Here is a 144179-nt window from a genome sequence, read left to right as displayed (position 1 = left end):
TAAAGGCAGTGTTGTGATATTCCAGGCAGAGAGGTTAATTCCTACCTGGAGGGGATGTCAGAGCAGAGGGTATGATACCTGATCTACAATGACCCAAACCCATTAATAGATGTGTGGGAACACAGGCAACTGCATTTGGGGGTATTCTGCAGAATGTATTTACAAGGGAGGCACATACACATTTAAAGGGGACATATGAGCACTGGAGTGTACATTGTAACATATTCTAAAAAATAATCAGTACTATGTTTTCACCACATCTCCAAAACATAGTTGTGAATATATTCACAATACATGCCTATACCTTCATGTGCCATTAATTATTGTGGTTATATATTTATCCAAAATAATGACCAATGTCAAATAATTTCCTAGGTTATTAGTGATACAGAACCTGAGCCATCTTTAGGCTTTTACCTTGTTTTTTTATTAATACATAACAAACATATTTTCCATTCAGGGCCGGCGCCACCTATAGGCAAAGTAGGCGCACACCTAGGGCGCCTACTTGGAGGGGCCACCAGCAGCTGCACAGCCTGCAGCCGCGAACCGCTGGCCGCGGTCATTCATTAGAAGCGCGGCCGCGGTTTTCACTAACCATCTTTCTTTCTCTCTCTCTTTAGTTTGTTTCTGCATTTTATTTCTTAATTTCTTCCTCCTTTTCTTTCCTTTTTATTCACACATCCCACTCTCATTACTCCCATCACACCTCACCCCAATACCTCATTTCAATCACTGACCACTCCTATGACCCCCAGCCATCACATCTAATGCCCATTACATCTAGCTACTACACATCACAACTCACTCCTGTCACAACCAGCCATGACACCCACCATCTCACTCACCATCCTAATCCCTTTTCTTCTTCTTCTCTTGAACTAGGATCTCCAGAAGACCCAAACGGGGGAGCCAGCACCAGACTTACTTAAGAGGGCGGAGCTTCCTCTTCAGCAGCCAGCACCAATAGAAACACAGGGGAGAGACTATATAGCCATCTACTACCTCTTTCATTCTCCTAGCCACTCCCTCGAGTGTCTCTGTTTTGACACGCCCCTTCCTTTCCATTCTTGCTTCCTCCCTTTTGGAGATCATAGTTTTGCTCAAGGGAAGAAGAAGGAAAAGAAGGAGAAGAAGGAGAAGAAGAATAGTAAGAGGATAGGTGTCATGGCTGGGTGTAATGTGAGTGAGGTGTGATGTGTAATAGCTGGGTATGATGGGCCTGATGCGTGATGGCTGGGTGTGACAGGAGAAGGCTTGTGGCTCACGGTCACTATGGGGAGGAGTGGGACTATAAGTGGGTGTGACAAAGGAGAGTGGCTTGTGGGGGTGGAGCCAGGGGGCAGCAAAATTATGTTTTGCCTAGGGTGGCAAAAATCCTTGCACCAGCCCTGTTTCCATTAGTATTTAACCTGTTGTTTTGAACATTTATATAACTATTAAGCAATCTATTAGAAAACAGCATGTGTTACAGTTATACATTCGAGATATAAATGTATATGTGAAGAGTTTGGTTATTAAAAAATAACCTTGAAAATATGCCTGTTGAAAGGCTAGTGTTAAAAGCAGCGTTGTTAGTCTCTTCCCTGTGGACAAGCTTTTTGAAAGTGATCCGCAGTGATTTGGAGTGCCATGACTAAAAGCAAAATGAACCAAATGATATCTAAACTATTTGTTCTACGATGCAACTTCTAAATTCTGACATTTTAGTGTTTATAAGATTAAATAAACACTATGAAATGGTCCCTACAGATCACAAAAGTAGTATACAGTATACTATATATATATATGTTTTTAGACAAGCAGTAATTTTAGATTACAACTAGTGTTCGCTATGAGTTAAGTGCCCTGTGACCTGAATTTTTTTTACTACCTACTGTGGTTTTAGCATTTGTGGATCTTTTTTATTACTCTGTATTTTAGATGTTTTTTTTCTTTTTCATTACTCAGGATTTTTAGATGACTTATTCAACTGAGCTCCTTATGTCTTGCAGATACATAAGTTAACTTTTTTCATGGTACAGAAAGACTGCACCAATTCCACCTCAAAGGAGGTGCCGTTAGCAGCGGTGCGGGGAACTCTCCTCTCTGACAGCCGGGGAAGGTCTGCCCGATGGACGCAGACAACCCCTGTTGCTAACGGCACCTCCTTCCGGCTGCAGCGGAAGTTGGCTACGCGAATTGCGTAGACATCTACCCGCTGCCCCGACTACATACCAGGGAGTCAGAAGCACCAGCAGTGGAGGTTACCAGACAGCAGGGCCGGCCGAAGACTTCGCCTGGGGCGAAGTTTAAAATGCCGCGGCGGCATTTTAAACTTCGCCGACGCCATTATCTACCCCCCCACCGGTACTTACCTTTAAACAGTCCTGCGGCGAGTCTCCCTGCGCTGCCACGGTGCCGGCTTTTAATGCTGAGCGCCGGAAATTCACGTCACTTCGGGCGCTCTGCATTACAAGCCGGCACCGAGACCGAACAGGGAGAATCGCCGCAGAGGAGAGAGAGAGGGGCGCCGAGCGGGTAAGCGAAAACCACTCGCCCCCCCTCTCTCTCCTCCGCTTCAAAAAAACCGAAAAAAAAACCGCTTGGGGCGGCAAAGTGCCGCCCCTTCTAAAGTTCCGCCTGGGGCAATTGCCCCAGTCGGCTCCATTGTAGGGCCCGCCCTGCCAGACAGGAGGATCCAGGTCCCTTGCAGCGCTGCGGGGGACCTAGATCTTAGTCTCATAGTCAGACCTCTATTTAAGGTCTGATTATAAGACTACCCCGATTATAAGACGAGGGGCATTTGCTCTGAAAAAACCTTGTCTTATAATCGAGCAAATATGGTAATAATGAGCTGATTATGCCAGCTATATGTACCACCACTTGTGGTGCATATAGCAGACAATGTCTCTTTCAGGCAAGATGCAATGTGGAGGTAAGAGAAACACAAAAAGGCAATAACATTTATAACACAAGGCATAATGTGTCTTATGGATAATCACTCAACTCAAGCATACATAACATGTATGTGCCTTTTGTGTTCGTTTCAAAGCCTAAAACAATATTAGATTGCTTATATATACATCATTCTATCACTCAGATAGGTTTCCAAATTAGCCTAAAAAGGCCGAGAGAACAAGACAAAAAGAAAAATAGTGGGAGATTAATCTGATTTTAAAGTATAAATGAAATAATGTAATAAGGACCTTTGGAGTTACACAATAGAACCTTAACCTAAAAACTATGTTTTTGTTATGTTATGTCATAGGTTACCATATCGGCGCTCTCTGATGTTTTTATAAAAAATCAATTCTGAGCATTTATAAATCTGTTTAATTATTCTGGGTCATACCAAAATGCTCCCTTGTTATGACATTCTACTTTCATACAAAAAGCTTACTTTGGTAATACTTTTTAAGCTTTCTTAGACTGATTGCGTTTTCATATTCAAGAGTATTCATTATAGTTAATAGACTAAAGTAAGGTCAATACAAGCAACATTGTTAATTAATTTTGCACTATAACAGATGATGCTGCATTCTAATTACAGAGCTATTCATATTTAAGTATACTGCTTTTCTGTTTCTCCCCATTTTACTCATTATACGTATTGAGTTAAATGCATGTATCATATTCCAAAGAAAGACGCCCTACTTGTCCTAAAAAAAATAATAATATATACTTTGTGTGAGCGGCCTAAATGTCACAGAGGGAAATACATTTGAACAAAGATATATTAAAGGTCATGGAAATACTTTGGTTCTTAAAATTTAAAATATGCAAGACAGTCTTCACTCTAAAGGGTTTATGAAACATGACATGTGTTAAAATTCATTATTTATGGCCTTCTAGTAGTAATATTTATCTTAGTAGGGTTTCCAAACTTGTGCATTGCAAATATTTCCTAACTAGGGTTTGGAAAAATCCATAAATATTTCTTGTCTTCCAAATTTACATTACTAATAACATTGTTTCTATATTTCTGTGTTCAATCCAAACAATTATAACAAACATTAATGAGCATGTGCAAATAATGCCAACGCTTATTCTGGCTGCTTTAGGTAAATATATCAATAATCTTGACTCCAACTACATGTTAACTAGGTATGTTGTGATACATAATGGTACATTATGGGGGCATAAAATATTGTATATGTTTGGATATAATTGTCAGTTCATGCTTTAATACCATATGTGTTTATATATCAATGTTCTAACATTTACAGAGATAACCAACAATTCATGCATAGTAATATGATTTGAATACCTCCAGCAATTAAACTAAATGGTTGTTTTTGACAAAATCATTATAAGTATGTGATGTATATATACATTTAATTACAATAAAATATTGCTGAAATAGTTTAAATTATGCACTAAAAGCCATAAATTAAAAGGTATATCCTATTTCTATGTTTCTTTGTGAGGAAAAAATACACATTTATTTGTTCTTAAAACATGTAATCACAGAGTTACTTAATACTATTTTTTGTTATAGTAGAAGAAAAAAGCAGAACATAAATGCACTTAACATAGCATATGTATGTCTTATTATGAATTAACAACATTGGACATTACATATATCCACTTCTTCATAAAAAAACAATTCTCCATGATGAGAGCTTTTATGCTATTTTAACAATATGTTTAACTTTAATGTCCTTGTTGTGTGGTAAGTGTAACACACTCACCACATTGATTGAAAAGGTATTTCTTTTAATACCATTTTCATAAGTATTGTCCATCATTTTGTATGAGTAATATTTTGAAAAATAGAGAAAAATTGATTGATATAGGATGTTTTTCCAAGTTTAGGTGCTGCCCAGAAATGGCTCTACACTCACCTCATTTATTGTGTTTTTTTTTATAAGTGTTCATCTTTTAGTATGAATAATACGTAGAAAAAAAAAAGATAGGAAAAGTGCTAAAAATTGTTTGCGCTTTTATATAGGATTTCTTTCCTAGTTTAGGTGCTGCTCAGAGATCAAAATCAGATGGAGCCCAGGGACAACACTGTTACAAACTCCCTTACCTTCCAAATGATATAGACACACACAGAATCCATTAGCAAGCCATTGTTTGCTCATTAAAATTACAACATTTTCCTTAAACAGTACTGGAACTTTTTTAATTCACCCACAAATAGTCACAAAAGAGTTCACCCTGGAATTGGGAAGCTGCAGTCAGTAGCATCCCCAGGAAACATGTTTAATGGGAACCACACACCATATGGCCTTGCACCCTTTTTTAATTTAAATATATATTTTTTATATAAAGTAATACAATATACCATTAATACCAATGAAAGTTTGTTTTGTTCTCATAAATTGACCTGTAGAACGCGTCATTTGGGTGACATCATCTATTTAAAAACCACACTAAATTGGTTGTTTATGGCAGATTTAAGGATAAGCTTATGCTAGTAAAAGCCCTTTCCTCATAGACTGTAATTAGCCAGGTGTTCCTCTAGGTGATAAAGATTGATACACTCTATTTTACATCACAAGGCAGTGTGAGACGAGCTTAGTGTGTATGTACAATAGATTGGGTTAAGATAACATCTAAAATACACATATCAAATAAAGAGCTGTTAAAAAAATTAAGTGAAAATGTAAATTCTAAATTGTTTTATCCTATTTATTTTTGTTCAGTGAGTAATCCTGGAATGTAATCACAGTGATCTACACTTATCAGCCAATTTGCTAGTCCTGTGTTTGTATTCTGCAATAAACGCTGCCCATTTACATCTAAAAAAAGATACATCCACAAATTATATTTTAATACATAAGCACTTAGATACATTTGCTTTAATATTTGTCCATTTAAATGTATTTGAGCTGCAATCTTTGCCTAGAAGAAATTTTATTTGATTTCCAGAATTTCCTGTTTACCTAGTTTTCTTTTATCAGATTGTCTGCTAAAAGCATTAGTATCACATTAAGCAACATTTGATGATAAGATACAACACAGGAATGGGAATTTGGAAACCCTATTTTTTATTTCAAAGTATATTTCATGTAAACAGTTTTGTTGACAGCTTAAACACTTCCTCTAAGATAAAAATCCATTTAGTTTATAATGTAAACTAAAAGGTCACTGCTAAATATTATTACTCTGTTCTGTAATTAATCAAGTAGAAAACAAAAGGTTAACAACAAAAGAAAATATGGTTAGAGAATAAGAAACTGTTCATGGCTTTGAATTCAATATTCTAAAACTTCTAATATTAGGAATTACAAAGTACACATGGATGTACACAATTATATACATGGAAGGAGTCGTTAATAAGATGCAAGCACACAAAACATTCTCAGCCATGCTTAGTAGTAAAAAATATATCATTATTACTATTGGGTGGCAAACTGTTCCTAGGATGTACAAGATATTACAGTTATTATAAATAAACCTCTTGTTGTAGCTAAAGATTGGTTGAAATTGGGTCATGCAACATGAACATGATCCCAAGCACACCAGAAAAGAAAAGAATCAAGGTGTTGCCAGTCAAAGACCAGACCTCAACCGGATTGGAATGCTGTGGCAGGACCTTAAGAGGGCTGTGCAAAAACAAATGCCGGCAAACCTCAATGGACTGAACCAATGTTGTATAGAAGAGTGGGCCAAAATGCCTCCACAATGATGTGAGAAACTGAAAAACGCATACAGAAAACAATTACTTCAAGTTATTGCTGCTTGCTGTGGTTCTGCAAGCTATTGAATCATCAGGTGTACATAGTTTTTCACACATGGCTTCTCCATTTTGTGTTTATTTTTTTTTTTATAAATCATGACATGGTGTAAAATGTCAGGTGTTGTTGTTAAACTGAGGTTATATTTACCTAATTACCTAAGAAACAGTTGATTGTTATGTCCTGATATGTAAAACCATACTTTCTTTCTCACACGACTGTAATATTGGACAGCCACATCAACTAATTGAGACATTGTTCAGAGCTTCAAATATTTGTCTGGCACACGGATTTCATTACATACCTGGTGGTCAGGATTATCAAGTCTTCACAAGCCCTTTTTAAGACAAATTTCTTATACATTTGGAGTGCCAAAGGTCCAGAAAGGTTTTGACGAAATGGTCTTATAGTATTTCTTTTAATAGCTAATATTCTGTTTACCAAGGGAGTTCATTATGCTATAAACTTTGATATTTTATATCTCAGCAGTGAAAGTAGCAGGGTATGTGAATACGATTATTGAGGTTCTGGAGCCTTGAGTGGAAAGAGAAGGAAACAAGAAGGATTTGGGGAGATATACCCAGCTGTTAGGAGTAGAAGACAAGCGAGTGAGAGAAAGTGGGAACAGGACATGTGGGAGAGGTTGTGAAGATGAAAAGAGCATGGGATGAGAGAAGTGGGGAAGATATGAATAAGGAGCAATATCAATATATAGTGTGATGGTGCTGGTGGCTGGAAAGAGATACATGTTCCATTGACAATAGAGGAAATTAAGAAAGGCAACAAGAGGATTGTAAACATGGCACTTCGTGAACAATGGTGATGGTTGTGAAACAGACACAATAAACCAGGAAGTAGTTGAAACAATAAATGGCAGCAGTTGATGACAGATCAGAGAAGATCCTCTTTGTCCTTCATTAATAGACTCCTTATTGAACTCCCTAGGTAAACTCTTATTATTATTGGCACTTAAGAAACTGGCACACACATGGAAAGTGGCTTGTACCTTCAAAGTCAGTTCCGATATAAGGGATGGCTGTTTGTTAGGTATTTAGCAGCTGATTAGTTACCCTGCATATTAAATCACAGAGACACGGGGAGAGGAGAGGATAGCTAGCAGGGTGCTAATAATTCAATGTAGACAAATGAAAAGGACAAACAAAGGAATTATACAAATCCAAAAAAGTAATGTACCTAATTAATTAATTAAGCATGACAGCCAGCTATGATGTGGATTACAAACAGGGGTAAATGCAAAAGTGTAATACCTCAATAATTAAATAATTAAATAACCAAGCAGCCAGCAATGTTTGGATTAAAAACTGGGGTACATACTAAAGTGAAATACCTGTAGATGAGAGAAGAAAGATGACAAATTAGTTCCTGATGATTAGTATGGGGTGAGTAACAGCAGAGAATGTAGTCAATTGAATCCCTTGGTAAACTCCTGATTATTGGCACTTAGGAAACTGGCACTTAGATGGAAAGTGGCCTACGCCTCCAGGAGGCTGCTTGGAAGTGTTTGGATTTGCCTGTGAAAAATAATTACAGCAAAAGATTCCAACTGATACCTGGCGAGAGGCAGAGGAGGTAATGAGAGAGGTGTCCTATTGTGTTAACTTGCAGGGCTGGACTGGGAATGAAAAGCAGTCCTCATGGTCGAGCTCTTGTACCCACATGTACCCCTCATACATACCTGAGTCACAGTATTTGCCATCCAAATAGCTATAAATCATTCCTGTTTATCACATTATTTGTATTAAAATCCCAGAAACCAAAAGTGTTAAAAGGCCCAAATAAGTTAAGGAGATTAGACATAATTAATCAAAACCTTTGCTACTGCAAAAATGTTTAGATGAAAAAGTTACAGTTCTGCCAGTGTGTATGTAAAAAGGTTCTCCCTTAAGGGGGAAGGACTATAAAAAAAATGGTCCCCCATGTTAAAGTCAGCCCTGGCGATCTCACGGTTTCCCTGTGGGACAGGCCAGCCCTGTTAACTTACACAAAAAAAAAACATTACAAAAGAAAAACTTAGTTGCCATTGGTACTTAACTAAAAGTTTGTCACTCATTGGTTCAAAAAATATGTGTTTTCAAAGCTACAAAATTCCCTAAGTATATTTTATTGAATATGTTTAGATTTAAGTATACAATTTGTAAAAATGTACTGATATTGGTAATAGCACAAAATCATCTTTTATGATTTTTATCCGGTGCATATGAGAAATTCCATGGTCAAATTGGTATAAAATGCCAAAATACGGTAAATAAACAAATCTTTTGTATTAATGCAGTGAGTCACAAACAACTTTAAAATATATCCTTTTAAGCTTTTTTTTCTTGCATTACATACAGCATCAGGATATATAATTATGCATTTCTCAAAAGTTAATTGAAAGAACTAATCCCCAGATCATTAGCATGCAAAGTGGTTTCAGATCAACAAATCTTCAATGCTGAAACAAAAATCTGCACCTCTTAATTTGGGGGTTTACCCCTAAATATAAAATTAATACTTTACATTGCTTAAAAGCACATCTAACCCCAAATCTTCCAAGAACATTTTTTTCCTCAACTTTTTCATGTTCCAGGCATATTTGAGTATACATGCTACACCCTTGGCTACATTTAACGACAAACACTAGAAGACTAAAAATAAATCTCCAGTGAGCACATAAATATAACATATATTTGGAAATATGTAAAAACCCCAGATCATGAGTCTTTTGAGGTATAACTACCCCTGAACACCAAACTATCTGGGGCAGGAGATAAGTGAATATGCCAGGGCAAAGGTATAATGCCCAAGTATACCTCCTCACTTTTAACCCCTGCTCAGGGCGATGGGGAGTTTAAAATGTATTAAATTACCATATGTCAGGCACAGACCTCACTGGGTGCATCTCTGCTGCTACCATCCTATTCCAAGTGGGATGGGGCTTAAAAATGCCCTCTGGGGTATCTAAGCCCCCTGCCCACTGTGTAAGGGGGGTTGAAATGCTTAAAAGACCTTTGAAGAACCACTGGACCCATGTCATACCTTTTTCCTTTTCTCTATGTCTGCTCTGTTGGATGGAGGGGGTATTGCTTCAAAAAGATGCATCCAAACCAAAAAATTTGATTTGTTTAATTTGTATTTATTAACTAAATAAATATTTATAATTAAAGTTATGTTTTATATAGACTTAGGAGATTGCATATTTTTTGTTAATTAAAGATCAAATGTAAATAAAATAACTTTTTTCCTACTAAACAAGAAGACTAACCGTCTTCTGGACATTGATACACGAATACTACCCTGTGAAAGAAAATGTAGTTGCATTCAAAAAAAAATAAAAAAAAATAAAAAAAAAAATATATAGATATATATATATATATATATGTAAACTTGTTGTCAAGCTATATTGCAGCAGGCTACTTACTAAAAGCAAAATATTAGAGTATATTCATATAAGAATATGGACATATACAAAGTAGCAATACATTCTCCTGTATGCACAAAATGATGCGTGTAGGTGACATATATTTCAATATTTTATTATTTCATCAGGAGCAAGAAAGAGATCTGTTGATTCTGCAAGCACTGCCTAATTTGTATCAAAGACCTGATAGTAAGTCAACAGAAAAATGTCAGTTTCATGGTCAGTGAAGCAGAATTGAGGGAGGTTAAGAAATGTTAGATTAGTTCAACTGCAGGGTCTGCTTGATGTGCTCAATTACGCATGTAAAGTCAATCATATGTGGTAATATTCACTTAAAAGCCATCAAAATCTTAGAAATCCATTAACATCTTTTTTTTTACTAGCTAATAATACACACATATGGTATATATATATATATATATATATATATATATATATATATAATCTATGCACTCACAGGACTTGTAATCATAGAATATCAAGTCATTTATTAAGTCAGTTCCACAGAACATCATCATCGACCTATTATATAAATATTGTATATTTATATTTGCTGTATATATATAGCCCCAAGGAAGAATATTTGCTCTGCAAATTGAATACAAAATGGCTAGTGAGACTTGCAATTGTGTTATGGGTCCCTTGGGCAAGAGTGTCTTGAAAGCAGGGTGGGCCATAGTCCAGGCCAGCATCTGCATTAGGTGTTGAAGCTTCTACATATGAAACAAATGGCAGTTTAATTAATCTGAATCAAAAGTGTTTAAAAAGAACCAGGCTGGTCAGTTTACTCACTCTTCTATCTTATTCAGAATCACTGAACGACTACTAAAATTGCTGTAATATTTTTTGTTATTCTACCCAGAGTTAAAGTTTTTTGTTATACCCCTACATTAGAGATAAACTTAGTGTAGACATTTCATTAGAGCTCAGAAAGATCAATGATTTATTATTGGTTTTGTTTAGTTTGTTTTACATTCTACTGATGAATTATTAATCTATCCAGAGCTTACTTTTTACCCAAGAAGTGATTTTAAGGTTTCTCTGACTAAACCTTTAATTGTTAAGATCATTTTGGTCCTTTCTCCCTGGTATTTTCAAGTTAAACGAATATGAGTAAACTTTTCATGATCTGTAACATCCTTTCTGGGTTTTATTTGCTGTTCGCTGCAGTAGGTATGGGAAAGCTACAAGCTCTTACATGATGACTTGCAAACTCTTGTTTGTAGTATCATGTGAATGGATTTTAAAGTCACAAGGCTTCAAACACACTTAGTTTTACAAAGGTTTGAAAGTTAAGTCAAATCATGTTAGTCAAGTCAACCTTTCACTCAACTGACTGCTCAACCCCAATATGCCGAAGTGACATAAGCCCCTTCTCCAATGGGGCTTATTGTGTTTAGATGTACATTACATGCAATTGCTTTTTTTCATATACCTCAGTTGAGTGTAACTATTTATTTAATTCAACTAAGAATCCTTTGCCAATCTATTCAAATGCATATTGCAGATGGATTAATCTCACAGGAGCGGGAGTTTCATTTTCACCCCATTTCCTGCCCATTTACCTAACTGAGGCCTAACACACTAGACCTCGTTGACCACTAGAAAAGGCTTCCGTTTTTTAATGAACCCCCCTGGAAAATTAATACAAATAAACAAGCTACATTATAATATCATGGCATTGTTCCAGCTATAATTATTATATTTTCCTATGCCTGTCTACGGCAATGCTTTTTTTCCTTTTCTATTGTTAATATTTCTTTGTACAATCCCTAAACAACTGCATCGGCGTGATACATGTAGTTGGAAAAATAGAGTGGACAATCATTCTGTCAATTGTGATGGAATCAAATTGAACCAGAAAGAATAGACGTGAAATCCATTGGCGAGCAATTTTTAATAAACTTCTGATATTACATGATAAAAAGTACATTGTGAAACTGTGTATTCTAAAAATAAACAGAAAACCTATTTACATTTTCTGCACCAATTCAGAAAGATTATCAAAAGGTTAAATTGTGGTACAAGTCGTAGATGCTTTCATGTTAAGAACATTCCAGAGATTTCTATTTTTATGTACAGTATCTATCATCAGTCTAAATATACACCATCTTTATATGTATTTCATTAGTTTTCTTTATTAACACAGGATAACAGGCTACCCTAATAAATCCAGATTTATATTGACACATTTTCATAAATATAATAACATTAAAAAAAACCAAATAAATGGCAGAGATATGTGCTGAATGATTTTTCCTCAGGGCTATATACCGTTTTTTTTTGTGTTTTTGTTTTGAAATTTTACTTCAGGGTGGCAGTAAATCAACACCATTTCTGGAGTACTTTGAACTGGATGGCAATGTCTTACGATATGAAATAAAAGCAATATTCAGTAATATGAAGCCACCAACAGAACAATTGCTGTATTTACAGTACATCTGAAGAGTCTTGGACATGTAGCTTGCAATCTACAGGTATCTGGAAGGCTGGTGGAGACATTACTCTATCTAGTAAACGCATCACTGTACCTCATCTGAAATTGTTTAATAAATAAATCCATCAGTTTCCATTCTACTATGCAATGTAATGTTGTTTGGCACACAACCTATGACAATTTAGAGCATTACAAACTTTTGGGCATTGAATGAATGGTGAAGTTAATATGCAGAGAGTGTCTGGTTGGAGGAAGGATGTTTTTTGCAGCTGCAAATGTGTCTACTGACAAGAGTAGTTGGCAATACTGTATCACAAAAAATGTAGCAGTGAAGACTTTGCCAAATACAGACGTCATGTAAATAATTTGCACAATCAGAAACAGCGTGGGTTTACTTTAAGAATGTAAGGCATAACTCCTGGATGATACCTATGATTAAAAAATGTAAACATCTTTGCACTCAGGATTTGGGGATATTTTGTAACACTGACAAATCACACATATGTGGTATTTATGTGCTCAGGAGAAGTGTGAAATGAATGTTTTGTGTTTTCTTTGATGTTCCAGGTAGCCCAGCATGCAGCATTTATAACAAAACCTAACTAAAACTTGAAAAGGTAGAAAAAACCTCACAATTCGGAGTTCCCGTTGCAGACTTCTGGTTGACGTGGGCCACCTAGAAAGGTAAATCGGGTATGTTTGAAATCCTTAAGTCATGCAAATATTTAGTTTTATATAGTTAAATTGAAATATGGGACTTCCGCTGTGTCTCAAAAAAAGACATGGACCGAGCAAAGTGATCTGTCAATCAGTGACAAATACCTAATTACATTTTGTTTGTGTTTTTTTATTGTTGTAACTGGGGCTTTTTTCTTAATTTTTCCAATTGGTTTAGATATTTTTCATACTAATTGATGTTTTATGTATGTAATTGTCATTTCAAAAGGCATTTGTACTTGTTCAGAAAAAATAATAAATAATTTCTGGGGGTACACTAAGTTAGTGGAAAATCAGAGTTGAATAAAGAAATAGCATAAACATGAAAATTGCTTAGATAATATTGCAATCAGTAGTGGGTCCAAAAAGCCTAGCATGTGAGACTTGCTTGGTTTGTGGGTTTCTGGACTTGTGGTTAAGTTGTACAGCAAACTCCTCCACTATATGGTTGGGATTCTCCATCCACATCAGCTTCCAAGTATGCATTTTCTTGCTGAGCTACTTTATGTCTTTGAACTAGCCTAATATAATTGTTTTAACCTATGTAAAGCAGTCTGGTTTTTACCCAAATATAATTTGTTAAATTCAGATCTCACTCGGCTAATCTCGTTTGCGGGTCACTTACGAGGTCTTAACTCCTTAATGACAAAGCCCGTACATGTAGGCTCAAAATACATTGTTTTCAATGGGTTTAGGGACCACCCATTGTCCTTAAGGGGTTAATTAATTTTGCTCTCCAGAAGGGCTAACAGATCCCGCAAAGCTACCAGTTTTTCATTTCTGACTTTTCCAGCCTGGAAGGAACCAACAACAAATTGTGGCCTTGCGTGCTAGCCAAGTGGTCTCAGGGGATACCTTATTATTATTAAGCTAAAAGAGCTTCTCTATATACTCCTTATTAGCACCCACAGCTAACATACTTTCTACAATCCTCATCCCACATGTTAGATCTTATCTTTTAAGGTAAGAAATACCGGAGCATGGCCCAACCAAGTAATTAAACCAATGTGACACTGTGCAATAATTCCTTGTTAACCAGGAACAGATCCAGGCTTGAGTAGGAGCAATGCATACGTATGTGGCATGCTAAGAAACAAAGGTATCCAGTAGACTTGGGCACCAGGGGGCTCTTCGTCTTCGTGCTCGTCTTCGGCAAAAAAAAAATCGTCGTATTCCACGTATATATTTGCGGTTCCTGTCTTATATTCGTGGACATTCTTCGTGCTCGTTTTTTCTTCGTTTTTTCCGGTTAAGGGGTTAATACGGGGTTAACGCGTACCGCAGCAGCTCAGGCGCCAGGAGTTTAAATGTCCATATGAGCAACTCTATTGGTCGTCAGCAGGGGGGTCTGCTGCCATCTATTGGTAAGATACATTGAGTAGCATAATAACTTTGGATTGTTCCATATGCTTGAAATCCAAAGTTATTATGCTACTCAATGTATCTTACCAATAGATGGCAGCATTCTGCCCGAAGATATATTAGCCATATATGGTAGTGTGCTCATTTGCATTTATTAATTATTCAAATAAAATATATTCCCATGATCGCTGGTCTACCCGCCGCAACAATTAAATGTCCGCACTCGTGGACATTAATTCTGTCCAACTTGCAAACGTTTTTTTTCTATTTAGTTTGGGGGGTTTTGTATTAAACTGTTAGACGAAAGGATCATGGGAATATATTTTATTTGAATAATTAATAAATGCAAATGAGAGCACTACCATATATGGCTAATATATCTTCGGGCAGAATGCTGCCATCTATTGGTAAGATACATTGAGTAGCATAATAACTTTGGATTGTTTCATATGCTTGAAATGCTACTCAATGTATCTTACCAATAGATGGCAGCATTCTGCCTGAAGATATATGGCATGGACTTGTAACTGTTGCAGCAGGGTGCCAGGTTGATTTATTTATTAATAGCAACCAGTGGTAAGGGGCCGTGCGAGTGAGCCTATTGGTCGCTTGCATGGCCCTTTAACCTACGGATTTTTGTTCCCGTTATCTAACGCAGCATCGCAGGGGTTAATGGGAGCGGAAATCCGTAGGTTCGCTGTCATAAGTTAAAAAGGCTGTGCGAGTGAGCCTATTGGTTGATGCCAGAGGAGGTCCCTGCAGGCGACCAATAGGCTCACTCGCACTGCCCTATAACCCCTGACGGTGAACCTGCAGATTTCCGCTTCCGTCAACTCCTGCGATGTCGCGAAGATAAGGTAGGCTAGATGGGGAAGGGACCAGGGAGATTAGTAGACGAAGATTCTTCCTGTGTGTCTTCGTCTTCATCTACTTTTTATCGCTGCTCTCTTCTCTTCTTCGTGTCTTCCGAACGAACACGAAAACGCACTCTTCGTGTTTGTTTTCATGTTCGCCCGGAGACGAATGCACAAGTCTAGTATCCAGCTCCACATTGGGCGGTGGATTAAAGTCCCCACATATAATAATCTACCAAAGGAATCTACTTTTTTGCCCCTAACAAATCTGAACAACATTACTAACATCAACTGGGCCTCCAAAACAGGAGACATAGGTGTTTGTGAGGTGTTTGTGGGGTGTTTGTGAGGTGTTGGTTTTTGCCAAATGTGGCGCTGTGCATTATGGCCAAACATCTCTACTTTGCCCTCGTCTGTCCAAATGACAAGTCTTGTGGTTTGTTCTGATGCATTTACCTACCTAAGGAACATGTTTGTTAGTATGTCCTGATATGTAAAACCATAGAATTTAAAGAGGATGTACTTTCTTTTTCACATGAATATATATAGAATAATTATAACTCTAATTATACTTCAGAGCCTTTATGAATTTGGTTATTGTCAGATGTTTTTATTTTCCATGGCTTTCATGCATAATAGAAGTTGACAGATAAAAAAAAAAATATTAACAAAAGCTACTTATCAGTATTCCACCAATTAGTAAAATGTATACTGAGATATATATAATAGCTAGTTTAAAAATACAAGTCACACAAATGCCTTTAGCATATTTTAGGTCATAAAGAAATAGCTATTCACTTGTATTTGATATATGCACTTTTAGTTGGTAATACTAATGTAAGAAGTAGCTATCTGGTTTTCTAAACCTTATGGGAATAAATTCATTTAACCACACCATTATGACAGGTGAGAGAAATCTTTCTTAAATCTATATTTTTTCTAGGGGGATTACTCATCAAGCACAGGTTTTCAAAATACTTTAATACATCTTCAGCACGGAATAAGATTTTCTCACTGGAGGTACAATTATAGTGTTTGATAAATCTAACCGATAATATCAGTGTTAAATATACAGTTTCCACTGACTGACAGGCTAGTTTTATGGACACGGAGTGATAGGGTTTCATTTTTATTTTCTCTTCCTTATCTTCTTCAAACAAGTGGATAGCATTTTCCTGGTTGGCTGCACATTTAAAACCAAGAATGCATTATGTTTGCTCATTCTGTGGTGACATATGAAAGTTCATTGCCAGGTCAGGTTAAATTATTCAAGAACCGATTTATATAAATATAAAATATCAGAATTGATTTATGTTGTGTGAAATTGTTACTGAATGCGGTGACACTAATGACAACAAATGGCCAAGTTATTTTGCTATTTCTGGACACTGACAATGGCAGTTTTGAGGTATCTGGTATAGATTGCTGCTAATAATATGAAAGCTGGCAGTCATTGCCATAACAGCATCTACAGAGAACTATATTTTCTGCTTATAGTAGTAATTTGCAATATTATTTATTGATTTATATAGCAAAATCCTTTTAAAAAGTTTACACTTTACCAAGGAAAACCATTATTTTTTTCTGGACACATTAAGCTATTCATAGATACCTAGTTTAAGGTAAACCATGATGCATAGCACATGATGTAATGGTTAAAATACAAAACTATTTCCCTATTATTTCCTCATATATACCAAATAGGGCCAGACTAACACAAAACCGTTCACATGTTAATTATATATGTGTACACAATCAGCCACAACATTATGACCATTATGATCGGCCATAATCAGGGGAGGGCTGGCAGCCTAAGGCCTGGGGGGCAAGTCAAGTGAAGTGGCTCCGCCCCCTCACACTCACCTTTCACCCCTCACGCTGCTCCCATCACTATGCGGCCATCAGACTGCTGGAAAACTGATCTAAACGGCCGCTGGGTGCTGATGCCACCGGCCGGAGCTACTTTAATACTTTTTTTTATTTATTTAATATGCCGGATCGGCTTGCCATATTAAAAATAAATAAATAAAGTATTAAAGTAGTGCCGGCCGGCGGCATCAGCACCCAGCGACCGTTTAGATTCGATTTCCAACAATCTGATGGCCGCATAGTGATGGGAGCAGCGTGAGGGGTGAAAGGTGAGTGCGAGGTGGCGGAGCTTTCACCCTTCACGCTGCTCCCATCACTTGGCGGCCATCGCATACGGCCGCTGGGTGCTGATGCCGCCGGCCGGCGCTGCTTTAATACTATTTTTTTTTCATTTAATAGCCGATCCGACTTGCCATATTACATTTTTAAAAAAAAGTATTAAAGTAGCGCCGGCCGGCAGCATCAGCACCCATCGGCCGTTTAGATTAGATTTCGGGCGGCCTGGGGGGCAATTGCCCCCCTGCCCCCCGGCCCAGCCCGCCCCTGGCCATAATATTATTCACTTCACCTCTCAGTGGTCATAATGTTATGTTATCTTTCAATGTTTTTTTATGAAACTAGTTTAATACAAAAGAAAAAGGGATAAAAAGGGATGATTTATCCCTTAGAAACAGATCACCAAAAAGTCATGTAAAAATTATATATATATATATATATATATATATATATATATATATATATATAATCTTTATGCTATACTAAATACTGTATGTATCTTTAGTAAAACATCTGAATATAGTACACATTAAAAGAACCATTTTGCAACATTACAACCAAGTATATTTATATTCATTATTTCCTCATTATAGATTTTTTCTATGAGAAAAACTAAACTTTTTTTTTCCATTATGCCATTTGGATAGATTAACTGAAGTGAAGTATGTGGTTTAATTAATGATAAACTTATTTGTCTGCATTAGTCACAGGTACATAGTAATACAGTTGGTGAGTATGTAAGAAAATCCATTAAATACAACTTTCACAATTCCACTCTTGGGTGATTCACAAGAATACAAACTAATTACTGCATTAAAGATATTAACAAATTTGCTAGAAAAAGAAAGAAAAAAATAAACTTTTTTCCTGACTCCCAAGGATCATCATCCCCATAATTGTGCATAAACCAGTTTAGGCTGCCCAATTCATGACTGTATTTTAATCTGTTTTAAATGTGTTTACCAGAAATGTCCTATATTTATCAAGACATGACTTGTTAAAATCTAATTTCCTAAAATTCAAATATTCTTATGGTGGCGGTACTGCTATCTTCAGAAAACCAAAGTCAATGTGGTCTGGGGCTACATAGTTACATAGTTATATAGGCTGAAAAAAGGCATGCGTCCATCACGTTCAGTCTTTCCTATATCGGTTAATTTGTTGCTGTTGATCCAAAAGAAGGCAAAAAACTCCAGTTTGGCTCTTTCTAATTTTGCACTAACCAGGGAAAAAATTCCTTCTTGGATCAATAAGCTGTTTCCCATAATTAAAGATTATATCCCCGAATATTATGTTTTTCCAGGTATCCATCTAGTTGCAGTTTAAACGTCTGTACAGACCCCGATAAAACTACCTCTGCAGGCAGAGAATTCCACATCCTTATTGTCCTTACTGTAAAAAACCCTTTCCTCTGCTTTAGTCTAAATCTCCTTTCTTCCAGTCTAAACGCATGACCACGTGTCCTATGCATAGTCCTGTTTATGAACAGATTTCCACACAATGGTTTGTATTGGCCCCGAATATATTTATATAACGTTATCATATCCCCTCTGAGGCGACGTTTTTCTAAACTAAACAGATTTAAATTAGTTAACCTTTCTTCATAACTATAGTGCTCCATTCCTTTTATTAATTTTGTAGCCCGCCTCTGCATCCTTTCTAGTGCTATGATATCCTTCTTTAGAAAAGGTGCCCAAAATTGCACAGCATACTCAAGGTGCGGCCTTACCATTGATTTATACAGAGGCAAAATTATATCTTTATTACGCGACTTGATGCCCCTTTTTATACACGACAATACCTTACTGGCCTTAGCAACCGCAGACTGACATTGCACATTGTTGTCTAGTTTGTTGTATATAACAATTCCCAAATCCTAATTTCTAATAATCACCCTTTATAATATGCAGCTCACTCTTGTGTAAAAGAAAAGCCCTATTCATTAATGGTCAGGTTAAAGATCCAACAGAAATTAAGCAAGCAACACTGAAAGAAATAGTTTATTGAAGCATAAAAAGAGAACAGAAAATCAAATAGTCGTTGATTATAATTAGCATAATAAATTTATGAAGAAAATTATACAACATAACTGGCCTCTTCTATTTAAGTACAGATAACGCACTAGTCACTTTTAGGGCAACTACCTTAAAAATGATGCTAACTCATAGTTATATAAAGGACACTTAAGACTATCAGCATCACTTTGGTAAATAAAAGAGATTTTTCCAGGTGAAAAGTGTGCAAGCCCTGTAACACAAGCAACAAGCAGGCTTTAAAAAACTAAAAATACAAAACAAAAAGTTTTTACATTTAGGAGAGGCATACATCATTATGAAGCTAAAACACTGTAAAATTGTAAAAACACTTTAATGCCAATTATGTGAGTTAAATGTTAACCTGTCTCTGCGGTCTACAATATATGGGCTGTACTATTAGACCTTTTCATAAAATCATTAATCAAGATACAAACAATATCTGTATTTGTGCCATAATGTTTCCACACAATAATTTAAGCTGTCTTAGTGTGAGATCTCATATATGCGATCTCACATTTATGTTTAAGTAAGCCTTAGTTGTTTTTATAAATCTTTTATTGCATGATGATACTTTTCTTCTCTTGTGTTACATGCTGGTTGATACTGTTGCATCCCGCTATTACAATGCTGAAAGCAGGATACAGTGTAGCGCTGCAGTGTCCTTGGGATTTTACAGTTCCCCCAAAGAAGATCTGAGTATCTAGCCCATGATCCCCACTGCCCACAAAAGCAAGACAGTTGGACAAAAAAAGTACCTGGAAAATGGGACACTTGAGAGGTTTGATGTACTATGACTAGAGAAACAACACATGGAAAGGACAACATGTTTATGTATGTCCATGTTCTTAAATCTAATAGTAAGGTAAGCATTGTCTTTTGTTTTTTTTTGCAGGCACTTGAATAAAAATGGCTCAAGTTAAGTAATCAGGGACCAAGGTACCTGTTGATGGTTTATACTGTATTTCTAACACTGTGAGACGGTGATAACAAAGAAATATAAGATATTTTATATGCCTTTAAAAATTACTTGCAAATGCTTCCATGTTGCACCTAAAGGACTTGTTTGATTAATGTAATATTATAAATGTATGCAGGAATATTTTTTTTCTGATAAACATATGTTATACAAACATAAATATTCCCTGGCTGCTGCTTTATGGTAATTATGTTCAAAGTTATTTTGTTTTATGTGAATAGTTGAGCAGATGAGCTTGGGCTCAGGCTCTGTGTAAGAAGATTTAAAAGCCATACACAAAAGGACTGCTACCAATAACCATAATTGCACGAACGAAACATCGCATACAGACAGGGACGCTCAGCTTCTGACAGATCTGACCGAAATATTTCTCAATATGGATGCACACACCAGGCTGTATAAAGAGTGTTGGAGCTGGAAAAAAGACTTTCTTATATCCTTGCATTTAAGTTTTACAGCAGATCTGATATTATTAGTATTTAAAGGATTTAAAGAAACATTTCCCCCTACTACAGTTGTCGTTTAGCAGTTGACATCCCTGGCACGCCAAGGGGTTAAATGGGCTTAGAAAGCAAATGGTGTTGCTGTAATACCTCCATATACTTTTTCAGTACCAAGGACAGAACATGTTGTACCTGACGTAAATGTACCTTTATCTCACCCAAAACCCATTTACCACACAAGGCAGCGTTTTACCAGAGTAGAATAGCTACTTCAACACTTTTCATGTCTGCCTTTTATGAGCAATAGTTGCTAAGGGTCAAATTGGTCCACTCATGGCAGCATGGCAAATTCGCAGAGCATGACCCCCTGTCATTCAGGACATATTGTGATTTTCAGATATTAACACCATGTTTAGCACACACTAACTTTGGGGTTTTATCAAGATAAGGAAAGTAAACCCCCAATAGACCCCCAGCACCTCTGCCTCATGTGAATACCACCCCTCCTTGAGCAGACTAGCCATTGATTTGGTCACAATGGGTCATTCCTTTTATAAAGAATTAGGACTAGCCCATGGGCTACCAACCTCCACCTCACCCCTCCCCTGCACAATGATGCTACTAGGATAAAATATTTGTCACCCCTGAGATTTCATTTGACCTCCAGTGTGATAGTATTGATGGAACAATTTATATTTTTTTATTTCTCTTGTTTCCATTGATGTAAAATTTTTTGTTAGAGATATATACTCTCAAGTGGACAAATGGACTGGGAGGTGAAATGCAGTCAGAGGATAATGCCATTAGGAAAAGATTACAGCACAGGTCATAATCATAAGTCTGTGTATGGTACAGCATATATTCTGGAACAGCAAGTCCATTAACTTGAAGAGATATGTAAGTACGCGTCTAAAGAGGACTACTAACACACACCAGTTTTAATGCATTTTCCTAATAGAAGTGATGATGCTTGTGTTTTTTTGTATTTGTTGAACTACTATATAGACAGCACTGTACTTAATTGGAAAGGTAAATTTAGTTGCACAACAAACAAACAAAAACCAGACAAACTGAAAAACAGCAGTAATGTGAAAAATAAAACTTAAAAAATGAAAAGCAGTGACTGGAAAAAAAGCCCCAGGAGTGGTAAAAAAAAAATATAATTTAAAAGATATGATGGCGAGTTGACAAAACACAGCCTGAACCACGATACAGACGTAGCCCTATTGCTCAGAGCGCAATAGGTACTGATCTCTTCTGTGATTTCAGAGAATCTGGTTTCACGATGACCCACTTTTTGTACCAAAAAGTGCATAAATTTGAGTAAGTTAAATAAACCTAATTCAGGAATTAATTAATAAAAAATGGAAGATGTTTCAAATGTACAAAATATCAAAAACATATTAAAAAACATGTGTTTAGCAATGTGTCTAAAAAAGGAGTGTCCATGACAAACCAAGTAATGAAGGAACCCAAGTGAAAAATAATGATCACGTAGGCAGATTTGTTAGGAGATGGATAAAGTTGTGCTTAAACCCTGGTTCGACACACTAGGCCACCAGCGATGGCTTAGTGTGTAGAATCACCTTATTTTGTTCCTGTAGACAATAGAAAGAAAAAACTGCAACATACCCGGGGAGACACATATAAACATTTTTAATATAGAAACAAAAACCTTTGAAGTAGTAAATCATAGTTATCATCTAATCAAGATATATATTAGTATAAATCAGTAAGTAATGCAATAATTTTATTTTGTAGAATTTATTTGTAAATGTTTTCATTATTTTACTTACTATCCCCATTGAAGAATTTAAGTGGCTACATAATAAAACTGATCTGATCATAATAGAGCATTTCTCTTTCAATGTATGTTTTATTTTAATTTCTGTAGTTAGCTTTCAGTTGTTTACAAAATGTCTATTCATTCAGTTGCCTATGAATTTTGGCCTGTTCATTATGTGTTTGTGTTTTGTTTTTTTTTCAGGAAGTTTAATTACACCAACTGAAGCCGAGAACACAAGTAATTAAGAGCATCGTGTTCTTATTTAGATCTTGTTTAGTTAAATATCATGTTGTTTTCAACAAGATTCCATATATCTACTATCATTTATTTAAGAGTGAATTTTTTAAATAACCGATTTTGGTCTTCAGGACTTAATTTTTGTATGTGTGACATATTGTTTTCCCAATATGTATAAAAATAGTTATCTAAAAATAGCCACAGATTAGACAAACACATCTACCAGCTGAAGTGCAACTGTCAGTTGCAGTCTGGGTAGTGGAATAAGAAAACATTTTTTTGAGTGGCCATTATACTGATTTGGTTGTATGTGTTAACCATGGACAAGTAATGCATTTACCTTTTGAACTGTCTTAGGCCTGTCCTAGGGCAGCACCCCAAGAGGGAGTTTACATAGCTTTAATAGGTGCACCATGCCTTTAAGACACAGAGATCCTGGATATGCCATCATATCCCTGTGCTCCATGCAGACTATGGGGGCTATGCTGAGCCTGGCACACCCAAAATAGTGTAAATAAGCTGATTGAGGAGATCAAAGATCTCCCCTGTAACCAGCTTATTGAGCAGCGAGATACTGGGGGCCTGATGGCCTCTGTGGACCTGCCGCCCCTTGCTTGGGCCTAGTCCGTCTGGGGCAGAATATGTCACTGCCATGGAAAAAAATATACTTAAACTGAATGTGTTTAACGTCATGCATCATGAATATTAGACTTGTGCATTTGGATTTGTATGAATTGCAAATTTACCAAATTTTAGGTAACTTCAGCAATTCATACAAAGCCATGAAAAGGAGGCCAGACCCCTCACGAATCGGATGAAAACAAAAGAAAAAGCTCTGCATATTTGCAATATGTGGGCCCACATTCACTCACACTCTCATTCACAATCTCACACTCTCATTCTGGTCTGATACACTATGAGATGTTGCAGGTTGTTTTATTTTATGCAAACTTCATATAAGTGTGAATGAATCAAAATGTATGTAGAAATGCTAGAAATGTATACAAGTATTAGAACGTGTTATGGGTGTGACAGCTTGAGGGCAATCTGTTGAATTGTACTGCTTCTGCTAAGCCTAATACTATGAAAACAAACTGCTACATTTCTTTGTTACTACACGTAGTACTACAGCTACCTTGAACCTTTGCTTAATACAATCTTTATCACACAGTCAATCTGTCTTTAACCCCTTAAGGACAATAGGGGTTTTTACTTGTAGTATATTGCGGGACAATGGCTCTTTTAACGTTTTTCACTGTTACTGTTTAGCTGTGATTTTCTTCTTTCTCATTTCATGCTCCCACACATATTATATATTGTTTATTCCAGGACAAACAGGGCTTTCTTTAGATACAATTCATTTTATCATATCATTTAATTTACTATAAAAAAATGATAAAATATGGGGATTTTTTGTTAAAAAATTACTTTTTCTCACTTTTTAAACAGAAAACTTTTACTCATCTGCAAAAACTAATGAAAAAACCTGCTAAATAGATTCTACTATTTGTCCTGAGTTTAGAAATACCCAATGTTTTTATGTATTTTTGCTTTTTTCTGCACGTTATGGGGCAATAAGTACAGGTAGAGTTTTGCCATTTCAAAACCTTTTTTTCCAAATCTGGTAATTCTTCCCCCCATGTGCCATTTTGGGTATCTTTGAAGCCGGCCAATGCAATTTACCCCATCAAATCATATATTTTTAAAAACTAGACACCCCAAGGTATATGAAATGCTGGTATTTTAACCCTTTCCATGCACTAATTTTACCACCACCCTTTGTGAAACTTTATGGTAGTAAATTTTTTTTGTATTTTTTTCACACATGTTGTACTTCAGGTATAAATGTATCGCTCCTGGTGTATGTCCGTGTCAAACAACACCCCAATATGTGTTCAGTAACATCTCCTGAGCGCAGTGATACCCCCCATACATGGGTTTGTAGGGTTATTTGGGAGGTAAATATTTGGGAGGTTTATTTTTTTTTAAACATTTTTGACCAATTTTTTTTTTTTTTTTTATTACTAGTCACTCTCATTAGTGAGCTGGGCTCCATTGACCTTGCATGGTTGGATACAGTACCTGCATTCAACCTGCAGGAGGAGCTCGAGAGTTCTCAAGAGGGTCTGGATAGACCCTCTGTGAACTCAGATCTATTGTTAATGCCATCCTGTGAATGACGGCAACGTCATTCACAGGATGGCACTTGTGGTTGCTCCTCGGAGCAATCACAAGGCGATCGAGGTAGGGGGGTAGTGTTGCTGACATGCCTCGATACTGAGGCATGTCAGCAACACAGTTTATGCTTAGGAAGCGATTCCGATCGCTTCCTAAGCAGTTTTAGCCGGGCGCCGCCGCGATCTTTGATGATCGGTGCGGCGGCGGCCATTTTTCTTCCGGGGAGGGCTGCCAAGGGCTGCCCTCCCCGAATCCACGGTCAGCCTCACTTGTGAGGCTTCCGTGGATGCTGCAAAGCCGTCGATCACGGCGATGCAGCTATTTAACTGCAGCCCGTACATGTACGGGCATTGTCGTTAAAACGTTGCACGGCAACCCCGTACATGTACGGGGATTGTCGTTAAGGGGTTAAAGAATTAAAAAAAAAATAACAGAAAAACAATTGACTCATATAACGCATTTGAAATGCATTATTCTGTATTTTTTGTTGTTATTCTGTCTCCCGCTGTTCAAATAAACCTACCATTAAAATTATAGACTGATCAAGATAAGCCCTGGGTGAGAGTATGGAGCAAAAGGGGCGCATGACTGAGGGGACATCAGGCAGCCCAACCCTCTTCCTGTTTTGTCAAGAGAATTTTGCTTAGTCATGTTAGGGCTGGTGTGTAATAGGCAGGTGTCAGCCTAAGTGCAGGACGCTCCTTGGGCTTGTGCCTGAGTGAATCCAGTCTTGACAAGGGCTGCCGTGCATGGGACGCCGGTGGTCTCTACGGTGTCATGGTTTTAAGCCTATGCCAGCTGGTTCGTTATAGTTTATGGTTAGTAAACTTTATAGTTATATTTCAGGGCTTGCACATGCTTACAAGTGGACCATGTGCTGTGGTACGTGCATTGCCATATTGTATCATGTTTTTCATGTGTTTTCAAATATTTTTTTTTGTATTATAATAAAGTTATTTTATATCCGTGTCACGGTGTGGAAGGTGAAAAGCAGACTGCAGCGTGGCCTAAATTATCCATAGTCGACTTTATAATAAAGCATTGTGAAAATGACTATGGTGTTTTGTGTCTTTATATGGGGGGGGCAAAAGAGGGCTCCACATTGACGCTACCTCAGTCATGTCTTTGTCAGAGCGTACAAAATCAGCAGGGGATCAAATAATTTTTTCATTCACTGTATTTTTCTCCAGTGATCTGTTATTTAATGCATTAGTCTATCTCATGCATCTCTGGGAAAAATATTCAATTACATTAAAAAAATTTAGGTGTTAAAATAGTTATTGTTCCAGGAATAACAATGGTGTTTCAATGCTGTTGGAAAGTGAAATTGAAGCTAAGAAAATGACACCCTATGAATAGAGTTCTAAGTTCCAGCCAGGCATTAAAACATTGATATTAATTACTGATTACTACCTCCATTAAGGTGAATAACCTCATTTCCACCTTAAAAGCTATCTGGAGGTGCTGCTCACAATCATTTTCGCCTTAGACTGTCTTTAAACAATTCACAGGAAAATTAAATCTAGGTAACTTGTAAACTAAAAGAATACTGTCCTTCATTCCATTTTTAGTATTCACAATAACATGACTATCTTATTTTCACATTATTAGTATTTGTTGGGAAATAATAAAGTGCAGTGTCCCTCTGACTTACTGAACATTGCCAAAGGGGCAACTCTACTCTCTCTACCTTGTAGTAGTATAGCTTGAGGGTAAGATACTAAAGATGTCTGTGTCAGCCAAAGCCTTTTCCAATTGGAGGATCATGGAAATGATGTTGCCATTTTGCCCTCAGTTCTCCTGATTGGAGGATTGAAAAGAGTGTCACCGCCGCACCACTGTGTTAGATCCGGGAAGTTGCCACCGGGTTATATCCGCTGAGATGTGGATGAATAAAAAACATAGCAGAATAAGGATTGAAAATTAAAGATAGAATAGAGAATTCATACGAATCGTTTTTGGTCCATTTGCAGATGTCTAATATGCAGTGTAATCATAAGAAGTAACATTTACCTATCTTATTGTAAAGACAAAATAGTTCTAAAGGGGAAAATGGCAATTGTTACGACACAATGACAGATTAATCAAAAGGTGTGACACTAACAAGGAACAGCAACACACATGGGAGATTGAGTTATCTCATATGTGACAATAGATGGAAATTAAATGGTTCTTTGATCATTGCCACAAAGTCACACTGGGCTGTCATTTTGAAAATATTAATTTTAGCATTAATGGATTCATTCACTTTGCTTCTAGTTTGCATTTATAATCTTGGTGATTTATTTTATGAACTATGACAAGAAAATTCAGAGGTGACAGAATGATGAGCAGGTATGTGCTTTTTTTTCATTCAACTCAAAGTTGAATGAAACTAGGTACACAGTATTCACTATACGACCAAGTGTATGTGGACACCTGACTATTACACTTTTATGTGCTGTTGGACATATCTTTCCAAAACCATGATCGTTAAAGCCTCCACTCTTTTTGGAAATCGTGCCATAAGATTTTGGACTGTGTCTGTGGAAATATTCAGCCAAAAGACAATTTGTGAGGTCAGGCACTGATGTTAAAAGAGAAGGCCTGGCTCGCAATCAGCATTGCAATTGATCCCAAAAGTGTTCAATGTGGTTAAGGTCAGGGATCTGTGCATGTCTCTATGGACCTTTCTTTATGAACAGGGCAAGAACTTTCACTGAACTGCATTGTCCAAAATGTCTTGGTATGCTGAAGCATTCCAGTTTGCCTTAATCAGAAGTAAGAGGACCAACCTAAGGTGTGTCCCAATACTTCTGTCCGTCTAGACATGCACAAAGCAAGGTCCATAAAGACATAGTTGGATGAGTTTGAGGTGAAAGAACTTGACCGGCCTGCACAGACCCATGACCTCAACTCCATTGAACACCTTTGTAATGAAATGGAATGGAGATTAACTTGTGAATTCATTGTCCCATTGGTGAAGCCAAGCTGTTTCATAGATTATCCAGGTTTGCTAACTTCTGACCAATTAGCTTTTGTTAAAGTCATTAGCCTGGGGCTTTACTTACTTTTTTCAACCCACATAGTGAAGATTTGAATAATGTATTCAATATGTGTAAGAACAATACAATAATTTGTGTGTTATTAGTTACAACAGATTGTGTTTGTTAATTCTTGTAATATAGAAGAAGATCAGACCATATTTTAAGAGAAAAAATATACATAAATACAAAGTGTTAACTTACTTTTTCTTGCCACTGTGTTTATATATATATATATATATATATATATATATATATATATATATATATATATATATATTCATTGAAGGTGGAATATATATATTTTTTCTAAATACCAAAAGAAAACAACTCTAATGACTTCCTGAAGTTAACTTGACATTATCAGTAAACTTATCTTACTTCGGCTGCATTATATAGCCAAACCTCAATTTGAAGGAAATGGAATCTGACAAATATGGGGGTATTATGTATAATTTTGTAGTGTAAGATATATTTCACATAAAAATATCTTTATATGACATTCAGGAAAATGATGTTTTTTCATTTTCTGAAAAAAATGTTTTTGTTGAAAAGTTTTAGATAATTACTCAATTTGACTAATTATTATAAATTTACAACATATCTTAATCCATGCTTGGTCTATCAGTTTTTATAAACTAACTCTACAAATAGTTTCCATTATTATTCATTTTTTACTAATAGAACAAAGTTTCATTACAAGATGAGCTTTTAAGACATAGAAATAGCCCAGAACATGAAGCAGATGTTGGCCTTGTATGACTTGGGCAGCAGGTCTATGGTAGTGACAGTCCTTTTGAAAAAACTGGTGGGCTTCACCCTCTTTGGGCATCAGATCCCCTGATGTGCCTCTGCTGAATGAACTGGTTACAAGGCAGATATTAGATCAACCCAACCAGCCTACTTAGTATGCAGCGAAAAAAACTATGCCTCTTTAAGGTATGTAGCACTGGGATATACTATTTATATTAGAGGGCTCTCTCACTATTTTCTCCCTAGCTGCTCTGCCAACATCTTCTTCTTCCACTTTGGTGTCTCGCAGTTCTGCTTCGGTGTCTCGTATCTTCTTGTCCTTGTCTTTTATCTCCTCTTTTCTCTCTTCTTTCTTCAATTAGAGGATCACAGGAAAAGACTGGAAGCCCCGCCATTTTGCCCTAAGATAGAAAAAAGAAGAAAGAAGAGATGAAAAAGAAGAGACAAAAGAGAAGAGACAAAAGATGGAGTGGAGACACAAGAGACACAGAAGCAGAGCTGCATGAAATGGAAGTGGCAGTGAAGGTAGGGAGACATTCAGAGAGCATGAGAGGGTGAATGAAAATGAGAGAGAAGGTAAATGTGGGCATTGGGCAACTAATTTTGTTTCTGAATCTAAGACACCCCCTGTGTGTCCCAAAAACAACAGACAGAAAATAGAATTCATTGTCTAAAACAAATGGGCCAAAAACAAAAAAAAATCATTTGGTTCCAAATGTTCAAATAATTTTTGCTCAATTTGAACGTGTCTATTAAGAAATCCCTATAGTCTCCTTCTAGATTGTAAGATTACGAGCAGGGCCTTGTTTACTTACTGTATCAAAAAGTTTTTGATCATTTAAGTTGGTCATACATTTTCAATGTATGTACTGCAAGACTTGTGATAAAGATGTTACTCGATAATTACTCCTTTAATTTTCTTTTTGAATGTAGTGTACTAACATGAAAGCTGTTTTGATTTATTGAGCAAGCCAAGCTAATTTAACATGTATATTGAATCCAACATTTATGTAAACAATACATTAGTATATGCTTCATATAATTATACATTTAATGAAGCATAGTAAAGCCAACACAATGTTATTTTATAAAAAAAAAATGTTTTTATATAAATTATGAACATGTCATGAAATAAAAATGAATGTATGAATATTGAAAACTGAGCTGTTTTTGGTTTACAACATTTAATTATAGTTCTGTATTTAGAATAAATATAAAAGCGCTGTTGTGTTATGAGACGCTTTCATGTTTACTAAATTCCAGTTTGATTGTTGCCTTTAGCCTTCACATTTGAAAATACAGAGTTAATTATAAAATGCTTTTTGGAAAAAAAAATCTATTAAACCAATTTAGGGCACTTAATTTTCAGAGCCCCTTGTGGTAATTCAATAAGTTAACAATTGACATCCTGAGGATGAAATAATGTTTTGAAGCACCCATTGTGTATTTTCTTTTGAAATGGTGAAGATGTTTATTGATGTTGCTGTTTTAGGTAACAAGTGTAATTTTCTTTATTGCTGCACAGTATTTGCTTAGGTTGCCTTTAAAAGCACACGATAATTTTGCCATTACCAAAAATCTTTCTTGATCTTTCCTATAAATTCTAATATATTTAGAGATACATGTCCATATTTATCATAGTAAGATAGTGGCAATACTGGAAGAAACTGTGAAATTGGGAGCAATCATGTAATTGCCCTTCTAAGCACTTTGACTCAGATTTGGTCCTATTTACCAACATTCATTTGGCTAACATTCCCAGCAGGTTAGAGCTTTTAGCCCATTTAATAATAATATTAAGTCAGATAAAGGGCAGCAAGTAAAGGTTTTTAGCAATCATTGTCAACAGATGTCCCACGCTGTTAGTAACAGCAGCACAGTAGGTAGAATATTGTTGGGGAATAGACAATGGGCAAATTGGCCAAAAGCGTTTCAGACACATTTTTAGGTTTAGATGTTTGCTTATTCTTTTTCGGGCAACACATTTCATACCATGCCCATTCATAGGCTCATTCTCATTCACTCTCTAACACTCTCTAAATGTTTAGTTTACCTACCTTCTCTGGTGACCACTTCCATTTCTGCTGCCTAATTCCGCTTCTGCATCTTCTTCTTGAATTTCCCCACTTTTTGAAGTCATTCACTAGCTTCCTATGACCCCAAGAATGAAATAAAATGTTCTCCTTCTCCCTTATCACGCCTTCCTTTGCATGATTATAATACTTAACTTGTGTTTCCCTATGAATATGGAACTCTCTTTCACCTAACCTCCAGGTTTCACCCTTCTTCAGAGAAGTATACAATCTTCTTAGCTAGAACCTTCTTTTCTTATAATGGTTTGCCATACCATTTTAACATAGCTGTAAGAAACGCTGTGGAAAATGTTGGCACTGTATAAATAAATAATAATAATATATAACAAAGTAAGGAAACCTTGAGCACAACCTTCTATGGTTAATGCCACAGGGGTGCATACATAACTTGAAGACATTTATAGCTGAAATGATGATCATCAGGACTTCCAAGATATCTGTATAGTATATATTTCCAAGATAATTATTGTAATAGACTGAATATGAGTATTCTGATATTAGCAGTGTAACCTAGATTTATGATTGTATCATGATATTTAGATAAGTGTTAGATTCATGCTTCAGATATAATTTACGTTTTCCTGTGATCTTTTCAATTTGGGATAAGCACATTTATTCGTGCAAGGAAAGTAATATTTCCTTTTCATATGTTACAGCTGTTACACGGTGCACAGTTAAGACACAATGAGTATTTCCTATTCCTATAATAGGTGACTTTTGCTATTTTTTTGTATGCTTGTGTATTGAGACTTCATTATTTTTAATCTTCTTCAGATTAACACTACTTGACTTTCATATTTTTATGGACATTTTTTTGTGGTCCTTAATTTATGTTCATGTTAGTATGAGAACATAAATATAGATGATTATGGAAATACTCTACAAGAACAGTTTCATAATAACTTAATAGGTACTTATAATCCAGATTGCATTATAAATTTAATTAGGGGGTTAAGGAAATGACATCTTCTTTTGGTTGACCACTCAAAGGCTATTTCAGGAAATTTTACGCAGAAAAAGAGAAGGCATAAGCACAACTGATTTAAGACATAACATATACTAATATTTAGTAAAAAAAGACCCACATGGCATATAGATGAAAGCCTTTCTGCAGTAATAAAAGAATCAAAACAAGCCATATAATTTCAGATAGATTAATGATCTTGCATTTTAAAATAAACACGAGTATGTTAAAAATGGTCACAACATCTCAGACTTTATTTTGCTTCCATCAAATTTAAGCCATGGGAACAATGCCAGGATAGAAGTTAAGGCATCGAAGGTTATTAGTATAAAAGACTAAGATTTATTATAAATCAAAACATATTTAGTTGAGATATCTGCACATAGATTATTCATGTTAATATTATACTTGAATAGGCTGAATGGAGGCTGTTGATTAAAGAATTAAACAATCATCTTATTTATGTTGAATACATACAGGTTTTGCTATGAGTATTGTTACCGGTGACCAAGCTAATTGTATTTAATATTAGCCCCCATATTCATGATTGTAATTGGTATGCTGCATAAGAGGGGGTTCTAGTAAATCTCTGCAAGGAAAGGGGGCTCACTTAATCCAAAACCATTACTAACTACTTATAAAAATGATTAATCTTTCTTTTTAATCTCTGGGGTTTTTTGTAGCATATAGTTCTGTATATGCTCTGGGGGACATAATCCAACATATAAATAAAAATCTGCCTGACTAGAGAGATATATTATTCTAAAAAAACAAATTATGAAAACTATGGTAAAAATGCAAGAATAAAAGACAACAGAAGCATCATCAAAATAATAACCTGGTTATAAGGGAAAACTGGCTACTCTAATGCTTACCCACAACTGCTATTAAAGTAATCTCTTTTTTAAGGTATTGGCTGCATCTAGTAGAGCTAATGAAGAAAAGATGCTCCAAAAAGAATGGATCTAAATAAGCTAAATAACGATTTGGGCAAATTAAGAGGCCAGCCAACAAAACAAGAAAGAACATTAAGTGCAGCCTAAAGTCATAATGATTTCTTTAAATAGCCCCCATGATAAAAAGGATAAAGGACAGATGAATTGAATCACATGGAGAAATCATTTGCATCTGATCTTCACAAGACTATATGAGTAATGTAAAAATAGATTAATGAATTACTATATTGGCAATGGAAAGGGAGAAACTGCAAAACAGACTAATATCTGATGTGTACCCTTGATTAGAGTGGCAAAGAAATGAACTGTAAAACAAAAGTTCAATGCACTCAAGATGAACTGGGAAATAATATTAATGATATCACATACAGATAGAATGTTCATATACAAACTTTATGAAAAAACGGCCTGCTGAATATACTGAATATACTGTTTTTTCAGTAATGCTAAAATACAGTATCAATTGGAATCTACTGTCAGAGATAAATATATTCCACAAAATTAGAAAAAAGGATATCTTTTTTATATGGTATGGTTTTTTAATATGTTGGGGAAAGTTGTTATGTGACGTGGATCTGCTTATTTGACTGGAGATTTACAAGGTAAGACTTTACTGGCCAGGTATCTTCTATGCTTGGACCATAAGAAACCTCACAAGCTGAAATGTAACTATGATTACATTATTTGAGCAAACGGTGGACAATTTTAACTTGTAGGCTGTAGGACATGAGGATACCTAAGGATCTCTAAATACTGAGCCAAGTATGTACGATGGAGGTGGATGTTTGCCAGTCAGTACCTAGCTGAATAGAGAATAGCACTGATATAGAAGTCAGGTAGTGGTGGAGGCACACATCTTGCTTATTTCCACTAGACCCTCAGGATCAGTGAAAGAGTGAGTTTTAGAATTAGACAGTTGAATCAAAAATAATAGGGACTTGAAGCTGGATAAAACATGGGAAAGAGAGGGAAAGAAGAGGAAGCAACATGGACTTGCAAAAGAGATATGGGGCAAGAGAGGGGCTTGGGACAAATGGGAGGAAAGAGTGGGCAACATATAGTTTGAAAAGTTATGCAAAGTGGGCAGAGTGAGAATGAAAAGTAGAAAATAGAGGAAAGGAGTAAAATATAGTATGATAGGCTAAATGTAAAAATAGAGACTAGAACACAGTATTAGAATGGAAATAATACATATTTTATGCTAAACGCACAGAAATTGGGTTACATATTTTTTTGTGAGAGTTTTCTTCAAGACAGGAAAACATTTGTGGTATAGATGCTTAACTTCTTGTGATTAGTGTCCCTTCCATTCCAAGTTACCAATCTAAAAATACAAACCTGTCTATGCATTATTATACAGAGGTCCTGTAAAAATGGAATATATCAACAACCTGGATTTTTAATACCCACAGTAAAATGTTAGTTGAAATTTTAACCTTGCTTTTCAGCAAAACAGAAAAGTATAAAATGAGAACACAATTGCCACTAGATTGAATCACTCTTTTTAAAAAAACAAACAAAAAAAACAACTTTCTTTTTAGTCAAAGTTAAAAACCTAAAGTTAAACATTGCAACAATAAATACACAGTATCATAAATCATACAAAGACTTGAGCTCTCATGTTAAATGCATTACCCACCACTATTCATGGTTTTTGGCTACAAATCAAAGGCTGTTGTTTAAAAGGCTGAGAAATAACACATTTGGTCTTACAAAACTGTAAGTGAAGTACTGCATAGTGCTGACTATTCAGTAACATATTTATTATTCTGCAAATTGCCCTTTCATTTTTTATGTGGATTTTATTAAAGTACTTTACTTTCCTGGCTGATTTTATTATGCTTTGTTAAATTCCCCAAGCTATTTCTTACAGTTATTGTAGATCGGTGAGGTGGTTATAGCTCATTTTTAATGTGTGTTTTGATTTTCCAAAGGAGCAAATATTGGTAAAAAATACAAATCATAAAACAGATATAATAGTAATATTTGAAACACAATTCATACTTCACGTGTTCCAATTTTCTGGCAAGGTTCCATTATCCCACTTTTGGGGGCAGCGGGAATCAAAGGTTGGGGAGAACCTCTGATCTCCCCTGAACTGCCCAGGAAAAGGCCTGTGGTTAAGCTCCACTGCAGCACCCATGTGAACACCTCATGCTGCTCTTCAGCTGAGCACCATAGGGTCGCTCTTCTGACATAGTGGGTGGGAGGTCCTCCTCAACCATAACCCCTTCTGGGTCTGGTCATACCCTCCTTGCCTCTGACCATGATCTAAAACTCTGGGTGTATATAATAATGAAAATTATGACCGCAATGTGAGGAAGGAAAATGCAGAACTGTCCTGAACAGCATATAAAAGCATTGGTGTATTCAAGTTTTGTGCTGCCCTAGGCCTGACTTAACTTATGCGGCCCTTGATGTTAATTTGACTCACCCCCTCCTGCCCAGGCTGCATGTCTTTCTATTTATAATCCACCCTTTTGGTCCCACCCCCTTTCTTAATCCACCTTTTCTTAAAAAAATATATCGTCCATGATCATGATCAGTCTGCAGGGGCAGAGTCATTCTACATTAAAATCCCTCTCAACTGTTGAACTTTGTCCCACTGATTGTGGACAAAGTAGACACTGGGAAGCTGCTTGTCCCTAAACTGCTTGCCAGTTTACCTAGCTGAAGACTATACAAGTATGTCTGTCAAGTATGTCAGCATAATTTTCCTTTCCTTCACATTGCTACACCTCCCCCTCAATGTAGTTCAGGTATAGATCAAATAAACACCACATAGAAAAAAGAGAATCACAGATATAGATCAACTTACAATTCACAAGCAAACTCATAACTGAAGAAACCCTACACTGCAGGCATTGATTACAGGCACCCAGACTGCACTCATAGGACTTGGCCGGCATGTAGATTGCACTCATAGGAATTACCAGAAACCAAATTTCACACAGACAGATTGCATCCACAGGATCTCGGGTCTCATTTCAGTCACTCTAGTTCACGTGCACCTTTTATTCAATCTATTTCTTTAGGCCTAAACCAAGAACAGTAATAGACTGACTGTCAGAATGCACACATATACACTACTCTTACAATGCCTCTCATAAACACATGCACATTCACTCTCCCCTACATATAAACATCCTGGCTTATACTTGCCCTTGCATCCACAACACTTGCTTGCCCTTAGACATACTTCCCCTAACATACTCATAATTTTACCCTGACTCATGAAATATTCCCTTCAAGCTCATATCTTCTCATTGATCCCCTTTCCGTTTATCTGTCCACCATTTTCTATTTATCTCTTTTTCTTTGTCTTTCATCATTCTCTTTATTTCTCCCCTTTTCCCTTGTCATCTTTCTCTCTCCACCCTTTTCCCCTAGGCTTTTCGTGTCAACTCCGGTAAAGTGCTGCACTAGGTCTAGTCGCCTGGGCCAAAATACATCATTGTCTAAAAGATAGTATCTATGCATATTGTCAGGACCTATTGAGGATTGAACCAGCGGCCCTGCCTCTGGAAGGTAACGCACCTAACCATTACACCAGCAGGGGACTTTATCTTTGCTGGTCTCTCCATCCCCCCATTAACATGGGATGCCTCGCCTGTGACTCATTGGAGGCATGTCTGTCACACCTATAGTTCATTGGCTGCATGCCTGCCTCTGCCTCACCTGTGGCTTGCTATATGATCATGGGCCTATATGTACCTGGGCATGCTCCTAGCTCTTGGCTAGTGCATTGTGTTCATAGCCCTAAGTGTATTCAACGAAGTACAACAATTCTGCTTGGTGTGGACTTTGGTGTGTGACTCTGAATTAGCTTTGGTCCTTTCTACTGCATTTGATTTTGATCACCTCAATTTTGACTTATTTGGCGTGGACCTTGACAGCAACACCTGTCTGTCTGGAGCACAGTTCCAAGATCCTGCCTCCCACCTGACCCGGCACCTGGGCCCCTGACACATACATGGTGTAGTGGGATATGGACAGATTGCAGGGGCCATATACATTTACACCATTAGAAAATCTACTGGTCCCTTTTCTTAGAAAACATTAATAAAACATTAATATATGAAGGCATTAGTTTGTACACATTTATGTTGTGATATGGTGCGTTCCTAAAGCATCTGATTGGTGCGGGGAACTCTAAAACCATATCTTTCTCATTTTTGAGCGTTCCAGCTGAAGACCATTCCTGTCTGAACAATCTCTGCAACATGGCATGTTTTCTCATCAACATTAGACCAATGAACATGAACAATCACATGGAAATATGAATTTGCACGCTGATTGGCAGCCCTAAATTAGGTGACCTGGAATTTCTCATTTTAGCAAATCACCCAATGCCTCCCATTTAAGTTGTACTTCACCCAAAGAAAAACTATCTCCTATTAATAGTTTTCATTTCAAGCTTAAATATATTTTATATTTAGAATATGGTTGCCATTTATAAACATAGTTACCTAAACATGAACTAAACAGATCTTCAGCTGGTCAGAAATTATTTAACATTTTAGCAAATTAAATTGTATGCTGTGGATATTTTAATAAACGTTATGTTTACTGGATTTGGGGTAGGAAATTAGACCATTATTCAAACTGTTATACTACAAGCTAAATAAGCCAATAAAGTAGATTGTATGATAAGTTTGCGTTAAGAAATTAAGAAATGCATTCCAAGAAGCCACATAAAGACTAATTAAGTATCATCAAAACAATACAATAAACTCACCTTTATCTTGTATTCATTTAAATGTATTATATTATAGTTGGATACAAATATAGGTTAAAGTTCTTTTAATTTAAGTATGAAAGTTGCTTTCATATATATCAGCACCCCTCAGTGAAGTAAATCTTCCTTAATTTCATTAAATAAAAGTTCAAATTTCAGGGGTTCTGTGGACCTTAAACATCTTCCGCTGAGAGGGGTGTACACTGCTTGCAGAGGGGTCCCCGACCCTCGCAGGCTCTTGGTCCGTGTCCGAGTGCTCAATGGGTCAGTCTGCCCCTGCAAGAGGGATACAACAGATAGTCATGTCACTGGCAAATGCCAAATGAACCAAGCTTACTTTATGTATCATAGTCCATAGTTGCCAGGCATATGATCATCTTCTGGAGCATTTAGTTAATCGAAAAATCACTTGTCATCTTAATTACCTAAGCTTGCATCTGCACCTAGGGCCCTTGAATTACATCCAATGGTAACAGTTGTAGCAACTCTGCTATTATATTGTGGTTTATTTTAGGACTAACTATGCATTTACAAGCTTGTACTATCAAACATTTAAAGCAGCCATGTGTATCTATAAACCTAGGACATGAAATGCAATGCTTGTAACAAAGAATAAGGCAGTTTTCTCCAGCAACTGTATTTGAACCAAATTTTTAGGTTTGGCAAAATGCTGAAAAAAAGAGATAATAAATTAGGTATGACCAAAATAGATGGGACATGGTCAAAAAGCCAAACACAAACTTCTAGAAAAGGGCACCCAAATAACTAGACTACTCTCCAGGAATCCACCATGAAATATGTAGCCAGTGAAGAAGAAGCAAGCAATAAAGGGAGAAGAAAAATTAACTGCCATAGACATATACTATTAGCATCGGTCCCATGCCTTTTAGAACTTACATTTCCCTTCCAACTGCAGCTTTATAATGTGCCACATAGCAATATAGCTAAATCTGCAGCAGATCATGCTGGCTTCTAAACAAGTAGAAAAAAACATGAAATATTGCTCATTACAGTACAATCTTGTAAAGATGTGCTGGTATTATCAGAAGCTAAAGCCAAATGAACATTCATTTATAAGAATAGTGCAATTGTGCAAATATAGTAATACACTTACCTTCTCAAAATGATAAACAGTATACTATGTCACCTCTACTGGACCACCAGACCTGGGCAGCTGTTCTGGGTGCTAGTTTGACTAAGAGTGTATATATACACTGTACATATGGTTGTAACATGCAATGTATAACATATGTATTGTATGTGTATGTATATATTATTTTTATATATATATATATATATATATATATATATATATATATATATATATATATATATATATATATATTAATCCAATATATTGTACATATAGTGTAGAAAATGAAGGTACTATATACATATACATATCACCATCGGTCATGATGGGCAGGGCATAAAACCAACATCCAGCCATAGAGTACTTGCTGGCCCAATTAGCATCAGCAGTGGCCAAGGTCCAATAAAATGAGAAATGTGAGAATGGATTTCTTGCACATCCAATCTAGCCTGTGCTCCCCAACCTCCCAGCTAAATGCCCATTCACTATAATGGTTTCTCGGCACATTATTTTAATTACAGGAATATAAATTAGGATATGTATCACGAAATCAGAATTGTAGCATCACTGTTTTGCTTGGCCTCCTACCAAAGAATGGCACACCGATTTCTAGGCAGATGTTGTTTTCTGTGTATTTGATACACTATATTAGAACAGAAACTTTAGAATACAAAAGTATTTCTGGAAAACAAATGCTCACTAAGTGAGGTTATATGAACACATCCATTACAGAATTATCATATTATAAGAGTCATTTCTAGCTCTTAAAGCATTAAGGAATGCTTCAGTTAACTTATAAAAAATGATTATCTTAATGAAAATGTAAGGTGGAAGGTTAATTAATTAGTTAATGGGAATTAATATTCTTAGCTAAAAGGGACCCTTGGATAGCGTTGTGTTATGACTGCAGTTTACTATTCTGAGTAACCTGTTCAGGTGCACACACTATACAACATTTGTAAATATATATTTATACTCATTGTAATAAATAATTGTTTAATCATTAAAGGCAGTGTTCTTGTTTGATATCAGGAGTATATTTGTGTCTTATTGTCTTTCTCCCTAAACATTTCCACTGTCACCACTCCTTACTGTCCAGTCAGTGACTTAGTGAGAATGCCTCGGTGACAGCAGACTAGATTTAGTAATCTCAGATGAATTTACCTCTGGATACCAATTGTACCATAGATTGCAATGAAAACATCAGTCTCAGGTAAGTAACTGTATCCTTCCCAGTTATATGGGACGTGAAGGCTAAGGTTTTAATGGGCTAACAGTGCCTCTCTCTGTTGGCCATAGAAATGCACCTGATCACGTTTCAGCGAAAGAATCACAAACCCTACGAGAAGAACCGAAATGTATCACCAATCTTTGCCCTTATCAATGCAAATATAGAGATAACATAGAGTGCTCTCTATGGCAGTCACGATCCTTATCACCAATTCATGTACACTGATGTGTGTGCATAGAGCCTGTGTATAAAGGAGGGGCAGATCTGTTTGCAGCAGCAGTAGCGCTTACTGCATGAAGACTGTGCAAGTAGAGCGCAGGGAGGCAGTCACACGAGAGGAAGCACAGGGCAGCGCAAGCAGCAGCTCCCTCCTCCTTATCATCTTGGTCCTATCAAACCCTCTACAAACTTCTCTCCCAGCACACTGTTATCCATCCACTGCTGCCACCTGTTAGACCTGCGCTCTACTTCTTGGGAACTGACGTGGATCAAAGTTAACAGCATCACCTTCAGCTAGAGTTACAGGTAACACACAAGGCGTCAGAAATACTTCAGGAGCCGGGTATAACTCATCAGTGAGTCGTTCGGTGTAGTCTTCTAAACCCTCCAAAAGACAAAAACTCACATCTTGGATCAAGTGATGGATTTCGGTAACATGAGTGAAGGGCTTGCGCTAGAACTGAACGGGTCCTTGGAACAGCCCTCTGTGAAACCCCTTCTGGGCATTGGCTTAGACAATATTATCGTCTTGGTGGTATTCGGTATCATCTTCGCCCTGGGGGTCCTGGGAAACTCATTGGTCATCACTGTACTGGCTAGAAACAAGCCGGGGAAGCCCCGCAGCACCACCAACATATTCATCCTAAACCTGAGCATCGCTGACCTGGCTTACCTCCTGTTCTGCATCCCTTTCCAGTCCACCGTCTATGTGCTGCCAACTTGGGTTCTTGGTGCCTTCATATGCAAGTTCATTCATTACTTCTTCACATTGTCCATGCTGGTGAGCATCTTCACCCTATCTGCCATGTCTGTAGATCGTTATGTGGCCATAGTGCATTCCAGGAGGTCATCCTCTATCCGTGTGCCCAGGAATGCAATGTTAGGAGTTATCCTCATCTGGATCCTCTCTATTGCCATGGCATCTCCTGTAGCCTACAATCAAGCACTGATTCACAGGGGCAGCAACCAGACCTTCTGTTGGGAATACTGGCCGGATCTGAAGCACAAGAGGATTTACGTGGTGTGCTCCTTTGTATTTGGATACCTGTTTCCCCTGCTTCTCATATCCTTCTGTTATGCCAAGGTAATATTATATTTCCATTCATTATCCAATTATGCTCCTTGAAATAAAAAGTGTAAAATACTTAATTATTAAAAAGTTGTGAATCAATGAGCCATATACTTTACAATGGCGTTTCCATTCTCAATAATAACAATGAAACTGTCTATTGGCATACATTGGGTGAAATAGTAAGAATCCTTGCAATCAATACCATCTCTGTCAATGAATGCCTACGTTAAAGTACTAGAAAAAGGAACTGATATACCTTCGAAGATTAAGTATGATATGGATGGATTCTCTTATCCTTTGTAGATAGGATGGCTTTGCAATATTTGACAGATCTCAAGAAAACACATTTCTTTTGATACAGTAATTTTCACTTCTGGCAGGTAGGATCATTAAAACATATCTTTGTGTATAGAAGTAATACCTAAATTGATCGCAACACCTGTAGGTACAAAGGCAATTTTGTTGTGCTGTTTCAGATGTGAAGAAATCATCTACACACGCTAGCGTCAGATATGTGATCTTTAAATATATTCAAGTACACACGTTTTACATATTTCCCATTTAATATATTTCCACTGAACCCTTCACAAACAGCTAATTCAAATGTACTATGATAAATCGATGCTAAACATAGGAACGTTTCCTTGGGGGGAAAATGTCCATGCTCCAAAAAGAGAATATCACATTTAAAGAGCAAAAAAAAAAACATGTTTCCTAAGGCTGGGAAATCTGAGCCCTTTTAGCTGTTGAAACTCATATACATCTCAGCCAAAACAAGACTCTCTGCTAATTGAACTCAGATAGGTATGCACGATAGAAGTACAATTAAATTGTGTATATGACAACAATTCAGCTGTACTCCCCCCCAAAAAAAACTATACTGATGTACAAACATAACATAACGGTGGAGCAGAGTATGGTTATTGGAACCCCAACTCTTTTTGGGGTATAAAACGTTCAGGTATTCTCATTGCATAATAACAAAGGTAATGGTTCTCTCTTAAGTCAATTGGTCCCCAACACCCCTCTGATTATAATGCCAGTGATACAGAACATGTCCTAAATGGAAGAGTTGTGTGCTTGTGGGCTTGGACATATTGGGGTAGTATGACAAACTTCCCTTTAGTTTGCTTAGATAAAGTGATGCATATGCATAGAGTTTTTCCAGTTTTTGACATGAGCCCTTTGCATATGCTATAAGGAATGTTAGTAAGTCTAGATAAATGTGCCATATGCAGAGGATTAATACAAAATGTTGACCCCCCAACCTCCCTCTCCTGGTGCCTGTCCTGTTGTGGATAGGATACGAATGTCTATGTCTTTGAATATGTCAATCTAGAAATCAGCCATGTGTAGTTAAATACCCTGGGCTGCAGAGGTCTATGTTACACCCCTAAATATGTATTTATTAATATTTATATAACTTGTTAGCGTGTGCCAACTAACAATGATGCTAAAGTTTCATAATCATAAAACAAATCACAGCATTGTACGAATACTACAAAATGTGTCTATGTTTAATCTGCAGTTTTACCAAAGCACTGTTTACAGGTATATCCTAAGCACTGCGATTTTCAAAGTCCTGCCATATTGAAAAGATTTTGATTTCACATGTCCTACAGAGGGAACCCATACTGCCTATCCATAGGAAAGGCTGACCACTATAATATAAAAGCCATCTCTCACTGCTGAAAGTGCAAGCGCAATTATGTTACATTGTTCAGGAAAGCTGTTTCAGTGTAGCGGAATAAATGCAACAGGGTATTGCAGAATGCAACAAATACATAGAAACATTGAATTTGATTGCAGATAAGAACCATTCGACACATCTAGCCTGCCCTTTTTTCCTGATGAAGAGACTCAAATCCTAACCAATTGTGGCCTCTTAAGACGTACTGATACGTCCTTGAAACCTGTACCAAGAAGCCCATAAGGACATACCTACACTTCCTGACTTTGTTGAAGCAGCTGGGACATCTACCTGATGGAACACGGGAGATCAAGCTGTCTATTAACACCCTGTACTGTCCCTTGCCAGCGCAATCTTCCTGCTGAGAGATTGTTCGTAATAGCACCTGACGCAAGCACTGGTACATCATCATAAAAGGAATGCCCGGTCACCCGATCAGTGCTGACACCCATTGGAAGATCACTCGAGAACACGAAAGCCTCCGCAGGGTCTTCCTAGAGTTTGCTGGGCTCTTCCATTGCTCCTCCTCCTAGCTGATCATGCAAATTGTGATCAGCAATGCAGGGCATATGGATCTCTGCTTGCTGATCACAGTGTGATCAGCACAGAAAGATAAGGAGGAGAAAATAAAAAAGAAATAAGCGAAAAACAAAAAAACAAAACACCAGTTGCAGTATAACATGATCTTCCTAATAATAGAAATTTTGAAAAATCTTGGCAATACATACATAAACATCTAGTTTGTATTTAAAATTAAATGTAAAAAAACACACAATTTAATTTTATTTCATTTAAAAAATAAATGTCTTAGATTCATTAAATTAACTCCTGTCATTGCCAGTAAGCCTTAGAAATGTCTTCCTTTCCTGTTTATTTCCACATCAGCCTAAAATGCCAATGTGGATTCAGTTATATTCAAATAAACCATTGTGAAAGTTTGCTTTCCAGAACTGCTATCAGAAGTTTGCCTTTTAGTTTTTTTTTTAAAAAAAAAACAGGTCAATTTAAAGGGACATATTATTGTATTAAATTTTGATATGCATTCTTTACCTTCCAGAACTGCACTACACTATTTCCACTTATTAGATTCCTCGAAATCTTGAATTAGCCAGTGTTGTAGCTGGCTGGAGGAAAGTATAGCACACACATTGGAAAGAAAGAGATTTGTGTGGTGAAATACAAGGAATTTGAGTGTGAGTGGGAAGGAATAGTGCAGATATATGGTAGGAGGGGATGTTGAATCCATCTGTGCATTTGCAACAGACAGGGGAGGCTTGGGGCTTTTTGGCTCAGGGTGCAGGTAAAGCCATTTGGCTCCATCGGCTCCTTATGCCCACCACCCCCTTGTTAACTCACGTATGCACTGGCACGCATATAAACGCATACTCTCATGGGTTAGGAACTCACTAACAATGGCCATGGCAAAACTGAGCACAGCAACCAGACACAATGTAGTTATACTGCATCAGCAAGTCTTCTGCATTGGAATATCTGCCTGGGAGAAGACTTGCTGATGCACTACCTTGTGTCTGGTTGCTGTGCTCAGTTTTACTATGAGGACATATTGTTCGGCCAAGGAAACTTAGAGCAGCAGATGCATCATCATGCTTACTTCCCTTCACAATTGGAAAATGTCCGGCAGTGCCATCAGCTCAGCATTGGCAGAAAACAGTGGGACCTTGGAATACCCATCTACTCTACGGAGAAGTCTAGACAGAAGACATCTTCATGCAGGATTTTTGACAAAAAAGTCATACCCTCAATGTGAAAACAAGTGACTCAACAATTTATGAAAACACAGGAACTTGGGTGCATAAAAATGGCAGCATGTGCTCTAGACTGAGCAGTCAATATTTGAAATATGTTTACTGAAAGGCTAGAGAGTGGTACAAGTTTGGGGCTGCATTTCTGCAAATGGAGTTTAGTGTTTTGTGATAATTAATGGTGTTCTTAATGCTGAGAAGTATGGGCAGATAGTTATCCACTATGCAATACCATCAAGGAAGCATCTAATTGGCCCCAAATTTATTCTGCAGCATGACAATGGCCCCAAACACACCACCAAATTCATTAAGAACTATCTTCAGAAGAAGAAGAGCAAGGAGTCCTGGGTGTAAAGATCAAGTCTGTCTAGAATTACATGAAGAGAGAGAAGCAACGGAGGCTGCCTAAATACACAGAAGAACTGTGGTTAGTTCTTCAAGGTCCAACCTGTATACAAATTTAGCTACAAGGATTAATGCTGTTTTGAAGACAAAGACTGGCCATGCCAAAGATTAATTGCTTACTGTTTTAATTAATTACTGTTTACTAACTTTGCATTTTGTTAAATGATAAAAATAATAAAGAGTTAAAACACTGGCATATTAAATGCCCATGGGGTGTCTAGTTTTAAAAAAATTATGATTGGATGGGGTAAATTGAATTGGCTGGGTTCAAAGATGTCCCAAAATAGGACATGGCACAGATTGATCAGATGTCCAAATTCCAAAAATGCACAGCTCTCAAAGGTGGCCTTTACCTCCCAAATATTGGGGTGTTGTTTGACAGTGACATATACCAGGAGTGGTAAGTTTATACCTTAAGTACAATGTGTATAGGAAAAAATGCAAAAATATTTATTTTGGGGTATAAATATATAGTTGACAAAGGCCGGTGGTAAAATTAGTGAATGTAACGGGTCAAAATACCAGCATTTGAAATACTCTGGGGTGTCTAGTTTTCAAACATATATGGTTTGATGGGGTAAATAAATTGGGCAGCTACAACAATGTCCCATACAACAATGTCCCACATGGGGGCAGGATGACGAAATGTCAAAATTGCAATTTGAAAAATGCACACTTCCCAAATGTGGCCGTTTAGCCCCCAAACAACTCAACACACCCATGCATGGGGGTATCACAGTACTCAGGAGATGTTGCTGAACACATATTGTGTGTTGTTTGGCTGTGGTATATACCAATTTATACCTAATGTAGAATGTGTGTGGAAAATAAATCACACAAAAGTACTACAGCAAACTTTGATAAAGGCTGGTGCTAAAGTGTGTGCATGGAAAGAGTTAAAATACTAACATTTTAAATACTCTGGGGAGTCTAGTTTGATTGGATGGGTTTACTGAACTGATCAGCTTCAAAGCTATCCCAAATAGCATGGGACATGGGGCAGAATTCTCAACATGTGAAAATTCCATTTTATTAAACGCACACTTCCCAAATGTGGCCTTTTACTCCCCATACAAACCGGCAAACCCATGCATGGGTGGTATCACTGTACTCAGGAGAGTGTTGTTTGACAGTGATATATACTAGGAAAGGTAAATTCATGTCACAAGTACAATGTGTGTGGGAAGAAATATCACAAAAAAGTGCTACCACAAACTTTGACTATGGCTGGCAGTAGAATTAGTGCCTGGAAAGGGTTAAAATACCAGTATTGAAATACCTTGGTAGTCTAATTTTCAAATAAATTGAATTGACCGGCTTCAAAGATGTACCAACTAGGACAGGGGGCAGAAATTTCAACATGTCAAAAATTCAAGTTGAAAAACTAAATTGCACATGCCCCAAATGTGGCCTATTACCCCCCAAACAACCTGACAAACCTATGCATGGATGGTATCACTGTACTCAGAAAATGTTGTTTAACAGTGACATATACCAGGAGCTGCACGTTCATTCCTGAAGTAAAATGAGTGCGAAAAAAACCCACAAAAATTACTACCGTAAAGTTTGGCACAGTCTGGTGGTAGAATTAGTGCATGGAAAGAGTTAAAAAACTAGCATTTGAAATACTCTTGGGCAGGGGCGGGCTGGGCCGGGGGGCAATTGCCCCCCAGGCCGCCCTGAACCTACATGAAACGGCCGCGCGGCCGCCCATTTAAGCGGCCGATTCGGCCACACCAGGGCCGTCTTTAACGCCCCACACCGAAATGCCATTGCAGCCGATGTGGCTGTGACTCTTAAAGCGGCCAGCGTGTCTAACGGTCGCTTTAAGAGTCACAGCCACATCGGCTGCAATGGTTAATTATTAAGCGGCCGTAAGACACGCTGGCCGCTTTAAAATCATTAAGCGGCCAGCGTGCCTGCACAGTGCCGCCCAGTGTCCTGTGTGACTCCGCCCCCTTGAGCGGCACATCATATCGTCAATGTGATGGGCCGCTCAAGGGGGCGGAGTCACACGGAACAGCTCCTCGTGACAGCTAGAAGATCACAGCAGCAGTGAAGGATGGCAGCAAAAACGTAAGTATTAAAAGATTAAAAAAAATAGTTGGGGTAATAGGCAGAAGGGGAGCCATATTCAAAGGGGGGGGGGTTGCATGCATTGGGACAACAATTAAATGCAAAATGGGGGTGGCTAGGGGGTATAAGTACACAACAGGGTGGTTGGGGCACCACATAAATCAATACACAAAGGTGGGGGGCTGGGTTCAAATTACATGGCTCAGTCATTAACAATGCAAAGGGGGGCATCAATACACAAGGGAGGGGGCTGGCTGGGGACATCACATAAATCAATACACAAGGGTGTTGGGGCATAATATACAAAGGGGGCTGGCTGTGGGCACAAATCCACATGGGGCAATACACAAGGGGCATAATGTACAAAGGGGTCTGGCTGGGGGCAAAAATCCACATGGGGCAATACACAAGGGTGTGGGGGGAAATACATTAAAACCAAAGGGGGGGCTGGCTGGGCATCAATACACAAGGTTTGGAAAGCATTTTGGATGTGGGTGTCAGTGTTGCAGAGCCTGTCCTGGTGTGTGTGTGTTTGGATATCGGTGTGGCAGAGCCTGTCCTGGTATCTGTGTGTTTGGCTGTCTGTGTGGCAGAGCCTGTCCTGGTGTGTGTGTGTGTGTGTGTTTGGCTGTCGGTGTGGCAGAGCCTGTCCTGGTGTGTGTTTGGATGTTGATGTGGCAGAGCCTGTCCTGGTGTCTGTGTGTTTGGCTATCTGTGTGGCAGGGCCTGTCATGGTGTGTGTGTGTTTGGGTGTCAGTGTGGCAGAGCCTGTCCTGGTGTGTGTGTTTGGGTGTCGGTGTTGCAGAGCTTGTACTGGTGTGTGTGTTTGGGTGTCAGTGTTGCAGAGCTTGTACTGGTGTCAGGGCAGGCTGTTTGGGGACAAAATTGGCTCACCCTGGGTTGTTTGGGGACAAAGTTGGCTCACTCTGGACTGTAATTTGTTAATGTTATCTTGGTGCTGGTCGGGTTCTATGTGGGCAGTGTGGACACCAGGGCTGGTTTTGGGGTGTGGATCCTGTGATCTATGCCTGTAATTTAAGGGGTTTTATCTATACCTTTAATGTTTAGTTGTTATGTGATTTCCAGTTGATCTGTACCTGCAAAGCTGGGTTTGTGTGTTATTCTGCTATGCTATGTTTGCATACATTATTTATGTATACCTGCAAATACAGAGTTTGTATTTCTTATTCAGTTGATCAATACATGCACGTGCTGTTTACATGTGTTGTTTATTTGATCTATACCTTAACTACCGGGAGTAAGTAAAACAGAGGTGTGGCTTAGTGAATGAGGGACAAAGGGACTCTGGGGATAATTACAGGCAGGGGCCCAAGGAAATGCCTAGGGTGCAATTTTTCCATATTTAAATTTTATTTTGTTACAAAGATTAGCAGTTTTTTAATGTATTAGACATAATTTTTTTTACTCCCAGTCCCATCACAATACATCAATGTGCGTTAGAAAATCAGGAAAAGATGGGCATTTATAGTGGGCTGATTCGGTGGCGCAACGGGCCACTTGACTAGACTTGCCCCAAGGCCTTAGGCTGCCAGCCCTCCCCTGCTCTTGGGTGTCTAGTTTTCAAAAAAATGGGGTAAATTGCATTGGCTGGCTTCAATGCTGTCACAAATAGCACATGGGGACAGAACCACCAGATTTCGTAAAAAAGGTTTTGAAATAGCAAAACGCTACTTGTAATTATTGCCTTATAACTTTAAAAAAAAACATAAAAACATTGCGTATTCTACAAATATTAAAATCTGTTTACCAGGGTTTTTCTATTCGTTTTTATAGATGAGTAAAAGATTTTTCAAATAAAATTCAGAAAAGGTACTTTTTGTTTATAGTAAATAAGCCATTGGCATGAAGGGGTTAATGTACAGCCTGACTTGGATAACAAAGTTAGCGGCATTTAGCTTATAGTTATTTTTATCATGTCATAAAATTCATTAGTGTTAGTTGTTTTGTACTAACCTATGCATAAGTTGTCTTTTGTTTGTAAATACTTACATTTACAGTGTTCAATTAACTTTTGTTGTATGTTTTAGTAAATGAGCATGGCACCTTATGATTTCTCAAACAACAGAGTATTTAATTGATGGTAAAACATTTTATAGGGCCAACTAAAGAAAAAAATGTAGCCACGTAAGTCTTTGGGACCTCAGAGGTTACTTCTTTGGATCTCTGTTCTGAAGATTAGATCTCTTACACCCTGAAAGGTTGTATGTGTTCCAAAAGGTGGAACCTGCAACTCTATCTTGTCTTGGGTCAATATGAATATATCCATTGTCCTTTTTCTGAGCATTCCAATTGTTTTTTTCATTGGTATATTACAGTTATGAGTGCGTGGGACTCTTCCATCTATCTATCTATCTATCTATCTATCTATCTATCTATCTATCTATCTATCTATCTACCTATCTATATATCTATATATAATACACAGCAATGATTGCATGTGGTTCAATACGGTTTCTTTTCTTCACATTTCTCAATATTATTTCTGTTAGTAGCTGAATAAACAGATTCCAATCAAAACATCAGTAGAGCATTTATTTTCATTTGAGAATATATGCTCATGAAATCAAGAGTGAAATACAACTGAATGCAATGTATTCCCAGTAGATAAATATATTCATATTTTGGCCTTGCCTTTAGTGCAAACCCCATAACTTAGAAATACAACATGTACTTTAGAAAGACTATAATTCATTGCTCAAATAAAATTTTATGCGCTTTAGTGCTTCCAAGATTAGTCATTTATATCATGAATCAAACAAGAAAAAGATATAAAAATGTTTTTTAATAAAGAATGAAAAGCTATTATTTCAATTAATCTGTCCAGATCTTGTAGCAAAACACATTTGTTTTATACCAAAATATCCCACAGGCAAAGATTAAAATAAGTAACGCTCTGTGATTTAGGAATAAATGTTCTGTTTGTGAGTGCTATGTACACATGATTTGTCCGATTTTCAAGCCTTAGGATTATGTACACAAGACCATACCATCTGACTAAAAACAAAAAGCTGTTGTCACTTCATTTTTATGTCCATTTATTGACTTTGAGATTGAAATGCTATGGAGGAAGACAAGTATATCTATCTGAACAATATACAATTAGGGTCAGTGAGAAAACGACAAAGAAGAGGTAATCCATCACCAGCTGCCCAACATATCATACGTAATACTGAAACACAATGAAGGAACCAATAAATTGCCTTATTGTAATGTTTTTGTGGGAAAGACTGTTGGTAAACTCTTTCATTTCTTTTTTGGGGTAGGGGATCTTGAACATTGACAATGTACTAAGCCTTTGTGATGGAGCACAAGCTAAGAACCACCTTTCAATGACTAATATCTCTCATGGTAGGGTTTGCTCAGCTTTTTCACAGGAAACACTGAGCTTGATAGATTTTAGTTCATGTTTAGGGAAACATTTTTATCCATCTTGGGAATCAACCAACCCAAAAGTGTAGATTGTGAAGGTACTATAAGTTGTTGTTAAATATACATGTAGTTCTTATGTTGGGTTAACTGGGGGAAAACAGTATATGCTGATTAGATGACTGCATTAAAAAAAAAACTGTGAACTGAGTTCGATAATGTGATATTCCACAGCCCCAGGGAGATGTTATGTTGTATTTTGGGCATGAATCATGTGCAGATCATATGCATACCTGGGAACCTTATGATTCCGATTATCCAGAGCCCCCTTGCGGAATGCCGGCATTGCTGTGGGCATTCCGGCTGACACTATGGGTTTTCCTGACATTGCAGGACATACCGGTGTGTAAGGGAGAAATGGGCAGGGAGTGGTATATGTCAGAACACCACTTCCTTGACCCGGAATGTTAAGGTGGCGACCCAGAGTAGCAGCACTTCTCCTGGTGTCTCTGGGAAATTCCCAGGTATGATCATATGAATGGATCCCTGGGGTGGAGCATCTGGAATCATGGGGGACCAGTGCTCTGATTTCAGTTTTGCAAGAGACTGGATGTCCCAGCCAGGTTTTATGATCCATGATGGTTAAAATTAGACATGGGCGCCGACCAACTCTTTGTGTTCGTCTTCTTTGGGGAAAAAATCTGCGAATTCCGCGAATATTCGCCCATTCCTGTGTTCGGTTCGGGCGAATACCGGGGTTAACACGGCACGGACTACGCAGCAGCTTTGGCGCCAGGAGTTTAAATGTCCGTACGAGCAACTCTATCGGTCGCCTGCAGGGGCCTCCTCTGTCATCAAACAATGACGTACACCTGTACTTCATTAGTTGATGGCAGACAAGCTCCCTGCTGGTGACCAATAGAGTCGTTCGTACAGACTTTTAAAATCCTGGCCCACCAACAGTTAAAGGTCTGTACAAGCGACTCTACAAGCTCCAACAGTTAAAGGTCTGTACAAGTGACTTTATTGGTTGTTCGTACAGACTTTTAACTGTTGGAGCAGGGAGACCAGCGGTCTCTGCCGGCAAAGTTAACCCCTGTCGGTAAACGGGAGCAGAAATCCGTAGGTTCGCCATCAGGAGTTAAAAAGGCTGGGCGAGTGAGCCTATTGGTCGCCTGCAGGGTCCTCCTCTGGCATCAACTCTTCCTGTTCGTTTTCATGTTCGCCCGAAGACGAATGCACAAGTCTAGTTAAAATGTTAGAGTATTATTTACAACATTACTCTGCTCACTACTTTATAGGTCTTCTGTCTACAGAATTTTAGGTACAAAACCTTGCGCATCACAGAGAATGATGAATTTGGTTTGGCTCTAGGAGCCGTTTTTTTAATCATATTTTTATTTTCAAAATGATCTCCTCTTGGACTGTCTTTAACCACTTGATATATTCAAAGTTTTTGTCATAACGCCCCTTTCCTGGGTGATCCTTCAGCATCAATTGCTTTCCTGAGATAAATTAGTTTTCAACAAAACATCTTCAGTTGCACTGACTGCAACATAAAGCTAGTTTTAATTAATTATGTTAAATCAGGAAGATGACAATTTTTAGTATTATTACCACCTTTTATTTATTAAGCGCCAACAAATTATCCAGCGCTGTACAATTTAAATGGGCTGTTAACACATACATAACAAATATACATTAACACATACAGACACAACAGGAATTGAGAACCCTCTCCGTGAGCTCGCTATTTAGCCTTATAGTACATTTACACAATGTTTCTGGCAACAATGGTGGGCTTTTAAGGTCCTACAATCCCATTTAATTAAGGATTTATCTTAAGTAGATGTACTGTGCTTAATTTTATGTACTTCAATGGATTTAGTGTGAATTGCACAGAATCTCACAATAGAATAAGCATTCCTGTTGCATTCACCATCTTTACACTTTGAGTTTAAAATATTATTGTGAAGCTTGTCAATCCGATACTCAAAATGTATTACTGACAACACAAACTGTGTTCTTTGTCTCTAAATTACATACCTTTCTCCATTCAGAGACACACTATGTGAATACCTACTCATTTTGATAGCTGGTTGCAACATCAGACCCACAGAGCTGTATTATTATGTTGGATATTGTGACTGATGTAAAAAAAGACATATTCATATATATGCCAAAGTGGAAATCAGAATCCTAACGTTATTTTTGAAGAGCGATTTTTGTTAATTTGTGAGCATATTTTTATGTACTTAGTTATGTTAATCTAATTTTGCTTACCCGTTGTGATATTTAACGTTAATATATATATATATATAACGTATATATATATATATATATATATATATATATACACACAATACTTTTTAAAAATTGTTTAATTCATAAAACACCAATTGGCGCTTGTTTTTTATTTTATTTGTATGTATTCCTTAAAATGCAATGTCATACCCTTTTCATTCTGTTTTTAATAATTCAGAATTCTTTCAATGTGTTATCTACACCTTTTTGAAAATAAGCCGTGAGGAGAAATAACACTGTTCGTCAGTATATTGTAGAGAGATCTGAGATTGAAGTGAGCCACACCAAAATTAATATAAAAGGAAAGCAAATGGAGGTGCAGCACCCCAGGGCTCACCACCTTATAAAGACCCCATAAAAAATTAACAAACATAGCAATGGAGATGCACATACTAAAATACATGTTATTTATTCAGTACAATGTAGAAGTATACATAGTAAAAAACTACACCAGCATGCATACATAACATACAAAAAAGCTCTAGCAGTGAGACAGAGATTCCCTTTGTTAAAGGCATTTTGCCAAAAAAAAGTGGCATATCCACAAAGCAGCTCTCTTCTCACTGCTAGTGCTTTTTTGTATTTTATATACGCCTGCTGGTGTGAGTATTTTTTACTTTATATACTATGTTTCTGTACATAACATATTTTTGATTATTTTAGTGTGTGCACCTCCTTTATTTCTATTTTTGATATTTGTCTGTATATTGCACTCAATTGATGCGTATAAAACTGTGATAATGACAGGTTGTAAGTATCTTTTTTTTACGTGACAAATCAGTGAACATCATTTTTGCTTATATTTCGAATATATTTTGGTATGGATATCAAGGACTGGAATCTGTCATCCTTGATGTCTAATCAAGGGTGCATACCATTCATAACTCACTACAAGGTTACAGAGATTGCTTATGCATGTCCTAATAATCATTCTAGGAAATAATGAAATTTGCCTAAAAACCAGGAAGATGCATTTGTGTGTCTCATAGTCTTTGTTATAAACAATCTGTCACATTCCCCATTCTACCCAACCATTTTGCTTGCAATGATATACAACATGCTAATACCATTTTGACAAGTGGTGATTAACACTTTTAGTGCCCTGTTTGTGCCAATTTACAACGTTTTCTATAATTAAATATAGGAACAACCATATAAACAGTGTGCACAATATTGTATATAGAGATTAGTGTTCTTAAAAGTCTTTTAGTGAATGTATTGTATATAGGTGAAGTGGTAAGAACATGTAGATTGCACAAAAGGCCCATATAGTTGATAGTACACAATGCATCTCGTGGCAGGTACACATAAGAAGGGATAAGTTCCATAATTATTCTAAAGAAACATAATATACATAGACAATACACACTCTACACTCTCATAGCATGCAGTTGCATGTATCTAGCTGTTGACCACACACACTCAAGGACTGGATATATTGCACCAGCACAAGTAACGGTAAGTGTGTGGCTCCATTGGCCACCAGCCCAGTGGGCATTTGTCTGATTTGCCAGATAGCCAGATATCCAGTCTGCATTAGTTTTTTTTTGCCAGAGTGAAAGGATTAAGATTGTATGTATGTGGTGGTGGTGGTGGTGGTGTTGAATGAGTGTATCTCATAATTGCAAAACAGAGAAAAAATGTAAACAGCAAAACAATGTAAACAAGTTACAAAACATTTGTGTGCCTGCTGTAGATGAGTCACCTCTCACACATTTTCAGTAATTACAAGATATTACTTTGTCTTTGGTCAGGCAAGCTTAAACAAGATATGATTAGCATGTTTGGCAGCATTCCCAGAAAATGTGGTCAAGGTTCAAAGTGGGTACAGTGTTAAGCATTCTGAGTCCAATAAATCTAACAGGTGCGGCTTATTAAGTATTAGCAAATGTAAACTGCACAGGAAAGAAACAAGAACAGTGTGCATAAGGTTACACAAAAAGAAAAAGAAAAAAGGCCATTGTTACCATTACAATGCCAGACATGTCTATACTGAAAAAATCCTACATCAGATCACTCTAAAAGTACAAATCTCAGGGGTCCTGTGAACCTCAAGCTATTTTTGCTGAGATGCTTTTCCACATATCCACCACCCTCTCAATAAAGTAAATCTTCCTTACATTTAGTAAGACTGTATCACTTTAATAATAGTACAAATATCAGGGGTTCTGTGGACCTCAAGCTTCATCTGCTGGGAGGCTGTTCCACATTGCCAACACCCCATTTAGTAAAGTAAATCTTTACATTAAGTAAGACATTATTACATTAAATAAAAGTACAAATCTTAGGAATTCTGTGAACCTCAAGCTCCTTCAGCTGGGAGGCTGTTCCACATATCTACCACCCCCTAAGCAAAGTAAAACTTTATTACATTAAATAAAAGTAACATTTTTAGAAGGAGCATCATCATTTTGCAAACCGAAAGGGCAAGAGAACTAAATTCATTTTCTGAAAAAGAAAATAATCAAAAACTAAACAAAAAATTAGCTCTAAATAATTTTGAGCCTAGTGCACAAGTCTATTATCTAATAAGATCAAAGCAAATATCTGAAAATTCTATAAGATCAGTGTTATTAACAATTCAGTCACATAACCCTTATGTTAATTTGGCTTTGTGGATAGAACAGTGTTCACAAATGTACTTTGCACTTAATATTAAAAAACTACACACCAAATAGTACACAGGTGTGTAAGAGCAAATGGTATATCCTCTCATGTGATATCTGAGAAAGTTTAAATTAAGAATCACTGAGAAAATGCCCAAAGAGAGTGAAACAGCAGACAAGCATGATCATGAACAGGGTATAAAGAGGTATGAAGATGATGGAAGTTTTAATGCAGTGTAGTAACTAAGATATTAGATGAAAAGAGTGTTTTTTAGGAAATGAATGCAACTCATACTGACTAGATGGAAAGGGGAAGCTGATGCTGCTTAATGCTTGCAGTGACTTGAGGGGTCCAGGATTTTCATAAGAGGTCTCCTTGTGGGCATCTTATACAAAACCTTATCAAGAAATGGAGCAGCTCTTCATAGATAGAAAATTAATAAATGGCTTTTCTACTTAAACCATAAATGTAGAAATATAGTTTATTTCATTTTAGAATAGAATCAACATGTAGGGGTGGATGTAAGCGAGTATGGACCTGCATATAACAAAATGCATGGTATTTGATCATTAATACAGTATTAATGCAGATACAAAATGTGATTTTAACATGAGAGCAAATGTAGAAAAAAGGAAGAATATCATTAAAAATTAATTAACTGTATTTTACTGTAAAGCCATGGATAGTAAGTGATTTTAGACGGTTTTACAAATATTCATTATTTGAAACTATACAGTGATTTTGCAGGAAGATAAACACACAATTCACATAAATTCCAGATAATAAAATGATATTTTCTGCTATTGTTTTACATAACATGAATTATAATAAAACAATGCAGTGTGAGTCTGATGTTGGATGAGAAAGCCTGACTCACAATCAGCGTGGGGTTTAGGTCAGTGCAGGCCACTTGAGTTCCTCCACACAAAACTCATCAAACCGTGGGGAGGGATGTCCACATACTTTTGGTCATATAGTATGTTTTTGTGAGGAAGTAATTTAATCGAGGATGAGAATTTGCAGTACAGTGGGAAATAGCACAGCAAAAAACAAGATGTAATTTTTTTTTACACTTGGCATTTATTGAGTTTCATAGCATTCATAATGTACAATAATCCTGTGATTACATCATAACCAAACCTCACAACAGTATAAAACAATGAACATTAACATAAAATGTAACAGAGTACAGAGGTCTGAGCCTAGAGTACCCGATACAGTAGCCACACATATATATGCCGAAAACGCACTCAATTTTTATTGTAAGCAAAAAAAACGGTGTTAATTTCAGTGGTTTATATATTAAAAGGGATAAAACATATGTTGTAAAGAGGTGTATATTAAGAGAATGGATAATCTGGAATTCATCACATATATGTCAATTGTTCTGTATGAAGTATTTAGCAAAACTCATCATACAGTTTGACAGTGCAGCCACTACTATTTAACTAGGGAGTTTTCATGCCACAAGTACTGGAGCTATTTTGCCATTTTTGCCTTATGTTGGTTCAGCAATTATTTCCCTTTCCTGTACACATGTAAACTAAATATTGCGTTTTTTTTAAGGAGATATTGAGCTTTCTCTTGATACCATAGTTACATGATTAGCTGAAAATATTGTATTGTAGTAATTAAGTAAAAGAGAAAAAGTTAGAAAAAAATGGATGTTTCTGATATTTTCTTTTCTGAATCCTAACAGAAATAGTTAAATCGACAAAAAATAATAATAATTAGTACATACATAGCACCTTTCTCCCAGTGGGACTGAAAGTGCCTTTTAGGGCTTTTTTTCATCTTGGCAATAATTAAGATCTAATTTTCAGAGTGAACCATCCTTCTTCCATGCATCTCATGGGTTTTGTTTTCCTACATGTTCCTGATTTGATTTTTTTTCAGTGAAATTGATTTACTGCTACATATTCGTCTGATCCTGACCTCTTTTATTGTGTTTTGAAATCTCTTTCTGCTACCTGTATGTTTCCTAACAATGTGTAATGCATATGAATTACTGTACATGTCTCTAGAGCTTGAACATCATATACAGCTGAGAAACAATACGTTTTAAGATACGATAAGAAAACTGATTGAAAGATCACATGTAAAAATGAATTTAGAAACAGCTTATCTAATAAAACACAAGGTATTTGTATCATAGTTCTGATGTGATTTTGGTGCTTAATGCTCCTGAAATGACAAGAACTATAATAATGTATTTGTTTACATTTTGTACACTTATACATATATACAAAACACTCTTGGATTGGCCATAGGGAAAATGAAGTAAATATCTGGTTGGGAGGCCTTTTTTTTAATTGAAGTCACTTAGTTTGTCTACTATCTAGCTTTAAATCTCCAGGCCAGTCTTTTAGTCCCTCTCCAACTCTAATACAAAGTTCTGTCCAGTATTCTACATGGAGAACGTTGCATTTTTAGGTCTCAAACCTGTCTAAATAGATAATTCTGGTCTGCTTTTATTGCTCCAAAGAATGATCATCACTGCTAAACAGAATGTATATGTATGTGAGTAGTCTCAATCAACACTAGTAATGTAATATTAACAATACATAAAAGATTAAAAAAGGAGCCATAAATGATTACACGCATTCCACAGAGTATTAAAAAATGCATATAAAGCAGATGTACAATGTATTTCTTACTTGTTTCTAGCAAATGGAGATACAATAAAAACAGTAAACTTTGCTTTCATGGAAAGTTTGCAGTTTATGTAATGTGCTGTCATCTAGTGGTAACTAGACATGTCCACATGGACGAAAAGCATTTTTTATTTTATTTTTGATTCAATCAATTTTGGACAACATATTTTATTTGATTGAAATTCCCAGGGCTTTTCTTAATTTAAAAAAAAAGTTTTTTTCTCTCACTTTTTTCTCTCTCATTTTCTCCTTACCTTCTACAACAACCTCTTCCTTGTCTCCATTTCCTTGTTTCTGCTTCCCTTGTGCCCTGTCAGAAACATGTCACTCAATTAAAAAGAAAAATCAAGGTTAATTGAACCGGTTGGAGAAACAAATGTCTCTGGCCCATAGCCATACAGCTCACACATGAAAAAAAGAAATCCCAGGCAGTGATGCCAGAAGAGCTAACCATTTTATCCATGGATTTTTTTTAAATCACTGTTCTGAAAATAACCTCCAATTTTGAATTGCATGATTTCAAATAAACAAAAGTTGCAAGTGAAGTATTACAACGGTAATCCGAATAGAATGTTTGTGATATATTCAAAATCTGTTTTTAATGAAACTCTTCCATGTAGTTGTATCACTAAATCTACGTAATTGACCGCATTTGAGGTCAAACCGCATCTATTTAAACTCTAAGTACAAACCAGACATAGTTCTAAGATTTAAAATAAAGTTGAATGCATCATGGCTGTGATTAAGTAAATTAAGGAACTTCAGTATTCATCATGACATGTCGCTCCGTGTATGGTATGATAAAGATAAAACACAGATTGTTGGAAGTCAGCTTGTTAAAATTGTTTTGATTGTAAATCTCTTGTACACTCTTGATGTTTATTTACAAATTCCTTGATTTTAGTGTGCTAATTTTGTATTTCTTATTTAATGTGCTAAATTAAATCTGTAGTTAGCTAAAAAGAGATTAAAATGAATCCCATATACTTGGAATGTTAATATATCATAAAGATACCATAGGTAGTGTTAATTTTTCTATAATCCAATTCTTAAAAAAATCTTTAAAAAATCCTAAATTCTTCTGGTCAACTTAATTTAAAGAAAATTTAGTAATCAGTGTTTCCATTACAAGTTGCGTAAATAAGCACTTTTTACACTTTATTTCTTACTCTTCCAGTCTTTTATTTTCTCTGTCTTTCCAACTCTTTCTCCCTTTCTCTTATAGACACATGGATCGAAGGGATCCCGGCACAGTTGTTCAGAGCCCATACGTTTTCTTATAAGCAAAGATCAATGCAGTTTTCACATATACTGACTGTGGCCTATGGGTACGAAATGAGCTTTTTACTAGCTGTTTTACTGGCTGATCCTACCACATACATGTATGCAGGAAGCAAATGTGTCCTTGTCACCAGTTGACCTGGTACAAATGTCCCTTTCCTGTCCTCTACTTCTGGCCACATGATTGATTTTTACTTAGATGTAAGGAGAGGGTTCTATTCCATGAGCCCTATATGAATAACACTGGTTATCTTGTTAACATGGCACCTGTTAGTGGATGTGATATATTAGGAAGCAAGTGAACATTTCCTCCTTACAGGACTTAAAGGATCTGCTGCTAACATCTAGGCCGGATACCACAGCACACCTTCAGAGGTCTAGTGGAGTCTTGCCTTGATAGGTCATCGCTGTTTTGGCAGCAAAAGGGTGACCAACACAATATTAGACAGGTGGTCATAATGTTATGACTGATTGGTGTATAAGGAGCATATTTGTGTATAATTACGATATATAGATAGATAGATAGATAGATAGATAGATAGATAGATAGATAGATAGATAGATAGACAAAAACACAGCTATGCCTCCATATCTACCACAACCATGGGAATGTCAGATCCTATTTATAGTTTGGCTCTGCTGTTTTAGTGTGTCACACATGAGGAGACAAGGATAAGGATTAATGGGTCATAGGAAAAGAACATTGACCTCAATGAACCCAAATGACATTTAACAAAAAATATTATGTTACATTTTATTTAAAGAGACATCGCTGATTATATTGTAGAGTAAAATTTTAAAATAACTTTCAAATCTACCATAGACATAGTTGACAATAGTGAGAACACACATTGAGATGTGATATGAGTACAGAAGGATAAAATGGCTCTGTCCTTGTGGGCTTACAATCTATTACAATATCAAAGTTTTATATTTTATCAAACTCTGTTAGGTATCCTCTCAAAAACAAAGATTTTTTAAAGAATAATTTTAAGAAAAGAAGTAAAAGGAAAATTTAATCCTAGCAGGGGTCAGTCCATGAAACAGGACCCTGCTATGACATTATGAGTGCACACTATTAAACAAATCCCTCTCTTTCCCAAACAATAAAAGCACACACTAATGTATGCTCTTTTGGCTTGTTTTACATGAAATAACGAAAAGAAATTGTATTTTCATGACACATGCATCAATCTTGCTAAGTCATTTGGTAATGTTATGATCAAAATAACTATCTTTAGGTTATCTAAAATATTCAATACACAAGCATTATTCATCTAAAATGCTGTAAAAATATTTTTACTTTATAATCTTTGTCAATAATTTGTATGGTTTTGTTTTATACTAAATTGAAACCATAACAATAAATGAAATCTGATTTTATGGGTATCAAACATACAAAAACAAAAGAGCAATTAACTTTTATTACAATATAATTTACAGTATATCTTTTAAAACAGGAAGTAAAATAGAAAAACACAGTGTGACTAACCAGTCTTTGAGTGGCAGTGATGAGGAAGTTGCTAATCACTCTGTTATTCCCATACACTTTGCAGAATGACTGAATAAATATTTAAATTATCATAAAATCTAGATCCCATAGAACACAAAATATTTTCTTTCTGTCTTTAATGCATGATTATTCTAACTGGATTGTTATCTCACTTGTGTTCTTCCCATATAACAATAAGAAGAGATTCTTTCTCAAACTGTGTGGTGATTTGAAAACCTACTAATCAACAAGAACACAGGATTAGTTCCCATCCTTTGGAGCAGCATTATTTGAAAAAAAATATTCATAATGTGAAGTGTTTCCCTTAAATGACGTATCCAGACATGTCTAATGTAACATTTTAGAGCAATTAAAGTGGTACTTCATTTTCCTCAGAGACTACATTATGTAAGCTGCGTGAATAAGGTGAATATGAAAGCAGTGATGATCATATGTTAATCTTGCTATCGATAAATGGTAAGGATAGAGATCAGAAGACAAGAGGGAGAATAAAAGAATAATACAAAAAATATGTTGGTGAATTGTCACAGTCCCCAGTCTTTTGATGCTTTTTTCCCATGGCAAATGCTTTACCAGACAACATCTCTGCATTTTCCCTCCCATTTTGAGTTATGCAACATATACTTGAAAACATGATTATACCCTCATATGCCTGGTTTATAATATTTCTAACCTGCAGTTTTGCTTCTATGGGACATGGCAACCATTTTTTTATATTCAGTAAGCTTCTTTTTTTTTTTTTAAAAAAAAAAAAACACACTTTGCCTACTATACCATAATGCTCTGTTGTCTTGGTCTTTGCATCCATCAAAGATGTCCATGAAATAATCCACAACATTAAATTGTCTTTCATTTATAAAGACTAGTTTATTAGCCCCATTTTTATTAGCCCTGGGCCTGCCACACCAGGACTAGTTGGTTTCCGACAGAATACATCATTGACCAAAAACACCAGTGCCAACTTTATGAATGAATCTGATATAACAGTAGTTTTCACAAGTTCATTGCCTTTGAATACAATTTGTTAAATTAAAATGATACAAAATTCACGTGTTATATATTGATACATTATAGAATTATGAAAATCTGTAACCTAGTGAAACCACTTCAGCAGTAGTGTAACAACCAAATATACATTTTATTTATCTAATGGAATTATGATTATCACTCTTGGACATTTGCTCTCGAACAGTTGCCTGGCTATAAATAGCTCTTCATAAAATGTAGAATATTTCAAATTACTGGGAAAGGATTTATACAAATTTTAGTGGGAGATAATTGTCTGCATACCATTAAAGTCTGATGGAAAAAACAGGAAAGAAAGAATGACCCCCTTGGAAACATAACCATGAAGTTTATCGATAACAAGTTGTATTATGAAAACATGGTTTGTTTAAAAAAAAAAATTTGGGCATCACGGTTTTAATTATATAGTATGAATGTACTAAAAGGACTTTAAAGAATTATTATTACAATAACATGTATAACATGCTTTGCGGGAATAAGCCGGAAATTCTGCCAACGCAAATAAGAAACATGTGTACCTTCTGATTAATGTTTTTTGAAGCCTATTATCCATGGAACCTGTGTGTCAGCGTTGAAAAGGTTAAATGTCCTTGCTGCAATTTATTTTCGCTTGATGCATGTGCAGTGTGTTCTATCATTTCTTGTAAGGTGTCTACATTACGTTAAGTCAGGTCTAGTGGAGATTAGATGAAAAATCTTCAATTACTCATGTTCATTCCACTTTATTGGTTGATTGACTCCCATTAGCCAACCCATTCAAGTTGTTTATGGATCCTTTCATAAACAGGGCTTTATCTCCCCACAGTTTGAGGTTGGTTTTCATATATGTAGCACAATAGTGTAGATACTAGATAGTTTTGTTACAACAGAGAAGACAATATGTGCATTTTATGCAGTCACAAGTGGATTAATGAAAACAGGCTCTTCTCATAAAAACAATCCTTTACTTCCATGATGTCTAAAATCCAAAAAGACAGGACACAATAGCACAGTACCCTCACAGCCAGAAATGGAAATACAAATAAAAACAATCACAAGACGTATTTCACATAATATGGAATGATTTTATGACATCTAGGGTTGCTCAAACTGCAGTCTCAGGGATGTCTATCAATCAGGACAGTTGGAATTAGTAATTATAAAGTAGAAGTGCTCTGTAAATGTATGAACTGTTTTTATTCAGAGTCGGCTCCTGGTTGATAGAATGGTAGTAAAGGCAACCTTTAGTCATTTATTAGCTCCCACGCTTAGCAATTATGGGTCTATGTGCTGTTAGTTATTTGTCAAATATTTTTATAGCTTTTTATTAGCCCTGATACTCATTTGATTAATGTTAATTGGATCACAGATCCAATCGTATATTTACCGTGCAAAAATAACATTCCCCTAGAATTGCAACATAAACGTCCTATGATAAATGGGAAACTACAATGACTAATCTTTATTTAAACATTTTACGCATCATTTCATTAGGTTGGTAAAGTTTTAATAGGCTACATCATCTCATTTACTCATCACATTTGTGTAACCCAGGCTTTGGACTGGCCATATGGCAAACCAGGAAAATACTGAGTGGGTGACTGCCTGATGCGCCACTCACTTATCTTTATTGCCACTTGTGAGGGGGATCCAGTCCTTTAGTGGGCTGGCTGCATGCGACAAGAGTGTAAGAGAATTTATTTTAATAAAATAGATTTTATTTTGCAGTCCAGCTTTTACCCCTGTGTTTAAACTCATGAAATCACTAGCATTGGCGGTGAAATATATTATACCCACGGGAGGAATAATCTCCACTATCTGTTTTTAAATACAAACATAATAAATGATAACTTATTAGTGTCATATCCATTGTTGCATTATCCTCTTGGGGGCATTTGGGAACTGCTCTGATTAGCAGCCAGTACAATAACTTTCTTTTTTTTCCCCTCCTCCCCTTTCAACCTTTCTTTCCCTTCTCTCTCCCATTCACTATAACTACCCTGGTGCATGTCTATACAAGTTTTCTTATTGATAGAAAATGTGCATACCTATCATAGGAAACAATAATTATACCTAATGTAGTCTTTTTCCATCTAAGTGGTAAAACGCAGCAGGGAAGAGACCTAATCTTAATTCATTGATGCACTTATTATAACATTCGTTTATTATGTTTTATAATGCTAAGACTACTGATGCTATAAAAAGAAAAGCTATAAACAGAATAAAAAACAGAAAAGCTCAGAGGCCAATAAAAATATGTAAACCTTCAACTCTTACTTTGGTACTGGATTCCATGGATTGCTGTGTATCCAAAACACAAAATATATCTTTATATAGTTTTTTTTATAGTTTTATAAAACTAATAGCTAAATTAACTAATTCAAACCTTTGTATGCAGCTGAGTGATATGTAAAAAAAATTTACAGAAAAATATGCCTTAAACATTTATCTTAATGGGATTATGCCTAAAGATAGAGTGGACACACCAGCATCAAATTAAAATTAATTATGTGTGTGTGGGGGTGCTATTTCTATTTTTTTTTAATCCAAAACAGTTATCTGCATATAAGGTATTTATCTGTGTCCTAACTCTGTTATCTTAGCCAAATCTACTAGACAAACACCCTTACTCCTTATCATACTGTGTACTGTAAGCAAAAGGAGCAGACTTCAAAGCACTGCCATTACGAATCAGCTCAGTGTGGTGATATGTGGGAAAGTTGCCCCAAATATCACCTGGCTGCTAACAATATCAGCCTCTCAGTCTACAGATAAATGTCTGCACTGTCCTCCATAGTTCCCTTCTGTGCCTTATCCCAATACCCAGAAGTAAGGATAGTGGTGCTAAGAGGGTAGTTCCGCGTACACAAGCTTTTTCTCTCAAATACTCCCTTGCTCACCCACACATCCTAACACTCAGTCACACACTAACATACTTTTACTTGTAGCCCATCTGCACACTGCAACTGCAGGGTCACATAGCATGCCTTTCATTCTCAAAGCATTGAAACATTTGGAAAGAACTGAGAGGAACAGTAGCGAACCTGCTCCTGCTTATTTTTCAAACTGAAATTGATGAATAGAGATCTTGATGCGTAAGTTTTATCATAACAGAGAATCTACATCTAGGCCAAAGACATTCCTACACTTTTTCAAAATAATATTATGAAATACATTTCTCATACATTTTGGGCTTGGAAGTAAATGTGCATGCATTATATGAACCACTGTCCCCATTCTATTACATTTATTTTAATGCTTCATGATGTCTGTCTAAAAATTCAATTGGCACAAATTAGTAGTGGCAGACATAAACCATATACAGACTGGAACATTTGCACCAGAGACATTTGTTATGTTTGGCACTGGTTTTTCCCTTTCATCGTCACAACAAGAGGCATGATTCTAGTTAGCATATAGTTAGCATATAGTAGCTGTAGCTAAAGTCCAATACAAATCAAGTTTATGCCATTTTTATGGTATGTAATATGTCTAGGTCAAGATAAGATAAATCTGGCTATTTGGTGGGGAAATATGGATTAGGGAAGTCATGAGGGTTACAGTAATGAATACTCCTTTTATTCTAACTGCTGAAATCACAGGATCTTGTGATATTAGTAATCCAATCATAAATAATTTGTGTACTTCACAAGGCCTCATTCTAGTGGGTAAAATAGGATGATTATTATTTATATTATTTTTATGCAAGGTTGAGTGAGCCAGCTGGTTAAACAATAGAAGCCTAACTGGGGATAAGCCCAATACTAGACTTGGTGTGTCAACACTAAGCAGACTTGCCTAGCATGTTAGAACGACCAGGAGTGCAGTGACCTCTGGGCAATTCAACTGTGTGACTAGTATAGAGGGCTGCTGAATGATTTGAGATATCTCACATACTACTTGTATTTTCATGTTCCTATAAGAATTAGTGGAAGCTGATACCCAATTTATAATGGTAATTTGAAAAAGCAACCATGGTCTCCATGTCTTGCCTTAATATTTTTTACATATCCATGATTTGTGTTGATAGCACAAACTATTTGCAGCTTTCATGTACTTTTTTTTTAAAATTCAATTTTATGCCTAGACCACACTAGAACATGTTTAAATGGTTTGCAAAATTATCTGCAACATTTTAAAGATATGATAGAATTACAGTGTTGAAACATTTTAAGTGCAATATTTGTTCATGAGATTATATAGAAAGGTACTATGTGAATGGTTAAGGCACACAAAGTTAAGAGCAGAGATGATGACGCTGCCTAAATTATGCAAAGAGCATCATATAAGCCACATGGTTATCATAGATAAAAGATTTACACAGGGTTCTATTAACCTCAATTATTAAAATTTTGAAATAGCTTTGTCTCATTTTGAATAGTTGTTCTGAAATGCATTTAATTTAGCATACATGTTTTTGTTTCTATTGCTTCTGTGCTGAAACATGAAAATGAATGTATTAGGGAAATTGGTGCTTTTGGAAAGATTTAAACAAATTGTACAAAATAACATATAATTTGTGAAAAGAAAATCCTTTACGCGTTTCTTGTTTTTGAATAGCACATAGAATAATTTCACATAATTTACATTGTATGCAAATTACAGTCTATTCTACAGATGAAATCCAAATGAAATGCTTGGAGCTTAAGACTTCATACATAAGTATATTGAAAATAGCACTTTGTGGTGAAAGTGACAATGAAATGGGATTTGTTTCTAGTATACTTAAAGATATAGATGTTTTTTGGATAGGAGCTGAGGCAAAGTTACTATGCCATCAAAGATGATGGACTATAACCAATTATTTGTCATCATTGATATTGACAAAGACAGATGCATGCACATCATTGAGTAGAATATTAGATAAATATGGTTAGCTTTAATGTATTATAAAGACTAAAATTTAGAAAAATGAAACCCACTAGTGGAACAAACTGTGGAATAGCAAATATTTTCTTTGACCATGCACTTTAGCAAAAAATAATGCTTGGTTTTATGTTGTTTCAGAAAAGCTCTTATATGTATTAACATGGAGGCTGTGATTATAGGCAGTATTGCAATATTTAGGATTACTTTACTTGCTTATAAACCACAATGAATGATTAAGGAAATGCTAAAGTCCTGTTTATCCAATGAAATCCTCCCCTCCATGAATTGTATTTGGTCAGCGTGTCACGATGACCATACGTGATTAGCAATAATAAAAAATGGCATGGTCAATGGATAACTATAAATGCCTACCACATGGTCAATATCAGCTGATTGGTTTAGATAGGTATACTCAGTGAGTCTATAAAAAGGGTAAAATTAGCCAGGGCTAGTGAGACTTCAGTCATGGGTTGATCATGCAACAGGAATGAGACTGTGTGACAAAAATGATCCAAAACTTTTACACATGCCAAGGGCCAAGATGCAGCAAAGTCTCCTAGGGCCAGAAAGTGCATTCCTGGTGATTGTATGTTTGGTAAGGTCACACGTAACTTTTATTTCTAATGTAACTAAAGGTATGTCTTTGTCTGTGTAAACTGTAACTGTAAACTGTTTAGATGTTTAAGTTTACTAGGTTTAAGTATGATACTGTCAGTGTATGTTATTATCCATGTATTCAACCAATACACCTATTAAAATAAATAATCATAATGTTGGCAGGATTAATTTGCCTGCAATAAAAGTAGTTGTTTTTATAATGGTAATAAAAGTGGGTATTCCCATTCAGTGCTTACATTTAGTCCTTCAACTAACCTGGGCAAGGCATAATTTGTTCTTTATTTGCTAATTTCTTATTCTCTATTTACTAAATTCTATTTAGTGCACAGATTATTTTTGAATCTCGTTATTAAAGGCTTACTGTCACATCATCTGAAATTAAACAAGGTTTAGCCCACAGAAGCCCCACTGACAAAAAGGGGTTCTGTCTATATAATAGAAATCAATGACAGTGCTTCATAAGGTGCACACAGAGCTGTCTGTTAGTAATTGCACTATATGGACAAAAGTATTGGGGCATGCCTCTTAGTTATTGAATTCAGATGTTTCAATTAGACCCATTGCCACAGGTGTATAACATCAAGCACCTAATCATGTCCATACCTGGGAACTGTCCAGGTTTGACTCAGAGATTGCTGGGTCTTGACATGCCCCACTCCCCATCAGCGGGAACGCCCCCGACATCAGCGGGAACTCCCTCTGACATCAGGGGGAACTCCCACTGACATCACGCTGACGTCAGTGGGCAGTCCTGGCCGCGTCCCGCAAGGGAAGGCTCTGGGTAGCCGGAGCCCAGAAGTTAACAGGTATGGTCATGTGGTCTGCATTTACAAACATTTGTGAATAAAATGGATCGTTCTGAAGAGCACAGTGAATTCAAGTGTGGTACTGTGATAGGAAGCCACCTGTGCAATGTGTCAGTTTGTGAAATATCATCCCTGCTAGATATTCCACTGTCAATTGTAAGTGTTATTACTGGAAAGTGAACGTGTTTAGAAACAGCAGCACCTCAGCCATGAAGCAGAAGACCACGTTAAGTCCCAGAGTTGGGTCACCGAGTGCTGAGGCACATGGTGCATAAAAGTTGACAAAGCTCTGCTGATTCCATAGCCAAAGAGTTCCAAACTTCCACTGTGCATTAATATCAGCACAAAAACCTACATGGAAGCCTCACATCACCAAGTACAATGCCAAGTGTCGGATCGAGTGGTGTAAAGCACAGCATAATTGGACCCTGGAGCGGTGGAAATGTGTTCTGTGGAGTGACAAATCATGCTTCTGTTTGGCAGTCTGATGGGCGAGTCTGGGTTTGGTGGACACCAGGAGAATGTCACCTGCCTGATTGCATTGTGGCAGCTGGAAAGTTTTCACCAGGAACCATCATTCCAGTCAACATATTTAAATGGACATTAATTTAATACATATTCCTAGAAAGACCCATCTTTTGAAACAAATAAACATGCAACGATTACCGGTATATAATATACTGCCATTAATGGTTCAAGATTAATTATTTGTGTACACATGTAATTGTTTTTTGTTAATAAAGATATTAGAAATATGACTACATTTTTTAATAAAAAAAGTTTTTTAAAAACTATTTTCACCAACCCTGTGTGTACGGCAGGGTGGGGGTTCCCAGAGATGACATGAAGTCCATCTGTGCGTCCACTGAGAACCTATACTGCTATATGGAAGGGATTATCTTTGAGACAATTTACATAGTGTACATTTCTTTGAAGTGTGTAGATCATGCTAAACCCCTCATTTAAAAGGAGTGTTTTGGGCCAAGGAGTGTTGTTTTTTCAACATCTTATTTGGGCCAAGAAAGACAGCTATAGGCTCATTATGTAGCTGAACTAGATGAAGATGGATAAGCAGAGTAAAATGCATGTGTGTTTTTTTAATTGGTAGGACATGTACATTTGGAGATGATTTTGCTAGGGGATTAATCATTCCCTGTTTCCATTATATTTTAGAGTAGGCAAGAGGGCTTGATGTAATTCTTAAACTATTATGTTGATAAATTGTCATTTGGGCTCATCATGACCCTTTGTGAGGTTAACACAATAATGGATTACTATATTATTTAGCAATGTCAACAGAAATTGTATTTTGAATATAAACATTACCTTGAAATTGTCATCAAATACACGTCACTGGCATAATCTGCAAACCCACAATGATTTCCTGATTAAGTCATTAAGGAGTGAATGTACATTATTGTATTTTTGTAGAAAATGAGAAAGAAAATAGTTACCAATGAATCATTCTGAAGGTTCTATAATCTTTTACATAGAAAATGTTTCTGTTATGGACAAGATAATCTCTTCTACATTTAGCATTACAATTATAGAAATACTGTATATATATACATACATACAGTCATGTGAAAAAGAAAGTACATCCTCATTGAATTCTATCAGGATATAATAACAATCCTCTGTGTTTTAGCAGGTCTAAAAAGTAGGTAAATACAACCTCAGATAGACAATAACACATATTACACTGTGTCATGAAAAGTCAAAATATAGAAGAGCTATGTGTGAAAAACTAAGTACACTCTTACTGCTTTTATATGAATTAAGATCCTAGGAATCAGACAGGTCCTGCATATCAACCCTTTAGAGTGCGTGGATGTGGTCACTGAAAGTCACTAGTGGCCACCCTGGCAACCTTTATGCCAGTAAAATAGAATGTTTTTGTAACCCTCACATTCTCATCATTTGGGCCATTTTACCAAATACTGGGCAGTTGATCAAAAGGCTTAACTCAGTTGAGCAGACTCAACTAAGGTGGCACGTCCTTGCATTATAATTATAAAGGACATCACCTCTCCCACACACACACAGTATAGAATAGGATTTTTTTTATATATAAAAATGGGATTGTTCAGAGTATAGACTCTAACACAAACTGTTAAAAATTAAAACTGGAAAGTAGTTAGGGAATAGCAAATAGCATATAATTTGAACTGAATTAAATGGAAAAAAAAATAATACATGGGTGAATTTAACAATAACTGTTATTAGCATAATTATATTCTTGTCAACATCTTAATTACCACAACAGAGCATTGTACTATAGAAAAATTATTCCTACCATAGTTTTAATGTGCTTAATGGGCAATCACTTATATACTGCTGTGGGAAAACATTAAAAAAGAAATAATAGTTTATTTAATTTCTGAATCTGAGGCATTATAACAGGAACTTTTATCTGTACTTACAGCAATGTGTTCCTGCTATTTTCTATAGAACCATTTCAACTGCATAGCTCCATCCCCTTGACCGTGTAACAGCAGTTCTTATATTGCACTCAATATATAGAATGAGACATTGTAATGCTGCCATGGAAAATAGCCAGGAATAGCTAATTGTGATAAGTATGGGGTACATTTTCTGTGGTCCCTTAGCAACAGAAACAAGAAAGCGACAGAAAAACTGCTTAATAGCTGTAAAAAATTACCGTATCTTGTTTGCCCTGGAGATGGGCTTGATGACCCTATGCTTTAAGGAGGGAGTAGAGGCTGGAAGACCTTTCCAAGAACACACTGGTGTGATCAAGAGTCTGAAGGAATATCTCCAGGGTTTGGTGCAGTCTAGATACTTAGATAGGCAGCATACCAGGGCTAAGATACCAAAAAATGTCCTCTTCAGTGAAAATCCAGGATAACCTGATTACTGTAATTATGTTGATATGCTTATAAAATATGATCTTAATAGTAAGAGTCTGTAGCTAACTCCATGAGCTCATACAACCTCAGTAATTGACTTTAGAACAAGAGAAAAGTCCTATGGAAGAATTAGGCATTCTAATGGAGCCTATCTATGACCCGTTAGCTATGTGCTGTAAGTGAACTCACTCTACAATCAGACCCAAATCAAGGCCTTAAAGATATACCAAAGAAAATAGGTGGATATATTATTTATTACATCATTTAAATGTGTTTATTACAGTGGTTCAAACAGGTTATAGACAGGTTATAAATACTGTAAGTGTAGCAGATAGCTTAAGAGTAAAGAGTTGCTTGCATAAACCCAACATGAATCCCAATATTTTCAGTCTTGCATGTATCTTGTTACATTATTTTTCTGAAGTCTACACCTCACCTCTTACATACTCCCATATCCCACATTGGTGCAAGCATTAATAGATACATATTAACTTAACAAGAAAGTAAAAACAGGGACAGAAGGAGATGCAAAGTAATACAAAGAACAAAAGAGATAGAAGAGTGGTAACAGGGGCCACAGGAATTCCAAAGATTTAACCCGTCTCTTACAGGTGCAGCAAAGACAGGACGCTAGAGTGTGTTGTATAGGTGTTTATCCAGGTATCCCAGATAAATTCAAATTTGTATCATCTTGAAGTTTGGCTATATTTTTTCTAATAGCAGGAGGTTCTGGATGCATCAGTCATCTGATGATGGGCCTCCAGCAGGGTCAGATTATCTGTGAGTAGGTTTATATTGGTTTGTGACAGATTCTTCCTATTGGCAGCAATTTTCATAAACAAGCCACATATATAGAATGTGTGGGCTTGCCAAAGCAGGTCTGAGTGTATGTTGAGCTGTCTACTAAATTTAAAAAACCATTTGAAGTCATTACTACCTATACTCTCCCCTTTCAAGTCTGTCAACGGGAATTCTTCATGCCTCCACTGGGATAAATGCTTTCCCTGTGCAGAATTAGACCTATAGTAGCTGGGAGTGCCGTACTGGCCAGAGATTGAGAATAAAAAGCCAGTTCTATAATAGGAGTGTTGTGAGTGTGCAAAGAATGTGTAAGCTAATGTTTTAGGGTTGGAATGCCTCCAGATGTGCTGCTGTCTTGGCAAAGGTCTTTTGAATTTATTGGCAGACAAGCAGAAACAATTGGACTCTTATCAGGTGGTGATTGGAGTCAGATGAGTAAATCAGTGAGGCACATATAGAACTGTTTACACAAGGGAGTATAGATATTCATGATACCTACTGGACGGTTGTCTAGAGAGCCCTTTAACTGCAGGAAACGGCCTTGCTTGCCCATCATTACTGACTGGAATTGGAAATTCAACAAGCCTTTGAGGATGATGCTGACACCCTTCTTTATTCGGCTAGGGTGGGTGGCATGTAGTGAAGCATGAACGTTCCACTTGAAAAGGGAGGAATACCATTAGTTATACCATTAGATGGGTTTATGAGTATATCTCCCCTAAATCTTGCATAGTATCTCAATCGCCTGGAAGTGTTTTTGTGGAATGTTGAAATCTCTAACATTTTGTGATATTATCTTAAAATCTCTGGTCCCTGGTAAAACCAATCATTTTGGTGGAATCCACTTCCAGTGCAGCTTTTACATAACAGAACAACATTAAAAGAGAATTGAAGTTCAGCAAATTAATTAAAACTGTCTATATGGTTTTTTGTTTGTTTTTTTACTTTGTAAGTAAACAAAGTAAAAATAATTAAATATAAAATGTGTATATGCACATCAGTGTATAGAGATTTCTTGAAATGCAGAAATATTAAAAACAGAAGTTCAGTATATTTTAGAACAAGCCCTTTTTGTAACTCTTTATTTCTGTTCCCATATGAATGCCCTGTTTATAGTTACCTCTAAAAGCTGTTTGAGTTGCAGTTGCTAATTCATGTAACAGGGTTCATGTAAAGGTTGAAATATCTTGACATTAAATGTCTTTCTCAAAATAGAAAGAAATTTGTTTTTCAACCAGCATTTCTTTCCTTACTATTTATTCACACTAAAATCACACTTATTCCTTGCTAAGAACTTTGTACACATTGCATATTTCAATAATGCTGGATTCTGTTACCTTAGAAAAAATATCTCTGGTATTCAATATTTGCACTCTGGCTGCAGCCATAGCACCCATTATTCCCTTCTGATTAGTGTTATTAATAGCCAAGTCAAACCACAGGTAAAGTTATTTTGTAATCTGTAAAGAGACAATTTTTTACATTTCAGACACAGAAGGGGGGCTGAACACGGGAGAAGATAAAAGCAAACAACTTAAAGCATCAGCATTGGTTATCTCCTTGCAAGAATGATACTGGAACAATCATAGGCAGTTAACATCATATGTTACGTATAAGACCATCAGAGCATGCATGGAGAAGTTATTTGAGCAGTGGTTTCCTTGCTGGTGAACAAACCTAGCAATGGCTTCTAACAAACCTTCACTTAGTTAAGTAGTCATGAGATTTGTTACCAAGCCAAGGTTTCCTTGTTAATCTGACAATAGTTCCTTTTAGGTGTAGACATAGTCTGTGAGTCAAAGAAAATAGCAGCTTCACCACCATTAGTCAAAGTATGAGTTAATTCAGTTCCAACATCATAAACATCACAGTTAAGGGTTTCTCCTTATATAATGTTCAAGGACACAGTCTGAGGATAACAGTTTATTCAAATTATTAAAAGCTTTACTTTGAATGTCATCTGGCATCCTTATACAGTAGATGATGAAAAGGTTCAGCAATAGTTGCCTTGTCTTTTAGAAAAGAGTGGTAAAAATGGACACATATAATCAAAAACATACTAACACACTTACATCCATTCTAGCATATTTACGTAAAAATGTACACATATAATCAATAACATACTAACATACTTACATCCATTCTAGCATATTTACGTCAACACACACTATCATACTAAAACACAGTAACTTGCACAGACACACACAGGAACAAACTTACTTAAACAAACACACACACATAGCACACACCCAACTTTCTACCTTTCTAATCCACCAGCTAGAAAGAGCTCTTCTTCTCCTCCATGGTCCTCACATGCTGCCTATGTCTGGGTGTCTGTAAACGACAACTTATCCGGGTCCTCAGACTCAGCATGTAGGAACTTATGGAGCACGTCTGTATGGCCGGTTGGTATGCATGGCCCAGGGTGATGAAGGGTTTAGCGGAGCTAAACACCAATTATCACCAGTGGATTGCTGGGTTGATACCATTTTTCTATCCTAATTTTTTTTCTAGAGCTGTTGTAGCCTATAGGAACAATTGATATTCAATTACCATGGTTACATTTATTTCAGGCAAATAAATCTGAAATGTAAGCAGAAATATAATTTTGATATGTCAACAAGAATGAAATCATTGTGGTTTTTTTTATCTTAAAATGCACTCAATGTGATAATTGCTTTACAGTTACTATTTTAAGAGCTATGTGAGGTTGTTAAGTCCAGTCTTTAAAGGTGACCTTTGTTTGTGATGACCTTGAACATATATTTGTGTAAGCCTCAGCCAATGTTTATTTTTGTCATATTAATGAAACCCGTTTCCCTTATTTTAAGAAATAGTGACAACAAATATTATTAATCTTTTTATTGAACTTTCTTAAGCTTACACTTGTCTCCATAATGGTGAGGCTTATTATGTACAGTACATCTATGATCTCCAAAACAACTGCTGTGCTCTATTCTAATGATGTTTATGTTAGTTCTGCTTATCCTCAATTCAGTTCAGCCAGAATTTAGTATACTTAACAGATTATTATCATTAAACATTTGAAGGACAATATTGTCTATGCATGTATAAGCATTGAGAAGCAATCTCAAAACACAAATCCATGAATCCACCTGCAAACTTTGTTGAGGGGCCCTTCGGCTACTGTGATTGCTAGCTGGCAAAAAGGCCGTAAATTATTGCTATATGGCATCCATAGATTTATATGTGTCCCATTTATTTCTTTTGCATCACAATACTTCATGCAACAATTGAACCTGCACTTTATTCAATCATCTTTTTATTCTGTAAAGGCTACGGGGTTCTCCAGTATCATGGCTATTAATTAAAATACCTTGATAAAAGGTAGCAATGGTAATATTACTAATACCAGCAGTACGTAGCTCATCCTACGTGAAGGACCATTGATTTAAATTTTTAGTGTCAAGAACAAAGGAACAATGTTTGTATCTCTTTCTCTTGAACATTGTAGCATGATTATCATTTTGCACAGCATAGAAAACATAGCGACTAGCACATATTTTAAATGATTTTTTTTTAAAAGAACAGCTCCTGTCCCCAAGAAAATAAATGTATAGCCTACTCAGGTATATTTATAGGTTGGTGTGTGCACTTTTGTATTTTAAAGCTATGATAAAGTCTCTGGGCAGATGACTCAGCCACAAAACTAGTTGTTTTCTCAAATTTTCAAGTGTTTGAGAATTCAGTACACAAGTACAAGTGCCTAGAAAAGTAACTGAGCAAGGGGTTTATTTATATTATTGTAGTGGTACAGAGCCTTCTCGATTGCTACTTTAAGTGTTTATGAGTTAGGTACTATGATACACTTGATCAGGCTTCAATTACTGTGGCTTTGGGTCACCAACATATCCATCAAAGTAATAAGAGCTTATGTAGGACATAAGATGATAGCACTAGAATAGGACAACGTTTTAGCAGTGCTTTCCCCAGCATTAAAAAAAAAATTCAATGAAATGTTTAAAAAATTCTGATTGAGGCAAATGTCTCTTATGATATGGCAAATGTTTTTATTTTTGCAAAAAATCCATGGACTTTACTCAAGTAATAATTGCACCAGGTTAATTTAGGTTATTCATAATGGGTCGATGCCACTAAACAGCCACTGACATACTTATAAAGAGCGGACTTGCTTTTGAGCAATGAACAACGAAGAACATAAAGAATTTGTAATCGTTACTCTGTTTTTTGTTGTTTTCTCCCAATGAATAACAAGATGTACAAGCAGATATAAGGTTGCAAAATTGCAGGCAGATTAACAGTATGTTTCACAAAATGTAATGCAAAATCAGGGAATCAATGTCTTGCATCGCCTTAATATATAACTATAATTAGGAAAAATAGTTTTGTTGTATCTAGGTGTCTGGGTAGATATGATTTGTTTTGCATGCATCAATAATGCACACAAATGCGTCTTTGGATTTAATAGCAGTAGGAGGCTTGCTACTGTGATATGGACGGGGGAGGGAGAAGCAGACATGGCTAAACTACACCTGCTTCCAACCTCCGGTATCTAATGGTATCAGCTGGGTCCTGCATTTTGGACAGCACCTACCCCAGTCATGTGACCATACTACAAATGGCATATTTTCGAAACATAGAAAGTAATAGCAGAAAAGAACCATTTGGCCCAAATTGTATATTTTTTTTATCTGTTAACTCATTCTTGATTCAGCATATTTAAGTCTTACCCACATTTGTATACCTTACACAAGTAACTAGTGTGCTAGCAATTACAAAATAACTCCAGTCATAGCTGATTGAACATCAAGTGGACAACAAGGTCTCACAGTTGCCCTACAGTAGTGGATCATAGTCAAATGTCTGTGTTGTTTGCTTAATAAAGTAACCTTGGTACCTAACTGTAAATAATTGGCTGTCCTCAGCATTTTGCCAAAAGCCATTATTAATATTTAAATCGGCATGTTTTTTTGTTTTTTTTTTACTTTGGCATGCTACAGCTTGCTGTGATCCAGCAACACTAGAATATTTATAAGGGTATTGCTGGATGAAAGGAAAAACAAAAAACCCAGACCAAACAAATAAGCATATCATCTATCATTTTCTGATAAGAATGCTGCTCTGTATTATTACTGTCCTGTTGGCAGTATTTGTATTTCCTGAATATCTGTACTGCCAAATATATGATCAATATAATTAAATTATTTACAAGGTTAGCTGTGGTTTTGGGTGTTATTTATTTCTAGTTTTGATTTAAAGAAAAATCTGCATTCCATTTCTGCTTGCCAGGTGCCAAAGACATAGCTTCTTGTCTTTCGCATGATTTTCTTGGATTTACAAGATGTGATACATATTAAGATTGGAATATGGTATGACTTTCATATGCTATAATTTTATGTTGAAGAATATAGACATATGATAGAGGTCACCATCCCTGTTAACCTTTCATTTTTGATCCATTAGCCTATACTTTAATATATTTAGACTAGTGATTGGTCTATTATTAACTCATACTGTACCATCTGCCTCCCATAAATGTCTCTATTATGTTGTGTTAATTTGACATTGACCCTGCTTCTATCCATTTACTCCACAAAAACCACATTTGACTTAGTTGCTTCTTTCCTTATTGCATGTATACATGTAATAATTATTATCATTAAAGTTAATTCACTGTCTAGTATGTTCCAAAAGACTCTCCTTAATAGCAATAAAGCCCTCTGTTTTAACAGATGTCTGTTGTACTGATGAATAACAATAATCTGTGTTAGATTCAAAATAATGTTGCAAATGTATTTCAAATAATAACAAAGTATTCGATTTTTGCACACATATACATAGTTACATAGTGCATAAGGTTGAAAAAAGACCAAGTTCAACCCTTCTACCTAACCTTCCTACTCTTGATCCAAGAAGGCAACCCCCCCCCCAATTAAGCTACTTTGAATTCTGGCATCAGGGAAAAAAATCCTTCTTGACTCCAATCGATTTTCTCCTTGGTCCATGCTTAAATATAGCAGTAGTAGTAGTAGTAGTAGCAGTAGTGTTTATATATATATATATATATATATATATACACACACACACACACACACATCTATTTATATATTTACCTATATATCAAATAAAACTACAATTCACTTTTTTGATTATGGAGCTTATGGAGCTTTTCCAAGTGATACAGACAGAACACTAAATAGACAATAATAAAACTTTGGGAAACACCTTAACCGTGTGTAAGCATGTAATTATTTCATATACATGTTAAATGATGTGGTCCTTGAATATATTCAAAAGAAATTGCTTTAGTTTACAGAATTATATGTGTTCTGCGCAGTATACTTTTAAATGTATCATTTATCACGATTTAAGTGTTGAGAAACCAGAAAGAAGCATTTTCTTCCTGAAATATTCTGGTTTTGGTCAGCTTTGACTGATTTATATTCATGTGGTAAAGCTCTACATAATCCTTCATAACTCAACAGTTCCATTATAGTTTTACTTATTATTGTGATTATTACTATTAGATCTATTTTAAGTGCTTGCCATTCAACTAAGCCTGTATATTCATAGATTTAGTGGTTTATCTGTCTACTGTTCTGGTAATATCAGGCAAATGATATATTGCTAAGTAGATTCATTTATCCAGAGCTGATCATGTATATCTCTTATAAACTTGATTTAGTTCATTTAATGACTATATTTCTCGATATACAGTGTGCATATCTTATTTTTCTGAATAGTTTTGATATGACTCTGCTTCCCGAGAGTACATGCTCTGAATTTATAAAACGTTAAATTCTTTGCTGGGCATTTATGTGGAACTGTGTCTGTACATTTTCTTTTCAGCAGCTAGGTTGCTTTATCTGTACCTTTTGTGCATTATACATAGCTCTTCAGGGGCCACAAACCCTATAGGTTTCCTAGATGATACATAACATGTCATTTTTATATAATCATAATTGTTTGATTACATTTTATATACTATAGATGAATCTCAAAGTATATCAGGATTTAGTCCACATGGACGGAGCTAGAAAGCATTTCACTAGAGTACCTCTGAAGATTGCTAGTCCAAAAACAGAACAAAGATTTCTTGTCACATGATAATGTTATATTGACCCCTACCATTAACATTGTTATGTAGTTTGTAAGAATCCCCAAAACACATTTAGTTGACTAACACAATTCAGCAAATGTTTTAAGATCATTCCGAACTGTGTAAAATATGTCAGCACTCATGCAAGGTCAGGAGTCATTCTAACAAACATTTTTTTATTGATTGTAGTGAATGCTTTTCTTGAACTTTGCTTACAGTTCTAGCATCACAACTGTGCTTTTTCTTTTAGGTTCTTAACCACCTGCATAAAAAGTTAAGGAACATGTCAAAGAAATCAGAAGCTTCAAAGAAAAAGGTAATTCGTGTTATTTTTCTTTTTAAAAGTGAAAATAATGTGCAGATCTCTTTATTTTGAAATCTGGCTGTATATTGTGGCCTAGGCCAAAGGTGGCAGATCTGGGTGCTAAAGCCTAGTGGCCATTCACCCTATTCAGCCTTTGCTAACCTAGTTAATCACACCTTTTAATGGGCCACTTGGTGAGGTCAAAGGTCAAAGGACAGAGGTTGGAACAGACCTTTTTAGCATAGAAGGTCTGTCACTATGACCCTCATAAATATGTCACAGTTGAAATGTTTCATGAAACAACAATAAGCACACATTATTATTATTATTATTATTATTATTATTATTATTATTATTATATTTATATACCACCAACAATTTACATAGAGTTCATTACATATATTTAGGGTATATGACAAGACTAGAATTCATAGACTAAGATATTAGGTAGCGAGGGCCCTACTCGCAAGCTTACAATCTAGACGGAATGAGGTCAAGAGAAACACAAGGTATGGAGAAAGGGGAGAGGTAGTGTGGAGTTGTACTAGTTGCAGATAAATTCTAGCAGCTAAGATGGTGCGGCTTCCCCAGAATTAGGAGATGTGTACCCAGGAGTAATAGAAAGAGTGAATACAAGTGGGTTTCACATTTGAAGGTTTATTGCTGACAGGGGAGCTAGGGAAGATGATGAAATACAGTGTGGATGGACTCAAGTGCAAACAGTTGGTGTCCCCTACAGGATGATGTGTAAATGGATCTGGTAACTGTCACTATACATTAGGATAGCATAGGGGCAGGTGGAAGATGGGCAGGTAGAAGGTGACCAGGGAGGGCGCTGTTGTGGTAAGAAGGAGGGATGTGCTTCAGGCTTCATGAGGGCTGTAAGAGTTTGTTTAATATACTGTTGGAGTGGAGAGAATGCCACATAACCCAGTATGGGCATTGCAGGGCTATCAAGCACATCAGAGCTATCAGAGGGACAGACAGACTGGGGTAATAGATAAACCTGGCACATAAACAGGAAAATAAAAAAAAAATAAAGAAAAACATAAAACATTAATATATGAGTATGGAGATCTCTTGATCCTGTCTATATACTCTGTTGCAGACAATTGCTGGTTTGCTTGGGGTTCAATTGTTGTGCTAAGATAGAGGAATGTGTTGCAGGCTTTATGAGGGCTTGTTGCAAAAGTTTTCTGGGTTTCTTGGGGTCAGTTGTTAAGGTGTCTTTATGTATGTGTCTAGGTATGTTAGCATGTGTGTATGTGTTTTTGGTTATGTTTCCTTATGATTTTGTTTTTATATAGTTTTAAGTTTTTTCTTTGAAAACATGTGTGTGCGTGCTAGTATTTGTGTGTTAGTGTGTGTGTAGGCTAGAGTGAGCATCTAGGTGGGTTAGTGTGTGTTAGTGGGTGTCTGGGTATGTTAGCATGTGTGTTTGGGCACATGTGTGTTAGTGTTAGTGGATATGTTAAGGTGAATGTCTCTGTGTGTGTTAGTGTTTGTGTGTATGGGTAGGTTAGTATGAGCATCTAGGAGGATTAGTGTATATTGCGAGTGTCTGAGTGTGTTAGTGTGTTAGCATGAGTGTATGTTCGTTTGAGTGGCCCACCTGAGATCAGACTCTGGATCTGCCAGTCGTTATCGTGAGTTGTCATCATCATCATTAGCACAGGTTTATATTGTTGTCCTATTCCTTGTAATTTAAGGTTTTTAATAACGCTTCCTTTAAAAGCATTAATACATTTAAACTCTGTAAATCTAATAGAAATGAAAGTGCCATTCACTGATTACTAGTAATAATTATTATTGCTATTATTAACAGTAATAATAATATGCAAAGTTACTGTGAATATGACAAACTGTATAATAGGATACAAAAGTCATTTTATACATTTTCTTTTTTAGTGTATTATGAGTTTATATCTTGGCATTTCCTTGAAAAGCTAATACCTTCATATCTGTTATTATTATCTGCAAATCCACAATAGTGTTTTGGCATTTGTACACATGCATTCCGTACATTATGCTTCAAATTTTATTACCTGTGAGCCATCAGACTAAACTATAGTCATAACAAAGATTTCTATTCCATTCTTTGAGTTTCTTTTGTCCTGTAAAGCACAAACGCAGCAAGCTATGTTTTTATAAAAATCTACAAAGATTCTAGATGTAGATCATTGGATAAGTATGTGTTTAAAAATAATACTGGTCACTGCAAATCATTTATAATTCCATTTAAAAACTGAAAAAAAAGTATTAAAGTGAAAACACTCCAGTCTGCAGTCATTCTTTTGTTATAATTTATGTTTTGCAGAGTATTTTATATACCAACTGCATTATATGCACATGAACCCAAACTTAATTCATAATAAAGGTGATCAATTTCAGAATTTATATATTAAATGCAAGCAAAGATGGCATTTAATTTTTGCTCCATTCTAAACCAGTTGAAGGAGAATGTAACAGACTTTTGGTTTTTCCTGGCAGAAACATAATACATGACTACAGCACACAGTAATAACAGTACGTATGTGTTAAAGAATAAATGCCAAGATAATACCTTGGCTGACTAGACACACCAAGCTCTGTCTATCCTGGCCCGACACCCTCCAAAGCCACCTACAGACCCACACTCAGACTTCACCCTAATGGCTAAGGGGTACCAGTTGGTGGACAGACATGTTGGGACCTTTAACATAATCCACAAATTTAAAGCAACAATTACTGCAATCCACAGAGAAGGCTGTGTAAATCTTTATTATTGCCTGTGATAGACAGAATGCCCTATTAACATGACAGGGGGAGAGGATACTCCTTACCACTCAGATGTGTTTAGCTACATAGGCCTAAGGTAAGCTCCAGTATCTGTCAGACATTTACTGTGTCTGGTTCCTGCTCCCTCAGCTGGTAGCACACACTGGATTCAAACTACTCCACAGCTTACACTGGATCATGGAGCAGGGGTGGGGAAAGCAAAATCGGTTGCTCTGTTCCTGCTTCCCCTGGGCGGTAAAAGAAAAGTTGTTCGCACACAGAGGGAAGCAGCGGCCCCTGTGGAAGTCTGTGAGCAGCACAGAGAGATCTGCAGTTGAGAGGGAAGCATGGCACAGAGAATCTGTTTGAGGCAGGGATGGCACAGTGAGGCTGTTTGAGGCAAATATGTCACAGGGAGGCTGTTTGAGGCAAAGATGCCACAGGGAGGCTGTTTGGGGGCAAAGATGGCAAGTCCTATGCTTCCAGTCTGCTTGCTCGGCAGGTCCTGTGGATGCAATCTGACTGCCAGGGCTGACATAATACTAAAAGGGGGGGCTGGGTGGTGGGATAAATATACACCCCTGTAAGATAAATATATAATGTGGAGCTGGCTGCGTGCAACACACAAGGGTGTGGGGGCAATGGGGCATTAATTCACAAGAGGGGGTGGCTGTAGGCATCACATAAATCAATACTAACGGGAGGGCTGTCTGTGGTATAAATATACAATGTGGAGCTAATTTTTAAATTGATAATCTTGTATGGCCCGTGAATTATGTTATAAAAATGGATTAAAAACAATGCACAATAGACTTTCTGTATTCAGATTCATATGTATTTTAATGAATTTTCGACACATTTTTGTCTGAAAATATGGAGGGATCCCCAACAAAACAACAGAAACCAACCAAACAGAAAGCTACACATTTTCATATGAAATTCTTCTTGTTTTTCTCACTCTCTATTGCTTTGTCATTCCCTCTCATACTCTCACACCCTTCCCCTACCATCTTTGACAACCGCTTTCATTACTCCCCTTCACTAATATTCTTGTTTCCTCTTCAGTTTTTAGAGTGAGGATGGATCAATGGGAAGGTGGGTGGGAATATCTGTGAACCTGACATCTACCCACCCATCATTCCTTTTTATGTCTGTCTCCCATAGGCATTTTAACCCCTGTAAGAAATAATTGTCATGATTTTATTCTGTTCTATACATACACACACATTAGGTCCGAATGTAACTTGAAGCGAAGATAAGGTAGGCTAGATGGGGAAGGGACCAGGGAGATTAGTAGACGAAGACGATCCCGAAGATTCTTCGTGTTGTGTTTTCTTCATCTACGTTTTACCGACGCTATCTTCTCTTCTTCATGTCTTCAGAAGGAACACGAAAATGCACTCTTCGTGTTCGTTTTCATGTTCGCCCAAAGACGAATGCACAAGTCTAGTAATTTGGTCATGATTCTGCATGCAACTACTGAATCACTTCTGTCACTGACAAGGTGTTACTCTTACACCTTAGGTCACTGAATTTTCTCAAATAAATGAATTGGGAATATAAAATCATTTGCTGCATTTCAGAAATGCTGACAATATCATGATGGAAGATGTTATACCCTGTGTCCTTTCAGTGCAGCTAGTCATTTAGGTATTATAAAATATTTTTTTAAAAGGGTAAAGCCCGCATAATAAACAATAAATTCTATCTGCTTTAGATATCCATTTTAAACTCTATAATATGTACATAAGGACTTGCCACAGTGCATCCACAGATTACACCCACAAGATTTGTCCCAGCACCCTTATTGCACCCACAGGATGTGCCCAGAATGCATCCACAGGATTTACCCTACACCCAGATTACACCCTGAGGGGTCCCCACACAAAGTCTCAAGTCCCCTTTTGTTTCTCCCCTTTCTCATCTCTTCCATTTCTCTTTATCTCAGCACTCCCTTTGCTCTTTATCTCTCCTCCTATTTCCCTTTATCTCTCTTCTTTCTCTTTATCTGTCACCCTTCTCATTTTCTTTCCTCATCTTTTTGTTTATCAGTCCTTTCTATCTCTTCCTTTTCTATTTATTTCTTCCCTGTTTATCTATTATTGTTCACTTTGTCTTCTCACCTTTTTCTCTAATCTTCTTTCTTTCTAGACTTTCTCTTTATCTCACTCTTTTCTCCCCTTTGTCTTTGTCGCTCCTTTTCTTTTTGCCATACCTCACACTTTTTTTTCTATTTTTTCCTTTCTGTATATCTCCCCTCCTCTTTCTCCTTACCGCCCCTTCCTGTTTTATCTCTCTTTTCTTTAATTCCTCTTTCTCATATCTCCTCTTTTTATTTATCTCTCTTCCATTTCCCATTATCGACCCTTGAGTTTCACTTTATTTTTCCTTTTTATCCTTATGTTCCCCACTTCTCATTATCTCTCCCCTTCTCAGTATCCCTGAGCCCGCCCTTCTCGTCCATCAGTGACTGACTTCACAAATGCTCTACTGGCACATTTTTCAACAGAAACACTGAAAAATATTGTGGAAAGCCTTCCCAGAAAAGTGGAAGCTGTTATAGCTTCCACTACATATTAATGTATATGTATCTAGAATGCAAAGTCATAAAAGTCCTGGTTGGTGTGTCATGTCAGGTGTCCCAATATGTCCATAGAGTGTATATCTATGGTATTTAAATGTAGATAAGGATATTTTTTAAATATCATAGAATTAGCACATATTCAAAACAAGTCAATGATTAATAATTAAGCAACATACTTTTTCATTGAGGGAAGCACACTGACTGGTTTTAAGTATGCCATGTGCTTTTACGCATAAAATGCATGACATTAGAGAACAGTGTAAGGATCAGAAACAACAGTATCAAACTATAAATCCAATCTAGAATCCCTAGTAGGAAAACCAAATTTCTTCTCTTTGTCCACAGTTCCCATTCATAGATTATATATCTCCTGCTGTACTTCATTGTGTGTATAACTACGCATCTCATACAAACACAATTCAGCAATAAAGAAAGGTAGCAATAATACAAAATGACAAAGCTCCTAAACTTCAAAAGGATACTAGTCTGCTGCTGGGTATGCTCTAACTGGGATCAAACGTGCCAGATGTGTGAAGGTAATATGTAGGTATCTCCCAGTCCCAGGGCTATATCTACCTATTTGCCCTAGAATATCTGACTGAACATTTGGTATCAGTTGGGACATAAACGCCCTGAACTCAGGTACTCCTCCTGTAGAAGTCAGTTAACCTTGTATGCCACCCTTGTGCATTTGGAAGTGTGAGCAATACTTCCATTAACCATATCTGTTTCACTGTCTCCACTGTCTCCGCAATAGTAGGGGGGTGAAGTTTGTCTATGTTGTCTGGGTATGATAGCTTTTGCTGCATTAAACAAATGAATCGTCAAGGACCTTTTATACAACTTCAATGCCATTTGTGTGTGTGATGTAGGAGCACAGAAGCTGGTGATCCTTCAAAGTTCTTTACAGCGTTAATTATTGTATCCCAGGGGGGCTTAATCCTCTGCCATCTGTGTACATAAGACCCTACTGCTCCTAGACATCTCAAGCACCTGCCAGTATGCACATCTCAAGCACCTGACAGTATGCGTGGGGTGTATTCCAGAGGGACTTTATACCATCTGCTTAGGAGTTTGTATGCAGTCTCCCGTGCGGTACCCATATGGAGCATTTCTTCACTAGCACTAATATTTTTTACCCATTCAACCTCTGTAAGGTTAAGCTCCAAATCTCTTTCCCAGATCCTGAGATCTGACACAGAGCTTCTCAAAAGAGGATACCTCTGAGGGGAGAAGCTCATTATTGACCTCACATAATGTGTGAGTTGGAAGTATAGGGGCAAAATATTCCCATTAGTAACAATGTGTCCCAGTTGAGGAAACTTTATGTGGGAATTGTCGCACCAAGGCTCCACGTTGTTGCCTTTGTGGTCAATTTCCAGATCTGGAAGGCTCAAGCCTCCTTTATCCCTGGACCTGGTCAAGTATTGATTTCCAAGTCTGGGCCTTTTATACTTTGAGTTATACCCTGGAAACAATTTCTTAATCACTTTAACGAACTGTTTGGATATAAAAATAGGGAGTACCCTGGGGAGCACATTGATCTTAAAAATCCCCACCCTACCGAACAATAAGACTGCATTTGCAAGGGGAATATCACAAAAATGTATTGGGAAAACACAGCTATTGTATACATTAAAGTGCGTATAGAATGTTTCTTTAAGGTAGGATCATTTGTGACTTTTGCTGAAATAATCCCTTTTAAGACAATAAAACATTGAAAAAAAAAATAGATTGCCTCAAAATAAAATGATTTAATCATTTTAAATAACAAAAATAAAATGATTTATTCATGCTACATTTCTGGTTAACGTATCTTCCATCAACTTTGTTTACTTATATGTTTATGGGCAACCTTTTAAATGAACTCAGTGTTTCCTTGGTTACAAATGAGTCAAGTAATGTTCTAAAAGGTGAGCTTTGGAATTAGACATAGAAATATAATTGAATAAAATAGATTTCATAAAAATGTGCAGACAGTGCAGCAGACTGTTATGTACAAATACTGTTAGGTTCATTACAAGTGTAATAAAACTACCGACATAGGTTAGATACCGTTTCTAAACTAAAAAAAGAAAAACAAAAATGTGTTACTATGTCTTCTTATGGGTGTCTTAAAATGTAACCATATCTATAACATGTGGACAATACTAATCATTTCATATTCGTGGTAGTCTGCGATTCCAAAGGATACAACTGAATTTGTCATCAACAACATAAATTCATCAAATATTTGCATTGCATGGATTTCAGCAATAACTATATGCCCCCTGGGCCATATACAGTATGTTAATGATATATAATATTGGTAAAACCAGCATATCTGAAAATATGTGACATTTACGTGAAAAAAAAACCAGTATTTTTTGTAAAATTGTATTACAATAACAAGTAAAGTTTACTATAACAGGTATAATTTAGACTTATTTGTTAATTAATACTTAGTATTTTATGACTCATGGTTGGCTATTCCATCAGTAGTCACACAGATGAATTGTTATGCATGAATAGTGATTAATTAAATGGTACTTTTTGGCTCAGTGCATCAAGATGTGGCAACTAGCTGATAACACTTGTTAATTTAGCACATTTTTCATCCCAAAGACCTATGTTGCATTGTTGACATACAACTAAATATAAAATCTCAAAACGTCTGATTTAATTCAGCCATGTTAGTTAGATGGCATCATTTTTTATCCTCCATTAATTAAAGTTTTTAGCCCCCTACATTTTTGTTTTTTTGCCATTTTTGCCTTCCTTCTGTTGGTTTAATCAAAATTCTCCTTTTCCATGTTTGATGTATACATCCTTTTGAGACATAGCTAGATCATCTTTTTAGGCATATTATACATATTATATTATATTTTAGACCGAGATAGCCTCAAAAGCTTGCAATCTATAATGCTTCTGTTAGCCAATGGAGGTATCATGTTTACCAGATCCTGATAAAATTCTTATAGGTTTAATGTTGATTCTTACCAGGTTCTATTGTTGTCCTGGGGTTCATTAGTTTTAGATACTAAACATACATGTATTGCAGATATAATTTATCTCTTAAAATAGATAGAATAGGGATCTAGAAAAAACAGGGGAGGCTAAGCCTGCTTCCTAATGCATTGTAAATATCTGAAATGAATGCAATGTTTTGTAATTACTAAATAAGTTTGATTTGATGTCTGCCTAATTGTGGCTAGGTAAAATATCTTACGTAGTGTATTTGGCATGTTATAAAAAGATTTCCGAAAAATACAATTTATGACCTGCATATTATTTTATTATATTTTTCAAATTAGCTATATATTACAGCTTCAAAATATGCTAAGGGTAATAATTAATGTGAGAGAATATACATAACAATGACACAATATAACAATGTGTTTTTGTATAACCTCAATCTTTTTGATTCTCAGCCAGTCTGTAAATAGTTTGAATATAGATCTTTCCAGACTCATTAAGAGACTTTCACTGTATAATTGACAGTGCTACCAGTATTCATTGGTTATTATTAAATGGTTTGTATCAATGGTGGTTAAATATATTATTAAACTCAACTCTAAACTCATACATGTATTTTTAAAGACAAAAGAACATCATATGAAATATTTTCAACATTTGTTTCTTTGCACTTTTATTCATAGACCGCCCAGACTGTTCTGGTAGTTGTGGTGGTGTTTGGAATATCATGGCTTCCACATCATGTGATCAGTCTGTGGGTGGAGTTCGGAATCTTCCCTCTCACGCAAGCTACGTTTGTCTTCAGAATCACCGCACATTGCCTGGCGTACAGCAACTCCTCGGTGAATCCTATCATCTACGCTTTCCTTTCTGAAAACTTTCGAAAGGCGTACAAGCAAGTATTTAAGTGTCAGATTGGCTGTGACTCGATGCAGAGTGGCGTTAAAGAAATTAAGAGTAAAATGGAAACTCCACCGTCTACGAACTGCACTCATGTGTAAACAAGCAAAAATGATCGCTATAACAAGATGGCTTACTTCAGTCGCAAGATTAAAAAAGCACAATGTTACTTGGCTCAAATTGCAGATTTTCTGTCTAGTGTAATTGTAGCTATTGTCTGCTTCAGTTAGCTTTTAACATCTGAGCTGCTGCTACTGTATGCAAGTTTAAAAAAATACAGATTGTAAAAAAATGCAATAGGGATGTGTCTGTTTATTTACAAATGGTTAATGAACATATTTTTTTTTCAATGACAAATCATGCAAAGTACTATGTGTTTGTGTTCTGAATAGCAACAGTTCATTAAGTGGTTTAAATTATGCTAATGTATTGTGATATTTGACACCTGCCGATGTTGTAATGGAAGATTTAAAAAAACTATTCGAGTGAAATGGGGATGGATTTAACTGCTGGATATCAATCTATCAGAAATAATTGAATACAAATACTCCCATACAGTGATGTATTTACCATGGATGCTGCCCTAGGCCTGACCCACAGCAGCATCCCCACCCGCCCCCTCTGTGAGTGCTGTCCTAATGTTGATGTCATATCCTAGTAGTGTATTAAAGCATTGTAATTGCATGGTGGTCCACCAAAAGTACCACAATGCTCCTGGACCCGCTTTTAGGCCAAATTGACCTAGGCCAGAATATGACACCGCTCCCATAGACAATGGAATAAAATAAATAAAAAAGTCATACATTTGATTTCAGTAGAATATCTGGCAATGTGTGTACTAACTACTAAGTAGGTTTTTCTTACTCGAAGCAAAACAGCAGGAAAAGTTTGTAAAGTTTTGCAAGGCTGTCTCTTACTAAGCTGAGCTGAAGTCAGAAGCACATGAAAGCAGTATATTATAGCAAATAAAAAAATATTTTGCTATTTTTGAAAGAATACATGACTTGTGTATGGATGTTTGATGGCATTTGCAATATTGATGCAATGAAGTGGCATGCTGTGTCATGTGTGACACTTAGAAACAAATTATAAAGTTACCGTTTATGATCTTTTTGCAACAAATATTAAATATATATTTCTTCCAAAAGGACAGTTACTAAGGGGTATAAGAGTGTGACAGGCATTTCTCCTTAAATATAGGCCAATACAATTCAGTTTTTTAAATTTCATTTTTGACCATTGCAATGCATGCAAAACTGTGGTTCAATTACTTGTGATAGGTAAATCTCCAGCATTGAATATAGTCCATGAGATGAATTTATATATGTAACTTCATCACAATGGTGGCCATAATATGCTTTAAATGTTAATGTAGGTTGATGTTAATTTTTTTTTTGTTTTTCCAGCGATCTAACATTCCATGACTCGGTTCTAACCTATCCATCTAGTGTAGTATAAATTAAGCTATGAACTGATGGACAAAGTGTGCTTTAAACAGGAATATTCAATATAAAAAATTAAGACACAATTTTATTCCACTTTATTGCATATACTCTGGGTTTCATAAATCAACTTGAATATTCAGCATACTTTAGTAAATATTCACTATAATGAAGATTATTCCATCACTACTTAATTATTAATAGAAACATAGAAAGCACATTACAATAATAAACTGCAGTTTCCAGAACAGACTTGAATGATAAATTATTAAAATATATATGCCTTGCTGACTTAAAGTCTATTTTATAAACCATTCCTTAGCATTTTGATTGAATAGTTCCATAAAAAAAATCCATGGGCTTGTATTATTAACCATAAATGAGATATACTATATACTTATGTGTGCCATTATTCCTGGCTTGCAGCAAGAGATCAACTTACCTTGTTTTACCTACAAAAAATGTCAACTCACAGGTACACTACTAAAAAAAAAACAGATGTAATTGTAGGTTGTTCCTGGGTTATACTGTGGAATTCTAGTTCTGTAAAGCCATCTATAGTCAGTCTTTTAAGTATGTATAAACTACTTTATTTAATAATAAGCTCTCTATTTATAATTCAGTATAGATGTCCCGCTAACAATATTTTCCAGTGATCAATTGTCATGATTGCAATGGAGGAAGTAATCACTATAAGCAGACAGCCTTATTGTATAGGAAGTAAAGAGAATCATCGGGACCATACAATACATTATTTACTTAAATAACATCTTTCAATTACAGGCCCCGACTAACCATCTGGCAAACCAAGAATATGCCTAGAGGGCCAATGGCTGATGCTGCAGCACACTTACCTTGTTATGCAGGAGGCAGCACATACATTATTGATATAGGCATATACTGTAATATATATATATTTATATTCCTGGTTATGCAGTATTATAGTTCAATTTCTTTTGCAAACATTTCATATCTTTATTATAGTGTGGTATAGGCCAGAGCTTCATTTGTCTTGTCGATTTGCCCAACAAGAACACAGAAGAAGTTTTTTTTTAAAAAAAAAACAGGAATCATTTCAATATAATATTGTATTCCTGCCAACAATCATTCACATGTGTCCTGCTATTTTGCAATTATATCTTCCTCCAAATTATCATGGCAGATGGAGACAATACAATAGAAGCACAGATTTAATAAACTGCACCAGAGGATAGATGCATCTATGTACAACTAAACAGACAACTATATTTCACTGGTGCCTAGCTCTTCTTAGCATCTTTACCTATCTGACACTGGTACAAAAATCTCCAAATTAAAATGTTGCCATTTCAATACAAAAAAGTGGATCAAGTTGGATAACATGTTAGTGGTTTATATTTTATGAACACATTTTGAAAAAACTACATAGCATAATTTGTTATTTTTACAGCTGAAGATATACATAAGAAAATATGGTAAACTACATGGAATTTTTTATTGCTTAAAGATTTTAAATTTGGTCAGATTTTTTTCTTCACAAATCTCACCAGCACCCAGAAATTGCATTATTTGTTAAATGAGAATTGTAAAATATGTATAAAGTAAAATATCTTATTTGTCTGAGCTTTTTTTAGAGCAATGTGAAATGTAGTTTATAAAGCTAATTTGTTTATTTAGAGAAATTGTGTTTTTGTCTGTTTCACTGGTTAATGAAATCTCTGAAACGTATATGTCCCTTGTTTTTATTCAGCATGAATGGTATATATATTACTGTATATTTGCTACACTCAACAATGATTAAATAAATATAATGAAAAATCAACATACTTATTTATAGTTCTGTGAAAAAACATGATTCATCTGCTAAAACCGCAATGATATTATCCAAAGCAAATGTTTCCCATTTAGCAAATTTAGTGTACTGTTGAAATAACCAGGCATCATTACGCTTAATTGGTTAAACTAATTTATCTTCTTTTTTTCTCTTTGAGATGATGATGAGAGGTGATGAGATGGGATTTCTGGTCCTCTTCACCTGGTCAGAAGCATATTATTTCTTTTATCAAGCAAAACATTAGAGCAGAACAAATTAGCATATTGTGAGGGACACTCATTTTAAGAGTTGAATTTGGAAAATGAATAGGATAACAAAAAATAGGAAAAGGCTTGTATGGAAGAGGTTAACATGGGGTTAGTGGTATGCAGGCCCGGACTGGCCATCGGGCACACCGGGCATTTGCCCGGTGGGCCGGGCCACGGCAGGGCCGCATTGACGTAGGGGCTTATGGAGCTGCAGCTCCAGGCCCCTACCCTACCAACTGCGACCGGGTCCGCCACTCTAAGGGGCCGGGAAGTCCCCACCAAGGCCGGCCTTACGGGTCTGCGGCCGCACAGGGCTTAAATTAAAACATCGGGGGTTTTTTTTACTTTATTTAACATGGAAGATGTTAAATAAAGTTGAAAAAAAAAAACCCCGATGTTTTAATTTAAACCCTGTGCGGCCGCAGACCCCTAAGGACGGCCCTGGTGGGGGCTTCCCGGCCCCTTAGGGCAGGGCCGACCTTTGGGGTGTGCGACCGCACAGGGAGCCACACTCCAGGGGGCGGCCGCCACACTCCAGGGGGTGGCCGCTCGTTAGGGGGTGCCAACTTGCGGCACCCGGCACCCCTCCAGAGACGGACAGTAATGTCCGCCGCTGGAGGAGCAGGCTCGCAAGGGAGCGGTATCGGAGGTCTTTAACAGACCTCCGGTTCCCTTGAGTGATTTTAAGCCGGGTTGAACCCGGCTTAAAATCACTCAAGGGAGCCGGAGGTCTGTTAAAGACCTCCGATACCGCTCCCTTGTGATCCGCGCAGGCAACAGCTGTTGTGCGCCGGGGTTTGTTTTCAGATCCCGGCGCACAACACTGAAGCCGCGCCCACCGCTGTCCGTGCCCTCTGACCCGGAAGAAGACAGAGAAGACAGAAGAACTGAAGAAGAGGAAAAGAAGCTGAAAGAAGAAAGGAAAGGTAGGAAAGCATTAAGTGAGAGTGGATTGGTATGTGTGTGGATCAGTATATATGTGTGGATTGGTATACGTGTGGATTGGTGTATATGTGTGGATTGGTGTATGTGTGTGGATCAGTATATATGTGTGGATCAGTATATATGTGTGGATTGGTATGTGTGTGTGGATTGGTATGTGTGTGTGGATTGGTATATGTGTGTGGATTGGTGTGTATGTGTGGATTGGTATATGTGTGTGAATTGGTATATGTGTGTGGATTGGTATGTGTGTGTGGATTGGTATATATGTGTGGATTGGTGTATATGTGTGGATTGGTATATGTGTGTGGATTGGTATATGTGTGTGGATTGGTGTATATGTGTGGATTGGTGTATATGTGTGGGTTGGTGTATGTGTGTGGATTGGTGTATGTGTGTGGATTGGTATATATGTGTGGATTGGTATATGTGTGTGGATTGGTGTATGTGTGTGGATTAGTATATGTGTGGATTGGTAAGTGCGTGAGAGTGATGGGTGTTATGCTGTACCATTTCCAATGTCTTTTTCATGATCTAATTATGCTCTAAAAGTACATCATAACTCCCATCACTCTATACTGTTCCATACAGTGGCAGAGCTGGGAGGCAGAGGCCTTGCACCCCCACCACAGGACTCCTGAAAGGTAAGTGAACTTCAAAGAGGGAGAGGGTAGATAGTTAGGAGGGGGTAGTTGCGGCGGGCTTAAGGGGCTCTGCGTTAATGCGGCCATATAGGACCAGTCAGTCCGGTCCTGACTGGGCCTATTTTAAGGTGGGGGCCTGGAGCTGCAGCTCCATCAGCCCCTAAGTCAATCCTGCCCTGCCGCGGGCCCGGTCGCAGTTGCTGCTTGCTCCGGCAACAAGGTAAGTAGGGTGAGGGAGGGGGGTGCAGTGAGAAGGGGCAGAGGGGGGTTAGATAGTGAGAAAGGGGGAGAGGGGATAGATAGAGGCGGTACATATTGAGAAGTGGGGAAGGGGGTTACATAGTGAGAAGGGGCAGATAAGATGAAGAGAGGGGGTAGTGTGAATGCGTATGAGAATTAATGAATAAATGTGTGGAGGAGTTGTGTGAATGCGGATGACAATTAATGAATTCATGCGAGGATGAATTGCTTGATTTGTGAGACTGCATTAATGAATGTGTTAATGATTTGTCTGAATGATTAAATGCAAAGATGGTACATGAAGGGTGGGCTTTAACAATAAATAAATAAATAAATAAATATGGGCTGCTCAGGCTTAAATGCCCGGGCCTATTTTTTGTCCCAGTCCGGGCCTGGTGGTATGAACAGGGTAAGATATAAGGCTATAACAAAGAAATATAAGAAAATGTTTTTCCTGCTTCATAGTGTATGATAACTTACCAAACAGGTTGATGTCCCCAAAGCTATACACAGGGGGCAAAATGGGCTGCAGCTGCCCCTTGGGACCCCTTAACAGCCATCAAAGCTAGTGCACAGTGCACAGACCTCTCCTAATTTTTCATCCTGCGCACATGTGCACGCTCTGCAGTTGGAGAGCCACGGTGTTACAGGTAGACATGCATGGCAAGTAGAATTGATTTGGGTTAAATTTTGGTTTCATTTTTGCTGCGGTTTTTCAACAAGAGTTTCACGGTGGCGAGAAGTGACAATTTTTACCTATGAGCTACAGCTTTTTTTCCTTATTACTCATATGAATTTTGTATTGACTACATTATGAGGCCATGGTCCCACTTAGCTTAGCTTTGTTTTTTTTTTGTTTTTTTTCTAATAACAAGAATGAAGATTGTCATAGATTTTGCTCAAGTAATTTTTTTTCTGGGTCGCTGGACAAATAAGGTTTTAGTGGAAAAAATACTACAGCTTCCTATAAAAGGGGGCAGGTAACAATAAGTAGTTTTAGTTCAAACTAAAGTTAAGTTGGGGGACGTTAACCCAACTACTTTTACATTAAGCACTAAAATAGTTCACTAAGCAAAGATACTGATTGTAAGGGTTTTTAAAATAATTTACCTCTCAAAAGCCTCTTGAATGTAGCTGAGAGCAATTTCATACTTGATGACAAGGTAGACAAACAAACAACTTGACATAAAAAATAATGCAATTCCAGTCAAAAGCAGTCATACCAGAACAAAAAGTAAAAAAAAGACCTCCTAAAATTGGAGGAAGGGTTTAGGAATTAAAGCTTTTTAATATCTAGCTCCTTTTTCGAGAGACCAAAAGTAATTGTTCAATTGACTCAAACGCTGTTTTCATCAATTAAGCAGGTAAAAGGCCTGGACCCCTACATATCGGACAACAACAAAGCATAAATGCCCCGAACCGAATGGGCAGGGAAGGAAAGGGGCTGAAAATTAACCGGACAAAATGTATCTGAATAATTTTTGGCTGATATTTGGCCCTTCTGCACATGCTTATCAAATAATGTACATAGTATATAAGTTTATATTCACATTTTATTTATGTTATCATTATTATCATGTGAGCAGTCTATTAGTAGCTTTAATATGTGACCTGGTTATGTTAAAAACAGTGAAAGTGATCATTCCCTTTAAACTGTAGCTATCAAAAATAACTACCTCCTGGCATTGAGAATAAAACATGATTTTTTATTGTAATTATGCAGGTACCAATTAATTTAATATTCAGCTTTGAATTGTAAAGTTATATCTATTGTCTCAGCCTTAAAAGATTGAAGGGTATAGTATTTCGTCGGTTTATGAGAACACTGAAATAAAATGAGTAGACAGATTTAGTTATCAATGTAGATTAATTAAACAGAGTGTCTAATTACAGGTTAGAGGGCTAGTGGTCACTCTGCATAATCCCCTGGTCACTTTTGTAGTATACCCATGAGTACCGTTGGTTCCCTTTTGTGTCTTGTAATTTGTTGGCCAGGTAACGGCCAGGGATAGAGTGGTCACTCTGGTTCGCATATTAATCTACAATATTTTAAAAAGAAAGATATAACATGCTTTTTCAAATGCATTATAGTCCTACATGGAACACACATTGTTAATTTTCAAGTTAATTAATACACTTGTTCTGTTCATAAAAGTAGTTGGGCACCTGTGAGTGTTGCGTGTCTCCAGTCCCTCAAGCACAGATGGTTGACCAAGCATACAAGAATAGTTTAAACTTCCTGGAGAGTCAGAGTAAATATGCCTTATGCTGTCACATAGGAAAAATTACATTGCTGAGGAAATTACACTGTTCCTATAGATTTCATATTAAAGTTCAATATGTATGCAGTTGAATGTATCATAGCATGTGTTAGTTGTGCTATATCATAGAAACATCATGAATGTGGTGCCAGTTGCCATCAACATTCAAAAAACATTCAAAATGAGTAAACAAAAGTACATTGGAACCTACCAAGAAATAAAGCTTAGCAAATGATTATGCATTAAGTCATCATATTGCATGTAATTATATTTAATTCTGAGAAATACAAATCCTAAATTTTACAGGCCAATTACTTCTCAGTTTGTATGTAGTAATTGCCCCCCTTTGGTGGAGTTGATGGGCTTTTGTGGCATTTGCAAGGATGAAGTTAGGATAATGCAGTAGATTGCATTTGGGCCTATTCATTGGTCAAGTGGTCAGTCGAGTTAAGAGTTAACTTAATTGAACTTTAATCACATTCTCTCGCATGCTAACACTTGCAAAACATCTCACAAAATCACCTATTTGTGAGGGCATGGGACTGTCTGAAAATTTTACATGTTGAACATCATAGGGTGGCACAGAACTAAAAATTTTAGAGGGAAAAAAGTTATGGTTCAAACAAAAATATTATAAAATCCACTGTTATATGTTATAAGTATATTACAAACCACTTACTGAGTATTCAGTTACAATTATTTGTGACAAAGACTATGTAATTTTAAAAAGAGAACATTCATTTCAAATAGATTATTCCCTAGCAACAGTCAAAGAAAAGGCTAATAAAACTGTAAAAGAGAAAATGGAAGGTAACCTTCAAAATGAAAATTACTTTGGCCCGATTTTACTAATAGGTTTTCAAATTAATAAATTAACCTTCACATCCATATATGTACAAATTTTGTGGTGCTACTTTTCTCTAAATGATGGTATTTAAACAAAAAATGTCTAAATCCAGTTTGTATACCTTTTTCAAAGGTGTAATATTACAAATATACATAATAGGCACAGATGATTTTGCCTCTTCAGTTATATTATTAGGTAGACAGATTTGTGACCTAATTCATGTTTTCCAGACAGAGATGGTATCATATGGATTTGATGTTTTGGTTCCTGAGATATGTAATATTTGAGATATTTAAATACAGTTGTACTGCATGGTCCAACCATGAAACAATATTCCACTCACAATATCATACTTTCACACTCTTACACATATACACTGACTCTAACACAAACTAACACAGACATACACATTATAATATACTCACACTAAAATATACAGACTTTATCACACATCAAAACCTCTGTCTATCATACCTCACTCTATCACTCCTCACATATCACTTACCGGTGCTTCCAATTTCCTGCTGTATTGCCGGGGCAGCGGGTTGACGTCTCCTTCCGCTGCAGCCGGAAGGAGGTGGAGTTGGCAGCGGGGGTTTGTCTGCGTCCGTCGCATATACCTTCCCCGGTGCGGCACCGGTGCTGGGAACTCTGATCTCAGACAGTCGGGGGAAGGTATGCGCGACGGACGCAGACAACCCCCGCTGCTAGCCACACCTCCTTCCAGCTGCAGCGGACATTGTCTACGCGGATCGCGTAGACGTCAACCCGCTGCGCCGGCAATACAGCAGGAAGCACCGGTAAGTGTGTGTGGGGGGGTGTTAAATGGGGGGGGAGACAGGAGGTTCCAGGTCCCCTGCAGCGGTGCGGGGGATCTGGATCTAAGTCTCATAATCAGACCTCTATTTGAGGTCTGATTAGAAGACGACCCCGATTAGAAGACGAGGGGTATTTTTCAGAGCATTTGCTCTGAAAAAAACCTTGTCTAATAATCGAGCAAATACGGTATTATCTTTTATATATATATTTTTTTATTTTATTTTTTGTATTTACCTCTTGAACATGTTATTAATGCCAGTGATGTCACAATAGAAAAAGGCTCCAGGCACTCAAGGGTTCCATCAGACAGATTTATTGAAGGAAACGGACAACAACGTTTCGACCTCACAATGAGGTCTTTATCAAGTTGACCACACAAGTAAAAAGTGAAAGTTTAAATAGCACATATCAATAAATGAATAGCCTTTTTTTTTCTTCGTTGCATGTTTCAGTAAGTGAGGAGGGTGAGAAACATAGTTTCCACAACCACAAACACCTGGACAGACACCCAAACACACACACACACACACCAGGACAGCCTCTGCCACACCAACACCCAAACACACACACCAGGACAGGCTTTGCCACACCGACACACACACACACCAGGACAGGCTGTGCCACACCGACACCCAAACACACACACACCAGGACAGGCTCTGCCACACCAACACCCAAAAACACACACACAACAGTACAGGCTCTGCAACACCGACACATCAAAACACACAGCAGTACAGGCTGTGCAACACCGACACTCAAACACATACCAGGACAGGCTCTGCCACACAGACCCCCAAACACACACACACCAGGACAGGCTATGCAACACCGACACCCAAACACACACACACACCAGGACAGGCTCTGCAACACCGACACACCAAACACAAACACCAGGATAGGCTGTGCCACACCGACACCCAAACACACACACCAGGACAGGCTCTGTCACACCAACAGCCAAACAATCACACCAGGACAGGCTCTGCCACACCGACACCCGCATCAGTACGGGTTAATCTACACAAAGTGTGGAAATGCTTTCCACACTGGTTTGTTTTTTGTGCCCCCCCTTGTGCACTTATGCCCCAATACTTTTGTGTATTGATTTATGTGATGTCCCCAGCCAGCCCCTTCCTTGAGTATTGATGCCCCCTTTTGTACTGGTTAATGTACCCTTGTGTATTGCCCCCAACCACCCACCCCCTTTTGTGTATTGATTTCTGTGATGCCCCAACCACCCTGTTGTGTACTTATATCCCCCAGGCACCTCCTTTTTGTATTTAATTGTTGTCCCAAGGCAGCCCCCCTTTTGAATATCGGTCCCCTATAACACTGTGCCCCATGATATGCCGTTTAACCCTCTAAATGCCACTGTGCCCCATGAAATGCCTTTTAACACTATATGCCACTGTGCCCCATGATATGCACAAGGCATTTCTGGAGGCAGAGTGGCATTAAGGGGGTTAAAAAGCATTTCACAGAGCACTCTGCCTCCAGAAATGCCTTATGCCCCCATTTAACACTCCTAAGCCCCCCCCCCAACTTACCAGTGCTTCTGACTTCCCTGTCATGTAGCCGGGGCAGCGTGTAGATCCCACGCACTTACGCTGCAGCCGGAAGGAGCTCTGAAAAAAACCTCATCTTATAATGGAGCAAATACGGTATTTTGTTGTTTTTTTTAATTAAACCATTACACGGAAGGATCATGGGAATATATTTTATTTGAATAAATGCAAATGAGCACAATGCCACATATGGCTAATATATGTTCGGACAGAATGCTGCCCTCTGTTGGTTTTGCATTAAGTAGCATAATAAATAACTGGAGTACAAGCATATGGAACAATGCTACTTAATGTAAAACCAACAGAGTGCAGCATTCTGTCCGAACATATATTAGCCATGTATGTTCGGACAAAATGCTGCCCTTTGTTTGTTTTACATTAAGTAGCATAATAAATAACTGGATTTCAAGCATATGGAACAATGCTACTTAATGTAAAACCAACAGAGGGCAGCATTCTGTCCGAGCATATATGGCTAATATATCGTCAGACAGAATGCTGCCCTCTGCTGGTTTTACATTAAGTAGCATTGTTGCATATGCTTGAAATCCAGTTATTTATTATGCTACTTAATGTAAAACCAACAGAGGGCAGCATTCTGTCCGAAGATATATTAGCCATATGTGGCAGTGTGCTCATTTTGCATTTATTCAAATAAAATAAAATATATTCCCATGATCCTTTCGTGTAATGGTTTAATACAAGAAAACCCCCCAAAAATAGAAAAAAAGAGTTTGCAAGCTCGACAGAATTAATGTCCACGAGTGCATTTAACTGTTGCAGCAGGGAGACCAGCGGATCATGGGAATGAACACACTGCCACGTATGGCTAATATATCTTCGGACAGAATGCTGCCCTCTGTTGGTTTTACATTGAGTAGCATAATATTCTGCCCAAGAATATATTAGCTATATATGGTAGTGTGCTCATTGGTCGCCAGCAGGAGGCCCCCTTCTGGCCACCAATAGAGTTGCTGATACGCACATTTAAACTACTGGCGCCAGAGCTGCTGCGGTACGCGTTAACCCCGTATTAACTCCTTAACCGGAAAAAACTAAGAAAAAACGAATATTCGCCCGAAGAGAAGACAGGAACGGGCGAATATTCGAGGAATACGAAGATTTTTTTTTTTTACGAAGATGAGCACGAAGACGAAGAGCCCCCTGGTGCCCAAGTCTAGTTCTTCAGTATGAGCTAATCTTCTGCCAGTGTTTTCTATCATTCCTATGTGCTTGATTTTTTACACCTGTTAGGAATGGGTGTGACTGAAACACCTAAACTCAATTATAGGGAGAGGGGTCCGCATACAATTTGTCATATAGTGTATCTTGCTTGGACTTGTACAAAACATTGCTAAATTAGTGAGATATCTTACTGATTGACCTATGCATATGTAACTCATATAATCAACTCTATCAACATCAACAGTAATTCTTGCAGAAGAAACATCCAAAAATGGTGCTTTATAATATAATAATTCATGGAGTGTAAATTACAACTCTCCTGCAAAGTCTATAAACTCTAGGTGGCAGGAACCTTTCTTAATGTATTCATTCCTATTGGAGCCTACTCAAAAGGTTTGTAGACAACCATAACAGAACTTATCCTTTATTGTAAACTGTAAAGTGCTAAGTAACTCTGCACTCAATAAATGCCAAGCATTTCTTCCCTCCTGACCATAAATGCCAAGCATTTCTTCCCTCCTGACCTGCCTGCCTTTGGCTACATAACCAAGAATAACTAGTCTCCAGTCTTGAAGATGTTGAGCAAGTGAAGAATACTTGATTGCCCTAGCCATGATTCCCAGGGCACAATGAAAGGAGTAGTGGAGAGTAACAAGTACCAGAACAGTTAAGGAAAATGGAGGATTTAACCCCTTCAGGATCGGGGCTTTTTTATAATTTAAAAAAGCTGCTCTTCATTGGTTGATGCCAGAGGAGCTTAGTGCCGACGACTAATGCAGACCTTTAACTCCTGGAACCTCTCCAAACAGGGCAGCAAAATGCAGTAGGTCAAAGAGAAGCATGGCAGGAATAATATTAGAATGCAAACTGTAACAAGGAAACAACAATGGAACACAGAAAGCCTAGATATTTACCACTGCCTACAACTGAGGGCAGAAAATCCAAACCCCAGTTTTGTTGTATGTACCCCACCATTGATTCAGCCATTTACGTTGCCACTTTTTCTTTGTTCAGTATATAATACCAGAGTACCACACAAACACAGACCAGAAATCTGTATACTGATACTGTCACGTTGTTTTCTAAACAAAGGATAATGAAAGGCATATTTTTCTTTTTGGTTCATAAATTGCCTCAAAATATTATATGTGGTGAAACGACCTGATTTTATGGGTCCAAGATTTTTGTAAGTAGTTTTTAATTTTTATAATTATTATTAATTATAGACTATAATTAAAAAAATGTATTTACATATTATGTGCTACAATAAATTATTACTTCTATTACAGGAATTACATAGCATGTAATAAATACATGATGTTTGGTCTTTAAAAAAGACAACGTTCATTAACAATAATTAAATTTAATTATCTTAATTTGTCTTGTTTTAACTACTCAGCCAAAAACTTGTCTTAAAAAGCTCATAAGCTTGATATGTATATAAATTAACTAATGATTCTTCAAGAAGAATAACAGCAGGATGTTAATTTGTTAGGGGCTTACATCAGCATTAAGCATATTCATCAAACACTGCATGGTTTTGTTTTTATCTAGTAATTGTTTTAACACAACTTTCACGTAAATTTCATTGTGCACATAAAGTCAGCTGACCACACTTTTACATTGCCATTTAGGCATCGGCAATTATAAATATTTCTGAATATATATATATATATATATATATATATATATATATATATATATATATATATATATAGTAGCGCATCAATGTTAATAATAGCCTGATGCAGTTCTTTGGGGCTGAATACAGAAAGTACTTTTATTACTACAGTTTGTATATGTTATTATCTCTATTGACTTTCATACTTTTTTAAACCAGAATCTTATTATGCAGAAAAATGTGAGAAGTATGATATTTTTTTTTAACTAAGATACAGGAAATGTGTCATTAGGTAGCTACCAATTGTATGGCAAGACAGGAGGCTTTACATTTATTTATTTACACACAATAACAAACTGGTACTAAAGGAGATGGGGTCCCTGGTCTTGCAAGCTTGAAATCTAGTATGCTGTAAAGGGGCAAGTGAAACAGTAGGAGAGGAATGCTTGGACAGGAATGATGTGATCGAGTCAGAATGATCTGCAGATGTTGTTGGTCTTTAGAATGGCTTAATTAGGATGCAGGGTGAGTGTTAGGAATAAAGGTTGTAAGCTTCTCGAAAAAGGTTGGTTTCCAGGGAGCTATTGATGTTTTCATACAAGGAAGAAAGTCTGAAAGAACGGGGTAGGGAATTCCAGAGAAGGGGTACAGCACTTATGAAATTTTTAATAGAGAAGTAGCACGGGCGTAGGAACCGGGGGGGACGGGGGGGACGGATCCCCCCCAGGAAATCATAAGGGGGGGACCGATAGTATAGAAATCCCCCCCAGGGCTGTACGTGAGTCGAGTGCACTCACAGCTGCCCGATCAGCAGCTGCAGCCTGCAGGACTGGTTAGGGAAATCCGTGATCTCCCCAACCAGTCCTGCAGGCTGCAGCTGCATTAAGGTCACACTCACCAGCGTGCTGTCTGTAACTGAGCGCCGGGGCTGGATATAAACGTCATATCCCGTCGCCCCGGCGCTCAGTTACAGACAGCACGCTGGTGCGCAGCCGCACTGCACAGACTGCGAGCGGCAAAAAGGAAAGTTGGAAGAGAAATCAGAAAGGAAGAAGAGAAATCAGAAAGGAGGAAGCGAAAGCATAAAGGACGAAGAGAAAGCAGAAAGGAGGAAGAGAAAGGTAAGAGATGTGGAAAACGAAGGTGGGGGGGTATGATGTGGAAAACGAAGGTGGGGGGGTATGATGTGGAAAACGAAGGTGGGTCAGGTGGGTCGTCAGGTGGGTGGGTATGATGTGGAAAACGAAGGTGGGTAGGTAGGTAGGTAGGTAGGTAGGTGGGTGGGTTGGGTATGATGTGGAAAACGAAGGTGGGTAGGTGGGTGGGGGGATATGATGTGGGAAAATGAAGGTGGGTGGGTGGTTAATGATGTGGAAAACGAAGGTAGGTAGGTAGGTAGGTAGGTAGGTGGGTATGATGTGGAAAACGAAGGTGGGTAGGTGGGGGGATATGATGTGGAAAATGAAGGTGGGTGGGTGGGTAATGATGTGGAAAACGAAGGTAGGTAGGTAGGTAGGTAGGTAGGTAGGTGGGGGGATATGATGTGGAAAACGAAGGTGGGTGGGGGGTAATGATGTGGAGAACAAAGGTTTGGGGGGGTCTGATGTGGAGAACAAAGGTTTGGGGGGGGTCTGATGTGGAGAACGAAGGTGGGGGGTCTGATGGTAGATTTGTGTGTGCATATACATAGGCATGTGTATGGTTACTTGGGCAGGCATATGTGTTTGTGTATAGGGCAGCTGTGTATATGTGCATGTATGTGCATGTATGTGCATACGCGTGTATGGGCAGTGTATATGTGTACGTCTGTATGGGCAGTGTATATGTGTACATCTGTATGGGCAGTGCATATGTGTACGTCTGCATGGGCAGTGTATATGTGTATGTCTGTATGGGCAGTGTATACGTGTACGTCTGTATGGGCAGTGTATACGTGTACGTCTGTATGGGCAGTGTATACGTGTACGTCTGTATGGGCAGTGTATACGTGTACGTCTGTATGGGCAGTGTATACGTGTACGTCTGTATGGGCAGTGTATACGTGTACGTCTGTATGGGCAGTGTATATGTGTACGTCTGTATGGGCAGTGTATATGTGTGTATATAAGGAGTGTATTTGTCTTATAGTGTATACGTCTGTGTAAGTATGTGCAAGGGCAGTGTATATTTATGGGGAGGCGTGTGTGTGTGAGCAGTTTATGTATGTTTGGGCAGGCGTGTATAAGGGTAGTGCATTTGTGTGAGTACTGGCAAGTCTGTATCTGCAGGCAATTGCAGCGTATATGTGTGTTTTTGTGGGCAGGCATGCGTAAGAGCAGTGCATATGTGTGTATGAGCAGGCATGTCGTACTTTAAGGGAAGATAATGATTCCCTGTAACACATGTTTAACCCATTGTGTGTGTATGTAAGTGTGTGCATGCGTGTGTATGTTATTCAAGTGTTTAAGCGTGTGGATATGTTCCTGTGTGCATGACGTGTTAGGAGTCTTAGATGGTTCCTTCAGTACATCATATTAGTCTCTGTGGCCGTGTCCAGTGGGGTCCATCTGTGGTTGTAAGATTTTTCTTTTTTTGTGAGTTTCTGTGGGAATTTTCTCCCATTCATCTAGTAGAATGTTTTATGAGCTGAAGGTGACAAACCAAGACATTTTGGACAACACTATGCTTCTAACTTTGTGGGAACAGTTTTGGGGAAGGTCTGTGCCCCAGTGTACAAAACAAGGTCCATAAAGGCATGGTTGCAAAAATTCCCCACAGAAACACGCCAAAATCTTGTGGAAATCGTTCCCAGAAGAGTGGAAGCAGTTATAGCTGCAAAGGGGGACCAACTACATATTAATGTCTATGTGTTTATAATGCAATGTCATAAAAGCCCCTGTTGGTGAAATGGTCAGGTGTCCCAGTACTTGTGACCCAACATTATTGCAACTTCTTTTTATTCAAACATGGTTACATCTCTGGGGGATGACTTGCCATGAAAAACACTTTAATTCTTCAATTGCATACAATCTTAATAAATACAATTTAATACTGAGAGCACTTTATTTTTGTGTAAATTTGTATTTTATTTACCTTACTTTATTAGGGCAGCTTAAAACTACAACTCACAGCATCAACCGACCTGTGTGAAGTTTTATTCTCATGAGAGAACGTGTTTTTTTCTCCGAGGGAGAGGTTGTGAGGTGTGAGCCTGCTACCAGTACACTTTCAGTCCCCATAATATAATTAACAATAGCTCCTGCAGCAGAAGAGTGAATAAAAGGTAAACTAATATACACATATTTCATACAATTTTACCTTTATAAAGCTCTGTTAGTTTGTGACATATTCTACTTGCAGTAACTTGCACATACCCTTACATCAGCTGTTGAGCAGATAAATCCCTAAATTGCATTGCCATTTTTAAGGATACTAAATTAGCGAGCTGTTTAACAGAGCTTCTTTTTTGGTATCCTTAAATATGTAATCTCACATAAGGATAGCAAATTAGGGAGTTATCTAGTAAACAGCTGAAAAAATAAAATTAAGAAATTTAGTCGTATTACCGTATTTGCTCGATTGCAAGATGACCCTGATTATAAGACTACCCCCCAAAATCTGAATATTAATTTAGAAAAAAAGAAAAAGCCTAAAGTTTTACTAGTAAATGTTAACTATTAACTGTTTAATTCATGTAAACTATGTAAGATATTTTTTTTTAATAAAAGCTATGATTGAGAAAAATATTTTTTTTGTTTTTATTTCCTTTTATTTTCCAATCTGCCCCTAGGCTTGCCACTCTGCCCCAGAAATGCCTTATACCCTCTAAATGCCACTGTGCCCCATGATATGCCTTTTGACCCCCTATGTGCCACTCTGCCTCCAGAAATGTCTTATACCCCTATATGCCACTCTGGCATTTAGGGGGTTAAAAGGCATATTATAGGGCAGAGTGGCATATAGGGAGGTATAAGGCATTTCAGGAGGCAGGGTGGCGTATAGAGGGTTAAAAGGGCATTTCGGGGGCCCATTCAGGTGCTAGCAGCATTAGTAAACAAATTCAATGAATTAATAAACACAATGAAGGAAATAATTTTAGAGAAATAAACCAACTGTATTTTTAGATCTTTTATTATCATTTAGTATTATCATTTTACCTTAGCTTTACATATCAACCATCAGTTTGAAGTGAAGAAATTGAGAATGGATATCCGCAAGTTTTTTACAAATAAGTCTAGTCAAGCAAGTACATCAAGCTCAGACACATGTAAGCAAAAAGAGATACCTGAGTCACCAGTTTTGCACCATTTTGTTGAGACAGAAAATGTATATGCAGAAACTGTGTCTTTAGAAGCAGTTGACCTTATGAGTGACTCAAGTGATGGTGAGGAAGACCATGCTAGTGTTCCAGCAATCAAAACTATAGAAGATGTTAATAGTAAATCTAAAACCTACACGAAACGAAAATGCATTTCTCTTCCAGCTGATGAACAGAAAACACTACGAACAGCAGTAGTACCAAATCAACCAGATTACAAAACAATTCCAGCTCAGACTATTGTAACGCAAAAGGCAAAGAAGCGTGTTTTAAACTTCCAAGAGTGCTGGTACGAAAACTTTCCATGGCTGCACTACAGTTTTGCTCTTGAAGGAGTGCTATGTTTTTACTGTGCTAAAGCTGCAGTCCTAAATCTGACACATCTCGAAAGGAATACTGAGCCAGCATTTGTGTGTATGGGCTTTAAAAATTGGAAAAAAGCTATTGAAAAGTTTAAAAAACATCAGAGTTGTTCTGCTCATACGTATTCCATGAAGCAGCTATTGCATCATAAAGGTTCACAGCCCATTAATGCCCAGCTTTCATTACAAATTCAACAGCAACAGAATGATGCCTGGTTGTGTCTCATCAAGATAGTCCAAACAATAGCCTTGTTGGCAAAACAGGGTCTCCCTCTTCGTGGCCATGACGACAATGATGGGAATTTTAAGCAGTTTCTACTTGCACGAGCAGATGATTTGCCTTATCTAAAAAAATGGATAACACACAAAATGGAATACATGAGTCCAGACATTCAAAATGAAATTTTGCAGTTATTATCTCATTCCGTATTACACCTTATACGGAAAAAGATTGGGAATAATGCCTTTGCAGTTATTGTTGATGGCACACAAGACATATCTGGTCAAGAACAAGAAAGTTTCTGTATCCGCTATGTTGATCAAGACTTTTACCCGCACGAGGACTTTATAGGCTTATATCAAGTTGATGAAACAAGTGGATCTGCAATTGCAAAGATTGTCAAGGATGCTTTATGCCGCAATGGGCTTTGTATGTCAATGTTGCGAGGGCAAACATATGATGGAGCGTCAAATATGGCTGGTAAATATCATGGTGCTCAGGCATTAATAAGGCAGGAACAGCCACTTGCCATTTATGTCCATTGCGGTGCACATTGCACAAACTTAGTTATGCAGGCTGCAGCACATCAATGTCCAATAATGGAAGATGCACTTATGTGTGTGCAAGATCTTGGCAATCTCTTTGGGCAATCTGTGAAATGCAGGACCACATTTTCAGAAATTGTGCAACGTGAAGCTGAAGGACCTCTTAAAGTCATACATATTAAACCATTGTGCCCAACACGCTGGACCGTTAGAGTAAAGTCAGTGAAAAAAGTCCTGGATAATTATGAGCTGATTTTACAAACACTTGAAGAATTTGCAAATTCCAGAGGTAGTGGAGACGTACATTCACGTGCACGCGGCCTACTTCAACAATTTAGGCAAGGTAAAATCCTGTTAGGGCTTCAAATCTCTCTTACCATCATGGAGATCTTAGAATGTCTGAATAAAGCCTTGCAAGGCAATGAACAAACCATATCAGGACTTTTAGCATCTGTTCAGCATACCCATGATGCTATACAAAAGTTACGCTGTGACACGTCGTTTGAAAGGCTTCTTACTGCCAATATGCATTTAGTTGAAAAATACCAGCTAAAAGAGGTTAATGTACCAAGGCAACCCAAAGTTCCTAAACGTCTTCAACATGGGCCAACTGAACAATTCCATGCAAAAACTGTGAAGGAATACTATTGCCCTCAGTATTTCCAACTGATTGATGCTATATTAACTCAGTTAATGCAGCGCTTTGACCAAGAAGGCTTACTGATATATGAAAAACTGGAACAATGTCTCTTGACAGGACAAGCTAGTGAAGGTCTTCTCCAGTATCCAGAGATTGAACATAATCTTCTCTCTGCCCAGATAACCACCTTATCTAGTGTTCACAAGTACACTTCTGTCTCAGAGGCTGTAGAAATTTTACGAAAGATGCCTGCCAGAGAGAGATGCTTTTTTTCTGAAGTTGAAAAAATGGTCAGAATCCTACTAACTGTTCCTGCTTCCTCCTGTGAAGCTGAGAGAAGTTTTAGCGCGTTGCGTAGATTAAAAACCTGGTTGAGGTCCACAATGACACAGAAAAGATTAAACCATGTTGCTATATGCAACATCCATAGAGACATAATGGATGAACTAGAACTCGAAGCCATAGCAAAGGAATTTGCAATGCGCTGTGATCGCCGCAAAAAGGTTTTTGGATTTTAAAAACATGCGATCTTTAGATTTGGTTTAAAGGAACTCTGTTGGCACCCAGACCACTGACGCTGAAATCAGTGGGCAGCCCTGGCCGTGTCCCGCAAGGGAAGGCTCTGGGTAGCTGGAGCGAAGAAGTTCCCAGGCGTACTGTGCACTGAGCCGGATAGGGAACAGCATTGTGTGCATGTGTGCATACTTACCGCACAGGTCCAGTAACTTTAGGATACTGACTTGAGTGTGAGGTGGCATGCACACATTTACAGGAACAGCTACTTTGCACCATAACCACTACAGCACGTTGGTTGTAGGGTCTTACTCTGCCTGCAGTTAATAAAATGTTTCTATTAGAGTATTTAAGTGTTGTCTGCTCCCAGACCACAAATGCGGAAAGGGTTAATTGCATCATTGCATTTCTGTAGGATTTTTTGTTTACATTTTGGCAATTGTGCATTACTTAAAGTATTATTACCAGTTGTTTTAAGTGAAATAACTGAAATATATGCCAAACTTTTGGTTAATTTTCTTTGACCTGTTTGTTTAATAAAGAGCTTCACTATGAAAACTGAACATGATACTTTTTTTGTGAGGAAATTGTACATACACACACACATACATTTATATAAAATTTGCCATGAACAATTCCCAGTTTACTGAACAAGTACCCTACATGTACCCTACCAGTAAAAATGCTATCCCCCCCAGATTTTTAGGGGCTCCTACGCCCATGAGAAGTAGGAAGTTAAAGGCAGCATAATTTCACAAGGGACTAGATGTGAGGGATGAGTCAAGCAGAAGTGTGACACCAAGGCACTGAACTTTGTCAGTTGGTTGGATGGTGGACTTGTGAACAGTAATAGAGATGTCTATTATATTATTATAGAGATGCCTATATCTAGTATTGTGGACAGAGAGGACGATGGGATAACCATAAGCTTCATGCAATGCCATCCACCATGCAATTCTAGAAAGACAGTCATTGAGCTGAGTTAGTGGGTGAAAGGTCAGGAGAGGGAATTAGTGCGTTGTACATGTATAGGTGGTATTGAAAGCCAAAGAAAGATATAAGTTATCCAAAATAAGAGGTGTAAATGAAGAAGAGTAGAGGTCCAAGAACTGAGCCCTGGGGAACAGATAGGTGTAGGGGAGAGGAACAAGTTTCAGTGAAGGAGACGCTAGTGGTACTGTTAGAGACGTAGGATTTTATCCAGGAAAGAGCTGTGTCACAGATGCCATAAGCGTGTAGGGTTTGTAGAAGAAGGGAGTGGTCAACTGTGTTCTTTATGAAGAACCAGGAAAAAAAGAGTAAACTATATTACGTATACATATCTCAAGAATTATACATGCATTTTTAAAAGTTTTTTAAATACACGTTTATAGCAAAAAACAAACAAACTTGGGAGTAGCTCCAGACCTGAAGTGTAGTGATCTCTATCCCAATGGGTGCTGAAGTGTATGGGATCTGGTGCAGAAATCCATAGATACAAAGGATCACAGGTTGCCAGCTAACACCAAGGAATAGAGAGGAAGCATCCATTGTAAAATATATCAAAATTGAATCAAGTCCATAGACCATAAACCCAAAACAAGAGGCACATAGACAGGCACAGGATGGAAACACAGGCTAGACGCTTAATGTGTTTCGCTCAAGAAAGTGCTTAATCGTATATTAAAACCATAGGGTAAACCATATTACTTATACATATCTCAATAATTATATATGCATTTTTAAAAGTTTTTAAATACAAGTTTATGCTTATGTGCAATAAAAATTGAATTGCAATTTCTGATTCCATTTCAAACCACTGCACCTTAAATATTCCATAAGTATATAACTAGATTAAAACTGAAAAAGTATAAGTAGTTTTCTGTTTTCAATAAATTACACTTTGGTGTGTAATAGCTGCTGTACTCATAAATAATTAATTCATATTGTTAATTAACATTTATTTGGTGCTTGATTGGCAATGTATTGTACCAGAACAATGTTATTTTGTGAAAAAAATTGTAGTTATTTTAGGGAAGTGAGCCAAAAGTATTTTGCTTGCATAATTAGAAATTGCTAATCCTAAATGCTAAATTGTGTTTAATGATTTTGGCAGCAAATGAAAACAATTTTTTATTTGTGTTAAAAAGATTACAATCTCATTGAATTCCATGATGCTAGTCACATTTGATGGAGACCTTTGCATAATCTTATTTCTAGGTCAAGAATGATATTTATCAAGCCTTGGCATTTCCAAGTATAAGGGTTCAAACAGGCATATAAACTTTAAGGTTTAAAGTACAAGGCCGATATATCAGCTTGAAAATCTGCATGATGGCATTCCAGTTCACTCATGCATAAAGTTTGGTTATTTTCATTTGGAACAACTGAAATGCATCAAGTATACGCATGCTAACTTTTATTCTAATTAAATTACATCTAATAATGTTTAGAGGTTCAAAAATAAAATGTATACTTTTAGTATCCCATTTTTATGTCTATATCACTGGAGCAGAAAAGCATCCTGTTCATGGGATTTGGATCATAACGGCTTGACAATTAGGTAACCTAAGTTACTTCTAGCCCTTAATTAACCTTCTTTGGTTCCAGTTTATTTTATATGGCTATTTTTGTCTAAGCATGCACTTTCACGGTTGCACTCACCTTTATTCTATTTTGTCTCTGTCAGCTAGGAAGCAAGAAATGGCTGTCACGTCTCACCATTAATTGTGAAAGAAGCTAAAATATATAATGCACCCAAAATGGATTGCAAGAAAATCATGTTACAAATAGTCAAAGAATAAATAAAGAGTCAATCGACCTGTGTGGATTAAAATTCTAGATGGCTATTGGCACAAAGACTACTTCTATTCCCCATAAAAAAGATCTGTAGGAGGGAAATATGTGTTAAATGGGTAGGAAATAAAAAATGGGCCTAATATAGGCCCAGCTTGCTCAAAATAGATGAAACAAAGGCAGGATTGTATTAAGCAGCTTTTCTTTTTGCAGCTTTTTCTTCTGGTCCTAGAGTCTTAGCACTTTAAGTAGAACTAATCTGCTTAATGGGGAAATCAGGTATGGTGAGATCTACCCAATATAACGAGTTTATCTTTATGTTTTGACTAGCTCTATTTTTGCGCACTATTGATGAAATCTGCCTTTAATAAAGGAAAGACTTGAATGCTTCAGAGGCCCCAGTTGCAGGGGGTTCTGCTGACCCTCAATGGGTGGTCCTGTTGATGTTGCAAGTGGTCCCACTGATTTCAGTGACACACACTTTTGTTGGAGTGGAAGTGGGCAGGGAGTGGGGTGTCTGCAATGCTGCTTCCGCAACCTGCATTTTCCCTGTAGTGACAAGTTTCATATACATTATACTGCAGAGTTTATAGTATATATACATAGAAAAACCCTTATTATGCTTCTTTTGGGCCATTCAGAGATGGAACATGCTTCATTAAAAGGATGGTGCTCCCTCATCAGCTCACAGCTTTCTGTTTTAACGTGCCCCTTTCTTACATTCCTGCTTCCTGAGAGGAAGGTAAGAGGGAGGTGGGAATGAGTGTGTGTGTATTTAAGGCCTGAGCAACTTAAATATTTGTCATGCAAACCTTTATAGACTCAGCTTTGTTGTCACAGTTCCTAATACATCTTAATACTTCACATACCTTCATTGAGATATGGTAAGATATGACATTTACAAGAAATAGTGGTAACACCTCTAGTGCTAATCTCTGTGTTCATTCTCTAAAGTCACACAATGTCTAAAGGGTACTTTATATTGCATGGTGTTTACACTCAACATGCACCTCAATATATCAGCCATAATGGGTAATGTTTGTGTGGATTACAGTTTCTATATTTCAAAGAATTCTCCTGAGGAAGCCGCCAAGGCGAAACGCGTTGAGACAAAAGAAGGAGCACGTAGTATTGCTGTATCGTTGATAGGAGTGGATTGGGTTTTTCCCCTCCCCCTGCTTCCAGACTTTTAAGGTGAACGCTTCATTTATATCTGCTATCCTGTAAGTGCATTTTCTTGCTTTTTTACTACCTACTGGAAGATATTGCACCATTTGGTCTTTTATTTATTTGTTTTTAGATTGTATTGAAGAAATAAAGATCATTTTATTACTGATATTCTGAAGAGCCTCTTACATTGGCACCGTTTGTGAGTGCATTCACACCACTTATATATTATTTTATTTAATTATATTACACTATTATATTTCTTTTTTTTCCCTATATGCACATGCTCCCTATTTGTGCTGTATCTATTTGCGAACATTGAGAGGAGTGTATATCGGGTTGCTGCAGTGCTATTTAAGGGAAGTATTTATATATTTATTTTGAATACAGGCACGTAATTGGTGTTAACCATTTCATTTTGGATAACAGTATGATCACCTGCCTAATATTGTGTAAGTCTCCTTTTGCCACCAAAACAGCACTCGAGGCATGGACTCCACTAGACCTCCGAAGGTGTGCTTAGGTATCTGGCCCCAAGACGTTGTCAGTAAATCCTTTAAATTGTGTAAGATGCGAGGTGACACGGAAGTAGACCTGCGGGACATGGAAGTGGAAATGATCGGCAAAGAAGGTATGGAGACATTCAGAGAAAACGAGAGAGAGCAATAATTAACAATAAAATTGCCAATAATTAGTTTGATAATGGGATTGATACACATTAAGGCATCCTAGTGGAGATTGTATGGGATTACAATCCATTATTCATACACACAATTATTGACATGCACCATTAATGTAAATGCTATGCCCTGTAATAAAGTGTTTAGGAATATTTCCCCTTGTGATAATGAGATTTTTCTTTTCTTTTCTTTATTTTTTTGAGCCTGATTTTAAAGCACAAGCAATTGACAAGCTCACCCTAAGCATGGTTTTCTGGATAGCAGTCATTCGTATTTATAAACAAATAAAATGACATTCCACTATGAATTGTAAGGCCACAGAACATGTTTGGAGAACTTAATTAAATGCCATTTATTGGCCAGTTCTCGAAATAAATGAGGAGCCAGAACACATTGACATTATGAACAATTGCTCACATATCACAGAAAATTTAAAATAGAAATTCTTGTACCTAGGGTTCCAAGAAGAATGTTTCATTTATACTTTACAGAAAGCTGCCAATGTTGTATGTTCATATTTATAAGACCCTAGCCATAATAGTTAGTTCTATCTAACATGAAAGTAAATTTTATTATCCAAAAAATAACATAATATGCTTGATTCAATGATCCAGTTTACTCTTCATTGATATTAACTATGGATGATAATGTATGCTTGCAACTCAACCCCTCTATTACACAACCAGGTGCAGATCACCCTATTGGGCAATCAGTCCTCCTGGCACACAACTTCTTCTTGGGTGGGTAGGTAAAATCAGAGATCTTCCTTGTAACCGGCCATTACACACTATGAATCACTGTGTTTAACAACACAGGCTATATAGTGACCTTCGTTTGTGCCACAATACAGTACATTAGGATATGACATTATATTCTAGCATTTAGCATGGTAGATGGTGGTGCTTGGCCCTATCTGGCCTTGTTTTCAGGGCTTTGTACGATTTATCAAATGTACCAAAATTGTACTGAAGTCTCTATGAAACAACGTAAGCCTAACAAAGCCTAAGATTTCCAATGTTGTGTGCATTAATGCAGACCACACAGATTGGTTACCTTACCAGGACCAAAGAACTACATAGGTAAAATACTACCATTTGACATACTCTGGGGTTTCTAGTTTTCGAAAATATATGGCTTTATGGGGTAAATTGAATTGGCTGGCTTGAAATGTGTCCCAAAAGGACATGGGTGCAGGATGACCAGATGTCAAAAATGTGCAAGGAAAGTGTTAAAATACAAACATTTGAAATACCCCAAGGTATCTAGTTTATATTGTTTGGTAAGTATGGTAAGTTTATAATTTGATGAGGTAAGCTGAAGTGGCCAGCTACAAACATATCTAAAAAAGATATCTGTTTTGTGTCCATGCAAGAGCAAGGAATAATGTTTGTCACTGCTACAAGTGTTAGCAAGCAATCGGATGTAATGTTGGATTACTACATTTCCTTTCAACAATTCTGGTACTTTTTCTTCTCCTGTAGACGTGCCTTTTCCTTTTAAGAAAGGAACCATGCAGCTTCCAATCTTACTAACTGTAACAGATCTTGTCAAAAGACAGCAATAAGAAAGCTCAGGCTGCGATCACTGATCACAATGGGGTGTCCCCACTGTGACCCCTTGTTTAGAAAAGACCCTTTTGATTTATTTTGAACTGGTATGGGGAGACAGGAGCGTATTGGGGTCACGTAACATCATGGGACCACATGTTGAAACATAGTGTGTGAGCAGCCAGAGATAAAGCTGCTGGAGCGGTGACAGGTGAACGGGGGTGGGATGTATGTATATGTGTATGGATGTGCACTTGTGTGTGTCAGCATGAATGTGTACTTGTGTGTGTCAGCATGGATGTGTAATTGTGTGTGTGCGAGAGCATGGATGTGTAATTGTGTATGTGTAAGAGCATGGATGTGTAATTGTGTATTGTGTATGTGTAAGAGCATGGATATGTAATTATGTATGTGTAAAAGCAACTTTGTTGCCTTCATCAAATAATGTGTACATGTCTCAGGGTGTCTCATTTACAGTCCTCCTTATACCAAGCTCCAAATCAAAAGACAAATTTAGAAACACTTTGCTAAAAAAGATTATAAGGAATGCTCTTTTTATTTACAATGCACTCAATAGCATTGGGGGACACTCAAAAACCTCCAAATAGGTAAACAATACAACTAGATTATAAAAATACAAAAATCACTGGGAGAAAAAAAAAGCGATGCTGATCTAACCCCACAGTACCCTCTTCCAAAAAAAATTCACATGGCTACCAATCTTCTTTAAAGCCATGCTGGATATACATAGTTACAACATAACATCCTGCATAGCAAGGGCGTGAATATCAGGTGTATTCCAAACTCTGCCAAATTACATTCTCCTTTTATAAGCTTTACAAATAAAAATACATATAATAGTATATACTCCAAGCAAGTACAATATCTGAACTCATGGAACACCTATGTAGCATATCAAGATAAATAATTATTAATTGTGAATCATAACAAACATGTCTAGTTAAACAGGCAAAAGTAACAATATTTTTCTTTTTTCTGCAATTTTTCATTGATCCCAATTTCTCTTTCAACCCATTACCTTTTGTATTCTAATCAGTTTGGAAGAATCCCCCCTTTTTTACTTATAGTTTCTTATTTGTGCTTTCAATTGAAAATTAAACTCAAATTCCCCTATTAATTCTAAAGTTCATTGTGCTTTAATATTAATAGATATACACAGCTCATGTGTGTCAAAATCTTCAGTTCTCTAATACAAAGCGCCTTTTAGTTTTCCATGAAACATGGCTAAAAATAAAAATCACCCTCAAGCAAGTCATGCCTACTTAGAACAGTAAGACTTTGTTAGATTTAGATCAAAATCAGCTGTTTCCAATGTACTTTGTTTTTTGTATGACCGCAATAATAACGAGAAAAAGCATACATTATTATGATTCCAATTTCATAATACAATTACTATATAACAAATCATATATTTACTTGCATTATCTTCTATATCCATTGTGCAAATAGAAACATAACATTTGATGATAGATAACCACTTGATCCATCTAGTCTGTCCATTTTTCTTGCTGTAAAGACTCATACTATAATTGGTCCTTGGTCTCGTCTTAGATTCAGGATAACCATACTCCTATTCCATGTTCACATTCTCTTACTGTATTAAACAAAACATTTTAACTGTTACTGCTTTCCCTTTATAATCATCACTGAGCACACTTAATACATAATAATACATTAATACATTTTCCTCACGTCCTGGTGTCCCACTAGTGCCTTCACCTGGCAGTTATGTTAAAAATGTAGGCTGTTTCTCACGTTGTAACTGTTATGTATCTGTTGGCTATTCTAGTTTACATTGTCTCCATCCCTCCCCAACATGCCCCCCCATATTGGTTAATGTTCTACACTGTAAGTCCAAACTATGCACCACAATCTAGGTACTCAACACCTATTGACTAAAGGTACTGGAGGCCAATTTAGTTTACTTGTTTCAACAGATATTATTTTTATTACTCATAAAAAGCCCTGGTTTTCCCTAATAAAGTTGTGCCTCAGATCAAAGGAAGGTTTCTTCGGAGGAGCTACCCACTTGCAGCCACCTTTCATTAATAGGAATCCAGCAATGATTCTCCTGGTTCCTGTTCTTGCCTACCTAGAAGTTCATAAGTTTTCAACAAATAGCAAGTCCTGATCTATAGGACTATAGATTCTGCCCCATGGTCAACCTTCCAGGCAGTGCCATGTACATTGTTGAAAATGTTTGTGGGTCTGTAGATTCTTCTGCTCAGCCTCCCCATTTTCTATTCAATTCATCTGCCTCTGCTCTTTCGGGATACCCTCTATCTTTCTCTTGTGCAATCACACAGATCTAATCATCTCTAAATTCTCTTCCAGTCTAAAATCTTTTTGACCATTTGACCCTGAGTAATCGTTTCTTGTCACATTAACATTCTTAAAAGTAAGGCATTAAAATAATGATTGAAAATAAAAAGGATAAAATACCTTGATGCATGGGAGGGCAAAATTAGTTTGGATGTGGCTGTTTATTTCTTGCCATAACACAAATTAAAATGTCAGATTACTACTGAGGGTTCATATAATTCTCTGTGATAACACAGTTATTAATAATAATACAATTATTTTTTATGTCTGAGATCAAATGCTATTCAAGATGTTCCCAGAGTATAATTGCATTAAAAGTATTTTCCCATGCTCCTATAAGTGCCACAAGTCCAAAAGCATATCAATTATGCTTACCTAGTTCTAAATGTTGTAAATGTCTTGTAGTTTGTTAATACTTTACTGGCTTTCATAATATTTATATAAACATTGAAACTATCTTTAGTGTAGTTCCCTACAAATGTCTGCACTTCTTTGAAAATGTGTTATCAGTACCTTTTGATTTTGTCATAAATTATTATGAAAGGTGAGATTTGATGAATGACAAATTAGCTAATTTTAATAGTGAATGCATTATACTGTATGTATTACATTGTATTATATTTACTGAGTATACAAAGTTAAATAGTACTAAAATATATTACACATGCCTAGAATACTTAACTAGGAATGTTGTAGAAGATGTCACAGTAACCCTTTGAGGCTGAGGACATATGGGGGTAGGCTTGCGTTTGGGAGGGGGGCCATGACGGATTCATGGAGTGACTCCTTAACTGCCTGCCCCATCCCCTCTGATGTCTAAGTCACCCTGTGCTCATTGGGGGCACAGGGTGACTGGAAAACCCTTTCTGGTCTGCCCTAACCACAGACACTCCATGTGCCTGACCAGGACCTAGCCGCAAATCCATAGAACCGCAGTGATGTCGGCCGACAATTGGAAGTGCGTCCCTATGGACATCCACTGTCCCACCACATCACTCTTTTTGGGTTATACTATGCAAATGGAAAACACTCTGAGGTGGTTACGGAGAGATCATTTGGTTATCCTGGTTTTATTACCCATCTTTAGGACCAGGTGTCACGCCAACTTGTGTAGGGCATACATGGACCTGCTACGTGGTAGAGATAGTATGGCCAATTTCAGCATGAGAGGGGTTCATTTGATTGTATAGGCATGTGGTGCCAAAAGGTCTTATAAGATAAATTTGTCTTTGGAAGCTGGAACTCCAACCAAGGCCCTCTGCAAGGTGTGAAATGTTACAGTGGAGGTGCCTCTACGTCTACTTGCTGAGTAATCCACCATATGCATGTATCCCCTCAAATATAGTGGATTCTTTTGATATGCTAAGTCAGGAAAACTATTTCTTCTAGGGTCATATCCAACACATACATCAATAATAAACCATATATTCATAATCGTAATCCTTTTGTGCATATTTAGAATGGGGAAAGTACACCCTACAAAAAGAATATAAATATGGCTAGTGCAACATAAGCTGTTTGGAAGAAATTGTGAAGTCCATGGTATTCAGTCATAAGTAGCAAATGTGACATATCTATGGACTTCATAATTTACAAGACATTCATTTATTAAGTTCCTGCCTTTGTCTGATATAAGAACCACATTTTCCTCTAAGAGACTTATTTAATAGTCCACGTAGATATTCGGCTAATCTGCATGTTCGGGTATCTTTTTTCTCAGCTATTTGGGGACAGTAGATTAAATGTCAATTGAGCGTTTTAACCAGACCCTTGAAACAGGTTAAAATGAACCAGCTCTCCTGGATCAATTTTGTTGGGATCTTAATGGTGTCCTTAAGGATGAACTAGCTTGTGGGGCTACTCCTCATACACTGAATGCTATGATATCCTTGGTCATCTAGCTCAATAAATGGTTTAGATAACACCAACAAGGGAGAACCCCAAAATGGGGAGTGAACAAAAGGGAAAAAAACAATATTTGTGAAACCACCCTTTGCCCTTACAACAGCATCAATTATTCTAGGTACACTTGCACATAGTTTTCTAAGGAACAGGTGTGTTGTTCCGAACATATTTCTATGTGTAGTTATAAGGGAAACAAATTAAACCTAACACTCAGGTCACAGACTTATCTGTGTCATCTAACAGAAAATATAACACTCTTAATCATAGTGTTTTCTTTTATGTTAAAAAAATAAATCCAAAAGAAGCAATTTGATTTCTTACATTATAGTATACAGGGTATGAGGGCAATGGAGGCATAAGGGCACTCTAAATCAAAGTATTAAAGTTTACTAAATTATCTATCTCAGTTCACCTGAGGGCAATATGGTGGTGACGTCCTCTCGCTCGATTGGAGGATCGGGGAGAATGTCACAGCAGCGCCGCCATTTTGGTGGAAGTTGCCAGGTTATGTCCACGAAGAAGAAAGATTAAGCATTAAAGATATAATAGAGAAGACAAGGGAGAAGATGGAAGATGCGGAAGTGGTCAGCAGAAGCAGTCGGCAGAAGCAGAGGTGGTTGGCAGAAAAGGCATGGAAACAATGAGAGCGTGAGCGAGTGAGTGAACTACAATGAGAGTGGTGAGAAACAATGCAAGAGAGTGAATGAGAGCGGATGTGAATTTTGTTTCTGAATTAAAAATGCCTCAGAATTTTTGGTTGGACTGAATGGACAGGGAACGAAATCTGTTGCCTGAAAACAAATGGGCCAAAAATGAACCAACAAATTTGTCTGGGAGGTAAAAGGCCACATTTGGGACATGCAAAAATCTGTTTTTCGACTGGGAATTTTGACATGTGGTCATTCTGTCCACATGTCCTTTTTGGGACATCTTTGCCACAGGCCAAATCAGTTTGACCCTTCAAATCATATATTTTTGAAAACTAAACACTCCAAGGTATTTCAAATGCTGGTATTTTAACTCTTTCCATGCCAAGATTTTTGGGCAAGATAAAGTACCAATTTTAAGACTTGCTTGACATCATTGGGGTCTTGTATATTCTTACATTTTATTTTACTGATCACATAGTGATTAGTGATCCAGTAAGAGAATGTTCCTGGAAATTTGCCAGAAGAGAGAGAGAGAGGAAAGAAAAGAGAAGATAGAAGAGAGGCTAAAGAAGAAGATGCAGAACAAGAAGATGCGAGACACGAAAGCAGAGGTGGTCAGCAGAGAAGGTAGGAAGACATTCAGAGAGCATGAAAGAGAGAGACAGAATTCCCCCTTGACTGACTCTTGATTCCCTATATGATGTGTGGTATAGTGACACGCACCATCTTTTGTTTTGTTTTTTTCTGTTGATTTATTCTCTGTAAGATAACCTCACCGTGTGCTCCCATATGTGCCTTTTCTGTTGACTAGCTCATTGTTTTTACGAACCACTTCTAGAGGGTCTTCATCAGTCAACTCTTAACTATTGCTTATCCTGGTTGTCGTGCATCATTATCTCGCACTATGTACTTACATGGACATGAGCTTTGTACTGAATGATATGATACTCTATGTCTCCTGTGGTTATTGCCTTGTGTAATGCTGTATCGATTGCCATGTATCTATTGTCTCATTATTATGTTTTCTGTAGTGCGATGTGCCTCTGTATTTTTTATGTGCTCTCTGGGATGTTCTCGGATGTACGTCATTGTTGTATCCCTTGTTTTCATTAAACGGAGACTTGAAAGAGAGAGACAGAGTGAACAAATGTTAATGAGAGTAAATGTGTGAGTTGGACAACTAACTTTGTTACCAATTTATAAATGGTCGCACATTTTTGTCTGAAAGGAAGGGAAGGAAACAGAAATCATTGTCCAAAAATGAACTGAAATTTTTTTCCCCCGATTAGTTTTTGGCTCATTTTGCACGTCTACTGCCCCCTACTTTGTACATTTTTTCACTGCTCACTGCATGTCACTCTCATTCCACCACTTTCCTAACTCATGTACTCTAACACTATATACAAACACACATTCTAACACCATATACTGATACTCAAACAATGTACACTAAAACACACACTCCAACAATGTACATGGACACTCCATTGTATACTGACAGTCACACTCAATTTAATAACGTACACTGACACCCCCAAAACATATATACGCTTAAAAACCTATACTCTTACACTCACACAGTCTAGCATTGGATTCTAACACACATATGCTTCTGGTTGGACTGAACATTGCTACATGTTCTAACACAGTACACAAACACTATACACGGAATAATTCACAGTTTAACTTGTACACTGTTAACCCCAACACACACTTGTTTAAACCCTGTATACTGATATACACACATTTTAACCAGGAATAAGCATTAGGCATGGACATGGTTCTTGGCAGACATTTTCACGGTTGCTAGATTTAGGGAAGGACACTATAATTCATTTAAATTAAAAACAGAACAAAATATTCCCTCCTGGGTTAAAATGTATTAGAGTGAATAGTTTTATTCCTTTTAGGCCCAAAATGGCAATAGTAATTGTAGTCAAAATACACACATATACACTGTCCTTACACACATGCTTATCCTAGCACACAAACATGCTGGCTTCCACTTGCTCTTGCAGCCACACAATTACTTGCCGTTAGATAAACTTGCCCTAACAATCAACCATTTCAAAGCACACTTTCTCTCGCTTTTTTTTAACCACTTGTTTTTCTTTATCTATCCACCTCATTATCTCTTCCTATCACTATTATTTTTTATCTCTCCCCTGCCTACCAATCTTCCTTATTTCTCATTATCTCTTCCCTTTCTTGTTATCCCTTTTTTAGTACTCCCTTGTGGTGAGCATGGCTCCAAAGCTGATTGCGGAAATATAACGCCATAGATACCAGTTTTGAAATTTGGTTTACGCTACTGCTGTGGAAGTACCATACGATTTCCCAAAATTACGGTGTCTTGAATAGAAAGCTAATATTGCCTCATCCAGCTGCCCTACAATATAATATAATCCTAGTAGCTTGAGATCCAAAGAAACTCTGAGATTTTCACTTTTATTTAATGTAAAGAATTTAATGTCGGCCTCCCAGCAGAAGTGGTGGAGGCTAATACAGTGAAGGGATTTAAACATGCATGGGACCAAGAACTGATTAATTGTTGAGCCTTTACAGCAGATAAAGCAGACAGACTAAATGGGACAAATGGGTCTGACCTGACAGAAAATTCTATTTTTATGTTTCTCTACAAAAAAATAAAAATAAAAAAATTATAGGGACAATTTGCCATCAGGCAGGCAGGCACAAATTTCCAAATTTCCATGTGCCTATAGACACACAAGAATTATATTATATTTAACAACATTTTGTTGAGTGAGACAACATTTCTATTAAAGCCACTGAGAAATGTTAATACACAGCAGTAGTGCAGATTAAAATTCCATACTAGCAGGCTGAGGACCACAGAACCCCTGAAACTTTTACTTTTATGTTTCTTCTTATATTGAGGCATTCTTTTACATTTTTTTTTCTTTTGTTGCCCTATGTGTAACCTCTGGACATCTCGCCCTGACTATTTTCTGTGTGGGTTGCCAACACTTAATTAACAGAGGTTAGATCGTTTTCAATCATGTAAGCTTATCAAGCAGAACTACTTAAAACTTCCCCCAGATTTTATTCAAACCTTGACAAAAACTATTTCATTCTGTTAAGCTTTGAAAGATTGTAACAACACTTTTTAATGGCTGACATTTCCCCCAAAAATGTTAGAGGGATGGAGAGGGTATACTCTGCTACAGCAGACAAATGAAGCCAACAAAATAAAACAAACATTTGAAGCTTTTGAATTCATTTTAATTTGTTACGGCCTCTCATACAAAAACACGAATTAGGTAAAATTCGGTAAAATGAAAATCATTACAAATCCGAATGCTCAACTAATTCAGATGCTTCTGGTTACTTCTCCAATTTATGTTACATTATAAAGCAGTTCATGTCTTGGTTATGACTCTGTCGCTGTCCTCTGGATTGTAATTGCTAATACACAGGGCCTGATTTCATATCGGTTTTACTATAATTCCACTTATTTTGTACACCTGTGTTTTGATTGTCTGTTGTGCAGTTTTTCATAATATTGTGCAAAATAAATAACCCATAAATACTTAATGTACCATAGAGCATATGCTTTGGAAGATACTTCAGAAGAATAGCTTACATGATATTATTTTATTATTGTTCACAGGACAAATTTCTTGAACTATATCACAAGATATATAGAGCAAGGGAATTTAAAGATGCACAAGGCATATGATTATTCTGAAAAAAAACAAGGTTTAATTAAGATTTGAGACTAGTGCATCCTAGGTACCAGCATAGAAGATGATCATTGATCGCTTCCTAACTTCTTTTAAACAGGTGTCCGGCACCATATTTAATATGGTTCTCTTACATCGGGACCTGTATAACACAGATAATGTACCCACTACACGGAGAGTACAAGCAGAAAGTCCAAGGCAGACGAACAATACAGGGCCAGAGGCAGATTATCGTGGTCAGGAGTTTCCAAGGTCAGGGCAGGCAGCCAGCACGGGAGCGAGGTCTGGTACACAATATAGGCGAACAGGAGACTAACGTAGAGAACAAGCACCCAGAGTAACAAACAGTGAACGGGCACTGTGGGTAAATGGGTGTATGTTTAAAGGAAAATGGCGGGAAAACGGACAATGGGCCAATCGGAGAGGACGTGACATAATCGCGACCGGCGCCATAGAATGGCGTCGGTGAGATAAACACTAGAGAAGTACGTGTGCTAAACCCGCAAGTACTGCGGGTCTATCACACACTTCCCGCGGCAGAGCGTCGCAGACGTGTTGCAGCACCTCGCTTATAACTCCGCGAGTGCTGATGACAGGCCGCGGCAGCTCGCTGAGGGACGTTGGTGCGTCATGGGCGGCTCACGGCGGTTCACATAGTGTAATGCGACCGCCGCGAGCGTGCCGCGTCCACACGCACCGTGAGAGAGCCAACCACTCATGGGCGGCCGACGAGGGACCGGAGACGGTAGGTACAACAGGTGCACGTTCATGCTCTGTGTAGCGGTGTTGCTAAATGCCTCGACTGTCGTTAAGGGGTTAATATCTGTTTATAATTGATAGAGTCCTATGTATTGTGACAAGATCTCCAGGGCCTCTGGCAGAAAAACAGCCCCAAACATTAGAGCCCCCACTATATTTAACTGTGGGTATGCGGTAACTTTCCACATGGCTACCTCTCTGTGTGTGCAGACCTTCCCCGGCTGTCAGAGATCAGAGTTCCCCGCACCAGGGCGGCTGGGGAACTCTGACAGCCGGGGAAGGTCTGCGCAATGGACGCAGACAACCCCCGCTGCTAACCGCACCTCCTCCCGGCTGCAGCGGAAGTTGTCTACGCGAATCACGTAGAGCTCTACACGCTGCCCGGACTACGTACCGGGGACTCAGAAACAGCGGTAAGTTTGGAGGAGGGAGGGGGAGTGTCAAATGGGGGGCATAAGGCATTTCTGGAGGCAGAGTGCTCTATGAAATGCCTTTTAACCCCCTTAATGCCAGTCTGCCTCCAGAAATGCCTTTTAACCCTCTATATGCCACTCTGCCTCCTGAAATGCCTTATACCTCCCTATATGCCACTCTGCCCCATAATATGCCTTTTAACCCCCTAAATGCCAGAGTGTATAAGGCAATTCTGGAGGCAGAGTGGCATATATAGGGTTAAAAGGCATATCATGGGGCACAGTGGCATATAGGGGAAAAATTCTGGGCAGAGTGGCAAGCCTGGGGGCAGATGTGCATAACTGGGGGGCAGGTTGAAAAAAAAGGAAATAAAAACAAAATATTTTTCTCAATCACAGCTTTTATTAAAAAAAAAAAAAGTTTACATAGTTTACATGAATTAACATTTACTGGTAAAACTTTTTTCCTATAGGGTCATCTTATATATATATATATAGGCTTTTTCTTTTCTTCATAAATTAATATTCAGATTTTGGGGGGGTCGTCTTATAATCAAGCAAATACGGTATATATATATCTATCTATCTATAGATAGATAGATATAGATATATATTTGAATTCTTATCTGTAGCGCTCCCACCTGTACTTTATTTGATTTGTATTTCTATCTGTAGAGGAACCTTTTAGGTGTTTTTGGAGCTGCTTTTCCTTTTTTTTACCTTGAGAGTCTTTTGTTTCTTTTCCCTTTATTTTATCCATGAATACAATGATGCAAAAAACAAAGTGATGCACTAGTATAAAAGAAACCAATAATGAACACAAATGTGCCGTTGCTGCGTGTTATAAAATCAGACTTCACCGCTGATTCAGTGACAAAGAAAATGAAAAGAAACAATAAATAACCACGCACTCTGTATGGCGGCTAATCCACGTGTGTGAATAATAAGAAATACATACACAACAAATCTTTGAAGTGCTGGAAGAAACTCAAACGGATCCAAATATATATATATATATATAATATATATATATATATATATATATATATATATATATATATAAAACATAACATAAACACTATATAGTGTAGTAAGTAGATAAATGGGGAGGATATAAATACAAAGACAGCAACTTACGTGATATAGGGAATAGACTAGCCCTTTAAGAAAGATCTGTGTTCTTCTCGGATATGGACTCCCTCAAGGCAGCATACGTAGAAGACAGAAAGCCGGAAGGTAAGTAGAAAAATATTTATGAGATAATAAGTAAAGTTTTTTTTTTTTTATCTTACATTTGAGATTTCAAGTTTATTTCCACTGCGGCCGTATAGCTAATCCATGTAGCAGCGTTCCGCTAAAGGCAGATATGAGACCCCAGTGGCTCTTTGTACCCTCCTTCCGACGCCGATGCCTTGTCCGATGATGTCAGCACGTACCACGCACACGTGTTTCACTGTAACAGCTTCCTCAAGTGCGTATCAGGTAGGTTCGGTCTTCTACTGCAGGTCTGTTTTTTAAAAAGTCCTCCTTGGAGCAGGGGCATACCTAGAGTATTTGGCACCTGGGGCAGATCCTGTATGTGGCACCCCCCCCCACAAATACTTTAAAACTGCATAGCTTCTATCATTATATACTGGCGCAGACATTGAAGGTGGTACAGCATTACTGTTATCATTATATACTGAGGCCGACATTGATGGGGGTACAGCATAACACCTATCACTATATACTGAGGCTGACATTGACGGGGGTACAGCATAACACCTAACACTATATACTGAGGCAGACATTGACGGTGGTACAGCATAATCCCTATCACTATACATTGAGACAGACACTGATAATATTGCAGAATAACTCCTATCACTATATACTAACCCAAACATTGGTTAGGGTTAGTGGTAGGCCTACCACTTCATTGTCTGGCTTAGGGATGCACCGAAATGAAAATTCTGGACTGAAACTGAAAATCCAGCATTTACCTGTCCGAAACCAAATATGACCCCCCACCATAAAAAAAATCTCACACTTTTATTTAAAGTAAGTAAACACAGCAAAATAGGACAAAAAAATGCAATAACAATATTAATATATATATATAATATAATATATATATAATATAATATATATATATATATATATATATATATATATATATATATATATATAATTGTTAACGGCAATCACACTCCTATCATGCCCAAGCATACCCAGATTCCAGCATGTACTAGCTGATTTGGCATGATAGGAGTGTGATTGCTGTTAGCAATTATATATATATATATATATATAATTATATATATATAAAATGTATTATTATTGTTCGCATGTGAACTCAGCACTGGAGGCATAGAATCAGACATACAAATTCCGTATTTGCAGGTATACAATAATAATGTATGGAAACATACAGCAAAGCAAGAGATAAAACTACATGCATAGATGATAGGTTGCACAACCCAAAGCCAGCCCTGGCGTCCACACTGCGCACATAGAACCTGACCAGCACCCAGATTACACACATAGGATTTACCATCTTTGTCCCCAAACAGCCCAGCACGAGTCAACTTTGTCCCCAAACAGCCCGACCTGTGCCATCTTTGTCCCATAAACACCCTGCCTGTGTCATCTTAGTCCCCAAGGCTCAAACATCCTGCTTGTGCCATCTTTGCCTTTCCACAAATCAATTATATATCTATCATACACACAAACACTTTAACAGTCACTCACTAATTCACACTTTCATTCACATAATTAATTCACACAATCATTTATTCTCTCTCATTCACACAAATTTACACATTCATTAATGCATTCTCACAAACTCATTAATTATCTCCCTCATTCAGACAATTCATCCACACATTCATTCATTCTCTCACCCATTCCCCCTTTTCTACCCCTTCTCACTATCTACCCCCTCCCTCCTCACTATCCCCCTCCCTCCTCACTATCTACCCCCTCCCTCCATCCTCACTATATATCCCCCTCCCCCTCCCTCCCTCCTCACTATATACTCCCCCCTCCCTCCTCACTATCTACCCCCTCCCTCCTCACTATCTACCCTCTCCCCCTTTGTAGTTAAAGGTTTTGGACTTACCATCCAGAAGTCCTGCGGTGGGAGCTCAACACCTCCGTGTTCCTGCTCTGCCGCTGCTTCCTGCTCTGCTGCTGCACTGCTTCACTGCTGAGCGCCGAAATATGATGTCATATTTTGGCGCTCAGCATGACATGCCGGCACCGCGACAGAGTTAGAGGCCTCGTTAAGGAGACTGTGTAAAAAAAAAAACGTGACGAGGCTGCCGGGGATCCGGGACATGTGGTCACCCTAGCCTGCGGCACCCCCCTGACGAGCGGCACCCGGGACAGACCACCCCCCGCTAGGTACGCTACTGCCTTGGAGTGATGTAAATAGTGTAGTGCCGTTTCCAATTAGTATATAATCAGTTTAAAGCGAAAGTCCCTCTCTTTAACTTGTTGTTCATGTAAAAACATAAATAGGTAAAACGAATATCCATATTAAAAATCTGATATGTATCTTACATCCAGAAATGTGTGGATATTAAAAAGTGGACATATGTTTTTAAATACAGAAATTAATTTAAAAATAAGGGAATATTAAAAACAATATAATGTGCAAGGCAGGGTCTTTATCATACAGAAAAAAGTGATAAAGTGCGTTCAGTGAAAATCTATTATAAGACAATGTGTAAATAAAAATATTACAGAACCTGTATATATATCGGTATCTTTGTATGTGTTCTTAAGCTGGATATCTTGAAAAACAAAATATAGACACAGCCAATAGTGTAATACAAATAGAGCATTAATTCCCCTCTAGATGTGTGAATGCACTCACAGAATAATCGATATATAAAATAGCTCATCACGGACAATCCGCTAGAGATTTCTGACCGCCTCCAGACCAGCATCCCCAGATGTCCAAATTTTAAGAGGATTGTTCCTTAAATTAAAAATAAAAAATGCTACGCATTTCGCTCATCCAGAGCTTTGACCCAAGTCTTTATTAGACTTGGGCGCCGGCCAACTCTTCGTGTTCGTCTTCATGGGGCAGCAGCTTTGGCGCCAGAATTTTAAATGTCCGTACAAGCAACTCTATTGGTCGCCTGCAGGGTCCTCCTATGCCATCAACTTGTAGTCGCTTGTACGGACCTTTAACTCTTGGGAGAGACCATGGTCTTCGTGTTAGTTTTCATGTTGCCCGAATACGAGTGCACAAGTCTAGTCTTTATAGTTATTTAAAGACATAACACCATAAAGGACAGGAAAGAAGAATATCTGGAAGTTAGAAAAAATGATGTAGTTCAAAATCATTGTTTAAACAATCAGGCAGAAGAGTTCTTAAATTAAAAATCCATCTCCGACTGTCCTAATTGTTTCATAAAATCTTCTCTCCATGAGCGTTCTGCCAAATTTAGCATACTGTATATTTATCATAACCCTTCTTTATGTTTCTACGGTGTTTTTCTATTCTGGTGTAAGGCTCTGGTGGCTATCCCACATATTGGAAGCCACAGAGGCATCTCAGCATGTATATCACATTCTTAGAGTGGCAGGTAATGTGTTTATGTATCTTGTATTTGCTTTCTGTAGCATAAGATGTAAAATCTGTGATAGCTTTATTCCTCCTGATGGTGGTTCTACATGCTAAGCAACACACTTTAATCTTTATAATGGAATTGTCCTCCTCTGAGGCACCTTTTAGTAAACTCCTCACCAACGTATTTTTAACTTTTGGTGCTCCCCGAAAAATTATTTTTGGACATGGTCCTAGAATATCATCCATGTTTAGAACATATGCCTCATTGTAAATTGCTAATTTACATTGTAGGTATAGATAACACTATTGTTCTTTAAGAATTTCAGTACTAAAAACGTTAGACAGTACATAAGCTAAGAAACAGCTGGGGCACTGCCCTTGGTCAGGCCTAGCCATCTACCGAGCCCTCAACATAAATACACCTTTTTTATGGTATCACCATTTTCTAATGTATATGAAATTATATTATACAGACAAAATGTCGATATTGGCATGTTCCAAAACAACTGTTCTAAATTCCAAATCATGACAGTTTCAAAGGAGTTACTGGATCTTAATACTAAAATTTAACATTAAACTACGTAAGAAGCAGATGTTTATAATGGTTGGCAGAGTTGATATTTTAAGTGCTTGTGTGCCATCTAGTGGGCAACTAAGTAAAGACATTCTCACTACCTTTAATTTCTAGAGGACCAATATATTATAATACTATTAAAATTAGCAATACACAAAATTAAAGAAACATACACAAGCAGAAAAAAGTAAACCTGGATCTTCTGCCTGCAAGCTCCTTTACATATTTACAGTCTATTAATGTGCATAATAGGATTACCGGGAAGGTGGAAACAAGTTTTGAGATTTAAATTATTAAATTGATATCAGTAAATGTGCAAGGTCTCAACTCGGATTTTAAAAGATCTATGCTATACCATTACATGTCAAAAAAACCAAATAGATATTAGCTGTGTCCAAGAAACCCATTGGAGAACAAATGACAAAATCACTTGGGGAGGAAAGAAATTTCCATTTATTATACATGCGTCAGAGAAATATATATATTAAAAAAAAAAGGTGTAGCAATAATTATCTCTAAGAAGATTCAATTTGGAAATATTTTACAACTCTTAGATCCAGAAGGGCCATTTATTATCTTAGTATGCAAAATAAACAGTGAGATGTACACTATAGTAAACTTATATTTACCAAATATTCATCCAACTCGAGTACTGAATAAAATTCTAGAACAAGTGGAACAAATCAAAATAGATCCAGAACTAGATAAAAAATTAGTTAAACAAAATATAGTTAATACCAACATTGTTAAAGAAGCCAAACTGAATAAAGCCTTAATAAACTATGATATCTGGCGCACATTCCATCCCTAAAATACTTACTTTACTCATCTTTCGAAGGTTCATTTGTCATTCTCCAGGATCGATATGATATGGGGTAATCATCTAACCCTGTTGCAAAAAAATAAAATAGAAATTAAAGACAACACGTGGTCGGATCACAGTATAGTCCTAATTGAATTAAAAAATAAAAATCCATTTTTGGTTAGAAATACATGGAGAATTAAAGACTACCTACTTAATGACACAACTATAAAAGAAAATCTTTTACGAACAATAAGTCAATTTTTTGAAGAGAATGATCCAACGGACACATTACCAATAAACAGTATGCAGAGGTCATTTATTAAAAACGGAGATCCATAGGAAAAAAATCAGCCGAACAACAACTATCGAACCTCTATATTTAATTCTATAATATAGCACGTGAAGTCAAAAGAAATACTACCCATGAAAAATTCTCAGATCTTCTCACTCTACAAGAAGAGATAAACAAATTGTTAAGAATTAAAATATCCAGAAATATGGAGAAATTAAAACAAAAATAGTATACGCAAGGAAATAGAGCTGAGAAAATGATGTCAATTAAACTTAAGAAAATAAAGCAGAGTAATAATATTACTAAGCTAATAATAAATGGCAAGACCATCTTACATCCAAGAGAAATAGGTCAAGCTTTTAATAAATATTATGAAGCCTTATACAATCTCCCGGCACAAGATATAAACACAAAACTAGACGCTTATTTAAAAAGAGCTAATTTATCTCAATTATCACAAGAGCAGAGATCTAGAATAAACAAACAATTTACAAACGCAGAAATTCAGTTAATAATTAATGAGCTAGGAAAAAAATAAAACACCAGGACCAGAAGGCTTCAGTAACTATTTTTATAAAACCATTGCAGAATCTATTATTCCCAAACTAAATCTTGCATTCAATGATATCGCAGAAAAAGAACCCGCCCCAGAAGAACTATTTAGGGCTAATATTCTCCCTAAATTAAAACAGGGCAAAGATCCAACAAAAGTGGAAAACTACAGGCTCTTTACTTAATGTAGATATAAAAATCTACTCAGCAATATTAGCTGAACTACTGAAGCCAATACTGGAAATACTAATCAATCATGACCAAATAGGCTTCATTCCGAATAGACTATCCAATATAAATACACGCAGGTTAATTCATATATTAAACATAGCAGAACAGAGGAGGATTCCCATGCTGACCCTGTCAATTGATGCAGAAAAGGCATTTTACAGGGTCAGCCAAACCTTGGATGTTGGCAACTGGATTTTTCAAGCAATAACAGCCCTGTACACTAACCCTACTGCAAGGACAAATGTCCCAAATATTTGCTCTGACTGGTTCCATCTGAGAAATGGGACCAGACAAGGATGTCCCCTATCGCCTCTTCTATACATAATATCAATTGAACTTCTGGCAAACAGCATATCTAGTAATCCTTATATTACAGGTTTGAAGCTAAAAAAAGAAGACTTAATAATCAACGATATTTTGATCACGCTAACACATCTACTAAATTCAATAAAGCACCTTATGAAAGAATTTGCAGATTACAGTGCGGTAGCAAATTATAAGTTAAATATTGAAAAAACAAATATCATGGGCACAAATTTAAAAAAAGAAATCAAACAAGAAATATCTATGATTTATAACTTTAAATGGGTAACAGAAAGCTTCACTTACTTAGGAACTAAGATAACACAGAAAATGGATAACTTTATGGAAAAAAACTAATTTGCTCAATTATAAGACAAGGTTTTTTTCAGAACCTTCAGAGCAAATGCTCTGAAAAATACCCCTCATCTTTTATTCAAGGTCATCTTATAATTTGGGACCTGGATCCTCCTCCCTGGCAGCCGCTGGAGCCCCACTACACATAGGGTAGTCTTATATTCAGGCTTTTCCTTTTTCTCCTAAATTAATATTCACCACCACCAGCAAATCTTCTACGATGCAGCCTTTGCGTCAGTCTAGTCAGACAAGTAGGCCAAGCTCTTGTTTATTATTTGGGGAATCATCCAGTAAAGAAAAGGCACCAATAGCAGGCAGTAGTAGTGCTGCCAAGCCCACCAGCTCTATGTTTTTTTACGGAAAGCCGAAAGCACCTTCAAAATTAAAGGGTAGCACAACTAGTACTACTACTAGCCCAGTGAGTAAAAAAAAGTGCATACTGCCCCCAGCAGCATCTTTCTCATCCACGAGCAGCATGCAAAATACCAAGCAGAGCAAGTTTAGCAGAAAGACTGAGAGTGGTGTTCCCAATACCAAGCGATCTCGTTCTTTCTCACGGGGGCTTTTTGTAGATAATCCGCCTCCCAAGACCACCACCGCCAACACCACTAGTGGTGCACCTGCTGTTCCCACAGGTACCGCCACACCATTTCCTCCTATCACCATCTCTAGCAATCCACCAAGTCCAAGGTACCAGAGGAGCGTGAAACTGAGAAGTCAAGTGCAGAGTTAGGCTCTGTTATTCCTGCTAGTACTACTACTAGTACTACTACTAGTAGTAGTCAAATTAGTCATGATATCTTAGCTCCAGCCGAGCAGGAATTCCATTTGATCTGGCTAATGAAGAAATTGACTATGAGCCAGAGGAAGTAGAGGTGAGAATACAGGTGATGAGTGGTCAGGAATCAGATTCCTCAGGGAGCAGTCTACGAATGACTATTTCACAATTTTCCCCTGAACCCCCAGTTCCTCCACTACCATCATTATCACCACCAACCTACCAAATCTGGTAGAATTTAAGAAATTAGCAGTCCCGCTAGCATTTCTATGGCCAGTACTCCTGTTTGCACTGGCACAGTTACCAGTGCCACCACCAGCACTGTGGAACTTTTTTTTTTTTTTTTACATCTTGTTGTAACTGGATGGTTGCCCTGATGGTGACATCACTGAATAATTATTTTTAAATAGTACTACATTTTTGCTTTATTTTAACTATATTAATTTTTTTCTATTTTAAGTTTTTTTCTTAATCAAATTGACTTGCATGGTTGAATGCAGTACCTGTCTTCAGGAGGGTCTGGAAAGACCTTTTCGGAGACTTGTTTATTTTGTATTCGTTGATCGCCTCCTAAGCTCTTTTAAATCAGACGCCTGCTGCTATATGGTGGACATTTAGTTCTCATTATTGCTAAATGCCTCGACATTGATAGAACACTGTCTGGGTCCATCCAGGCTGCGGAGCTGCATATCTCTGGTTTTCCCTGCCTTGTCTCAGTTCCCATGTTTTGCTGTGGTCCACTCCTGGATTTCCAGGCCCTGTCCTGAGACTCCACTCATGCGCAATACCTCCTGAACTCCATCTATGGGCGCGCTGGGTCATTACAGTCGTCTGTATGGACCCAGTTCCCTGACAATCACTTTCTAAGTTTATTTAATGACATGACAGGTATGATTGGTTAGTTTTCTGACCTTTTCTCATGATGTGTCATCAAGGGGTTAAAAAAAACAGTACAGGAGAGCAAATTGGATGGCTATTAACAAAAATTATGGAGTCTTAAATGTGGATCTGTAAGTTTTACAAATTCACATTTTAGTATTCAGTACACAACATATAAGTTGGCTGGCTCTTGCATTGGTTAAAAAAAAACAAATGTAGCTTTAATGAATTGAGGTGTAAATTGCTGAAATATAATGATGCTAGGTATCAAATTAATGTTGGGTGCTACTAGGTAAAGATTAACCAGAATCTCTAAATTTAATTTTCATGTTCACATTAGTTCATATAGTGTATTAATTAGATTGGGTTCAAGTTATTAAAAGGGTGTTCCAGCTATGAAATGCACTTTAATTCTATGTACTTTAAGGAATTCACAAGTGCTCATGCATGCACATTCACCACCAGCCACTTAAACTGCTAGCTCATGCAAGAGTTCCAGTTCAATGAGAGCATGTTCTTACCGGCGATTGGCTGCTACAACCACACAAAGCAAGCATTAAACATGCACATCAGGGTGTTATGAATATGCATTAGTATTGTTATTATTATTAATATCAGTATTGTGATGTGAAAGAAAATTACTAATGGTAAAATGAGTAACTGTAGATAGTCTAAAATAATAATTAGTAATTGGTTAACTATCTTTGATTGCCATGGCTATTCATTTCCAAACAGTTTTAAACCTGAAAGGTTCAAGTGGTTTGCTTTTCTTCAACTTCCTTTGTAACTTGGTTAATTGTGGAAAGAAGGTAGAATACCATCAACATCACATGATAGTAGAAAAAGGAATGAACTCAAAGACCTTTGTAGGAAAAAGCCTCTTATTAAATTAAATCTTTGGGCAAAACAACTACATAATGATACATTGGATGTCTATCTATTGCATAAACTGAAATGACTTAAAAAATATAGATTGGAAATATTAATAAAAATATGCAAACAAAAACCTTCAAACACTAATACTGCAAAAGTGACTGGTTTAATTTAAAAATTACAGAAAAAGACATGTTAAAATAAGATATAAAAGATTTAAGATTTTTATCCAGCAGGACATAGGGGATGGCATCAGTCTGCCAAACAGAAAATTATCTTAATGTTTGAACATTATGATATATGGATTCATTTATTAGTCAAGTGGAGTTAAGGTGTTATTGTACAGTAAATACAAATTACAAATTTTCAGATCCACACCTCCAAATTTACACTTTCAATACACATGAAAGTCTAATGGTTATTGAAAGTATACATTTGAGTGCTTGCAATTAGTCTTCCTGTGTGTTTGAATTTGGCTATTATTCATGCTTGCTACCATCCAAAGAAAATAGGAAACAGCGCCGACATAATGTATCCCTTATATTTTAAAGTAGCAAAATTGATTTAGATAAAAAGCGTCCAAGGATTTTCATTGGGAGAAAATACGGCCCAACCAATTGTCAAATTTAAAAAAATTCAAAACAAGTAATTGCTGATGAGTGACAGGTTTAGGTGAGAACATTGGTCGGGGAGAACACCTAAAGTGCCACTAATAATTGATCAGGTTGCAATGATTATGTATTAAAAAAAAAATGTTTGGGTTTTGTATTCATAATTTGTGTGTTTTTTTCTTAACCTTGGATGACACCTCTCTCTGTAACAGCTGCCAGATGGACATCAGATGCCTGCCATATTGATTAGATTACTCCTATTGGTTAGGATCTAAATTATTGGTTATGATATAATCATCATCAGGCCACTCCTGAATGGGGCTGCAGAAGTTTAAAATGCTGCAGTCTAACTGACAGCAATCCTTTTTACTCTTTCAATGCTGGTGCTTCATAGGAGTACAGCATGGGGTGTGACTTGGTCCCCACAAGGTTGTGAAGACTGAAGATGCAAACATTAACCCCTCCAATTATGTAATCTATAATATGACCGGTCCATTTCAGGGGTTAACGCTGCTGTCAAAGGAGGACGTCACAGAAAGTGAGAGTGAATGTGGGTGTCGCGTCTGCTTACACTGGAGGCACTCACCGCAGAAGTTCTTCTGCCCAGAGAAGCGCTGTTGAGAGAGAAGCCCCCAACAGTGATAATCCAGGACTTAGATGATCCCAACAGTGAGGCGGCCTCAGCGATGGAAGAATATAGGTAGGTATAGAGTAAATGTAGCAAGGTATAACTGCAGACAGGATGTGTACAAGCTAATCAAAAAAGGAGGGGTTAATACCAACAGAATGTTCAGGACAGACAGGTCGGTAACAAAGGGGATAGACAAACAAGCCAGGGGTAAGAGCACGAGCGGGTAGACAGTCAAGTCGGGTTGGTACACAGGTATCACAAACTGAGGTGCAAAATCGCAAGGCAGAGAGTAGTCAGACAGGCAAGGGTCAATACTGAAGCACAATCACCGGAACACAGTATGAGACCACAACAGGGTGCCTGAGAGTAGCACTACCGGGTCTTTAAATCTGGCGCCACTCTAAAGCCCCACCTCCAACCCACGTCATGACCGCACCGCACCTCAAGACGTCCATCAACCCCCTGGCTCCAGCCATGAATATTAGCAGTGCCCCTCAAGGATTGACTGGCGACCGGATAACAGGTAAGTGAATCTCTCCGGGAGTCCCCAGAACTGACCTTCTCCTTCTCCCATGCCGGCGGTAGGCATGGACCAAACCGAATGGACAGGAAACAAAAGTTGCTACCCAAAACTGAATGTGCCAAAAACAAACCGAAATTTTTGGCCCATTTGCAAATGTCTATTTCTCAGTCGGTAATCTAGGCAAGGGTCAAAAACCAAGAAAGCAGACAGAATAAAAAAACAAACACTCTGTAGCAAAGTTTTATAACTGAGCAAAGAGATATAGGAATATGGACAATATAGAACAATATATAGGAAAAATGAAGTGTTCAATTGCTTGTGTGTTCCGGTATGGTCTTAGGGTTTGTGGGTGTTTGAGAAAATTTGTGTTAGTTATGGGGCAGGGGGGGGCAAAGATATACTGCATCCAGGCACCACTGATGCTAGGTTGACCCCTGTGAAGAACTTCTTATTGTTAGAGACAGATGGTTATCTAACAGATTGGAAAGAGGGGGAGAACGCTTGTTTCATTAACCTGTTTAGGATGTACCAGTCCCTCCTTACAAGCTATGCCAAGAAGCTCATTAGGATGCAACGGTATGTCCTGACTTTGTTGCTAAGGCTATAAATTGACAGTCTGGACTCTCCCTTGTCAGCAAAAGCCAGTGAGCATGGGTACACCTTTATATAAGGAATCCACAATGATGCAATTGGGCATTCTTTTCTGGTAGGTGTCAATGGTGACATTCACTGGAGGGCAGGAAAGACTCAGCAGCATGTATTGTGATCAGCAATGCAGGGCAAGGTAGCTCAGCACAGAAAAACAAAAAAAAAACTATATAAATAAAAAGGATCAGGAGCCCAGTGGTGTCACATGACATCACTGGCATTAAAAAGGTATGAGACGTCCCCAAAGGGATCTTGAACCATACTGCACTGTGCGCAAAAAAACAAACAAAAAAAAACCAATAACCCTACCATTAAAAAGTAAAAAAACAAATATAAAACCCCTTAAGCCAGTAGTTTTAATAAATATATTATAAAGTGTAATATGTAAAGTATGGATGTGACTTTCCTGAACTTTTAAAAAAAGTATATGGGGTATTGCTGTAATTATGATATAGCCGAACATAAATTGGATCATTGTTCAGCTGTTGCCCCTATTTATTATGTTTTATGCAAAAAGACCATACTTTTATATATAGTTTGTGCATCAAATAGAGAAAAGTGGGAATCATGGTTTAACAAAATTATGGTAAAAAACTGATAAAAAAAACCTCTGGTCCTTAGGGTATGAAAAAGCCCCAGTCCCGAATAAGTTAAGATGTAGTACATTTGAAAGGCTTAAATAAATTATGCTCCAAGCAGATATTGAGAAAGTATGCCAACCAGCAAGCCTTAGCTGGAGGGAGATCCTATACCATTACAAAACAATTTTAAAGGTGTTCCCTTGAATTTTTTTTTAAGTAAGAAGAAATATTTTCTCTTTTTCTATAGTTCAAGTCTAAAGAGCTTCCTTCTATCTACTCATAAACGTTACTTGAACCTTGTTGTCCAGCTCAAGCCATAGTGCAAGGACCTTTGCAGTTACAGATTTTCAAACTTGGTGGAGTCACAAAAAGGGGTTTGCGTTCAAGGGCAAATAGTCATGAGGAGAACGAACACACTTGGTGGGAACTATCTGTCTTAATCCAATTAGATTTATATATTTGGAGAGGGTTGACTGAAACCCATGTGTATTCACACTCACCAGTTCACCATATCCAATGCCTTTGTCACTTATTGTGTAAACAGGGCTCACACTGGATTTAGCCTGTTACCATGTTTAGAGCTTTCAAGATATCATTAGCTTTATGGTCTGGGACTAAGCCCATTTGATCTAAATTTAGCAACTGTCAGATAACAAGTTTAAGCCTGTGTGCTAAAACCTTTTCTATTTCTAACATGTTAAGGTCCACGTTTTACAATGATATTGGATGGTAACTCTGACAGAGTGGTTGATAACATTCTAGTCCTCAGTTGTATGGCCTCTACTTTTTCCACTGTAAGACTTTTCCTAATACTAATTTACATATACTAATTTATGAATAGAGTTTTCCTTTCAGATTAGATGGAGAGCCCTGCTCTGAAATTTTAATGGGAGTGATAACGGACCAAGAAGGACTTTTAGGTGTATTCACTAAGGCTTCTAGTTTGCAGTCAACTGACTAGGCTCCACAACAGTTGCTCTCACGTAATAATACTCACAAAAACTTTCAGATTCATGTGTGCCCACAGCTGTCAATTTTGTGAGTTACAGATAAGGGCTCGCATTAATTAAAAAAATGTGTCAGTGATGAGGAGTTAATAATAAACTTGTGCAAATTGACCAAATCCATTTGGACACATTTTTCATTTTGTTTTTGGTCCATTTGATTTTGGACAACAAATGTTGTTTACTGCCTTTTCAGGAAAATTAAATTGTATTTCAGGTTCAACTGTCTTCTAGATAACCTGGTTGTGGCACACGGGTCTTTCCTTTCCAAGAAGAAAGTTGAACCTGAAAGACAATTTAACCTCCGCCGGCCACTTCTGATTCCGTGTCTTGCAGCTCCACCTTTTCTCTAGCATACTCTTGTTCGCCTCACTTCTGTTTTCTGTCTTCTTTCTTTCTCTGCATCTCTGCTGACATGACCTCCCTGCGAACTTCCCTAAAATGGTGGCCCTACGGGGAACACCTTCTCCTCCAATCCTATAAAAAGGAGAGAGGATGTCACCAGAAGCCTCCTTTTTTTCCCAGAAGATAGAAATGAGAAAAAGAGGAAAAAGATGTTAGAGAAGAGGCTGGTGGAGCTTCCCAGGCGTTGCAGCAGTCCAGGACTTTATATTACTGATGACCCCTCAATTTTTGGGCCCATGGAAATATTTTATTTTTTTAATTGCCTCTTTTTATGGGACAAAAAATAAGGTCTCAGGGGTTCATGGATCATCTCTCACCCCTCATATCCATACTTCTCTGCCTTCTTCCCCCCTCAGTGGTTATACCATTTTACCCCTCCCTCCCTCAGTGTCCAAACCCCTCTGTCTCCCTCCACTAGTTTTCATACTCATTTGTCCCCTTGCCCATTGGCCTGTGCCAACGCCTAACTGTCCACCATCACTCAACTATGTGCATACCTTCTCTGCATACATTTCATGTTTGTCATGAGCCTGGTGTGTAGCACATGGCAGCAGGAAGTTCAAGGTAATTCACGTGATATCAGCACAGGGCTGTTGAATGCATGCTGATGTCACAAATATTACCTTGCTCTTCCTGCTGACTGCATGGCTTCACGCAGGCACCCTGGGGTATAGGTGCTGTATGCTGAGACTAAAATTCAAACTTGTCTTTTTATTGACATGTTTTTCCACAGGCTAGAATAAAAAAAATATTTAAAAAATTCTGTCTCTGTTAATGAATATAAACAGCCATTCAAACATTAGGGGCTACTTAGAAATGTCCTTGTTTTTAAAAGAAAAGCAACATATGTCCATTAAAATAACATCAAATGGATCAGAAATACAGTGTAGACATTTTTACTGTTGTAAATGACTATTGTAGCTGGAAATGGCTTTCAATGGATGAGGTAACATCTTTATAGGCATACTGAGGCCTGTAGCGGGTCTCTGTATCTCCACTGGATATACCTGCTTAAACCGGCTTCCCCCTGTCAACCACCAACTACTAAGCCTCTCGCTGAAATTAATATAGCTACCCCTAAGAACTTTAGTCGAGATTGAATGCTTGAGGGTCAAACTGCTTTTTATGTATTTCTAAAAAGGGTGTAGTCACCACATAACCAATAGAAACAAATATTACACAATGGGGCAAACATCGACCATGGTTACTTAACAAAGGGAGGTTTGACACATCCTGTAGGAATCTCCAGGAGGAAAAGCAAACAAATAAGGACACAAAATGGAGTAATGGGGTTAAGTCATTCTGACTTTACAAAAGGACAATGGATGACACATACAATGAGAAGAAAAAAGGTTTAACACCTATTGACTGGATATGCAAACAAGTATACATTACAGCAGTGACATATAACAACATATCTTTACACCTATAAAATAAGCATTGCACACAACGCCTTAAACAAAGTCTCTTAAACAGCAGGAGGCCCCAGTATTAGGATTGAATGCAATCTCTCGCAAGCCGTCTCTTGAGTCAAGAGGGGTGTTTGGAGCAGGCCATGTGTAACGCTTCCCCATGCGCTGGCTGGACTTGTTTATACTTTGCCTTATTTATTTCATGTTTCCAGCCACTAGTGGCCGCCCTTGCTATTCAGAGCCTCTCAGACTAATTATCAGGTCCAGCTGCAGTTGATCTCATGATCAAATCAGCCTTTATAAACCTGCCCAGCCCTGCAGTCTGGGCCTTGACATTAATGTTTGAGGACTACCTGTTTGGTTCCTGATTTGTTCCAGTACCTTGCCTTGCTCCAGTACCTTGCCTTGCTCCAGTACCTTGCCTTGCTCCAGTACCTTGCCTTGCTCCAGTACCTTGCCTTGCTCCAGTACCTTGCCTTGCTCCAGTACCTTGCCTTGCTCCAGTACCTTGCCTTGCTCCAGTACCTTGCCTTGCTCCAGTACCTTGCCTTGCTCCAGTACCTTGCCTTGCTCCAGTACCTTGCCTTGCTCCAGTACCTTGCCTTGCTCCAGTACCTTGCCTTGCTCCAGTACCTTGCCTTGCTCCAGTACCTGCCGTGTTCCTGAGTTGCGGCCAGCGCCCCAGTAAGTGGACTCCAAAGTCGAGTACCCTGTAAGTGGGCAACCTGCCGTGTGCCCTGCAAGTGGACAACCTGCCATGTTCCTGAGTTGCGGCCTGCGCCCCACTAAGTGGACTCCCAAGAGGAGTGCCCTGCATCGCGACTCCCAGGAGGACTGCCAACTAGCGGACTACCCTGGTTGAGTGCCCTGCAAGTGGGCAACCTGCCGTGTGCCCTGCAAGTGGGCAATCTGCCGTGTTCCTGAGTTGCGGCCAGCGCCCCACTAGTGGACTCCCAAGAGGAGTGCCCTGCATCGCGACTCCCAGGATGACTGCCACTAGTGGACTACCCTGGTTGAGTGCCCTGCAAGTGGGCAACCTGCCGTGTGCCCTGCAAGTGGGCAACCTGCCGTGTGCCCTGGAAGAGGGCTTCTAGTCGTGTGCCCCGCAAGAGGGCTTATCGCCGTGCCGTGTGCCCCGCAAGAGGGCTTATCTGCCGTGTGCCCCGCAAGAGGGCTTATCTGCCGTGTGCCCCGCAAGAGGGCTTATCTGCCGTGTGCCCCGCAAGAGGGCTTATCTGCCGTGTGCCCCGCAATTGGGCTTCCTGCCGTGTGCCCTGCAATAGGGCTTCCAGCCAAGAGTCATTCCTTGCTTTAGTTCTGCTTCCTTTATGAGGTCTGCCCCATCCGTGTGTTCTGTTTGTCTCAGTCTGTAGTCCAAAGGTATGTCTCTGTGTTATGTGTTTTGATTACATGTCTGGTTTGTTCCGTATGTCTGTCTTGCAGGGATTAGCGTTAGGACCCACCGTCATTGGAGTACTTTGGCGTAGTGGTGGGCTAAGCATACTATGGCCATAAGATGTGACGGAATCTCCAATAGTTATCTAATAGTCCTAGGCTAGTTTCTGTATAGTGTGTCCTGTCTTGTTCATGTCTGTTGTATGTTGTATCCCCTGCACCTGGGCTCCTTATCTATCTGTGTCCTCAGTTCGTGACAGAATGTCAAGGCCAATACGAGGAGTCCGCGGGGATGCCAGCAGTACTGGAATTAGTGGTGAACACGAAGACCCAGACACAAAGAGACCACAGGTCCCTAAGCATCCGGGGGCTGCTCCTTGCGGTGGGGGTATGTAACGCTTCCCCATGCGCTGGCTGGACTTGTTTATACTTTGCCTTATTTATTTCATGTTTCCAGCCACTAGTGGCCGCCCTTGCTATTCAGAGCCTCTCAGACTAATTATCAGGTCCAGCTGCAGTTGATCTCATGATCAAATCAGCCTTTATAAACCTGCCCAGCCCTGCAGTCTGGGCCTTGACATTAATGTTTGAGGACTACCTGTTTGGTTCCTGATTTGTTCCAGTACCTTGCCTTGCTCCAGTACCTTGCCTTGCTCCAGTACCTTGCCTTGCTCCAGTACCTTGCCTTGCTCCAGTACCTTGCCTTGCTCCAGTACCTTGCCTTGCTCCAGTACCTTGCCTTGCTCCAGTACCTTGCCTTGCTCCAGTACCTTGCCTTGCTCCAGTACCTTGCCTTGCTCCAGTACCTGCCGTGTTCCTGAGTTGCGGCCAGCGCCCCAGTAAGTGGACTCCAAAGTCGAGTACCCTGTAAGTGGGCAACCTGCCGTGTGCCCTGCAAGTGGGCAACCTGCCATGTTCCTGAGTTGCGGCCTGCGCCCCACTAAGTGGACTCCCAAGAGGAGTGCCCTGCATCGCGACTCCCAGGAGGACTGCCAACTAGCGGACTACCCTGGTTGAGTGCCCTGCAAGTGGGCAACCTGCCGTGTGCCCTGCAAGTGGGCAATCTGCCGTGTTCCTGAGTTGCGGCCAGCGCCCCACTAGTGGACTCCCAAGAGGAGTGCCCTGCATCGCGACTCCCAGGATGACTGCCACTAGTGGACTACCCTGGTTGAGTGCCCTGCAAGTGGGCAACCTGCCGTGTGCCCTGCAAGTGGGCAACCTGCCGTGTGCCCTGGAAGAGGGCTTCTAGTCGTGTGCCCCGCAAGAGGGCTTATCGCCGTGCCGTGTGCCCCGCAAGAGGGCTTATCTGCCGTGTGCCCCGCAAGAGGGCTTATCTGCCGTGTGCCCCGCAAGAGGGCTTATCTGCCGTGTGCCCCGCAAGAGGGCTTATCTGCCGTGTGCCCCGCAATTGGGCTTCCTGCCGTGTGCCCTGCAATAGGGCTTCCAGCCAAGAGTCATTCCTTGCTTTAGTTCTGCTTCCTTTATGAGGTCTGCCCCATCCGTGTGTTCTGTTTGTCTCAGTCTGTAGTCCAAAGGTATGTCTCTGTGTTATGTGTTTTGATTACATGTCTGGTTTGTTCCGTATGTCTGTCTTGCAGGGATTAGCGTTAGGACCCACCGTCATTGGAGTACTTTGGCGTAGTGGTGGGCTAAGCATACTATGGCCATAAGATGTGACGGAATCTCCAATAGTTATCTAATAGTCCTAGGCTAGTTTCTGTATAGTGTGTCCTGTCTTGTTCATGTCTGTTGTATGTTGTATCCCCTGCACCTGGGCTCCTTATCTATCTGTGTCCTCAGTTCGTGACACCATGCTGGTTTGGGCTGGTCACAGGAACCCCAAATCTGTATCAGATCTTCACAGTCCTCAGAGTCTCTACTACTTGGGGAAACATTTCCCCAAAAACAGAACCCCTTCCAAGGCCAGGGCCTATAGCCTAACTGGAGTCAAGCTATCAGACACTTTCAAATCAGTGGTCATG

At 37.6% G+C, this 144179-nt stretch overlaps 2 protein-coding genes across 2 annotated transcripts; both read left to right on the top strand.

Moving 5' to 3' along the window:
- Positions 1-29465: 29465 nt before the first annotated feature.
- On the top strand, positions 29466-88927 carry GALR1 (galanin receptor 1). The gene is made up of 4 exons (XM_053467854.1): positions 29466-29561; positions 40725-41414; positions 79383-79448; positions 88416-88927. The coding sequence occupies exons 1-4, from the start codon at positions 29466-29468 to the stop codon at positions 88731-88733; spliced, it is 1170 nt and encodes a 389-aa protein (XP_053323829.1). The 3' UTR covers positions 88734-88927.
- Positions 88928-106447: 17520 nt separating this feature from the next.
- Positions 106448-108847, top strand: LOC128497693 (zinc finger MYM-type protein 1-like). The gene has a single exon (XM_053467853.1). The coding sequence runs from the start codon at positions 106448-106450 to the stop codon at positions 108845-108847; it is 2400 nt and encodes a 799-aa protein (XP_053323828.1).
- The last annotated feature ends 35332 nt before the right edge of the window (positions 108848-144179 follow it).

The sequence above is a fragment of the Spea bombifrons genome, chromosome 5 (assembly GCF_027358695.1).
Source record: "Spea bombifrons isolate aSpeBom1 chromosome 5, aSpeBom1.2.pri, whole genome shotgun sequence".
Classification (NCBI taxonomy): Eukaryota; Metazoa; Chordata; class Amphibia; order Anura; family Pelobatidae; genus Spea; species Spea bombifrons.
The sequence above is the reverse complement of the archived record's forward strand: the minus strand, read 5'-3'. Positions and strand labels throughout refer to the sequence as shown.

Bases quoted from the DNA above. Each gene is read 5' to 3' on its own strand.
- GALR1 (XM_053467854.1), top strand. From the start codon at position 29,466: ATGAAAAAGAAGAGACAAAAGAGAAGAGACAAAAGATGGAGTGGAGAC. The intron at 41,415-79,382 runs GTAATATTATAT...TTTTTCTTTTAG, and splicing joins TATCCTTCTGTTATGCCAAG to GTTCTTAACCACCTGCATAA. The intron at 79,449-88,415 runs GTAATTCGTGTT...TTTTATTCATAG, and splicing joins CAGAAGCTTCAAAGAAAAAG to ACCGCCCAGACTGTTCTGGT.
- LOC128497693 (XM_053467853.1), top strand. From the start codon at position 106,448: ATGGATATCCGCAAGTTTTTTACAAATAAGTCTAGTCAAGCAAGTACA.